We start from the raw sequence: 144179 nt of genomic DNA, 5'->3' as shown, positions 1-144179 counted from the left end.
CATGCTAAGCGCTAAGAGGCCTACATTGGGAAAAAGAATATCTTCAAATAAAAACTACCCAGATGCATTCTGTGAAACTTATTTCTGATCTGTAAATTCAGTTAACAGAGATAAAACATATTTTTGATTGAGCAGTTATGAAACACTCTTTTAGTAGAAAATGCACGTGGAGATTCGGAGCGCTAAGAGGGTAATAGTGGAAAAAGGAATGTCTTCAAATATAAACTACACAGAATCATTCGGTGAAACTTCTTTCTGATCTGTGCATTCAGCTAACAGAGTTAAACCATACTTTTGATTGAGCAGATCTGAACACTCTTTCTGTAGAAAATGCAACTGGACATTTGGAGCGCTAAGAGCGTAGTAGTGGAAAAAGGAATATATTCAAATATAAACTACACAGAAGCATTCTGTGAAACTTTTTTCTGATCTGAGCATTCAGCTAACAGAGTTAAACCATACTTTTGATTGAGCAGTTTTGAAACACTCTGTCTGTAGAAAATGCAACTGGACATTCGTAGCGCTAAGTGGGTAATAGTGGAAAAAAGAATATGTTCAAATATAAACTACACAGAAGCATTGTATGAAACTTCTTTCTGTTCTGTGCATTCAACTAACAGAGTTGAACCTTACTTTTGATTGAGCCGTTCTGAAACACTCTTTCTGTAGAAACTGCAGTTGGACATTCTGAGCGCTAAGAGGCCTATATTGGGAAAAAGAATGTCTACAAATAAAAACTACACAGAAGAATTGTGTGAAACTTCTTTCTGTTCTGTTTGTTCAACTAAAAGAGTTGAACCTTAGTTTTGATTGAGCCGTTCTGAAACACTCTTTCTGTAGAAAATGCAAGTGGAGATTCGGAGCGCTAAGAGGGTAATAGTGGAAAAAGGAATGTCTCCACATATAAACTACACAGAATCATTCTGTGAAACTTCTTTCTGATCTGTGCATTCAGCTAACAGAGTTAAACCATACTTTTGATTGAGCAGATCTGAACTCTATTTCTGTTGAAAATGCAACTGGACATTTGGAGCGCTAAGAGAGTAGTAGTGGAAAAAGGAATATATTCAAATATAAACTACACAGAAGGATTCTGTGAAACTTCTTTCTGATCTGAGCATTCAGCTAACGGAGTTAAACCATACATTTGATTGAGCAGTTTTGAAACACTCTGTCTGTAGAAAATGCAACTGGACATTCGTAGCGCTAAGTGGGTAATTGTGGAAAAAAGAATATGTTCAAATATAAACTACACAGAAGCAGTGTATAAAACTTCTTTCTGTTCTGTGCATTCAACGAACAGAGTTGAACCTTACTTTTGATTGAGCCTTTCTGAAACACTCTTTCTGTAGAAACTGCAATTGGACATTCTGAGCGCTAAGAGGCCTATATTGGGAAAAATAATATCTTCAAATAAAAACTACACGGAAGCATTGTGTGAAACTTATTTCTGATATGTTCATTAAGCTAACAGAGTTAAACCATACTTTTGATTGCGCAGTTCTGAACACTCTTTCTGTAGAAAATGCAAGTGGACATTCGGAGCGTTAAGAGGGTAATAGTGGAAAAAGGAATATATTCAAATATAAACTACACAGTAGCATTCTGTGAAAATTCTTTCTGTTCTGTGCATTCAACTAACAGGGTTGAACCTTACTTTTGATTGAGCCGTTCTGAAACACTCTTTCTGTAGAAACTGCAATTGGACATGCTAAGCGCTAAGAGGCCTACATTGGGAAAAAGAATATCTTCAAATAAAAACTACACAGATGCATTCTGTGAAACTTATTTCTGATCTGTAAATTCAGTTAACAGAGATAAAACATATTTTTGATTGAGCAGTTATGAAACACTCTTTTTGTAGAAAATGCAAGTGGAGATTCGGAGCGCTAAGAGGGTAATAGTGGAAAAAGGAATGTCTTCAAATATAAACTACACAGAATCATTCGGTGAAACTTCTTTCTGATCTGTGCATTCAGCTAACAGAGTTAAACCATACTTTTGATTGAGCAGATCTGAACAATCTTTCTGTAGAAAATGCAACTGGACATTTGGAGCGCTAAGAGCGTAGTAGTGGAAAAAGGAATATATTCAAATATAAACTACACAGAAGCATTCTGTGAAATTTCTTTCTGATCTGAGCATTCAGCTAACAGAGTTAAACCATACTTTTGATTGAGCAGTTTTGAAACACTCTGTCTGTAGAAAATGCAACTGGACATTCGTAGCGCTAAGTGGGTAATAGTGGAAAAAAGAATATGTTCAAATATAAACTACACAGAAGCATTGTATGAAACATCTTTCTGTTCTGTGCATTCAACTAACAGAGTTGAACCTTACTTTTGATTGAGCCGTTCTGAAACACTCTTTCTGTAGAAACTGCAATTGGACATTCTGAGCGCTAAGAGGCCTATATTGGGAAAAAGAATGTCTACAAATAAAAACTACACAGAAGAATTGTGTGAAACTTCTTTCTGTTCTGTTTGTTCAACTAAAAGGGTTGAACCTTAGTTTTGATTGAGCCGTTCTGAAACACACTTTCTGTAGAAAATGCAAGTGGAGATTCGGAGCGCTAAGAGGGTAATAGTGGAAAAAGGAATGTCTCCAAATATAAACTACACAGAATCATTCTGTGAAACTTCTTTCTGATCTGTGCATTCAGCTAACAGAGTTAAACCATACTTTTGATTGAGCAGATCTGAACACTCTTTCTGTAGAAAATGCAACTGGACATTTGGAGCGCTAAGAGAGTAGTAGTGGAAAAAGGAATATATTCAAATATAAACTACACAGAAGCATTCTGTGAAACTTCTTTCTGATCTGAGCATTCAGCTAACAGAGTTAAACCATACTTTTGATTGAACAGTTTTGAAACACTCTGTCTGTAGAAAATGCAACTGGACATTCGTAGCGCTAAGTGGGTAATAGTGGAAAAAAGAATATGTTCAAATATAAACTACACAGAAGCATTGTATGAAACTTCTTTCTGTTCTGTGCATTCAACTAACAGAGTTGAACCTTACTTTTGATTGAGCCTTTCTGAAACACTCTTTCTGTAGAAACTGCAATTGGACATTCTGAGCGCTAAGAGGCCTCTATTGGGAAAAATAATATCTTCAAATAAAAACTACACAGAAGCATTGTGTGAAACTTATTTCTGATATGTTCATTAAGCTAACAGAGTTAAACCATACTTTTGATTGCGCAGTTCTGAACACTCTTTCTGTAGAAAATGCAAGTGGACATTCGGAGCGCTAAGAGGGTAATAGTGGAAAAAGGAATATATTCAAATATAAACTACACAGTAGCATTCAGTGAAAATTCTTTTTGTTCTGTGCATTCAACTAACAGAGTTGAACCTTACTTTTGATTGAGCCGTTCTGAAACACTCTTTCTGTAGAAACTGCAATTGGACATGCTAAGCGCTAAGAGGCCTACATTGGGAAAAAGAATATCTTCAAATAAAAACTACACAGATGCATTCTGTGAAACTTATTTCTGATCTGTAAATTCAGTTAACAGAGATAAAACATATTTTTGATTGAGCAGTTATGAAACACTCTTTTTGTAGAAAATGGAAGTGGAGATTCGGAGCGCTTAGAGGGTAATAGTGGAAAAAGGAATGTCTTCAAATATAAACTACACAGAATCATTTGGTGAAACTTCTTTCTGATCTGTGCATTCAGCTAACAGAGTTAAACCATACTTTTGATTGAGCAGATCTGAACACTCTTTCTGTAGAAAATGCAACTGGACATTTGGAGCGCTAAGAGCGTAGTAGTGGAAAAAGGAATATAATCAAATATAAACTACACAGAAGCATTCTGTGAAACTTTTTTCTGATCTGAGCATTCAGCTAACAGAGTTAAACCATACTTTTGATTGAGCAGTTTTGAAACACTCTGTCTGTAGAAAATGCAACTGGAGATTCGTAGCGCTAAGTGGGTAATAGTGGAAAAAAGAATATGTTCAAATATAAACTACACAGAAGCATTGTATGAAACTTCTTTCTGTTCTGTGCATTCAACTAACAGAGTTGAACCTTACTTTTGATTGAGCCGTTCTGAAACACTCTTTCTCTAGAAACTGCAATAGGACATTCTGAGCGCTAAGAGGCCTATATTGGGAAAAATAATATCTTCAAATAAAAACTACACAGAAGCATTGTGTGAAACTTATTTCTGATATGTTCATTAAGCTAACAGAGTTAAACCATACTTTTGATTGCGCAGTTCTGAACACTCTTTCTGTAGAAAATGCAAGTGGACATTCGGAGCGCTAAGAGGGTAATAGTGGAAAAAGGAATATATTCAAATATAAACTACACAGTAGCATTCAGTGAAAATTCTTTTTGTTCTGTGCATTCAACTAACAGAGTTGAACCTTACTTTTGATTGAGCCGTTCTGAAACACTCTTTCTGTAGAAACTGCAATTGGACATGCTAAGCGCTAAGAGGCCTACATTGGGAAAAAGAATATCTTCAAATAAAAACTACACAGATGCATTCTGTGAAACTTATTTCTGATCTGTAAATTCAGTTAACAGAGATAAAACATATTTTTGATAGAGCAGTTATGAAACACACTTTTTGTAGAAAATGCAAGTGGAGATTCGGAGCGCTAAGAGGGTAATAGTGGAAAAAGGAATGTCTTCAAATATAAACTACACAGAATCATTCGGTGAAACTTCTTTCTGATCTGTGCATTCAGCTAACAGAGTTAAACCATACTTTTGATTGAGCAGATCTGAACACTCTTTCTGTAGAAAATGCAACTGGACATTTGGAGCGCTAAGAGCGTAGTAGTGGAAAAAGGAATATATTCAAATATAAACTACACAGAAGCATTCTGTGAAACTTTTTTCTGATCTGAGCATTCAGCTAACAGAGTTAAACCATACTTTTGATTGAGCAGTTTTGAAACACTCTGTCTGTAGAAAATGCAACTGGACATTCGTAGCGCTAAGTGGGTAATAGTGGAAAAAAGAATATGTTCAAATATAAACTACACAGAAGCATTGTATGAAACTTCTTTCTGTTCTGTGCATTCAACAAACAGAGTTGAACCTTACTTTTGATTGAGCCTTTCTGAAACACTCTTTCTGTAGAAACTGCAATTGGACATTCTGAGCGCTAAGAGGCCTATATTGGGAAAAATAATATCTTCAAATAAAAACTACACAGAAGCATTGTGTGAAACTTATTTCTGATATGTTAATTAAGCTAACAGAGTTAAACCATACTTTTGATTGCGCAGTTCTGAACACTCTTTCTGTAGAAAATGCAAGTGGACATTCGGAGCGCTAAGAGGGTAATAGTGGAAAAAGGAATATATTCAAATATAAACTACACAGTAGCATTCTGTGAAAATTTTTCTGTTCTGTGCATTCAACTAACAGAGTTGAACCTTACTTTTGATTGAGCCGTTCTGAAACACTCTTTCTGTAGAAACTGCAATTGGACATGCTAAGCGCTAAGAGGCCTACATTGAGAAAAAGAATATCTTCAAATAAAAACTACACAGATGCATTCTGTGAAACTTATTTCTGATCTGTAAATTCAGTTAGCAGAGATAAAACATATTTTTGATTGATCAGTTATGATACACTCCTTTGTAGAAAATGCAAGTGGAGATTCGGAGCGCTAAGGGGGTAATAGTGGAAAAAGGAATGTCTTCAAATATAAACTACACAGAATCATTCGGTGAAACTTCTTTCTGATCTGTGCATTCAGCTAACAGAGTTAAACCATACTTTTGATTGAGCAGATCTGAACACTATTTCTGTAGAAAATGCAACTGGATATTTGGAGCGCTAAGAGCGTAGTAGTGGAAAAAGGAATATATTCAAATATAAACTACACAGAAGCATTCTGTGAAACTTCTTTCTGATCTGAGCATTCAGCTAACAGAGTTAAACCATACTTTTGATTGAGCAGTTTTGAAACACTCTGTCTGTAGAAAATGCAACTGGACATTCGTAGCGCTAAGTGGGTAATAGTGGAAAAAAGAATATGTTCAAATATAAACTACACAGAAGCATTGTATGAAACTTCTTTCTGTTCTGTGCATTCAACTAACAGAGTTGAACCTTACTTTTGATTGAGCCGTTCTGAAACACTCTTTCTGTAGAAACTGCAATTGGACATTCTGAGCGCTAAGAGGCCTATATTGGGAAAAAGAATGTCTACAAATAAAAACTACACAGAAGAATTGTGTGAAACTTCTTTCTGTTCTGTTTGTTCAACTTAAAGATTTGAACCTTAGTTTTGATTGAGCCGTTCTGAAACACTCTTTCTGTAGAAAATGCAAGTGGAGATTCGGAGCGCTAAGAGGGTAATAGTGGAAAAAGGAATGTCTCCAAATATAAACTACACAGAATCATTCTGTGAAACTTCTTTCTGATCTGTGCATTCAGCTAACAGAGTTAAACCATACTTTTGATTGAGCAGATCTGAACTCTCTTTCTGTAGAAAATGCAACTGGACATTTGGAGCGCTAAGAGAGTAGTAGTGGAAAAAGGAATATATTCAAATATAAACTACACAGAAGCATTCTGTGAAACTTCTTTCTGATCTGAGCATTCAGCTAACAGAGTTAAACCATACTTTTGATTGAGCAGTTTTGAAACACTCTGTCTGTAGAAAATGCAACTGGACATTCGTAGCGCTAAGTGGGTAATAGTGGAAAAAAGAATATGTTCAAATATAAACTACACAGAAGCTTTGTATGAAACTTCTTTCTGTTCTGTGCATTCAACTAACAGAGTTGAACGTTACTTTTGATTGAGCCTTTCGGAAACACTCTTTCTGTAGAAACTGCAATTGGACATTCTGAGCGTTAAGAGGCCTATATTGGGAAAAATAATATCTTCAAATAAAAACTACACAGAAGCATTGTGTGAAACTTATTTCTGATATGTTCATTAAGCTAACAGAGTTAAACCATACTTTTGATTGCGCAGTTCTGAACACTCTTTCTGTAGAAAATGCAAGTGGACATTCGGAGCGCTAAGAGGGTAATAGTGGAAAAAGGAATATATTCAAATATAAACTACACAGTAGCATTCTGTGAAAATTCTTTCTGTTCTGTGCATTCAACTAACAGAGTTGAATCTTACTTTTGATTGAGCCGTTCTGAAACACTCTTTCTGTAGAAACTGCAATTGGACATGCTAAGCGCTAAGAGGCCTACATTGGGAAAAAGAATATCTTCAAATAAAAACTACACAGATGCATTCTGTGAAACTTATTTCTGATCTGTAAATTCAGTTAACAGAGATAAAACATATTTTTGATTGAGCAGTTATGAAACACTCTTTTTGTAGAAAATGCAAGTGGAGATTCGGAGCGCTAAGAGGGTAATAGTGGAAAAAGGAATGTCTTCAAATATAAACTACACAGAATCATTCGGTGAAACTTCTTTCTGATCTGTGCATTCAGCTAACAGAGTTAAACCATACTTTTGATTGAGCAGATCTGAACACTCTTTCTCTAGAAAATGCAACTGGACATTTGGAGCGCTAAGAGCGTAGTAGTGGAAAAAGGAATATATTCAAATATAAACTACACAGAAGCATTCTGTGAAACTTCTTTCTGATCTGAGCATTCAGCTAACAGAGTTAAACCATACTTTTGATTGAGCAGTTTTGAAACACTCTGTCTGTAGAAAATGCAACTGGACATTCGTAGCGCTAAGTGGGTAATAGTGGAAAAAAGAATATGTTCAAATATAAACTACACAGAAGCATTGTATGAAACTTCTTTCTCTTCTGTGCATTCAACTAATAGAGTTGAACCTTACTTTTGATTGAGCCGTTCTGAAACACTCTTTCTGTAGAAATTGCAATTGGACATTCTGAGCGCTAAGAGGCCTATATTGGGAAAAAGAATGTCTACAATAAAAACTACACAGAAGAATTGTGTGAAACTTCTTTCTGTTCTGTTTGTTCAACTAAAAGAGTTGAACCTTAGTTTTGATTGAGCCGTTCTGAAACACACTTTCTGTAGAAAATGCAAGTGGAGATTCGGAGCGCTAAGAGGGTAATAGTGGAAAAAGGAATGTCTCCAAATATAAACTACACAGAATCATTCTGTGAAACTTCTTTCTGATCTGTGCATTCAGCTAACAGAGTTAAACCATACTTTTGATTGAGCAGATCTGAACACTCTTTCTGTAGAAAATGCAACTGGACATTTGGAGCGCTAAGAGAGTAGTAGTGGAAAAAGGAATATATTCAAATATAAACTACACAGAAGCATTCTGTGAAACTTCTTTCTGATCTGAGCATTCAGCTAACAGAGTTAAACCATACTTTTGATTGAGCAGTTTTGAAACACTCTGTCTGTAGAAAATGCAACTGGACATTCGTAGCGCTAAGTGGGTAATAGTGGAAAAAAGAATATGTTCAAATATAAACTACACAGAAGCATTGTATGAAACTTCTTTCTGTTCTGTGCATTCAACTAACAGAGTTGAACCTTACTTTTGATTGAGCCTTTCTGAAACACTCTTTCTGTAGAAACAGCAATTGGACATTCTGAGCGCTAAGAGGCCTATATTGGGAAAAATAATATCTTCAAATAAAAACTACACAGAAGCATTGTGTGAAACTTATTTCTGATATGTTCATTAAGCTAACAGAGTTAAACCATACTTTTGATTGCGCAGTTCTGAACACTCTTTCTGTAGAAAATGCAAGTGGACATTCGGAGCGCTAAGAGGGTATAGTGGAAAAAGGAATATATTCAAATATAAACTACACAGTAGCATTCTGTGAAAATTCTTTCTGTTCTGTGCATTCAACTAACAGAGTTGAACCTTACTTTGGATTGAGCCGTTCTGAAACACTCTTTCTGTAGAAACTGCAATTGGACATGCTAAGCGCTAAGAGGCCTACATTGGGAAAAAGAATATCTTCAAATAAAAACTACCCAGATGCATTCTGTGAAACTTATTTCTGATCTGTAAATTCAGTTAACAGAGATAAAACATATTTTTGATTGAGCAGTTATGAAACACACTTTTAGTAGAAAATGCACGTGGAGATTCGGAGCGCTAAGAGGGTAATAGTGGAAAAAGGAATGTCTTCAAATATAAACTACACAGAATCATTCGGTGAAACTTCTTTCTGATCTGTGCATTCAGCTAACAGATTTAAACCATACTTTTGATTGAGCAGATCTGAACACTCTTTCTGTAGAAAATGCAACTGGACATTTGGAGCGCTAAGAGCGTAGTAGTGGAAAAAGGAATATATTCAAATATAAACTACACAGAAGCATTCTGTGAAACTTTTTTCTGATCTGAGCATTCAGCTAACAGAGTTAAACCATACTTTTGATTGAGCAGTTTTGAAACACTCTGTCTGTAGAAAATGCAACTGGACATTCGTAGCGCTAAGTGGGTAATAGTGGAAAAAAGAATATGTTCAAATATAAACTACACAGAAGCATTGTATGAAACTTCTTTCTGTTCTGTGCATTCAACTAACAGAGTTGAACCTTACTTTTGATTGAGCCGTTCTGAAACACTCTTTCTCTAGAAACTGCAATAGGACATTCTGAGCGCTAAGAGGCCTATATTGGGAAAAATAATATCTTCAAATAAAAACTACACAGAAGCATTGTGTGAAACTTATTTCTGATATGTTCATTAAGCTAACAGAGTTAAACCATACTTTTGATTGCGCAGTTCTGAACACTCTTTCTGTAGAAAATGCAAGTGGACATTCGGAGCGCTAAGAGGGTAATAGTGGAAAAAGGAATATATTCAAATATAAACTACACAGTAGCATTCAGTGAAAATTCTTTTTGTTCTGTGCATTCAACTAACAGAGTTGAACCTTACTTTTGATTGAGCCGTTCTGAAACACTCTTTCTGTAGAAACTGCAATTGGACATGCTAAGCGCTAAGAGGCCTACATTGGGAAAAAGAATATCTTCAAATAAAAACTACACAGATGCATTCTGTGAAACTTATTTCTGATCTGTAAATTCAGTTAACAGAGATAAAACATATTTTTGATAGAGCAGTTATGAAACACTCTTTTTGAAGAAAATGCAAGTGGAGATTCGGAGCGCTAAGAAGGTAATAGTGGAAAAAGGAATGTCTTCAAATATAAACTACACAGAATCATTCGGTGAAACTTCTTTCTGATCTGTGCATTCAGCTAACAGAGTTAAACCATACTTTTGATTGAGCAGATCTGAACACTCTTTCTGTAGAAAATGCAACTGGACATTTGGAGCGCTAAGAGCGTAGTAGTGGAAAAAGGAATATATTCAAATATAAACTACACAGAAGCATTCTGTGAAACTTTTTTCTGATCTGAGCATTCAGCTAACAGAGTTAAACCATACTTTTGATTGAGCAGTTTTGAAACACTCTGTCTGTAGAAAATGCAACTGGACATTCGTAGCGCTAAGTGGGTAATAGTGGAAAAAAGAATATGTTCAAATATAAACTACACAGAAGCATTGTATGAAACTTCTTTCTGTTCTGTGCATTCAACAAACAGAGTTGAACCTTACTTTTGATTGAGCCTTTCTGAAACACTCTTTCTGTAGAAACTGCAATTGGACATTCTGAGCGCTAAGAGGCCTATATTGGGAAAAATAATATCTTCAAATAAAAACTACACAGAAGCATTGTGTGAAACTTATTTCTGATATGTTCATTAAGCTAACAGAGTTAAACCATACTTTTGATTGCGCAGTTCTGAACACTCTTTCTGTAGAAAATGCAAGTGGACATTCGGAGCGCTAAGAGGGTAATAGTGGAAAAAGGAATATATTCAAATATAAACTACACAGTAGCATTCTGTGAAAATTTTTCTGTTCTGTGCATTCAACTAACAGAGTTGAACCTTACTTTTGATTGAGCCGTTCTGAAACACTCTTTCTGTAGAAACTGCAATTGGACATGCTAAGCGCTAAGAGGCCTACATTGAGAAAAAGAATATCTTCAAATAAAAACTACACAGATGCATTCTGTGAAACTTATTTCTGATCTGTAAATTCAGTTAGCAGAGATAAAACATATTTTTGATTGATCAGTTATGATACACTCCTTTGTAGAAAATGCAAGTGGAGATTCGGAGCGCTAAGGAGGTAATAGTGGAAAAAGGAATGCCTTCAAATATAAACTACACAGAATCATTCGGTGAAACTTCTTTCTGATCTGTGCATTCAGCTAACAGAGTTAAACCATACTTTTGATTGAGCAGATCTGAACACTATTTCTGTAGAAAATGCAACTGGATATTTGGAGCGCTAAGAGCGTAGTAGTGGAAAAAGGAATATATTCAAATATAAACTACACAGAAGCATTCTGTGAAACTTCTTTCTGATCTGAGCATTCAGCTAACAGAGTTAAACCATACTTTTGATTGAGCAGTTTTGAAACACTCTGTCTGTAGAAAATGCAACTGGACATTCGTAGCGCTAAGTGGGTAATAGTGGAAAAAAGAATATGTTCAAATATAAACTACACAGAAGCATTGTATGAAACTTCTTTCTGTTCTGTGCATTCAACTAACAGAGTTGAACCTTACTTTTGATTGAGCCGTTCTGAAACACTCTTTCTGTAGAAACTGCAATTGGACATTCTGAGCGCTAAGAGGCCTATATTGGGAAAAAGAATGTCTACAAATAAAAACTACACAGAAGAATTGTGTGAAACTTCTTTCTGTTCTGTTTGTTCAACTTAAAGATTTGAACCTTAGTTTTGATTGAGCCGTTCTGAAACACTCTTTCTGTAGAAAATGCAAGTGGAGATTCGGAGCGCTAAGAGGGTAATAGTGGAAAAAGGAATGTCTCCAAATATAAACTACACAGAATCATTCTGTGAAACTTCTTTCTGATCTGTGCATTCAGCTAACAGAGTTAAACCATACTTTTGATTGAGCAGACCTGAACTCTCTTTCTGTAGAAAATGCAACTGGATATTTGGAGCGCTAAGAGAGTAGTAGTGGAAAAAGGAATATATTCAAATATAAACTACACAGAAGCATTCTGTGAAACTTCTTTCTGATCTGAGCATTCAGCTAACAGAGTTAAACCATACTTTTGATTGAGCAGTTTTGAAACACTCTGTCTGTAGAAAATGCAACTGGACATTCGTAGCGCTAAGTGGGTAATAGTGGAAAAAAGAATATGTTCAAATATAAACTACACAGAAGCATTGTATGAAACTTCTTTCTGTTCTGTGCATTCAACTAACAGAGTTGAAACTTACTTTTGATTGAGCCTTTCTGAAACACTCTTTCTGTAGAAACTGCAATTGGACATTCTGAGCGCTAAGAGACCTATATTGGGAAAAATAATATCTTCAAATAAAAGCTACACAGAAGCATTGTGTGAAACTTATTTCTGATATGTTCATTAAGCTAACATAGTTAAAACATACTTTTGATTGCGCAGTTCTGAACACTCTTTCTGTAGAAAATGCAAGTGGACATTCGGAGCGCTAAGAGGGTAATAGTGGAAAAAGGAATATATTCAAATATAAACTACACAGTAGCATTCTGTGAAAATTCTTTCTGTTCTGTGCATTCAACTAACAGAGTTGAACCTTACTTTTGATTGAGCCGTTCTGAAACACTCTTTCTGTAGAAACTGCAATTGGACATGCTAAGCGCTAAGAGGCCTACATTTTGAAAAAGAATATCTTCAAATAAATACTACACAGATGCATTCTGTGAAACTTATTTCTGATCTGTAAATTCAGTTAACAGAGATAAAACATATTTTTGATTGAGCAGTTATGAAACACTCTTTTTGTAGAAAATGCAAGTGGAGATTCGGAGCGCTAAGAGGGTAATAGTGGAAAAAGGAATGTCTTCAAATATAAACTACACAGAATCATTCGGTGAAACTTCTTTCTGATCTGTGCATTCAGCTAACAGAGTTAAACCATACTTTTGATTGAGCAGATCTGAACACTCTTTCTGTAGAAAATGCAACTGGACATTTGGAGCGCTAAGAGCGTAGTAGTGGAAAAAGGAATATATTCAAATATAAACTACACAGAAGCATTCTGTGAAACTTCTTTCTGATCTGAGCATTCAGCTAACAGAGTTAAACCATACTTTTGATTGAGCAGTTTTGAAACACTCTGTCTGTAGAAAATGCAACTGGACATTCGTAGCGCTAAGTGGGTAATAGTGGAAAAAAGAATATGTTCAAATATAAACTACACAGAAGCATTGTATGAAACTTCTTTCTGTTCTGTGCATTCAACTAACAGAGTTGAACCTTACTTTTGATTGAGCCGTTCTGAAACACTCTTTCTGTAGAAACTGCAATTGGACATTCTGAGCGCTAAGAGGCCTATATTGGGAAAAAGAATGTCTACAAATAAAAACTACACAGAAGAATTGTGTGAAACTTCTTTCTGTTCTGTTTGTTCAACTTAAAGATTTGAACCTTAGTTTTGATTGAGCCGTTCTGAAACACTCTTTCTGTAGAAAATGCAAGTGGAGATTCGGAGCGCTAAGAGGGTAATAGTGGAAAAAGGAATGTCTCCAAATATAAACTACACAGAATCATTCTGTGAAACTTCTTTCTGATCTGTGCATTCAGCTAACAGAGTTAAACCATACTTTTGATTGAGCAGACCTGAACTCTCTTTCTGTAGAAAATGCAACTGGATATTTGGAGCGCTAAGAGAGTAGTAGTGGAAAAAGGAATATATTCAAATATAAACTACACAGAAGCATTCTGTGAAACTTCTTTCTGATCTGAGCATTCAGCTAACAGAGTTAAACCATACTTTTGATTGAGCAGTTTTGAAACACTCTGTCTGTAGAAAATGCAACTGGACATTCGTAGCGCTAAGTGGGTAATAGTGGAAAAAAGAATATGTTCAAATATAAACTACACAGAAGCATTGTATGAAACTTCTTTCTGTTCTGTGCATTCAACTAACAGAGTTGAAACTTACTTTTGATTGAGCCTTTCTGAAACACTCTTTCTGTAGAAACTGCAATTGGACATTCTGAGCGCTAAGAGACCTATATTGGGAAAAATAATATCTTCAAATAAAAGCTACACAGAAGCATTGTGTGAAACTTATTTCTGATATGTTCATTAAGCTAACATAGTTAAAACATACTTTTGATTGCGCAGTTCTGAACACTCTTTCTGTAGAAAATGCAAGTGGACATTCGGAGCGCTAAGAGGGTAATAGTGGAAAAAGGAATATATTCAAATATAAACTACACAGTAGCATTCTGTGAAAATTCTTTCTGTTCTGTGCATTCAACTAACAGAGTTGAACCTTACTTTTGATTGAGCCGTTCTGAAACACTCTTTCTGTAGAAACTGCAATTGGACATGCTAAGCGCTAAGAGGCCTACATTTTGAAAAAGAATATCTTCAAATAAATACTACACAGATGCATTCTGTGAAACTTATTTCTGATCTGTAAATTCAGTTAACAGAGATAAAACATATTTTTGATTGAGCAGTTATGAAACACTCTTTTTGTAGAAAATGCAAGTGGAGATTCGGAGCGCTAAGAGGGTAATAGTGGAAAAAGGAATGTCTTCAAATATAAACTACACAGAATCATTCGGTGAAACTTCTTTCTGATCTGTGCATTCAGCTAACAGAGTTAAAACATACTTTTGATTGAGCAGATCTGAACACTCTTTCTGTAGAAAATGCAACTGGACATTTGGAGCGCTAAGAGCGTAGTAGTGGAAAAAGGAATATATTCAAATATAAACTACACAGAAGCATTCTGTGAAACTTCTTTCTGATCTGAGCATTCAGCTAACAGAGTTAAACCATACTTTTGATTGAGCAGTTTTGAAACACTCTGTCTGTAGAAAATGCAACTGGACATTCGTAGCGCTAACAGGGTAATAGTGGAAAAAAGAATATGTTCAAATATAAACTACACAGAAGCATTGTATGAAACTTCTTTCTGTTCTGTGCATTCAACTAACAGAGTTGAACCTTACTTTTGATTGAGCCGTTCTGAAACACTCTTTCTGTAGAAACTGCAATTGGACATTCTGAGCGCTAAGAGGCCTATATTGGGAAAAAGAATGTCTACAAATAAAAACTACACAGAAGAATTGTGTGAAACTTCTTTCTGTTCTGTGTGTTCAACTAAAAGAGTTGAACCTTAGTTTTGATTGAGCCGTTCTGAAACACTCTTTCTGTAGAAAATGCAAGTGGAGATTCGGAGCGCTAAGAGGGTAATAGTGGAAAAAGGAATGTCTCCAAATATAAACTACACAGAATCATTCGGTGAAACTTCTTTCTGATCTGTGCATTCAGCTAACAGAGTTAAACCATACTTTTGATTGAGCAGATCTGAACTCTCTTTCTGTAGAAAATGCAACTGGACATTTGGAGCGCTAAGAGAGTAGTAGTGGAAAAAGGAATATATTCAAATATAAACTACACAGAAGCATTCTGTGAAACTTCTTTCTGATCTGAGCATTCAGCTAACAGAGTTAAACCATACTTTTGATTGAGCAGTTTTGAAACACTCTGTCTGTAGAAAATGCAACTGGACATTCGTAGCGCTAAGTGGGTAATAGTGGAAAAAAGAATATGTTCAAATATAAACTACACAGAAGCATTGTATGAAACTTCTTTCTGTTCTGTGCATTCAACTAACAGAGTTGAACCTTACTTTTGATTGAGCCTTTCTGAAACACTCTTTCTGTAGAAACTGCAATTGGACATTCTGAGCGCTAAGAGGCCTATATTGGGAAAAATAATATCTTCAAATAAAAACTACACAGAAGCATTGTGTGAAACTTATTTCTGATATGTTCATTAAGCTAACAGAGTTAAACCATACTTTTGATTGCGCAGTTCTGAACACTCTTTCTGTAGAAAATGCAAGTGGACATTCGGAGCGCTAAGAGGGTAATAGTGGAAAAAGGAATATATTCAAATATAAACTACACAGTAGCATTCTGTGAAAATTCTTTCTGTTCTGTGCATTCAACTAACAGAGTTGAACCTTACTTTTGATTGAGCCGTTCTGAAACACTCTTTCTGTAGAAACTGCAATTGCACATGCTAAGCGCTAAGAGGCCTATATTGGGAAAAAGAATATCTTCAAATAAAAACTACACAGATGCATTCTGTGAAACTTATTTCTGATCTGTAAATTCAGTTAACAGAGATAAAACATATTTTTGATTGAGCAGTTATGATACACTCCTTTGTAGAAAATGCAAGTGGAGATTCGGAGCGCTAAGGGGGTAATAGTGGAAAAAGGAATATCTTCAAATATAAACTACACAGAATCATTCGGTGAAACTTCTTTCTGATCTGTGCATTCAGCTAACAGAGTTAAACCATACTTTTGATTGAGCAGATCTGAACACTATTTCTGTAGAAAATGCAACTGGATATTTGGAGCGCTAAGAGCGTAGTAGTGGAAAAAGGAATATATTCAAATATAAACTACACAGAAGCATTCTGTGAAACTTCTTTCTGATCTGAGCATTCAGCTAACAGAGTTAAACCATACTTTTGATTGAGCAGTTTTGAAACACTCTGTCTGTAGAAAATGCAACTGGACATTCGTAGCGCTAAGTGGGTAATAGTGGAAAAAAGAATATGTTCAAATATAAACTACACAGAAGCATTGTATGAAACTTCTTTCTGTTCTGTGCATTCAACTAACAGAGTTGAACCTTACTTTTGATTGAGCCGTTCTGAAACACTCTTTCTGTAGAAACTGCAATTGGACATTCTGAGCGCTAAGAGGCCTATATTGGGAAAAAGAATGTCTACAAATAAAAACTACACAGAAGAATTGTGTGAAACTTCTTTCTGTTCTGTGTGTTCAACTAAAAGAGTTGAACCTTAGTTTTGATTGAGCCGTTCTGAAACACTCTTTCTGTAGAAAATGCAAGTGGAGATTCGGAGCGCTAAGAGGGTAATAGTGGAAAAAGGAATGTCTCCAAATATAAACTACACAGAATCATTCGGTGAAACTTCTTTCTGATCTGTGCATTCAGCTAACAGAGTTAAACCATACTTTTGATTGAGCAGATCTGAACTCTCTTTCTGTAGAAAATGCAACTGGACATTTGGAGCGCTAAGAGAGTAGTAGTGGAAAAAGGAATATATTCAAATATAAACTACACAGAAGCATTCTGTGAAACTTCTTTCTGATCTGAGCATTCAGCTAACAGAGTTAAACCATACTTTTGATTGAGCAGTTTTGAAACACTCTGTCTGTAGAAAATGCAACTGGACATTCGTAGCGCTAAGTGGGTAATAGTGGAAAAAAGAATATGTTCAAATATAAACTACACAGAAGCATTGTATGAAACTTCTTTCTGTTCTGTGCATTCAACTAACAGAGTTGAACCTTACGTTTGATTGAGCCTTTCTGAAACACTCTTTCTGTAGAAACTGCAATTGGACATTCTGAGCGCTAAGAGGCCTATATTGGGAAAAATAATATCTTCAAATAAAAACTACACAGAAGCATTGTGTGAAACTTATTTCTGATATGTTCATTAAGCTAACAGAGTTAAACCATACTTTTGATTGCGCAGTTCTGAACACTCTTTCTGTAGAAAATGCAAGTGGACATTCGGAGCGCTAAGAGGGTAATAGTGGAAAAAGGAATATATTCAAATATAAACTACACAGTAGCATTCTGTGAAAATTCTTTCTGTTCTGTGCATTCAACTAACAGAGTTGAACCTTACTTTTGATTGAGCCGTTCTGAAACACTCTTTCTGTAGAAACTGCAATTGCACATGCTAAGCGCTAAGAGGCCTATATTGGGAAAAAGAATATCTTCAAATAAAAACTACACAGATGCATTCTGTGAAACTTATTTCTGATCTGTAAATTCAGTTAACAGAGATAAAACATATTTTTGATTGAGCAGTTATGAAACCCTCCTTTGTAGAAAATGCAAGTGGAGATTCGGAGCGCTAAGAGGGTAATAGTGGAAAAAGGAATGTCTTCAAATATAAACTACACAGAATCATTCGGTGAAACTTCTTTCTGATCTGTGCATTCAGCTAACAGAGTTAAACCATACTTTTGATTGAGCAGATCTGAACACTCTTTCTGTAGAAAATGCAACTGGACATTTGGAGCGCTAAGAGCGTAGTAGTGGAAAAAGGAATATATTCAAATATAAACTACACAGAAGCATTCTGTGAAACTTCTTTCTGTTCTGAGCATTCAGCTAACAGAGTTAAACCATACTTTTGATTGAGCAGTTTTGAAACACTCTGTCTGTAGAAAATGCAACTGGACATTCGTAGCGCTAAGTGGGTAATAGTGGAAAAAAGAATATGTTCAAATATAAACTACACAGAAGCATTGTATGAAACTTCTTTCTGTTCTGTGCATTCAACTAACAGAGTTGAACCTTACTTTTGATTGAGCCGTTCTGAAACACTCTTTCTGTAGAAACTGCAATTGGACATTCTGAGCGCTAAGAGGCCTATATTGGGAAAAAGAATGTCTACAAATAAAAACTACACAGAAGAATTGTGTGAAACTTCTTTCTGTTCTGTTTGTTCAACTAAAAGAGTTGAACCTTAGTTTTGATTGAGCCGTTCTGAAACACTCTTTCTGTAGAAAATGCAAGTGGAGATTCGGATCGCTAAGTGGGTAATAGTGGAAAAAGGAATGTCTCCAAATATAAACTTCACAGAATCATTCTGTGAAACTTCTTTCTGATCTGTGCATTCAGCTAACAGAGTTAAACCGTACTTTTGATTGAGCAGATCTGAACTCTCTTTCTGTAGAAAATGCAACTGGACATTTGGAGCGCTAAGAGAGTAGTAGTGGAAAAAGGAATAAATTCAAATATAAACTACACAGAAGCATTCTGTGAAACTTCTTTCTGATCTGAGCATTCAGCTAACAGAGTTAAACCATACTTTTGATTGAGCAGTTTTGAAACACTCTGTCTGTAGAAAATGCAACTGGACATTCGTAGCGCTAAGTGGGTAATTTTGGAAAAAAGAATATGTTCAAATATAAACTACACAGAAGCATTGTATGAAACTTCTTTCTGTTCTGTGCATTCAACTAACAGAGTTGAACCTTACTTTTGATTGAGCCTTTCTGAAACACTCTTTCTGTAGAAACTGCAATTGGACATTCTGAGCGCTAAGAGGCCTATATTGGGAAAAATAATATCTTCAAATAAAAACTACACAGAAGCATTGTGTGAAACTTATTTCTGATATGTTCTTTAAGCTAACAGAGTTAAACCATACTTTTGATTGCGCAGTTCTGAACACTCCTTCTGTAGAAAATGCAAGTGGACATTCGGAGCGCTAAGAGGGTAATAGTGGAAAAAGGAATATATTCAAATATAAACTACACAGTAGCATTCTGTGAAAATTCTTTCTGTTCTGTGCATTCAACTAACAGAGTTGAACCTTACTTTTGATTGAGCCGTTCTGAAACACTCTTTCTGTAGAAACTGCAATTGGACATGCTAAGCGCTAAGAGGCCTACATTGGGAAAAATAATGTCTTCAAATAAAAACTACACAGATGCATTCTGTGAAACTTATTTCTGATCTGTAAATTCAGTTAACAGAGATAAAACATATTTTTGATTGAGCAGTTATGAAACACTCTTTTTGTAGAAAATGCAAGTGGAGATTCGGAGCGCTAAGAGGGTAATAGTGGAAAAAGGAATGTCTTCAAATATAAACTACACAGAATCATTCGGTGAAACTTCTTTCTGATCTGTGCATTCAGCTAACAGGGTTAAACCATACTTTTGATTGAGCAGATCTGAACTCTCTTTCTGTAGAAAATGCAACTGGACATTTGGAGCGCTAAGAGAGTAGTAGTGGAAAAAGGAATATATTCAAATATAAACTACACAGAAGCATTCTGTGAAACTTCTTTCTGATCTGAGCATTCAGCTAACAGAGTTAAACCATACTTTTGATTGAGCAGTTTTGAAACACTCTGTCTGTAGAAAATGCAACTGGACATTCGTAGCGCTAAGTGGGTAATAGTGGAAAAAAAATATGTTCAAATATAAACTACACAGAAGCATTGTATGAAACTTCTTTCTGTTCTGTGCATTCAACTAACAGAGTTGAACCTTACTTTTGATTGAGCCTTTCTGAAACACTCTTTCTGTAGAAACTGCAATTGGACATTCTGAGCGCTAAGAGGCCTCTATTGGGAAAAATTATAACTTCAAATAAAAACTACACAGAAGCATTGTGTGAAACTTATTTCTGATATGTTCATTAAGCTAACAGAGTTAAACCATACTTTTGATTGCGCAGTTCTGAACACTCTTTCTGTAGAAAATGCAAGTGGACATTCGGAGCGCTAAGAGGGTAATAGTGGAAAAAGGAATATATTCAAATATAAACTACACAGTAGCATTCTGTGAAAATTCTTTCTGTTCTGTGCATTCAACTAACAGAGTTGAACCTTACTTTTGATTGAGCCGTTCTGAAACACTCTTTCTGTAGAAACTGCAATTGGACATGCTAAGCGCTAAGAGGCCTACATTGAGAAAAAGAATATCTTCAAATAAAAACTACACAGATGCATTCTGTGAAACTTATTTCTGATCTGTAAATTCAGTTAACAGAGATAAAACATATTTTTGATTGATCAGTTATGATACACTCCTTTGTAGAAAATGCAAGTGGAGATTCGGAGCGCTAAGGGGGTAATAGTGGAAAAAGGAATATCTTCAAATATAAACTACACAGAATCATTCGGTGAAACTTCTTTCTGATCTGTGCATTCAGCTAACAGAGTTAAACCATACTTTTGATTGAGCAGATCTGAACACTATTTCTGTAGAAAATGCAACTGGATATTTGGAGCGCTAAGAGCGTAGTAGTGGAAAAAGGAATATATTCAAATATAAACTACACAGAAGCATTCTGTGAAACTTCTTTCTGATCTGAGCATTCAGCTAACAGAGTTAAACCATACTTTTGATTGAGCAGTTTTGAAACACTCTGTCTGTAGAAAATGCAACTGGACATTCGTAGCGCTAAGTGGGTAATAGTGGAAAAAAGAATATGTTCAAATATAAACTACACAGAAGCATTGTATGAAACTTCTTTCTGTTCTGTGCATTCAACTAACAGAGTTGAACCTTACTTTTGATTGAGCCGTTCTGAAACACTCTTTCTGTAGAAACTGCAATTGGACATTCTGAGCGCTAAGAGGCCTATATTGGGAAAAAGAATGTCTACAAATAAAAACTACACAGAAGAATTGTGTGAAACTTCTTTCTGTTCTGTTTGTTCAACTAAAAGAGTTGAACCTTAGTTTTGATGGAGCCGTTCTGAAACACTCTTTCTGTAGAAAATGCAAGTGGAGATTCGGAGCGCTAAGTGGGTAATAGTGGAAAAAGGAATGTCTCCAAATATAAACTTCACAGAATCATTCTGTTAAACTTCTTTCTGATCTGTGCATTCAGCTAACAGAGTTAAACCGTACTTTTGTTTGAGCAGATCTGAACTCTCTTTCTGTAGAAAATGCAACTGGACATTTGGAGCGCTAAGAGAGTAGTAGTGGAAAAAGGAATATATTCAAATATAAACTACACAGAAACATTCTGTGAAACTTCTTTCTGATCTGAGCATTCAGCTAACAGAGTTAAACCATACTTTTGATTGAGCAGTTTTGAAACACTCTGTCTGTAGAAAATGCAACTGGACATTCGTAGCGCTAAGTGGGTAATAGTGGAAAAAAGAATATGTTCAAATATAAACTACACAGAAGCATTGTATGAAACTTCTTTCTGTTCTGTGCATTCAACTAACAGAGTTGAACCTTACTTTTGATTGAGCCTTTCTGAAACACTCTTTCTGTAGAAACTGCAATTGGACATTCTGAGCGCTAAGAGGCCTATATTGGGAAAAATAATATCTTCAAATAAAAACTACACAGAAGCATTGTGTGAAACTTATTTCTGATATGTTCATTAAGCTAACAGAGTTAAACCATACTTTTGATTGCGCAGTTCTGAACACTCTTTCTGTAGAAAATGCAAGTGGACATTCGGAGCGCTAAGAGGGTAATAGTGGAAAAAGGAATATATTCAAATATAAACTACACAGTAGCATTCTGTGAAAATTCTTTCTGTTCTGTGCATTCAACTAACAGAGTTGAACCTTACTTTTGATTGAGCCGTTCTGAAACACTCTTTCTGTAGAAACTGCAATTGGACATGCTAAGCGCTAAGAGGCCTGTATTGGGAAAAAGAATATCTTCAAATAAAAACTACACAGATGCATTCTGTGAAACTTATTTCTGATCTGTAAATTCAGTTAACAGAGATAAAACATATTTTTGATTGAGCAGTTATGAAACCCTCCTTTTTAGAAAATGCAATTGGAGATTCGGAGCGCTAAGAGGGTAATAGTGGAAAAAGGAATGTCTTCAAATATAAACTACACAGAATCATTCGGTGAAACTTCTTTCTGATCTGTGCATTCAGCTAACAGAGTTAAACCATACTTTTGATTGAGCAGATCTGAACACTCTTTCTGTAGAAAATGCAACTGGACATTTGGAGCGCTAAGAGCGTAGTAGTGGAAAAAGGAATATATTCAAATATAAACTACACAGAAGCATTCTGTGAAACTTCTTTCTGATCTGAGCATTCAGCTAACAGAGTTAAACCATACTTTTGATTGAGCAGTTTTGAAACACTCTGTCTGTAGAAAATGCAACTGGACATTCGTAGCGCTAAGTGGGTAATAGTGGAAAAAAGAATATGTTCAAATATAAACTACACAGAAGCATTGTATGAAACTTCTTTCTGTTCTGTGCATTCAACTAACAGAGTTGAACCTTACTTTTGATTGAGCCGTTCTGAAACACTCTTTCTGTAGAAACTGCAATTGGACATTCTGAGCGCTAAGAGGCCTATATTGGGAAAAAGAATGTCTACAAATAAAATCTACACAGAAGAATTGTGTGAAACTTCTTTCTGTTCTGTTTGTTCAACTAAAAGAGTTGAACCTTAGTTTTGATTGAGCCGTTCTGAAACACTCTTTCTGTAGAAAATGCAAGTGGAGATTCGGAGCGCTAAGTGGGTAATAGTGGAAAAAGGAATGTCTCCAAATATAAACTTCACAGAATCATTCTGTGAAACTTCTTTCTGATCTGTGCATTCAGCTAACAGAGTTAAACCGTACTTTTGATTGAGCAGATCTGAACTCTCTTTCTGTAGAAAATGCAACTGGACATTTGGAGCGCTAAGAGAGTAGTAGTGGAAAAAGGAATATATTCAAATATAAACTACACAGAAGCATTCTGTGAAACTTCTTTCTGATCTGAGCATTCAGCTAACAGAGTTAAACCATACTTTTGATTGAGCAGTTTTGAAACACTCTGTCTGTAGAAAATGCAACTGGACATTCGTAGCGCTAAGTGGGTAATAGTGGAAAAAAGAATATGTTCAAATATAAACTACACAGAAGCATTGTATGAAACTTCTTTCTGTTCTGTGCATTCAACTAACAGAGTTGAACCTTACTTTTGATTGAGCCTTTCTGAAACACTCTTTCTGTAGAAACTGCAATTGGACATTCTGAGCGCTAAGAGGCCTATATTGGGAAAAATAATATCTTCAAATAAAAACTACACAGAAGCATTGTGTGAAACTTATTTCTGATATGTTCTTTAAGCTAACAGAGTTAAACCATACTTTTGATTGCGCAGTTCTGAACACTCTTTCTGTAGAAAATGCAAGTGGACATTCGGAGCGCTAAGAGGGTAATAGTGGAAAAAGGAATATATTCAAATATAAACTACACAGTAGCATTCTGTGAAAATTCTTTCTGTTCTGTGCATTCAACTAACAGAGTTGAACCTTACTTTTGATTGAGCCGTTCTGAAACACTCTTTCTGTAGAAACTGCAATTGGACATGCTAAGCGCTAATAGGCCTACATTGGGAAAAATAATGTCTTCAAATAAAAACTACACAGATGCATTCTGTGAAACTTATTTCTGATCTGTAAATTCAGTTAACAGAGATAAAACATATTTTTGATTGAGCAGTTATGAAACACTCTTTTTGTAGAAAATGCAAGTGGAGATTCGGAGCGCTAAGAGGGTAATAGTGGAAAAAGGAATGTCTTCAAATATAAACTACACAGAATCATTCGGTGAAACTTCTTTCTGATCTGTGCATTCAGCTAACAGGGTTAAACCATACTTTTGATTGAGCAGATCTGAACTCTCTTTCTGTAGAAAATGCAACTGGACATTTGGAGCGCTAAGAGAGTAGTAGTGGAAAAAGGAATATATTCAAATATAAACTACACAGAAGCATTCTGTGAAACTTCTTTCTGATCTGAGCATTCAGCTAACAGAGTTAAACCATACTTTTGATTGAGCAGTTTTGAAACACTCTGTCTGTAGAAAATGCAACTGGACATTCGTAGCGCTAAGTGGGTAATAGTGGAAAAAAGAATATGTTCAAATATAAACTACACAGAAGCATTGTATGAAACTTCTTTCTGTTCTGTGCATTCAACTAACAGAGTTGAACCTTACTTTTGATTGAGCCTTTCTGAAACACTCTTTCTGTAGAAACTGCAATTTGACATTCTGAGCGCTAAGAGGCCTCTATTGGGAAAAATTATAACTTCAAATAAAAACTACACAGAAGCATTGTGTGAAACTTATTTCTGATATGTTCATTAAGCTAACAGAGTTAAACCATACTTTTGATTGCGCAGTTCTGAACACTCTTTCTGTAGAAAATGCAAGTGGACATTCGGAGCGCTAAGAGGGTAATAGTGGAAAAAGGAATATATTCAAATATAAACTACACAGTAGCATTCTGTGAAAATTCTTTCTGTTCTGTGCATTCAACTAACAGAGTTGAACCTTACTTTTGATTGAGCCATTCTGAAACACTCTTTCTGTAGAAACTGCAATTGGACATGCTAAGCGCTAAGAGGCCTACATTGAGAAAAAGAATATCTTCAAATAAAAACTACACAGATGCATTCTGTGAAACTTATTTCTGATCTGTAAATTCAGTTAACAGAGATAAAACATATTTTTGATTGATCAGTTATGATACACTCCTTTGTAGAAAATGCAAGTGGAGATTCGGAGCGCTAAGGTGGTAATAGTGGAAAAAGGAATATCTTCAAATATAAACTACACAGAATCATTCGGTGAAACTTCTTTCTGATCTGTGCATTCAGCTAACAGAGTTAAACCATACTTTTGATTGAGCAGATCTGAACACTATTTCTGTAGAAAATGCAACTGGATATTTGGAGCGCTAAGAGCGTAGTAGTGGAAAAAGGAATATATTCAAATATAAACTACACAGAAGCATTCTGTGAAACTTCTTTCTGATCTGAGCATTCAGCTAACAGAGTTAAACCATACTTTTGATTGAGCAGATTTGAAACACTCTGTCTGTAGAAAATGCAACTGGACATTCGTAGCGCTAAGTGGGTAATAGTGGAAAAAAAATATGTTCAAATATAAACTACACAGAAGCATTGTATGAAACTTCTTTCTGTTCTGTGCATTCAACTAACAGAGTTGAACCTTACTTTTGATTGAGCCGTTCTGAAACACTCTTTCTGTAGAAACTGCAATTGGACATTCTGAGCGCTAAGAGGCCTATATTGGGAAAAAGAATGTCTACAAATAAAAACTACACAGAAGAATTGTGTGAAACTTCTTTCTGTTCTGTTTGTTCAACTAAAAGAGTTGAACCTTAGTTTTGATTGAGCCGTTCTGAAACACTCTTTCTGTAGAAAATGCAAGTGGAGATTCGGAGCGCTAAGTGGGTAATAGTGGAAAAAGGAATGTCTCCAAATATAAACTTCACAGAATCATTCTGTTAAACTTCTTTCTGATCTGTGCATTCAGCTAACAGTGTTAAACCATACTTTTGTTTGAGCAGATCTGAACTCTCTTTCTGTAGAAAATGCAACTGGACATTTGGAGCGCTAAGAGAGTAGTAGTGGAAAAAGGAATATATTCAAATATAAACTACACAGAAGCATTCTGTGAAACTTCTTTCTGATCTGAGCATTCAGCTAACAGAGTTAAACCATACTTTTGATTGAGCAGTTTTGAAACACTCTGTCTGTAGAAAATGCAACTGGACATTCGTAGCGCTAAGTGGGTAATAGTGGAAAAAAGAATATGTTCAAATATAAACTACACAGAAGCATTGTATGAAACTTCTTTCTGTTCTGTGCATTCAACTAACAGAGTTGAACCTTACTTTTGATTGAGCCCTTCTGAAACACTCTTTCTGTAGAAACTGCAATTGGACATTCTGAGCGCTAAGAGGCCTATATTGGGAAAAATAATATCTTCAAATAAAAACTACACAGAAGCATTGTGTGAAACTTATTTCTGATATGTTCTTTAAGCTAACAGAGTTAAACCATACTTTTGATTGCGCAGTTCTGAACACTCTTTCTGTAGAAAATGCAAGTGGACATTCGGAGCGCTAAGAGGGTAATAGTGGAAAAAGGAATATATTCAAATATAAACTACACAGTAGCATTCTGTGAAAATTCTTTCTGTTCTGTGCATTCAACTAACAGAGTTGAACCTTACTTTTGATTGAGCCGTTCTGAAACACTCTTTCTGTAGAAACTGCAATTGGACATGCTAAGCGCTAAGAGGCCTACATTGGGAAAAATAATATCTTCAAATAAAAACTACACAGATGCATTCTGTGAAACTTATTTCTGATCTGTAAATTCAGTTAACAGAGATAAAACATATTTTTGATTGAGCAGTTATGAAACACTCTTTTTGTAGAAAATGCAAGTGGAGATTCGGAGCGCTAAGAGGGTAATAGTGGAAAAAGGAATGTCTTCAAATATAAACTACACAGAATCATTCGGTGAAACTTCTTTCTGATCTGTGCATTCAGCTAACAGGGTTAAACCATACTTTTGATTGAGCAGATCTGAACTCTCTTTCTGTAGAAAATGCAACTGGACATTTGGAGCGCTAAGAGAGTAGTAGTGGAAAAAGGAATATATTCAAATATAAACTACACAGAAGCATTCTGTGAAACTTCTTTCTGATCTGAGCATTCAGCTAACAGAGTTAAACCATACTTTTGATTGAGCAGTTTTGAAACACTCTGTCTGTAGAAAATGCAACTGGACATTCGTAGCGCTAAGTGGGTAATAGTGGAAAAAAGAATATGTTCAAATATAAACTACACAGAAGCATTGTATGAAACTTCTTTCTGTTCTGTGCATTCAACTAACAGAGTTGAACCTTACTTTTGATTGAGCCTTTCTGAAACACTCTTTCTGTAGAAACTGCAATTGGGCATTCTGAGCGCTAAGAGGCCTATATTGGGAAAAATAATATCTTCAAATAAAAACTACACAGAAGCATTGTGTGAAACTTATTTCTGATATGTTCATTAAGTTAACAGAGTTAAACCATACTTTTGATTACGCAGTTCTGAACACTCTTTCTGTAGAAAATGCAAGTGGACATTCGGAGCGCTAAGAGGGTAATAGTGGAAAAAGGAATATATTCAAATATAAACTACACAGTAGCATTCAGTGAAAATTCTTTCTGTTCTGTGCATTCAACTAACAGAGTTGAACCTTACTTTTGATTGAGCCGTTCTGAAACACTCTTTCTGTAGAAACTGCAATTGGACATTCTGAGCGCTAAGAGGCCTATATTGGGAAAAAGAATGTCTTCAAATAAAAACTACACAGAAGAATTGTGTGAAACTTCTTTCTGTTCTGTTTGTTCAACTAAAAGAGTTGAACCTTAGTTTTGATTGAGCCGTTCTGAAACACACTTTCTGTAGAAAATGCAAGAGGAGATTCGGAGCGCTAAGAGGGTAATAGTGGAAAAAGGAATGTCTCCAAATATAAACTACACAGAATCATTCTGTGAAACTTCTTTCTGATCTGTGCATTCAGCTAACAGAGTTAAACCATACTTTTGATTGAGCAGATCTGAACACTCTTTCTGTAGAAAATGCAACTGGACATTTGGAGCGCTAAGAGAGTAGTAGTGGAAAAAGGAATATATTCAAATATAAACTACACAGAAGCATTCTGTGAAACTTCTTTCTGATCTGAGCATTCAGCTAACAGAGTTAAACCATACTTTTGATTGAGCAGTTTTGAAACACTCTGTCTGTAGAAAATGCAACTGGACATTCGTAGCGCTAAGTGGGTAATAGTGGAAAAAAGAATATGTTCAAATATAAACTACACAGAAGCATTGTATGAAACTTCTTTCTGTTCTGTGCATTCAACTAACAGAGTTGAACCTTACTTTTGATTGAGCCGTTCTGAAACACTCTTTCTGTAGAAACTGCAATTGGACATTCTGAGCGCTAAGAGGCCTATATTGGGAAAAAGAATGTTTACAAATAAAAACTACACAGAAGAATTGTGTGAAACTTCTTTCTGTTCTGTTTGTTCAACTAAAAGAGTTGAACCTTAGTTTTGATTGAGCCGTTCTGAAACACTCTTTCTGTAGAAAATGCAAGTGGAGATTCAGAGCGCTAAGAGGGTAATAGTGGAAAAAGGAATGTCTCCAAATATAAACTACACAGAATCATTCGGTGAAACTTCTTTCTGATCTGTGCATTCAGCTAACAGTGTTAAACCATACTTTTGATTGAGCAGATCTGAACTCTCTTTCTGTAGAAAATGCAACTGGACATTTGGAGCGCTAAGAGAGTAGTAGTGGAAAAAGGAATATATTCAAATATAAACTACACAGAAGCATTCTGTGAAACTTCTTTCTGATCTGAGCATTCAGCTAACAGAGTTAAACCATACTTTTGATTGAGCAGTTTTGAAACACTCTGTCTGTAGAAAATGCAACTGGACATTCGTAGCGCTAAGTGGGTAATAGTGGAAAAAAGAATATGTTCAAATATAAACTACACAGAAGCATTGTATGAAACTACTTTCTCTTCTGTGCATTCAACTAACAGATTTGAACCTTACTTTTGATTGAGCCTTTCTGAAACACTCTTTCTGTAGAAACTGCAATTGGACATTCTGAGCGCTAAGAGGCCTATATTGGGAAAAATAATATCTTCAAATAAAAACTACAAAGAATCATTGTGTGAAACTTATTTCTGATATGTTCATTAAGCTAACAGAGTTAAACCATACTTTTGATTGCGCAGTTCTGAACACTGTTTCTGTAGAAAATGCAAGTGAACATTCGGAGCGCTAAGAGGGTAATAGTGGAAAAAGGAATATATTCAAATATAAACTACACAGTAGCATTCTGTGAAAATTCTTTCTGTTCTGTGCATTCAACTAACAGAGTTGAACCTTACTTTTGATTGAGCCGTTCTGAAACACTCTTTCTGTAGAAACTGCAATTGTACATGCTAAGCGCTAAGAGGCCTACATTGAGAAAAAGAATATCTTCAAATAAAAACTACACAGATGCATTCTGTGAAACTTATTTCTGATCTGTAAATTCAGTTAACAGAGATAAAACATATTTTTGATTGATCAGTTATGAAACACTCCTTTGTAGAAAATGCAAGTGGAGATTCGGAGCGCTAAGAGGGTAATAGTGGAAAATGGAATGTCTTCAAATATAAACTACACAGAATCATTCGGTGAAACTTCTTTCTGGTCTGTGCATTCAGCTAACAGAGTTAAACCATACTTTTGATTGAGCAGATCTGAACACTCTTTCTGTAGAAAATGCAACTGGACATTTGGAGCGCTAAGAGAGTAGTAGTGGAAAAAGGAATATATTCAAATATAAACTACACAGAAGCATTCTGTGAAACTTCTTTCTGATCTGAGCATTCAGCTAACAGAGTTAAACCATACTTTTGATTGAGCAGTTTTGAAACACTCTGTCTGTAGGAAATGCAACTGGACATTCGTAGCGCTAATTGGGTAATAGTGGAAAAAAGAATATGTTCAAATATAAACTACACAGAAGCATTGTATGAAACTTCTTTCTGTTCTGTGCATTCAACTAACAGAGTTGAACCTTAATTTTGATTGAGCCGTTCTGAAACACTCTTTCTGTAGAAACTGCAATTGGACATTCTGAGCACTAAGATTCCTATATTGGGAAAAAGAATGTCTACAAATAAAAACTACACAGAAGAATTGTGTGAAACTTCTTTCTGTTCTGTTTGTTCAACTAAAAGAGTTGAACCTTAGTTTTGATTGAGCCGTTCTGAAACACTCTTTCTGTAAAAAATGCAAGTGGAGATTCGGAGCGCTAAGAGGGTAATAGTGGAAAAAGGAATGTCTCCAAATATAAACTACACAGAATCATTCTGTGAAACTTCTTTCTGATCTGTGCATTCAGCTAACAGAGTTAAACCATACTTTTGATTGAGCAGATCTGAACTCTCTTTCTGTAGAAAATGCAACTGGACATTTGGAGCGCTAAGAGAGTAGTAGTGGAAAAAGGAATATATTCAAATATAAACTACACAGAAGGATTCTGTGAAACTTCTTTCTGATCTGAGCATTCAGCTAACAGAGTTAAACCATACTTTTGATTGAGCAGTTTTGAAACACTCTGTCTGTAGAAAATGCAACTGGACATTCGTAGCGCTAAGTGGGTAATTGCGGAAAAAAGAATATGTTCAAATATAAACTACAGAGAAGCAGTGTATAAAACTTCTTTCTGTTCTGTGCATTCAACTAACAGAGTTGAACCTTACTTTTGATTGAGCCTTTCAGAAACACTCTTTCTGTAGAAACTGCAATTGGGCATTCTGAGCGCTAAGAGGCCTATATTGGGAAAAATAATATCTTCAAATAAAAACTACACAGAAGCATTGTGTGAAACTTATTTCTGATATGTTCATTAAGTTAACAGAGTTAAACCATACTTTTGATTACGCAGTTCTGAACACTCTTTCTGTAGAAAATGCAAGTGGACATTCGGAGCGCTAAGAGGGTAATAGTAGAAAAAGGAATATATTCAAATATAAACTACACAGTAGCATTCAGTGAAAATTCTTTCTGTTCTGTGCATTCAACTAACAGAGTTGAACCTTACTTTTGATTGAGCCGTTCTGAAACACTCTTTCTGTAGAAACTGCAATTGGACATTCTGAGCGCTAAGAGGCCTATATTGGGAAAAAGAATGTCTTCAAATAAAAACTACACAGAAGAATTGTGTGAAACTTCTTTCTGTTCTGTTTGTTCAACTAAAAGAGTTGAACCTTAGTTTTGATTGAGCCGTTCTGAAACACACTTTCTGTAGAAAATGCAAGTGGAGATTCGGAGCGCTAAGAGGGTAATAGTGGAAAAAGGAATGTCTCCAAATATAAACTACACAGAATCATTCTGTGAAACTTCTTTCTGATCTGTGCATTCAGCTAACAGAGTTAAACCATACTTTTGATTGAGCAGATCTGAACACTCTTTCTGTAGAAAATGCAACTGGACATTTGGAGCGCTAAGAGAGTAGTAGTGGAAAAAGGAATATATTCAAATATAAACTACACAGAAGCATTCTGTGAAACTTCTTTCTGATCTGAGCATTCAGCTAACAGAGTTAAACCATACTTTTGATTGAGCAGTTTTGAAACACTCTGTCTGTAGAAAATGCAACTGGACATTCGTAGCGCTAAGTGGGTAATAGTGGAAAAAATAATATGTTCAAATATAAACTACACAGAAGCATTGTATGAAACTTCTTTCTGTTCTGTGCATTCAACTAACAGAGTTGAACCTTACTTTTGATTGAGCCGTTCTGAAACACTCTTTCTGTAGAAACTGCAATTGGACATTCTGAGCGCTAAGAGGCCTATATTGGGAAAAAGAATGTCTACAAATAAAAACTACACAGAAGAATTGTGTGAAACTTCTTTCTGTTCTGTTTGTTCAACTAAAAGAGTTGAACCTTAGTTTTGATTGAGCCGTTCTGAAACACTCTTTCTGTAGAAAATGCAAGTGGAGATTCAGAGCGCTAAGAGGGTAATAGTGGAAAAAGGAATGTCTCCAAATATAAACTACACAGAATCATTCGGTGAAACTTCTTTCTGATCTGTGCATTCAGCTAACAGTGTTAAACCATACTTTTGATTGAGCAGATCTGAACTCTCTTTCTGTAGAAAATGCAACTGGACATTTGGAGCGCTATGAAAGTAGTAGTGGAAAAAGGAATATATTCAAATATAAACTACACAGAAGCATTCTGTGAAACTTCTTTCTGATCTGAGCATTCAGCTAACAGAGTTAAACCATACTTTTGATTGAGCAGTTTTGAAACACTCTGTCTGTAGAAAATGCAACTGGACATTCGTAGCGCTAAGTGGGTAATAGTGGAAAAAAGAATATGTTCAAATATAAACTACACAGAAGCATTGTATGAAACTACTTTCTGTTCTGTGCATTCAACTAACAGATTTGAACCTTACTTTTGATTGAGCCTTTCTGAAACACTCTTTCTGTAGAAACTGCAATTGGACATTCTGAGCGCTAAGAGGCCTATATTGGGAAAAATAATATCTTCAAATAAAAACTACAAAGAATCATTGTGTGAAACTTATTTCTGATATGTTCATTAAGCTAACAGAGTTAAACCATACTTTTGATTGCGCAGTTCTGAACACTCTTTCTGTAGAAAATGCAAGTGAACATTCGGAGCGCTAAGAGGGTAATAGTGGAAAAAGGAATATATTCAAATATAAACTACACAGTAGCATACTGTGAAAATTCTTTCTGTTCTGTGCATTCAACTAACAGAGTTGAACCTTACTTTTGATTGAGCCGTTCTGAAACACTCTTTCTGTAGAAACTGCAATTGTACATGCTAAGCGCTAAGAGGCCTACATTGAGAAAAAGAATATCTTCAAATAAAAACTACACAGATGCATTCTGTGAAACTTATTTCTGATCTGTAAACTCAGTTAACAGAGATAAAACATATTTTTGATTGATCAGTTATGAAACACTCCTTTGTAGAAAATGCAAGTGGAGATTCGGAGCGCTAAGAGGGTAATAGTGGAAAATGGAATGTCTTCAAATATAAACTACACAGAATCATTCGGTGAAACTTCTTTCTGGTCTGTGCATTCAGCTAACAGAGTTAAACCATACTTTTGATTGAGCAGATCTGAACACTCTTTCTGTAGAAAATGCAACTGGACATTTGGAGCGCTAAGAGAGTAGTAGTGGAAAAAGGAATATATTCAAATATAAACTACACAGAAGCATTCTGTGAAACTTCTTTCTGATCTGAGCATTCAGCTAACAGAGTTAAACCATACTTTTGATTGAGCAGTTTTGAAACACTCTGTCTGTAGGAAATGCAACTGGACATTCGTAGCGCTAATTGGGTAATAGTGGAAAAAAGAATATGTTCAAATATAAACTACACAGAAGCATTGTATGAAACTTCTTTCTGTTGTGTGCATTCAACTAACAGAGTTGAACCTTACTTTTGATTGAGCCGTTCTGAAACACTCTTTCTGTAGAAACTGCAATTGGACATTCTGAGCGCTAAGAGGCCTCTATTGGGAAAAATAATATCTTCAAATAAAAACTACACAGAAGCATTGTGTGAAACTTATTTCTGATATGTTCATTAAGCTAACAGAGTTAAACCATACTTTTGATTGCGCAGTTCTGAACACTCTTTCTGTAGAAAATGCAAGTGGACATTCGGAGCGCTAAGAGGGTAATAGTGGAAAAAGGAATATATTCAAATATAAACTACACAGTAGCATTCTGTGAAAATTCTTTCTGTTCTGTGCATTCAACTAACAGAGTTGAACCTTACTTTTGATTGAGCCGTTCTGAAACACTCTTTCTGTAGAAACTGCAATTGGACATGCTAAGCGCTAAGAGGCCTACATTGAGAAAAAGAATATCTTCAAATAAAAACTACACAGATGCATTCTGTGAAACTTATTTCTGATCTGTAAATTCAGTTAACAGAGATAAAACATATTTTTGATTGATCAGTTATGAAACACTCCTTTGTAGAAAATGCAAGTGGAGATTCGGAGCGCTAAGTGGTTAATAGTGGAAAAAGGAATGTCTTCAAATATAAACTACACAGAATCATTCGGTGAAACTTCTTTCTGATCTGTGCATTCAGCTAACAGAGTTAAAACATACTTTTGATTGAGCAGATCTGAACACTATTTCTGTAGAAAATGCAACTGGACATTTGGAGCGCTAAGAGCGTAGTAGTGGAGAAAGGAATATATTCAAATATAAACTACACAGAAGCATTCTGTGAAACTTCTTTCTGATCTGAGCATTCAGCTAACAGAGTTAAACCATACTTTTGATTGAGCAGTTCTGAAACACTCTGTCTGTAGAAAATGCAACTGGACATTCGTAGCGCTAAGTGGGTAATAGTGGAAAAAAGAATATGTTCAAATATAAACTACACAGAAGCATTGTATGAAACTTCTTTCTGTTCTGTGCATTCAACTAACAGAGTTGAACCTTACTTTTGATTGAGCCGTTCTGAAACACTCTTTCTGTAGAAACTGCAATTGGACATTCTGAGCGCTAAGAGGCCTATATTGGGAAAAAGAAAGTCTACAAATAAAAACTACACAGAAGAATTGTGTGAAACTTCTTTCTGTTCTGTTTGTTCAACTAAAAGAGTTGAACCTTAGTTTTGATTGAGCCGTTCTGAAACACTCTTTCTGTAGAAAATGCAAGTGGAGATTCGGAGCGCTAAGAGGGTAATAGTGGAAAAAGGAATGTCTCCAAATATAAACTACACAGAATCATTCGGTGAAACTTCTTTCTGATCTGTGCATTCAGCTAACAGTGTTAAACCATACTTTTGATTGAGCAGATCTGAACTCTCTTTCTGTAGAAAATGCAACTGGACATTTGGAGCCCTAAGAGAGTAGTAGTGGAAAAAGGAATATATTCAAATATAAACTACACAGAAGCATTCTGTGAAACTTCTTTCTGATCTGAGCATTCAGCTAACAGAGTTAAACCATACTTTTGATTGAGCAGTTTTGAAACACTCTGTCTGTAGAAAATGCAACTGGACATTCGTAGCGCTAAGTGGGTAATAGTGGAAAAAAGAATATGTTCAAATATAAACTACACAGAAGCATTGTATGAAACTTCTTTCTGTTCTGTGCATTCAACTAACAGAGTTGAACCTTACTTTTGATTGAGCCTTTCTGAAACACTCTTTCTGTAGAAACTGCAATTGGACATTCTGAGCGCTAAGAGGCCTCTATTGGGAAAAATAATATCTTCAAATAAAAACTACACAGAAGCATTGTGTGAAACTTATTTCTGATATGTTCATTAAGCTAACAGAGTTAAACCATACTTTTGATTGCGCAGTTCTGAACACTCTTTCTGTAGAAAATGCAAGTGGACATTCGGAGCGCTAAGAGGGTAATAGTGGAAAAAGGAATATATTCAAATATAAACTACACAGTAGCATTCTGTGAAAATTCTTTCTGTTCTGTGCATTCAACTAACAGAGTTGAACCTTACTTTTGATTGAGCCGTTCTGAAACACTCTTTCTGTAGAAACTGCAATTGGACATGCTAAGCGCTAAGAGGCCTACATTGAGAAAAAGAATATCTTCAAATAAAAACTACACAGATGCATTCTGTGAAACTTATTTCTGATCTGTAAATTCAGTTAACAGAGATAAAACATATTTTTGATTGATCAGTTATGAAACACTCCTTTGTAGAAAATGCAAGTGGAAATTCGGAGCGCTAAGAGGGTAATAGTGGAAAAAGGAATGTCTTCAAATATAAACTACACAGAATCATTCGGTGAAACTTCTTTCTGATCTGTGCATTCAGCTAACAGAGTTAAAACATACTTTTGATTGAGCAGATCTGAACAGTATTTCTGTAGAAAATGCAACTGGACATTTGGAGCGCTAAGAGCGTAGTAGTGGAGAAAGGAATATATTCAAATATAAACTACACAGAAGCATTCTGTGAAACTTCTTTCTGATCTGAGCATTCAGCTAACAGAGTTAAACCATACTTTTGATTGAGCAGTTCTGAAACACTCTGTCTGTAGAAAATGCAACTGGACATTCGTAGCGCTAAGTGGGTAATAGTGGAAAAAAGAATATGTTCAAATATAAACTACACAGAAGCATTGTATGAAACTTCTTTCTGTTCTGTGCATTCAACTAACAGAGTTGAACCTTACTTTTGATTGAGCCGTTCTGAAACACTCTTTCTGTAGAAACTGCAATTGGACATTCTGAGCGCTAAGAGGCCTATATTGGGAAAAAGAATGTCTACAAATAAAAACTACACAGAAGAATTGTGTGAAACTTCTTTCTGTTCTGTTTGTTCAACTAAAAGAGTTGAACCTTAGTTTTGATTGAGCCGTTCTGAAACACTCTTTCTGTAGAAAATGCAAGTGGAGATTCGGAGCGCTAAGAGGGTAATAGTGGAAAAAGGAATGTCTCCAAATATAAACTACACAGAATCATTCGGTGAAACTTCTTTCTGATCTGTGCATTCAGCTAACAGTGTTAAACCATACTTTTGATTGAGCAGATCTGAACTCTCTTTCTGTAGAAAATGCAACTGGACATTTGGAGCCCTAAGAGAGTAGTAGTGGAAAAAGGAATATATTCAAATATAAACTACACAGAAGCATTCTGTGAAACTTCTTTCTGATCTGAGCATTCAGCTAACAGAGTTAAACCATACTTTTGATTGAGCAGTTTTGAAACACTCTGTCTGTAGAAAATGCAACTGGACATTCGTAGCGCTAAGTGGGTAATAGTGGAAAAAAGAATATGTTCAAATATAAACTACACAGAAGCATTGTATGAAACTTCTTTCTGTTCTGTGCATTCAACTAACAGAGTTGAACCTTACTTTTGATTGAGCCTTTCTGAAACACTCTTTCTGTAGAAACTGCAATTGGACATTCTGAGCGCTAAGAGGCCTCTATTGGGAAAAATAATATCTTCAAATAAAAACTACACAGAAGCATTGTGTGAAACTTATTTCTGATATGTTCATTAAGCTAACAGAGTTAAACCATACTTTTGATTGCGCAGTTCTGAACACTCTTTCTGTAGAAAATGCAAGTGGACATTCGGAGCGCTAAGAGGGTAATAGTGGAAAAAGGAATATATTCAAATATAAACTACACAGTAGCATTCTGTGAAAATTCTTTCTGTTCTGTGCATTCAACTAACAGAGTTGAACCTTACTTTTGATTGAGCCGTTCTGAAACACTCTTTCTGTAGAAACTGCAATTGGACATGCTAAGCGCTAAGAGGCCTACATTGAGAAAAAGAATATCTTCAAATAAAAACTACACAGATGCATTCTGTGAAACTTATTTCTGATCTGTAAATTCAGTTAACAGAGATAAAACATATTTTTGATTGATCAGTTATGAAACACTCCTTTGTAGAAAATGCAAGTGGAGATTCGGAGCGCTAAGAGGGTAATAGTGGAAAAAGGAATGTCTTCAAATATAAACTACACAGAATCATTCGGTGAAACTTCTTTCTGATCTGTGCATTCAGCTAACAGAGTTAAAACATACTTTTGATTGAGCAGATCTGAACACTATTTCTGTAGAAAATGCAACTGGACATTTGGAGCGCTAAGAGCGTAGTAGTGGAGAAAGGAATATATTCAAATATAAACTACACAGAAGCATTCTGTGAAACTTCTTTCTGATCTGAGCATTCAGCTAACAGAGTTAAACCATACTTTTGATTGAGCAGTTCTGAAACACTCTGTCTGTAGAAAATGCAACTGGACATTCGTAGCGCTAAGTGGGTAATAGTGGAAAAAAGAATATGTTCAAATATAAACTACACAGAAGCATTGTATGAAACTTCTTTCTGTTCTGTGCATTCAACTAACAGAGTTGAACCTTACTTTTGATTGAGCCGTTCTGAAACACCCTTTCTGTAGAAACTGCAATTGGACATTCTGAGCGCTAAGAGGCCTATATTGGGAAAAAGAATGTCTACAAATAAAAACTACACAGAAGAATTGTGTGAAACTTCTTTCTGTTCTGTTTGTTCAACTAAAAGAGTTGAACCTTAGTTTTGATTGAGCCGTTCTGAAACACTCTTTCTGTAGAAAATGCAAGTGGAGATTCGGAGCGCTAAGAGGGTAATAGTGGAAAAAGGAATGTCTCCAAATATAAACTACACAGAATCATTCGGTGAAACTTCTTTCTGATCTGTGCATTCAGCTAACAGTGTTAAACCATACTTTTGATTGAGCAGATCTGAACTCTCTTTCTGTAGAAAATGCAACTGGACATTTGGAGCCCTAAGAGAGTAGTAGTGGAAAAAGGAATATATTCAAATATAAACTACACAGAAGCATTCTGTGAAACTTCTTTCTGATCTGAGCATTCAGCTAACAGAGTTAAACCATACTTTTGATTGAGCAGTTTTGAAACACTCTGTCTGTAGAAAATGCAACTGGACATTCGTAGCGCTAAGTGGGTAATAGTGGAAAAAAGAATATGTTCAAATATAAACTACACAGAAGCATTGTATGAAACTTCTTTCTGTTCTGTGCATTCAACTAACAGAGTTGAACCTTACTTTTGATTGAGCCTTTCTGAAACACTCTTTCTGTAGAAACTGCAATTGGACATTCTGAGCGCTAAGAGGCCTCTATTGGGAAAAATAATATCTTCAAATAAAAACTACACAGAAGCATTGTGTGAAACTTATTTCTGATATGTTCATTAAGCTAACAGAGTTAAACCATACTTTTGATTGCGCAGTTCTGAACACTCTTTCTGTAGAAAATGCAAGTGGACATTCGGAGCGCTAAGAGGGTAATAGTGGAAAAAGGAATATATTCAAATATAAACTACACAGTAGCATTCTGTGAAAATTCTTTCTGTTCTGTGCATTCAACTAACAGAGTTGAACCTTACTTTTGATTGAGCCGTTCTGAAACACTCTTTCTGTAGAAACTGCAATTGGACATGCTAAGCGCTAAGAGGCCTACATTGAGAAAAAGAATATCTTCAAATAAAAACTACACAGATGCATTCTGTGAAACTTATTTCTGATCTGTAAATTCAGTTAACAGAGATAAAACATATTTTTGATTGATCAGTTATGAAACACTCCTTTGTAGAAAATGCAAGTGGAGATTCGGAGCGCTAAGAGGGTAATAGTGGAAAAAGGAATGTCTTCAAATATAAACTACACAGAATCATTCGGTGAAACTTCTTTCTGATCTGTGCATTCAGCTAACAGAGTTAAAACATACTTTTGATTGAGCAGATCTGAACACTATTTCTGTAGAAAATGCAACTGGACATTTGGAGCGCTAAGAGCGTAGTAGTGGAGAAAGGAATATATTCAAATATAAACTACACAGAAGCATTCTGTGACACTTCTTTCTGATCTGAGCATTCAGCTAACAGAGTTAAACCATACTTTTGATTGAGCAGTTCTGAAACACTCTGTCTGTAGAAAATGCAACTGGACATTCGTAGCGCTAAGTGGGTAAGAGTGGAAAAAAGAATATGTTCAAATATAAACTACACAGAAGCATTGTATGAAACTTCTTTCTGTTCTGTGCATTCAACTAACAGAGTTGAACCTTACTTTTGATTGAGCCGTTCTGAAACACTCTTTCTGTAGAAACTGCAATTGGACATTCTGAGCGCTAAGAGGCCTATATTGGGAAAAAGAATGTCTACAAATAAAAACTACACAGAAGAATTGTGTGAAACTTCTTTCTGTTCTGTTTGTTCAACTAAAAGAGTTGAACCTTAGTTTTGATTGAGCCGTTCTGAAACACTCTTTCTGTAGAAAATGCAAGTGGAGATTCGGAGCGCTAAGAGGGTAATAGTGGAAAAAGGAATGTCTCCAAATATAAACTACACAGAATCATTCGGTGAAACTTCTTTCTGATCTGTGCATTCAGCTAACAGTGTTAAACCATACTTTTGATTGAGCAGATCTGAACTCTCTTTCTGTAGAAAATGCAACTGGACATTTGGAGCCCTAAGAGAGTAGTAGTGGAAAAAGGAATATATTCAAATATAAACTACACAGAAGCATTCTGTGAAACTTCTTTCTGATCTGAGCATTCAGCTAACAGAGTTAAACCATACTTTTGATTGAGCAGTTTTGAAACACTCTGTCTGTAGCAAATGCAACTGGACATTCGTAGCGCTAAGTGGGTAATAGTGGAAAAAAGAATATGTTCAAATATAAACTACACAGAAGCATTGTATGAAACTTCTTTCTGTTCTGTGCATTCAACTAACAGAGTTGAACCTTACTTTTGATTGAGCCTTTCTGAAACACTCTTTCTGTAGAAACTGCAATTGGACATTCTGAGCGCTAAGAGGCCTCTATTGGGAAAAATAATATCTTCAAATGAAAACTACACAGAAGCATTGTGTGAAACTTATTTCTGATATGTTCATTAAGCTAACAGAGTTAAACCATACTTTTGATTGCGCAGTTCTGAACACTCTTTCTGTAGAAAATGCAAGTGGACATTCGGAGCGCTAAGAGGGTAATAGTGGAAAAAGGAATATATTCAAATATAAACTACACAGTAGCATTCAGTGAAAATTCTTTTTGTTCTGTGCATTCAACTAACAGAGTTGAACCTTACTTTTGATTGAGCCGTTCTGAAACACTCTTTCTGTAGAAACTGCAATTGGACATTCTGAGCGCTAAGAGGCCTATATTGGGAAAAAGAATGTCTACAAATAAAAACTACACAGAAGAATTGTGTGAAACTTCTTTCTGTTCTGTTTGTTCAACTAAAAGAGTTGAACCTTAGTTTTGATTGAGCCGTTCAGAAACAATCTTTCTGTAGAAAATGCAAGTGGAGATTCGGAGCGCTAAGAGGGTAATAGTGGAAAAAGGAATGTCTCCAAATATAAACTACACAGAATCATTCGGTGAAACTTCTTTCTGATCTGTGCATTCAGCTAACAGTGTTAAACCATACTTTTGATTGAGCAGATCTGAACTCTCTTTCTGTAGAAAATGCAACTGGACATTTGGAGCGCTAAGAGAGTAGTAGTGGAAAAAGGAATATATTCAAATATAAACTACACAGAAGCATTCTGTGAAACTTCTTTCTGATCGGAGCATTCAGCTAACAGAGTTAAACCATACTTTTGATTGAGCAGTTTTGAAACACTCTGTCTGTAGAAAATGCAACTGGACATTCGTAGCGCTAAGTGGGTAATAGTGGAAAAAAGAATATGTTCAAATATAAACTACACAGAAGCATTGTATGAAACTACTTTCTGTTCTGTGCATTCAACTAACAGAGTTGAACCTTACTTTTGATTGAGCCTTTCTGAAACACTCTTTCTGTAGAAACTGCAATTGGACATTCTGAGCGCTAAGAGGCCTATATTGGGAAAAATAATATCTTCAAATAAAAACTACACAGAAGCATTGTGTGAAACTTATTTCTGATATGTTCATTAAGCAAACAGAGTTAAACCATACTTTTGATTGCGCAGTTCTGAACACTCTTTCTGTAGAAAATGCAAGTGGACATTCGGAGCGCTAAGAGGGTAATAGTGGAAAAAGGAATATATACAAATATAAACTACACAGTAGCATTCTGTGAAAATTCTTTCTGTTCTGTGCATTCAACTAACAGAGTTGAACCTTACTTTTGATTGAGCCGTTCTGAAACACTCTTTCTGTAGAAACTGCAATTGGACATGCTAAGCGCTAAGAGGCCTACATTGAGAAAAAGAATATCTTCAAATAAAAACTACACAGATGCATTCTGTGAAACTTATTTCTGATCTGTAAATTCAGTTAACAGAGATAAAACATATTTTTCATTGAGCAGTTATGAAACACTCCTTTGTAGAAAATGCAAGTGGAGATTCGGAGCGCTAAGAGGGTAATAGTGGAAAAAGGAATGTCTTCAAATATAAACTACACAGAATCATTCGGTGAAACTTCTTTCTGATCTGTGCATTCAGCTAACAGAGTTAAACCATACTTTTGATTGAGCAGATCTGAACACTCTTTCTGTAGAAAATGCAACTGGACATTTGGAGCGCTAAGAGAGTAGTAGTGGAAAAAGGAATATATTCAAATATAAACTACACAGAAGCATTCTGTGAAACTTCTTTCTGATCTGAGCATTCAGCTAACAGACTTAAACCATACTTTTGATTGAGCAGTTTTGAAACACTCTGTCTGTAGGAAATGCAACTGGACATTCGTAGCGCTAATTGGGTAATAGTGGAAAAAAGAATATGTTCAAATATAAACTACACAGAAGCATTGTATGAAACTTCTTTCTGTTCTGTGCATTCAACTAACAGAGTTGAACCTTACTTTTGATTGAGCCTTTCTGAAACACTCTTTCTGTAGAAACTGCAATTGGACATTCTGAGCGCTAAGAGGCCTATATTGGGAAAAATAATATCTTCAAATAAAAACTACACAGAAGCATTGTGTGAAACTTATTTCTGATATGTTCATTAAGCTAACAGAGTTAAACCATACTTTTGATTGCGCAGTTCTGAACACTCTTTCTGTAGAAAATGCAAGTGGACATTCGGAGCGCTAAGAGGGTAATAGTGGAAAAAGGAATATATTCAAATATAAACTACACAGTAGCATTCTGTGAAAATTCTTTCTGTTCTGTGCATTCAACTAACAGAGTTGAACCTTACTTTTGATTGAGCCGTTCTGAAACACTCTTTCTGTAGAAACTGCAATTGGATATGCTAAGCGCTAAGAGGCCTACATTGGGAAAAAGAATATCTTCAAATAAAAACTACACAGATGCATTCTGTGAAACTTATATCTGATCTGTAAATTCAGTTAACAGAGATAAAACATATTTTTGATTGAGCAGTTATGAAACACTCTTTTTGTAGAAAATGCAAGTGGAGATTCTGAGCGCTAAGAGGGTAATATTGGAAAAAGGAATGTCTTCAAATATAAACTACACAGAATCATTCGGTGAAACTTCTTTCTGATCTGTGCATTCAGCTAACAGAGTTAAAACATATTTTGATTGAGCAGATCTGAACACTATTTCTGTAGAAAATGCAACTCGACATTTGGAGCGCTAAGAGCGTAGTAGTGGAAAAAGGAATATATTCAAATATAAACTACACAGAAGCATTCTGTGAAACTTCTTTCTGATCTGAGCATTCAGCTAACAGAGTTAAACCATACTTTTGATTGAGCAGTTCTGAAACACTCTGTCTGTAGAAAATGCAACTGGACATTCGTAGCGCTAAGTGGGTAATAGTGGAAAAAAGAATATGTTCAAATATAAACTACACAGAAGCATTGTATGAAACTTCTTTCTGTTCTGTGCATTCAACTAACAGAGTTGAACCTTACTTTTGATTGAGCCGTTCTGAAACACTCTTTCTGTAGAAACTGCAATTGGACATTCTGAGCGCTAAGAGGCCTATATTGGGAAAAAGAATGTCTACAAATAAAAACTACACAGAAGAATTGTGTGAAACTTCTTTCTGTTCTGTTTGTTCAACTAAAAGAGTTGAACCTTAGTTTTGATTGAGCCGTTCTGAAACACTCTTTCTGTAGAAAATGCAAGTGGAGATTCGGAGCGCTAAGAGGGTAATAGTGGAAAAAGGAATGTCTCCAAATATAAACTACACAGAAGCATTCGGTGAAACTTCTTTCTGATCTGTGCATTCAGCTAACAGTGTTAAACGATACTTTTGATTGAGCAGATCTGAACTCTCTTTCTGTAGAAAATGCAACTGGACATTTGGAGCGCTAAGAGAGTAGTAGTGGAAAAAGGAATATATTCAAATATAAACTACACAGAAGCATTCTGTGAAACTTCTTTCTGATCTGAGCATTCAGCTAACAGAGTTAAACCATACTTTTGATTGAGCAGTTTTGAAACACTCTGTCTGTAGAAAATGCAACTGGACATTCGTAGCGCTAAGTGGGTAATAGTGGAAAAAAGAATATGTTCAAATATAAACTACACAGAAGCATTGTATGAAACTTCTTTCTGTTCTGTGCATTCAACTAACAGAGTTGAACCTTACTTTTGATTGAGCCTTTCTGAAACACTCTTTCTGTAGAAACTGCAATTGGACATTCTGAGCGCTAAGAGGCCTCTATTGGGAAAAATAATATCTTCAAATAAAAACTACACAGAAGCATTGTGTGAAACTTATTTCTGATATGTTCATTAAGCTAACAGAGTTAAACCATACTTTTGATTGCGCAGTTCTGAACACTCTTTCTGTAGAAAATGCAAGTGGACATTCGGAGCGCTAAGAGGGTAATAGTGGAAAAAGGAATATATTCAAATATAAACTACACAGTAGCATTCTGTGAAAATTCTTTCTGTTCTGTGCATTCAACTAACAGAGTTGAACCTTACTTTTGATTGAGCCGTTCTGAAACACTCTTTCTGTAGAAACTGCAATTGGACATGCTAAGCGCTAAGAGGCCTACATTGAGAAAAAGAATATCTTCAAATAAAAACTACACAGATGCATTCTGTGAAACTTATTTCTGATCTGTAAATTCAGTTAACAGAGATAAAACATATTTTTGATTGATCAGTTATGAAACACTCCTTTGTAGAAAATGCAAGTGGAGATTCGGAGCGCTAAGAGGGTAATAGTGGAAAAAGGAATGTCTTCAAATATAAACTACACAGAATCATTCGGTGAAACTTCTTTCTGATCTGTGCATTCAGCTAACAGAGTTAAAACATACTTATGATTGAGCAGATCTGAACACTATTTCTGTAGAAAATGCAACTGGACATTTGGAGCGCTAAGAGCGTAGTAGTGGAAAAAGGAATATATTCAAATATAAACTACACAGAAGCATTCTGTGAAACTTCTTTCTGATCTGAGCATTCAGCTAACAGAGTTAAACCATACTTTTGATTGTTCAGTTTTGAAACACTCTGTCTGTAGAAAATGCAACTGGACATTCGTAGCGCTAAGTGGGTAATAGTGGAAAAAAGAATATGTTCAAATATAAACTACACAGAAGCATTGTATGAAACTTCTTTCTGTTCTGTGCATTCAACTAACAGAGTTGAACCTTACTTTTGATTGAGCCTTTCTGAAACACTCTTTCTGTAGAAACTGCAATTGGACATTCTGAGCGCTAAGAGGCCTCTATTGGGAAAAATAATATCTTCAAATAAAAACTACACAGAAGCATTGTGTGAAACTTATTTCTGATATGTTCATTAAGCTAACAGAGTTAAACCATACTTTTGATTGCGCAGTTCTGAACACTCTTTCTGTAGAAAATGCAAGTGGACATTCGGAGCGCTAAGAGGGTAATAGTGGAAAAAGGAATATATTCAAATATAAACTACACAGTAGCATTCTGTGAAAATTCTTTCTGTTCTGTGCATTCAACTAACAGAGTTGAACCTTACTTTTGATTGAGCCGTTCTGAAACACTCTTTCTGTAGAAACTGCAATTGGACATGCTAAGCGCTAAGAGGCCTACATTGAGAAAAAGAATATCTTCAAATAAAAACTACACAGATGCATTCTGTGAAACTTATTTCTGATCTGTAAATTCAGTTAACAGAGATAAAACATATTTTTGATTGATCAGTTATGAAACACTCCTTTGTAGAAAATGCAAGTGGAGATTCGGAGCGCTAAGAGGGTAATAGTGGAAAAAGGAATGTCTTCAAATATAAACTACACAGAATCATTCGGTGAAACTTCTTTCTGATCTGTGCATTCAGCTAACAGAGTTAAAACATACTTTTGATTGAGCAGATCTGAACACTATTTCTGTAGAAAATGCAACTGGACATTTGGAGCGCTAAGAGCGTAGTAGTGGAGAAAGGAATATATTCAAATATAAACTACACAGAAGCATTCTGTGAAACTTCTTTCTGATCTGAGCATTCAGCTAACAGAGTTAAACCATACTTTTGATTGAGCAGTTCTGAAACACTCTGTCTGTAGAAAATGCAACTGGACATTCGTAGCGCTAAGTGGGTAATAGTGGAAAAAAGAATATGTTCAAATATAAACTACACAGAAGCATTGTATGAAACTTCTTTCTGTTCTGTGCATTCAACTAACAGAGTTGAACCTTACTTTTGATTGAGCCGTTCTGAAACACCCTTTCTGTAGAAACTGCAATTGGACATTCTGAGCGCTAAGAGGCCTATATTGGGAAAAAGAATGTCTACAAATAAAAACTACACAGAAGAATTGTGTGAAACTTCTTTCTGTTCTGTTTGTTCAACTAAAAGAGTTGAACCTTAGTTTTGATTGAGCCGTTCTGAAACACTCTTTCTGTAGAAAATGCAAGTGGAGATTCGGAGCGCTAAGAGGGTAATAGTGGAAAAAGGAATGTCTCCAAATATAAACTACACAGAATCATTCGGTGAAACTTCTTTCTGATCTGTGCATTCAGCTAACAGTGTTAAACCATACTTTTGATTGAGCAGATCTGAACTCTCTTTCTGTAGAAAATGCAACTGGACATTTGGAGCCCTAAGAGAGTAGTAGTGGAAAAAGGAATATATTCAAATATAAACTACACAGAAGCATTCTGTGAAACTTCTTTCTGATCTGAGCATTCAGCTAACAGAGTTAAACCATACTTTTGATTGAGCAGTTTTGAAACACTCTGTCTGTAGAAAATGCAACTGGACATTCGTAGCGCTAAGTGGGTAATAGTGGAAAAAAGAATATGTTCAAATATAAACTACACAGAAGCATTGTATGAAACTTCTTTCTGTTCTGTGCATTCAACTAACAGAGTTGAACCTTACTTTTGATTGAGCCTTTCTGAAACACTCTTTCTGTAGAAACTGCAATTGGACATTCTTAGCGCTAAGAGGCCTCTATTGGGAAAAATAATATCTTCAAATAAAAACTACACAGAAGCATTGTGTGAAACTTATTTCTGATATGTTCATTAAGCTAACAGAGTTAAACCATACTTTTGATTGCGCAGTTCTGAACACTCTTTCTGTAGAAAATGCAAGTGGACATTCGGAGCGCTAAGAGGGTAATAGTGGAAAAGGGAATATATTCAAATATAAACTACACAGTAGCATTCTGTGAAAATTCTTTCTGTTCTGTGCATTCAACTAACAGAGTTGAACCTTACTTTTGATTGAGCCGTTCTGAAACACTCTTTCTGTAGAAACTGCAATTGGACATGCTAAGCGCTAAGAGGCCTACATTGAGAAAAAGAATATCTTCAAATAAAAACTACACAGATGCATTCTGTGAAACTTATTTCTGATCTGTAAATTCAGTTAACAGAGATAAAACATATTTTTGATTGATCAGTTATGAAACACTCCTTTGTAGAAAATGCAAGTGGAGATTCGGAGCGCTAAGAGGGTAATAGTGGAAAAAGGAATGTCTTCAAATATAAACTACACAGAATCATTCGGTGAAACTTGTTTCTGATCTGTGCATTCAGCTAACAGAGTTAAAACATACTTTTGATTGAGCAGATCTGAACACTCTTTCTGTAGAAAATGCAACTGGACATTTGGAGCGCTAAGAGCGTAGTAGTGGAGAAAGGAATATATTCAAATATAAACTACACAGAAGCATTCTGTGACACTTCTTTCTGATCTGAGCATTCAGCTAACAGAGTTAAACCATACTTTTGATTGAGCAGTTCTGAAACACTCTGTCTGTAGAAAATGCAACTGGACATTCGTAGCGCTAAGTGGGTAAGAGTGGAAAAAAGAATATGTTCAAATATAAACTACACAGAAGCATTGTATGAAACTTCTTTCTGTTCTGTGCATTCAACTAACAGAGTTGAACCTTACTTTTGATTGAGCCGTTCTGAAACACTCTTTCTGTAGAAACTGCAATTGGACATTCTGAGCGCTAAGAGGCCTATATTGGGAAAAAGAATGTCTACAAATAAAAACTACACAGAAGAATTGTGTGAAACTTCTTTCTGTTCTGTTTGTTCAACTAAAAGAGTTGAACCTTAGTTTTGATTGAGCCGTTCTGAAACACTCTTTCTGTAGAAAATGCAAGTGGAGATTCGGAGCGCTAAGAGGGTAATAGTGGAAAAAGGAATGTCTCCAAATATAAACTACACAGAATCATTCGGTGAAACTTCTTTCTGATCTGTGCATTCAGCTAACAGTGTTAAACCATACTTTTGATTGAGCAGATCTGAACTCTCTTTCTGTAGAAAATGCAACTGGACATTTGGAGCCCTAAGAGAGTAGTAGTGGAAAAAGGAATATATTCAAATATAAACTACACAGAAGCATTCTGTGAAACTTCTTTCTGATCTGAGCATTCAGCTAACAGAGTTAAACCATACTTTTCATTGAGCAGTTTTGAAACACTCTGTCTGTAGCAAATGCAACTGGACATTCGTAGCGCTAAGTGGGTAATAGTGGAAAAAAGAATATGTTCAAATATAAACTACACAGAAGCATTGTATGAAACTTCTTTCTGTTCTGTGCATTCAACTAACAGAGTTGAACCTTACTTTTGATTGAGCCTTTCTGAAACACTCTTTCTGTAGAAACTGCAATTGGACATTCTGAGCGCTAAGAGGCCTCTATTGGGAAAAATAATATCTTCAAATGAAAACTACACAGAAGCATTGTGTGAAACTTATTTCTGATATGTTCATTAAGCTAACAGAGTTAAACCATACTTTTGATTGCGCAGTTCTGAACACTCTTTCTGTAGAAAATGCAAGTGGACATTCGGAGCGCTAAGAGGGTAATAGTGGAAAAAGGAATATATTCAAATATAAACTACACAGTAGCATTCAGTGAAAATTCTTTTTGTTCTGTGCATTCAACTAACAGAGTTGAACCTTACTTTTGATTGAGCCGTTCTGAAACACTCTTTCTGTAGAAACTGCAATTAGACATTCTGAGCGCTAAGAGGCCTATATTGGGAAAAAGAATGTCTACAAATAAAAACTACACAGAAGAATTGTGTGAAACTTCTTTCTGTTCTGTTTGTTCAACTAAAAGAGTTGAACCTTAGTTTTGATTGAGCCGTTCAGAAACAATCTTTCTGTAGAAAATGCAAGTGGAGATTCGGAGCGCTAAGAGGGTAATAGTGGAAAAAGGAATGTCTCCAAATATAAACTACACAGAATCATTCGGTGAAACTTCTTTCTGATCTGTGCATTCAGCTAACAGTGTTAAACCATACTTTTGATTGAGCAGATCTGAACTCTCTTTCTGTAGAAAATGCAACTGGACATTTGGAGCGCTAAGAGAGTAGTAGTGGAAAAAGGAATATATTCAAATATAAACTACACAGAAGCATTCTGTGAAACTTCTTTCTGATCGGAGCATTCAGCTAACAGAGTTAAACCATACTTTTGATTGAGCAGTTTTGAAACACTCTGTCTGTAGAAAATGCAACTGGACATTCGTAGCGCTAAGTGGGTAATAGTGGAAAAAAGAATATGTTCAAATATAAACTACACAGAAGCATTGTATGAAACTACTTTCTGTTCTGTGCATTCAACTAACAGAGTTGAACCTTACTTTTGATTGAGCCTTTCTGAAACACTCTTTCTGTAGAAACTGCAATTGGACATTCTGAGCGCTAAGAGGCCTATATTGGGAAAAATAATATCTTCAAATAAAAACTACACAGAAGCATTGTGTGAAACTTATTTCTGATATGTTCATTAAGCAAACAGAGTTAAACCATACTTTTGATTGCGCAGTTCTGAACACTCTTTCTGTAGAAAATGCAAGTGGACATTCGGAGCGCTAAGAGGGTAATAGTGGAAAAAGGAATATATACAAATATAAACTACACAGTAGCATTCTGTGAAAATTCTTTCTGTTCTGTGCATTCAACTAACAGAGTTGAACCTTACTTTTGATTGAGCCGTTCTGAAACACTCTTTCTGTAGAAACTGCAATTGGACATGCTAAGCGCTAAGAGGCCTACATTGAGAAAAAGAATATCTTCAAATAAAAACTACACAGATGCATTCTGTGAAACTTATTTCTGATCTGTAAATTCAGTTAACAGAGATAAAACATATTTTTCATTGAGCAGTTATGAAACACTCCTTTGTAGAAAATGCAAGTGGAGATTCGGAGCGCTAAGAGGGTAATAGTGGAAAAAGGAATGTCTTCAAATATAAACTACACAGAATCATTCGGTGAAACTTCTTTCTGATCTGTGCATTCAGCTAACAGAGTTAAACCATACTTTTGATTGAGCAGATCTGAACACTCTTTCTGTAGAAAATGCAACTGGACATTTGGAGCGCTAAGAGAGTAGTAGTGGAAAAAGGAATATATTCAAATATAAACTACACAGAAGCATTCTGTGAAACTTCTTTCTGATCTGAGCATTCAGCTAACAGACTTAAACCATACTTTTGATTGAGCAGTTTTGAAACACTCTGTCTGTAGGAAATGCAACTGGACATTCGTAGCGCTAATTGGGTAATAGTGGAAAAAAGAATATGTTCAAATATAAACTACACAGAAGCATTGTATGAAACTTCTTTCTGTTCTGTGCATTCAACTAACAGAGTTGAACCTTACTTTTGATTGAGCCTTTCTGAAACACTCTTTCTGTAGAAAATGCAATTGGACATTCTGAGCGCTAAGAGGCCTATATTGGGAAAAATAATATCTTCAAATAAAAACTACACAGAAGCATTGTGTGAAACTTATTTCTGATATGTTCATTAAGCTAACAGAGTTAAACCATACTTTTGATTGCGCAGTTCTGAACACTCTTTCTGTAGAAAATGCAAGTGGACATTCGGAGCGCTAAGAGGGTAATAGTGGAAAAAGGAATATATTCAAATATAAACTACACAGTAGCATTCTGTGAAAATTCTTTCTGTTCTGTGCATTCAACTAACAGAGTTGAACCTTACTTTTGATTGAGCCGTTCTGAAACACTCTTTCTGTAGAAACTGCAATTGGATATGCTAAGCGCTAAGAGGCCTACATTGGGAAAAAGAATATCTTCAAATAAAAACTACACAGATGCATTCTGTGAAACTTATATCTGATCTGTAAATTCAGTTAACAGAGATAAAACATATTTTTGATTGAGCAGTTATGAAACACTCTTTTTGTAGAAAATGCAAGTGGAGATTCTGAGCGCTAAGAGGGTAATATTGGAAAAAGGAATGTCTTCAAATATAAACTACACAGAATCATTCGGTGAAACTTCTTTCTGATCTGTGCATTCAGCTAACAGAGTTAAAACATATTTTGATTGAGCAGATCTGAACACTATTTCTGTAGAAAATGCAACTCGACATTTGGAGCGCTAAGAGCGTAGTAGTGGAAAAAGGAATATATTCAAATATAAACTACACAGAAGCATTCTGTGAAACTTCTTTCTGATCTGAGCATTCAGCTAACAGAGTTAAACCATACTTTTGATTGAGCAGTTCTGAAACACTCTGTCTGTAGAAAATGCAACTGGACATTCGTAGCGCTAAGTGGGTAATAGTGGAAAAAAGAATATGTTCAAATATAAACTACACAGAAGCATTGTATGAAACTTCTTTCTGTTCTGTGCATTCAACTAACAGAGTTGAACCTTACTTTTGATTGAGCCGTTCTGAAACACTCTTTCTGTAGAAACTGCAATTGGACATTCTGAGCGCTAAGAGGCCTATATTGGGAAAAAGAATGTCTACAAATAAAAACTACACAGAAGAATTGTGTGAAACTTCTTTCTGTTCTGTTTGTTCAACTAAAAGAGTTGAACCTTAGTTTTGATTGAGCCGTTCTGAAACACTCTTTCTGTAGAAAATGCAAGTGGAGATTCGGAGCGCTAAGAGGGTAATAGTGGAAAAAGGAATGTCTCCAAATATAAACTACACAGAAGCATTCGGTGAAACTTCTTTCTGATCTGTGCATTCAGCTAACAGTGTTAAACGATACTTTTGATTGAGCAGATCTGAACTCTCTTTCTGTAGAAAATGCAACTGGACATTTGGAGCGCTAAGAGAGTAGTAGTGGAAAAAGGAATATATTCAAATATAAACTACACAGAAGCATTCTGTGAAACTTCTTTCTGATCTGAGCATTCAGCTAACAGAGTTAAACCATACTTTTGATTGAGCAGTTTTGAAACACTCTGTCTGTAGAAAATGCAACTGGACATTCGTAGCGCTAAGTGGGTAATAGTGGAAAAAAGAATATGTTCAAATATAAACTACACAGAAGCATTGTATGAAACTTCTTTCTGTTCTGTGCATTCAACTAACAGAGTTGAACCTTACTTTTGATTGAGCCTTTCTGAAACACTCTTTCTGTAGAAACTGCAATTGGACATTCTGAGCGCTAAGAGGCCTCTATTGGGAAAAATAATATCTTCAAATAAAAACTACACAGAAGCATTGTGTGAAACTTATTTCTGATATGTTCATTAAGCTAACAGAGTTAAACCATACTTTTGATTGCGCAGTTCTGAACACTCTTTCTGTAGAAAATGCAAGTGGACATTCGGAGCGCTAAGAGGGTAATAGTGGAAAAAGGAATATATTCAAATATAAACTACACAGTAGCATTCTGTGAAAATTCTTTCTGTTCTGTGCATTCAACTAACAGAGTTGAACCTTACTTTTGATTGAGCCGTTCTGAAACACTCTTTCTGTAGAAACTGCAATTGGACATGCTAAGCGCTAAGAGGCCTACATTGAGAAAAAGAATATCTTCAAATAAAAACTACACAGATGCATTCTGTGAAACTTATTTCTGATCTGTAAATTCAGTTAACAGAGATAAAACATATTTTTGATTGATCAGTTATGAAACACTCCTTTGTAGAAAATGCAAGTGGAGATTCGGAGCGCTAAGAGGGTAATAGTGGAAAAAGGAATGTCTTCAAATATAAACTACACAGAATCATTCGGTGAAACTTCTTTCTGATCTGTGCATTCAGCTAACAGAGTTAAAACATACTTTTGATTGAGCAGATCTGAACACTCTTTCTGTAGAAAATGCAACTGGACATTTGGAGCGCTAAGAGCGTAGTAGTGGAAAAAGGAATATATTCAAATATAAACTACACAGAAGCATTCTGTGAAACTTCTTTCTGATCTGAGCATTCAGCTAACAGAGTTAAACCATACTTTTGATTGAGCAGTTCTGAAACACTCTGTCTGTAGAAAATGCAACTGGACATTCGTAGCGCTAAGTGGGTAATAGTGGAAAAAAGAATATGTTCAAATATAAACTACACAGAAGCATTGTATGAAACTTCTTTCTGTTCTGTGCATTCAACTAACAGAGTTGAACCTTACTTTTGATTGAGCCGTTCTGAAACACTCTTTCTGTAGAAACTGCAATTGGACATTCTGAGCGCTAAGAGGCCTATATTGGGAAAAAGAATGTCTACAAATAAAAACTACACAGAAGAATTGTGTGAAACTTCTTTCTGTTCTGTTTGTTCAACTAAAAGAGTTGAACCTTAGTTTTGATTGAGCCGTTCTGAAACACTCTTTCTGTAGAAAATGCAAGTGGAGATTCGGAGCGCTAAGAGGGTAATAGTGGAAAAAGGAATGTCTCCAAATATAAACTACACAGAATCATTCGGTGAAACTTCTTTCTGATCTGTGCATTCAGCTAACAGTGTTAAACCATACTTTTGATTGAGCAGATCTGAACTCTCTTTCTGTAGAAAATGCAACTGGACATTTGGAGCGCTAAGAGAGTAGTAGTGGAAAAAGGAATATATTCAAATATAAACTACACAGAAGCATTCTGTGAAACTTCTTTCTGATCTGAGCATTCAGCTAACAGAGTTAAACCATACTTTTGATTGAGCAGTTTTGAAACACTCTGTCTGTAGAAAATGCAACTGGACATTCGTAGCGCTAAGTGGGTAATAGTGGAAAAAAGAATATGTTCAAATATAAACTACACAGAAGCATTGTATGAAACTTCTTTCTGTTCTGTGCATTCAACTAACAGAGTTGAACCTTACTTTTGATTGAGCCTTTCTGAAACACTCTTTCTGTAGAAACTGCAATTGGACATTCTGAGCGCTAAGAGGCCTCTATTGGGAAAAATAATATCTTCAAATAAAAACTACACAGAAGCATTGTGTGAAACTTATTTCTGATATGTTCATTAAGCTAACAGAGTTAAACCATACTTTTGATTGCGCAGTTCTGAACACTCTTTCTGTAGAAAATGCAAGTGGACATTCGGAGCGCTAAGAGGGTAATAGTGGAAAAAGGAATATATTCAAATATAAACTACACAGTAGCATTCTGTGAAAATTCTTTCTGTTCTGTGCATTCAACTAACAGAGTTGAACCTTACTTTTGATTGAGCCGTTCTGAAACACTCTTTCTGTAGAAACTGCAATTGGACATGCTAAGCGCTAAGAGGCCTACATTGAGAAAAAGAATATCTTCAAATAAAAACTACACAGATGCATTCTGTGAAACTTATTTCTGATCTGTAAATTCAGTTAACAGAGATAAAACATATTTTTGATTGATCAGTTATGAAACACTCCTTTGTAGAAAATGCAAGTGGAGATTCGGAGCGCTAAGAGGGTAATAGTGGAAAAAGGAATGTCTTCAAATATAAACTACACAGAATCATTCGGTGAAACTTCTTTCTGATCTGTGCATTCAGCTAACAGAGTTAAAACATACTTTTGATTGAGCAGATCTGAACACTATTTCTGTAGAAAATGCAACTGGACATTTGGAGCGCTAAGAGCGTAGTAGTGGAAAAAGGAATATATTCAAATATAAACTACACAGAAGCATTCTGTGAAACTTCTTTCTGATCTGAGCATTCAGCTAACAGAGTTAAACCATACTTTTGATTGTTCAGTTCTGAAACACTCTGTCTGTAGAAAATGCAACTGGACATTCGTAGCGCTAAGTGGGTAATAGTGGAAAAAAGAATATGTTCAAATATAAACTACACAGAAGCATTGTATGAAACTTCTTTCTGTTCTGTGCATTCAACTAACAGAGTTGAACCTTACTTTTGATTGAGCCGTTCTGAAACACTCTTTCTGTAGAAACTGCAATTGGACATTCTGAGCGCTAAGAGGCCTATATTGGGAAAAAGAATGTCTACAAATAAAAACTAGACAGAAGAATTGTGTGAAACTTCTTTCTGTTCTGTTTGTTCAACTAAAAGAGTTGAACCTTAGTTTTGATTGAGCCGTTCTGAAACACTCTTTCTGTAGAAAATGCAAGTGGAGATTCGGAGCGCTAAGAGGGTAATAGTGGAAAAAGGAATGTCTCCAAATATAAACTACACAGAATCATTCGGTGAAACTTCTTTCTGATCTGTGCATTCAGCTAACAGTGTTAAACCATACTTTTGATTGAGCAGATCTGAACTCTCTTTCTGTAGAAAATGCAACTGGACATTTGGAGCGCTAAGAGAGTAGTAGTGGAAAAAGGAATATATTCAAATATAAACTACACAGAAGCATTCTGTGAAACTTCTTTCTGATCTGAGCATTCAGCTAACAGAGTTAAACCATACTTTTGATTGAGCAGTTTTGAAACACTCTGTCTGTAGAAAATGCAACTGGACATTCGTAGCGCTAAGTGGGTAATAGTGGAAAAAAGAATATGTTCAAATATAAACTACACAGAAGCATTGTATGAAACTTCTTTCTGTTCTGTGCATTCAACTAACAGAGTTGAACCTTACATTTGATTGAGCCTTTCTGAAACACTCTTTCTGTAGAAACTGCAATTGGACATTCTGAGCGCTAAGAGGCCTCTATTGGGAAAAATAATATCTTCAAATAAAAACTACACAGAAGCATTGTGTGAAACTTATTTCTGATATGTTCATTAAGCTAACAGAGTTAAACCATACTTTTGATTGCGCAGTTCTGAACACTCTTTCTGTAGAAAATGCAAGTGGTCATTCGGAGCGCTAAGAGGGTAATAGTGGAAAAAGGAATATATTCAAATATAAACTACACAGTAGCATTCTGTGAAAATTCTTTCTGTTCTGTGCATTCAACTAACAGAGTTGAACCTTACTTTTGATTGAGCCGTTCTGAAACACTCTTTCTGTAGAAACTGCAATTGGACATGCTAAGCGCTAAGAGGCCTACATTGAGAAAAAGAATATCTTCAAATAAAAACTACACAGATGCATTCTGTGAAACTTATTTCTGATCTGTAAATTCAGTTAACAGAGATAAAACATATTTTTGATTGATCAGTTATGAAACACTCCTTTGTAGAAAATGCAAGTGGAGATTCCGAGCGCTAAGAGGGTAATAGTGGAAAAAGGAATGTCTTCAAATATAAACTACACAGAATCATTCAGTGAAACTTCTTTCTGATCTGTGCATTCAGCTAACAGAGTTAAAACATACTTTTGATTGAGCAGATCTGAAACACTCTGTCTGTAGAAAATGCAACTGGACATTCGTAGCGCTAAGTGGGTAATAGTGGAAAAAAGAATATGTTCAAACATAAACTACACAGAAGCATTGTATGAAACTTCTTTCTGTTCTGTGCATTCAACTAACAGAGTTGAACCTTACTTTTGATTGAGCCGTTCTGAAACACTCTTTCTGTAGAAACTGCAATTGGACATTCTGAGCGCTAAGAGGCCTATATTGGGAAAAAGAATGTCTACAAATAAAAACTACACAGAAGAATTGTGTGAAACTTCTTTCTGTTCTGTTTGTTTAACTAAAAGAGTTGAACCTTAGTTTTGATTGAGCCGTTCTGAAACACTCTTTCTGTAGAAAATGCAAGTGGAGATTCGGAGCGCTAAGAGGGTAATAGTGGAAAAAGGAATGTCTCCAAATATAAACTACACAGAATCATTCGGTGAAACTTCTTTCTGATCTGTGCATTCAGCTAACAGTGTTAAACCATACTTTTGATTGAGCAGATCTGAACTCTCTTTCTGTAGAAAATTCAACTGGACATTTGGAGCGCTAAGAGAGTAGTAGTGGAAAAAGGAATATATTCAAATATAAACTACACAGAAGCATTCTGTGAAACTTCTTTCTGATCTGAGCATTCAGCTAACAGAGTTAAACCATACTTTTGATTGAGCAGTTTTGAAACACTCTGTCTGTAGAAAATGCAACTGGACATTCGTAGCGCTAAGTGGGTAATAGTGGAAAAAAGAATATGTTCAAATATAAACTACACAGAAGCATTGTATGAAACTTCTTTCTGTTCTGTGCATTCAACTAACAGAGTTGAACCTTACTTTTGATTGAGCCTTTCTGAAACACTCTTTCTGTAGAAACTGCAATTGGACATTCTGAGCGCTAAGAGGCCTCTATTGGGAAAAATAATATCTTTAAATAAAAACTACACAGAAGCATTGTGTGAAACTTATTTCTGATATGTTCATTAAGCTAACAGAGTTAAACCATACTTTTGATTGCGCAGTTCTGAACACTCTTTCTGTAGAAAATGCAAGTGGACATTCGGAGCGCTAAGAGGGTAATAGTGGAAAAAGGTATATATTCAAATATAAACTACACAGTAGCATTCTGTGAAAATTCTTTCTGCTCTGTGCATTCAACTAACAGAGTTGAACCTTACTTTTGATTGAGCCGTTCTGAAACACTCTTTCTGTAGAAACTGCAATTGGATATGCTAAGCGCTAAGAGGCCTACATTGGGAAAAAGAATATCTTCAAATAAAAACTACACAGATGCATTCTGTGAAACTTATTTCTGATCTGTAAATTCAGTTAACAGAGATAAAACATATTTTTGATTGAGCAGTTATGAAACACTCTTTTTGTAGAAAATGCAAGTGGAGATTCGGAGCGCTAAGAGGGTAATATTGGAAAAAGGAATGTCTTCAAATATAAACTACACAGAATCATTCGGTGAAACTTCTTTCTGATCTGTGCATTCAGCTAACAGAGTTAAAACATACTTTTGATTGAGCAGATCTGAACACTATTTCTGTAGAAAATGCAACTGGACATTTGGAGCGCTAAGAGCGTAGTAGTGGAAAAAGGAATATATTCAAATATAAACTACACAGAAGCATTCTGTGAAACTTCTTTCTGATCTGAGCATTCAGCTAACAGAGTTAAACCATACTTTTGATTGAGCAGTTCTGAAACACTCTGTCTGTAGAAAATGCAACTGGACATTCGTAGCGCTAAGTGGGTAATAGTGGAAAAAAGAATATGTTCAAATATAAACTACACAGAAGCATTGTATGAAACTTCTTTCTGTTCTGTGCATTCAACTAACAGAGTTGAACCTTACTTTTGATTGAGCCGTTCTGAAACACTCTTTCTGTAGAAACTGCAATTGGACATTCTGAGCGCTAAGAGGCATCTATTGGGAAAAATAATATCTTCAAATAAAAACTACACAGAAGTATTGTGTGAAACTTATTTCTGATATGTTCATTAAGCTAACAGAGTTAAACCATACTTTTGATTGCGCAGTTCTGAACACTCTTTCTGTAGAAAATGCAAGTGGACATTCGGAGCGCTAAGAGGGTAATAGTGGAAAAAGGAATATATTCAAATATAAACTACACAGTAGCATTCTGTGAAAATTCTTTCTGTTCTGTGCATTCAACTAACAGAGTTGAACCTTACTTTTGATTGAGCCGTTCTGAAACACTCTTTCTGTAGAAACTGCAATTGGACATGCTAAGCGCTAAGAGGCCTACATTGAGAAAAAGAATATCTTCAAATAAAAACTACACAGATGCATTCTGTGAAACTTATTTCTGATCTGTAAATTCAGTTAACAGAGATAAAACATATTTTTGATTGATCAGTTATGAAACACTCCTTTGTAGAAAATGCAAGTGGAGATTCGGAGCGCTAAGAGGGTAATAGTGGAAAAAGGAATGTCTTCAAATATAAACTACACAGAATCATTCGGTGAAACTTCTTTCTGATCTGTGCATTCAGCTAACAGAGTTAAAACATACTTTTGATTGAGCAGATCTGAACACTATTTCTGTAGAAAATGCAACTGGACATTTGGAGCGCTAAGAGCGTAGTAGTGGAAAAAGGAATATATTCAAATATAAACTACACAGAAGCATTCTGTGAAACTTCTTTCTGATCTGAGCATTCAGCTAACAGAGTTAAACCATACTTTTGATTGTTCAGTTCTGAAACACTCTGTCTGTAGAAAATGCAACTGGACATTCGTAGCGCTAAGTGGGTAATAGTGGAAAAAAGAATATGTTCAAATATAAACTACACAGAAGCATTGTATGAAACTTCTTCCTGTTCTGTGCATTCAACTAACAGAGTTGAACCTTACTTTTGATTGAGCCGTTCTGAAACACTCTTTCTGTAGAAACTGCAATTGGACATTCTGAGCGCTAAGAGGCCTATATTGGGAAAAAGAATGTCTACAAATAAAAACTACACAGAAGAATTGTGTGAAACTTCTTTCTGTTCTGTTTGTTCAACTAAAAGAGTTGAACCTTAGTTTTGATTGAGCCGTTCTGAAACACTCTTTCTGTAGAAAATGCAAGTGGAGATTCGGAGCGCTAAGAGGGTAATAGTGGAAAAAGGAATGTCTCCAAATATAAACTACACAGAATCATTCGGTGAAACTTCTTTCTGATCTGTGCATTCAGCTAACAGTGTTAAACCATACTTTTGATTGAGCAGATCTGAACTCTCTTTCTGTAGAAAATGCAACTGGACATTTGGAGCGCTAAGAGAGTAGTAGTGGAAAAAGGAATATATTCAAATATAAACTACACAGAAGCATTCTGTGAAACTTCTTTCTGATCTGAGCATTCAGCTAACAGAGTTAAACCATACTTTTGATTGAGCAGTTTTGAAACACTCTGTCTGTAGAAAATGCAACTGGACATTCGTAGCGCTAAGTGGGTAATAGTGGAAAAAAGAATATGTTCAAGTATAAACTACACAGAAGCATTGTATGAAACTTCTTTCTGTTCTGTGCATTCAACTAACAGAGTTGAACCTTACTTTTGATTGAGCTTTTCTGAAACACTCTTTCTGTAGAAACTGCAATTGGACATTCTGAGCGCTAAGAGGCCTCTATTGGGAAAAATAATATCTTTAAATAAAAACTACACAGAAGCATTGTGTGAAACTTATTTCTGATATGTTCATTAAGCTAACAGAGTTAAACCATACTTTTGATTGCGCAGTTCTGAACACTCTTTCTGTAGAAAATGCAATTGAACATTCGGAGCGCTAAGAGGGTAATAGTGGAAAAAGGAATATATTCAAATATAAACTACACAGTAGCATTCTGTGAAAATTCTTTCTGTTCTGTGCATTCAACTAACAGAGTTGAACCTTACTTTTGATTGAGCCGTTCTGAAACACTCTTTCTGTAGAAACTGCAATTGGATATGCTAAGCGCTAAGAGGCCTACATTGGGAAAAAGAATATCTTCAAATAAAAACTACACAGATGCATTCTGTGAAACTTATTTCTGATCTGTAAATTCAGTTAACAGAGATAAAACATATTTTTGATTGAGCAGTTATGAAACACTCTTTTTGTAGAAAATGCAAGTGGAGATTCGGAGCGCTAAGAGGGTAATATTGGAAAAAGGAATGTCTTCAAATATAAACTACACAGAATCATTCGGTGAAACTTCTTTCTGATCTGTGCATTCAGCTAACAGAGTTAAAACATACTTTTGATTGAGCAGATCTGAACACTATTTCTGTAGAAAATGCAACTGGACATTTGGAGCGCTAAGAGCGTAGTAGTGGAAAAAGGAATATATTCAAATATAAACTACACAGAAGCATTCTGTGAAACTTCTTTCTGATCTGAGCATTCAGCTAACAGAGTTAAACCATACTTTTGATTGAGCAGTTCTGAAACACTCTGTCTGTAGAAAATGCAACTGGACATTCGTAGCGCTAAGTGGGTAATAGTGGAAAAAAGAATATGTTCAAATATAAACTACACAGAAGCATTGTATGAAACTTCTTTCTGTTCTGTGCATTCAACTAACAGAGTTGAACCTTACTTTTGATTGAGCCGTTCTGAAACACTCTTTCTGTAGAAACTGCAATTGGACATTCTGAGCGCTAAGAGGCCTATATTGGGAAAAAGAATGTCTACAAATAAAAACTACACAGAAGAATTGTGTGAAACTTCTTTCTGTTCTGTTTGTTCAACTAAAACAGTTGAACCTTAGTTTTGATTGAGCCGTTCTGAAACACTCTTTCTGTAGAAAATGCAAGTGGAGATTCGGAGCGCTAAGAGGGTAATAGTGGAAAAAGGAATGTCTCCAAATATAAACTACACAGAATCATTCGGTGAAACTTCTTTCTGATCTGTGCATTCAGCTAACAGTGTTAAACCATACTTTTGATTGAGCAGATCTGAACTCTCTTTCTGTAGAAAATGCAACTGGACATTTGGAGCGCTAAGAGAGTAGTAGTGGAAAAAGGAATATATTCAAATATAAACTACACAGAAGCATTCTGTGAAACTTCTTTCTGATCTGAGCATTCAGCTAACAGAGTTAAACCATACTTTTGATTGAGCAGTTTTGAAACACTCTGTCTGTAGAAAATGCAACTGGACATTCGTAGCGCTAAGTGGGTAATAGTGGAAAAAAGAATATGTTCAAATATAAACTACACAGAAGCATTGTATGAAACTTCTTTCTGTTCTGTGCATTCAACTAACAGAGTTGAACCTTACTTTTGATTGAGCCTTTCTGAAACACTCTTTCTGTAGAAACTGCAATTGGACATTCTGAGCGCTAAGAGGCCTCTATTGGGAAAAATAATATCTTCAAATAAAAACTACACAAAAGCATTGTGTGAAACTTATTTCTGATATGTTCATTAAGCTAACAGAGTTAAACCATACTTTTGATTGCGCAGTTCTGAACACTCTTTCTGTAGAAAATGCAAGTGGACATTCGGAGCGCTAAGAGGGTAATAGTGGAAAAAGGAATATATTCAAATATAAACTACACAGTAGCATTCTGTGAAAATTCTTTCTGTTCTGTGCATTCAACTAACAGAGTTGAAACTTACTTTTGATTGAGCCGTTCTGAAACACTCTTTCTGTAGAAACTGCAATTGGACATGCTAAGCGCTAAGAGGCCTACATTGAGAAAAAGAATATCTTCAAATAAAAACTACACAGATGCATTCTGTGAAACTTATTTCTGATATGTAAATTCAGTTAACAGAGATAAAACATATTTTTGATTGATCAGTTATGAAACACTCCTTTGTAGAAAATGCAAGTGGAGGTTCGGAGCGCTAAGAGGGTAATAGTGGAAAAAGGAATGTCTTCAAATATAAACTACACAGAATCATTCGGTGAAACTTCTTTCTGATCTGTGCATTCAGCTAACAGAGTTAAAACATATTTTTGATTGAGCAGATCTAAACACTATTTCTGTAGAAAATGCAACTGGACATTTGGAGCGCTAAGAGCGTAGTAGTGGAAAAAGCAATATATTCAAATATAAACTACACAGAAGCATTCTGTGAAACTTCTTTCTGATCTGAGCATTCAGCTAACAGAGTTAAACCATACTTTTGATTGAGCAGTTCTGAAACACTCTGTCTGTAGAAAATGCAACTGGACATTCGTAGCGCTAAGTGGGTAATAGTGGAAAAAAGAATATGTTCAAATATAAACTACACAGAAGCATTGTATGAAACTTCTTTCTGTTCTGTGCATTCAACTAACAGAGTTGAACCTTACTTTTGATTGAGCCGTTCTGAAACACTCTTTCTGTAGAAACTGCAATTGGACATTCTGAGCGCTAAGAGGCCTATATTGGGAAAAAGAATGTCTACAAATAAAAACTACACAGAAGAATTGTGTGAAACTTCTTTCTGTTCTGTTTGTTCAACTAAAAGAGTTGAACCTTAGTTTTGATTGAGCCGTTCTGAAACACTCTTTCTGTAGAAAATGCAAGTGGAGATTCGGAGCGCTAAGAGGGTAATAGTGGAAAAAGGAATGTCTCCAAATATAAACTACACAGAATCATTCGGTGAAACTTCTTTCTGATCTGTGCATTCAGCTAACAGTGTTAAACCATACTTTTGATTGAGCAGATCTGAACTCTCTTTCTGTAGAAAATGCAACTGGACATTTGGAGCGCTAAGAGAGTAGTAGTGGAAAAAGGAATATATTCAAATATAAACTACACAGAAGCATTCTGTGAAACTTCTTTCTGATCTGAGCATTCAGCTAACAGAGTTAAACCATACTTTTGATTGAGCAGTTTTGAAACACTCTGTCTGTAGAAAATGCAACTGGACATTCGTAGCGCTAAGTGGGTAATAGTGGAAAAAAGAATATGTTCAAATATAAACTACACAGAAGCATTGTATGAAACTTCTTTCTGTTCTGTGCATTCAACTAACAGAGTTGAACCTTACTTTTGATTGAGCCTTTCTGAAACACTCTTCCTGTAGAAACTGCAATTGGACATTCTGAGTGCTAAGAGGCCTCTATTGGGAAAAATAATATCTTCAAATAAAAACTACACAGAAGCATTGTGTGAAACTTATTTCTGATATGTTCATTAAGCTAACAGAGTTAAACCATACTTTTGATTGCGCAGTTCTGAACACTCTTTCTGTAGAAAATGCAAGTGGACATTCGGAGCGCTAAGAGGGTAATAGTGGAAAAAGGAATATATTCAAATATAAACTACACAGTAGCATTCTGTGAAAATTCTTTCTGTTCTGTGCATTCAACTAACAGAGTTGAACCTTACTTTTGATTGAGCCGTTCTGAAACACTCTTTCTGTAGAAACTGCAATTGGACATGCTAAGCGCTAAGAGGCCTACATTGAGAAAAAGAATATCTTCAAATAAAAACTACACAGATGCATTCTGTGAAACTTATTTCTGATCTGTAAATTCAGTTAACAGAGATAAAACATATTTTTGATTGATCAGTTATGAAACACTCCTTTGTAGAAAATGCAAGTGGAGATTCGGAGCGCTAAGAGGGTAATAGTGGAAAAAGGAATGTCTTCAAATATAAACTACACAGAATCATTCGGTGAAACTTCTTTCTGATCTGTGCATTCAGCTAACAGAGTTAAAACATACTTTTGATTGAGCAGATCTGAACACTATTTCTGTAGGAAATGCAACTGGACATTTGGAGCGCTAAGAGCGTAGTAGTGGAAAAAGGAATATATTCAAATATAAACTACACAGAAGCATTCTGTGAAACTTCTTTCTGATCTCAGCATTCAGCTAACAGAGTTAAACCATACTTTTGATTGAGCAGTTCTGAAACACTCTGTCTGTAGAAAATGCAACTGGACATTCGTAGCGCTAAGTGGGTAATAGTGGAAAAAAGAATATGTTCAAATATAAACTACACAGAAGCATTGTATGAAACTTCTTTCTGTTCTGTGCATTCAACTAACAGAGTTGAACCTTACTTTTGATTGAGCCGTTCTGAAACACTCTTTCTGTAGAAACTGCAATTGGACATTCTGAGCGCTAAGAGGCCTATATTGGGAAAAAGAATGTCTACAAATAAAAACTACACAGAAGAATTGTGTGAAACTTCTTTCTGTTCTGTTTGTTCAACTAAAAGAGTTGAACCTTAGTTTTGATTGAGCCGTTCTGAAACACTCTTTCTGTAGAAAATGCAAGTGGAGATTCGGAGCGCTAAGAGGGTAATAGTGGAAAAAGGAATGTCTCCAAATATAAACTACACAGAATCATTCGGTGAAACTTCTTTCTGCTCTGTGCATTCAGCTAACAGTGTTAAACGATACTTTTGATTGAGCAGATCTGAACTCTCTTTCTGTAGAAAATGCAACTGGACATTTGGAGCGCTAAGAGTGTAGTAGTGGAAAAAGGAATATATTCAAATATAAACTACACAGAAGCATTCTGTGAAATTTCTTTCTGATCTGAGCATTCAGCTAACAGAGTTAAACCATACTTTTGATTGAGCAGTTTTGAAACACTCTGTCTGTAGAAAATGCAACTGGACATTCATAGCGCTAAGTGGGTAATAGTGGAAAAAAGAATATGTTCAAATATAAACTACACAGAAGCATTGTATGAAACTTCTTTCTGTTCTGTGCATTCAACTAACAGAGTTGAACCTTACTTTGGATTGAGCCTTTCTGAAACACTCTTTCTGTAGAAACTGCAATTGGACATTCTGAGCGCTAAGAGGCCTATATTGGGAAAAAAAATATCTTCAAATAAAAACTACACAGAAGCATTGTGTGAAACTTATTTCTGATATGTTCATTAAGCTAACAGAGTTAAACCATACTTTTGATTGCGCAGTTCTGAACACTCTTTCTGTAGAAAATGCAAGTGGACATTCGGAGCGCTAAGAGGGTAATAGTGGAAAAAGGAATATATTCAAATATAAACTACACAGTAGCATTCTGTGAAAATTCTTTCTGTTCTGTGCATTCAACTAACAGAGTTGAACCTTACTTTTGATTGAGCCGTTCTGAAACACTCTTTCTGTAGAAACTGCAATTGGATATGCTAAGCGCTAAGAGGCCTACATTGGGAAAAAGAATATCTTCAAATAAAAACTACACAGATGCATTCTGTGAAACTTATTTCTGATCTGTAAATTCAGTTAACAGAGATAAAACATATTTTTGATTGAGCAGTTATGAAACACTCTTTTTGTAGAAAATGCAAGTGGAGATTCGGAGCGCTAAGAGGGTAATATTGGAAAAAGGAATGTCTTCAAATATAAACTACACAGAATCATTCGGTGAAACTTCTTTCTGATCTGTGCATTCAGCTAACAGAGTTAAAACATACTTTTGATTGAGCAGATCTGAACACTATTTCTGTAGAAAATGCAACTGGACATTTGGAGCGCTAAGAGCGTAGTAGTGGAAAAAGGAATATATTCAAATATAAACTACACAGAAGCATTCTGTGAAACTTCTTTCTGATCTGAGCATTCAGCTAACAGAGTTAAACCATACTTTTGATTGAGCAGTTCTGAAACACTCTGTCTGTAGAAAATGCAACTGGACATTCGTAGCGCTAAGTGGGTAATAGTGGAAAAAAGAATATGTTCAAATATAAACTACACAGAAGCATTGTATGAAACTTCTTTCTGTTCTGTGCATTCAACTAACAGAGTTGAACCTTACTTTTGATTGAGCCGTTCTGAAACACTCTTTCTGTAGAAACTGCAATTGGACATTCTGAGCGCTAAGAGGCCTATATTGGGAAAAAGAATGTCTACAAATAAAAACTACACAGAAGAATTGTGTGAAACTTCTTTCTGTTCTGTTTGTTCAACTAAAACAGTTGAACCTTAGTTTTGATTGAGCCGTTCTGAAACACTCTTTCTGTAGAAAATGCAAGTGGAGATTCGGAGCGCTAAGAGGGTAATAGTGGAAAAAGGAATGTCTCCAAATATAAACTACACAGAATCATTCGGTGAAACTTCTTTCTGATCTGTGCATTCAGCTAACAGTGTTAAACCATACTTTTGATTGAGCAGATCTGAACTCTCTTTCTGTAGAAAATGCAACTGGACATTTGGAGCGCTAAGAGAGTAGTAGTGGAAAAAGGAATATATTCAAATATAAACTACACAGAAGCATTCTGTGAAACTTCTTTCTGATCTGAGCATTCAGCTAACAGAGTTAAACCATACTTTTGATTGAGCAGTTTTGAAACACTCTGTCTGTAGAAAATGCAACTGGACATTCGTAGCGCTAAGTGGGTAATAGTGGAAAAAAGAATATGTTCAAATATAAACTACACAGAAGCATTGTATGAAACTTCTTTCTGTTCTGTGCATTCAACTAACAGAGTTGAACCTTACTTTTGATTGAGCCTTTCTGAAACACTCTTTCTGTAGAAACTGCAATTGGACATTCTGAGCGCTAAGAGGCCTCTATTGGGAAAAATAATATCTTCAAATAAAAACTACACAAAAGCATTGTGTGAAACTTATTTCTGATATGTTCATTAAGCTAACAGAGTTAAACCATACTTTTGATTGCGCAGTTCTGAACACTCTTTCTGTAGAAAATGCAAGTGGACATTCGGAGCGCTAAGAGGGTAATAGTGGAAAAAGGAATATATTCAAATATAAACTACACAGTAGCATTCTGTGAAAATTCTTTCTGTTCTGTGCATTCAACTAACAGAGTTGAAACTTACTTTTGATTGAGCCGTTCTGAAACACTCTTTCTGTAGAAACTGCAATTGGACATGCTAAGCGCTAAGAGGCCTACATTGAGAAAAAGAATATCTTCAAATAAAAACTACACAGATGCATTCTGTGAAACTTATTTCTGATATGTAAATTCAGTTAACAGAGATAAAACATATTTTTGATTGATCAGTTATGAAACACTCCTTTGTAGAAAATGCAAGTGGAGGTTCGGAGCGCTAAGAGGGTAATAGTGGAAAAAGGAATGTCTTCAAATATAAACTACACAGAATCATTCGGTGAAACTTCTTTCTGATCTGTGCATTCAGCTAACAGAGTTAAAACATATTTTTGATTGAGCAGATCTAAACACTATTTCTGTAGAAAATGCAACTGGACATTTGGAGCGCTAAGAGCGTAGTAGTGGAAAAAGCAATATATTCAAATATAAACTACACAGAAGCATTCTGTGAAACTTCTTTCTGATCTGAGCATTCAGCTAACAGAGTTAAACCATACTTTTGATTGAGCAGTTCTGAAACACTCTGTCTGTAGAAAATGCAACTGGACATTCGTAGCGCTAAGTGGGTAATAGTGGAAAAAAGAATATGTTCAAATATAAACTACACAGAAGCATTGTATGAAACTTCTTTCTGTTCTGTGCATTCAACTAACAGAGTTGAACCTTACTTTTGATTGAGCCGTTCTGAAACACTCTTTCTGTAGAAACTGCAATTGGACATTCTGAGCGCTAAGAGGCCTATATTGGGAAAAAGAATGTCTACAAATAAAAACTACACAGAAGAATTGTGTGAAACTTCTTTCTGTTCTGTTTGTTCAACTAAAAGAGTTGAACCTTAGTTTTGATTGAGCCGTTCTGAAACACTCTTTCTGTAGAAAATGCAAGTGGAGATTCGGAGCGCTAAGAGGGTAATAGTGGAAAAAGGAATGTCTCCAAATATAAACTACACAGAATCATTCGGTGAAACTTCTTTCTGATCTGTGCATTCAGCTAACAGTGTTAAACCATACTTTTGATTGAGCAGATCTGAACTCTCTTTCTGTAGAAAATGCAACTGGACATTTGGAGCGCTAAGAGAGTAGTAGTGGAAAAAGGAATATATTCAAATATAAACTACACAGAAGCATTCTGTGAAACTTCTTTCTGATCTGAGCATTCAGCTAACAGAGTTAAACCATACTTTTGATTGAGCAGTTTTGAAACACTCTGTCTGTAGAAAATGCAACTGGACATTCGTAGCGCTAAGTGGGTAATAGTGGAAAAAAGAATATGTTCAAATATAAACTACACAGAAGCATTGTATGAAACTTCTTTCTGTTCTGTGCATTCAACTAACAGAGTTGAACCTTACTTTTGATTGAGCCTTTCTGAAACACTCTTCCTGTAGAAACTGCAATTGGACATTCTGAGTGCTAAGAGGCCTCTATTGGGAAAAATAATATCTTCAAATAAAAACTACACAGAAGCATTGTGTGAAACTTATTTCTGATATGTTCATTAAGCTAACAGAGTTAAACCATACTTTTGATTGCGCAGTTCTGAACACTCTTTCTGTAGAAAATGCAAGTGGACATTCGGAGCGCTAAGAGGGTAATAGTGGAAAAAGGAATATATTCAAATATAAACTACACAGTAGCATTCTGTGAAAATTCTTTCTGTTCTGTGCATTCAACTAACAGAGTTGAACCTTACTTTTGATTGAGCCGTTCTGAAACACTCTTTCTGTAGAAACTGCAATTGGACATGCTAAGCGCTAAGAGGCCTACATTGAGAAAAAGAATATCTTCAAATAAAAACTACACAGATGCATTCTGTGAAACTTATTTCTGATCTGTAAATTCAGTTAACAGAGATAAAACATATTTTTGATTGATCAGTTATGAAACACTCCTTTGTAGAAAATGCAAGTGGAGATTCGGAGCGCTAAGAGGGTAATAGTGGAAAAAGGAATGTCTTCAAATATAAACTACACAGAATCATTCGGTGAAACTTCTTTCTGATCTGTGCATTCAGCTAACAGAGTTAAAACATACTTTTGATTGAGCAGATCTGAACACTATTTCTGTAGGAAATGCAACTGGACATTTGGAGCGCTAAGAGCGTAGTAGTGGAAAAAGGAATATATTCAAATATAAACTACACAGAAGCATTCTGTGAAACTTCTTTCTGATCTCAGCATTCAGCTAACAGAGTTAAACCATACTTTTGATTGAGCAGTTCTGAAACACTCTGTCTGTAGAAAATGCAACTGGACATTCGTAGCGCTAAGTGGGTAATAGTGGAAAAAAGAATATGTTCAAATATAAACTACACAGAAGCATTGTATGAAACTTCTTTCTGTTCTGTGCATTCAACTAACAGAGTTGAACCTTACTTTTGATTGAGCCGTTCTGAAACACTCTTTCTGTAGAAACTGCAATTGGACATTCTGAGCGCTAAGAGGCCTATATTGGGAAAAAGAATGTCTACAAATAAAAACTACACAGAAGAATTGTGTGAAACTTCTTTCTGTTCTGTTTGTTCAACTAAAAGAGTTGAACCTTAGTTTTGATTGAGCCGTTCTGAAACACTCTTTCTGTAGAAAATGCAAGTGGAGATTCGGAGCGCTAAGAGGGTAATAGTGGAAAAAGGAATGTCTCCAAATATAAACTACACAGAATCATTCGGTGAAACTTCTTTCTGCTCTGTGCATTCAGCTAACAGTGTTAAACGATACTTTTGATTGAGCAGATCTGAACTCTCTTTCTGTAGAAAATGCAACTGGACATTTGGAGCGCTAAGAGTGTAGTAGTGGAAAAAGGAATATATTCAAATATAAACTACACAGAAGCATTCTGTGAAACTTCTTTCTGATCTGAGCATTCAGCTAACAGAGTTAAACCATACTTTTGATTGAGCAGTTTTGAAACACTCTGTCTGTAGAAAATGCAACTGGACATTCATAGCGCTAAGTGGGTAATAGTGGAAAAAAGAATATGTTCAAATATAAACTACACAGAAGCATTGTATGAAACTTCTTTCTGTTCTGTGCATTCAACTAACAGAGTTGAACCTTACTTTGGATTGAGCCTTTCTGAAACACTCTTTCTGTAGAAACTGCAATTGGACATTCTGAGCGCTAAGAGGCCTATATTGGGAAAAAAAATATCTTCAAATAAAAACTACACAGAAGCATTGTGTGAAACTTATTTCTGATATGTTCATTAAGCTAACAGAGTTAAACCATACTTTTGATTGCGCAGTTCTGAACACTCTTTCTGTAGAAAATGCAAGTGGACATTCGGAGCGCTAAGAGGGTAATAGTGGAAAAAGGAATATATTCAAATATAAACTACACAGTAGCATTCTGTGAAAATTCTTTCTGTTCTGTGCATTCAACTAACAGAGTTGAACCTTACTTTTGATTGAGCCGTTCTGAAACACTCTTTCTGTAGAAACTGCAATTGGACATGCTAAGCGCTAAGAGGCCTACATTGAGAAAAAGAATATCTTCAAATAAAAACTACACAGATGCATTCTGTGAAACTTATTTCTGATCTGTAAATTCAGTTAACAGAGATAAAACATATTTTTGATTGATCAGTTATGAAACACTCCTTTGTAGAAAATGCAAGTGGAGATTCGGAGCGCTAAGAGGGTAATAGTGGAAAAAGGAATGTCTTCAAATATAAACTACACAGAATCATTCGGTGAAACTTCTTTCTGATCTGTGCATTCAGATAACAGAGTTAAAACATACTTTTGATTGAGCAGATCTGAACAGTCTTTCTGTAGAAAATGCAACTGGACATTTGGAGCGCTAAGAGCGTAGTAGTGGAAAAAGGAATATATTCAAATATAAACTACACAGAAGCATTCTGTGAAACTTCTTTCTGATCTGAGCATTCAGCTAACAGAGTTAAACCATACTTTTGATTGAGCAGTTTTGAAACACTCTGTCTGTAGAAAATGCAACTGGACATTCGTAGCGCTAAGTGGGTAATAGTGGAAAAAAGAATATGTTCAAATATAAACTACACAGAAGCATTGTATGAAACTTCTTTCTGTTCTGTGCATTCAACTAACAGAGTTGAACCTTACTTTTGATTGAGCCTTTCTGAAACACTCTTTCTGTAGAAACTGCAATTGGACATTCTGAGCGCTAAGAGGCCTCTATTGGGAAAAATAATATCTTCAAATAAAAACTACACAGAAGCATTGTGTGAAACTTATTTCTGATATGTTCATTAAGCTAACAGAGTTAAACCATACTTTTGATTGCGCAGTTCTGAACACTCTTTCTGTAGAAAATGCAAGTGGACATTCGGAGCGCTAAGAGGGTAATAGTGGAAAAAGGAATATATTCAAATATAAACTACACAGTAGCATTCTGTGAAAATTCTTTCTGTTCTGTGCATTCAACTAACAGAGTTGAACCTTACTTTTGATTGAGCCGTTCTGAAACACTCTTTCTGTAGAAACTGCAATTGGACATGCTAAGCGCTAAGAGGCCTACATTGAGAAAAAGAATATCTCCAAATAAAAACTACACAGATGCATTCTGTGAAACTTATTTCTGATCTGTAAATTCAGTTAACAGAGATAAAACATATTTTTGATTGATCAGTTATGAAACACTCCTTTGTAGAAAATGCAAGTGGAGATTCGGAGCGCTAAGAGGGTAATAGTGGAAAAAGGAATGTCTTCAAATATAAACTACAAAGAATCATTCGGTGAAACTTCTTTCTGATCTGTGCATTCAGCTAACAGAGTTAAAACATACTTTTGATTGAGCAGATCTGAACACTATTTCTGTAGAAAATGCAACTGGACATTTGGAGCGCTAAGAGCGTAGTAGTGGAAAAAGGAATATATTCAAATATAAACTACACAGAAGCATTCTGTGAAACTTCTTTCTGATCTGAGCATTCAGCTAACAGAGTTAAACCATACTTTTGATTGAGCAGTTTTGAAACACTCTGTCTGTAGAAAATGCAACTGGACATTCGTAGCGCTAAGTGGGTAATAGTGGAAAAAAGAATATGTTCAAATATAAACTACACAGAAGCATTGTATGAAACTTCTTTCTGTTCTGTGCATTCAACTAACAGAGTTGAACCTTACTTTTGATTGAGCCGTTCTGAAACACTCTTTCTGTAGAAATTGCAATTGGACATTCTGAGCGCTAAGAGGCCTCTATTGGGAAAAAGAATGTCTACAAATAAAAACTACACAGAAGAATTGTGTGAAACTTCTTTCTGTTCTGTTTGTTCAACTAAAAGAGTTGAACCTTAGTTTTGATTGAGCCGTTCTGAAACAATCTTTCTGTAGAAAATGCAAGTGGAGATTCGGAGCGCTAAGAGGGTAATAGTGGAAAAAGGAATGTCTCCAAATATAAACTACACAGAATCATTCGGTGAAACTTCTTTCTGATCTGTGCATTCAGCTAACAGTGTTAAACCATACTTTTGATTGAGCAGATCTGAACTCTCTTTCTGTAGAAAATGCAACTGGACATTTGGAGCGCTAAGAGAGTAGTAGTGGAAAAAGGAATATATTCAAATATAAACTACACAGAAGCATTCTGTGAAACTTCTTTCTGATCTGAGCATTCAGCTAACAGAGTTAAACCATACTTTTGATTGAGCAGTTTTGAAACACTCTGTCTGTAGAAAATGCAACTGGACATTCGTAGCGCTAAGTGGGTAATAGTGGAAAAAAGAATATGTTCAAATATAAACTACACAGAAGCATTGTATGAAACTTCTTTCTGTTCTGTGCATTCAACTAACAGAGTTGAACCTTACTTTTGATTGAGCCTTTCTGAAACACTCTTTCTGTAGAAACTGCAATTGGACATTCTGAGCGCTAAGAGGCCTATATTGGGAAAAATAATATCTTCAAATAAAAACTACACAGAAACATTGTGTGAAACTTATTTCTGATATGTTCATTAAGCTAACAGAGTTAAACCATACTTTTGATTGCGCAGTTCTGAGCACTCTTTCTGTAGAAAATGCAAGTGGACATTCGGAGCGCTAAGAGGGTAATAGTGGAAAAAGGAATATATTCAAATATAAACTACACAGTAGCATTCTGTGAAAATTCTTTCTGTTCTGTGCATTCAACTAACAGAGTTGAACCTTACTTTTGATTGAGCCGTTCTGAAACACTCTTTCTGTAGAAAATGCAATTGGACATGCTAAGCGCTAAGAGGCCTACATTGAGAAAAAGAATATCTTCAAATAAAAACTACACAGATGCATTCTGTGAAACTTATTTCTGATCTGTAAATTCAGTTAACAGAGATAAAACATATTTTTGATTGATCAGTTATGAAACACTCCTTTGTAGAAAATGCAAGTGGAGATTCGGAGCGCTAAGAGGGTAATAGTGGAAAAAGGAATGTCTTCAAATATAAACTACACAGAATCATTCGGTGAAACTTCTTTCTGATCTGTGCATTCAGCTAACAGAGTTAAAACATACTTTTGATTGAGCAGATCTGAACACTATTTCTGTAGGAAATGCAACTGGACATTTGGAGCGCTAAGAGCGTAGTAGTGGAAAAAGGAATATATTCAAATATAAACTACACAGAAGCATTCTGTGAAACTTCTTTCTGATCTCAGCATTCAGCTAACAGAGTTAAACCATACTTTTGATTGAGCAGTTCTGAAACACTCTGTCTGTAGAAAATGCAACTGGACATTCGTAGCGCTAAGTGGGTAATAGTGGAAAAAAGAATATGTTCAAATATAAACTACACAGAAGCATTGTATGAAACTTCTTTCTGTTCTGTGCATTCAACTAACAGAGTTGAACCTTACTTTTGATTGAGCCGTTCTGAAACACTCTTTCTGTAGAAACTGCAATTGGACATTCTGAGCGCTAAGAGGCCTATATTGGGAAAAAGAATGTCTACAAATAAAAACTACACAGAAGAATTGTGTGAAACTTCTTTCTGTTCTGTTTGTTCAACTAAAAGAGTTGAACCTTAGTTTTGATTGAGCCGTTCTGAAACACTCTTTCTGTAGAAAATGCAAGTGGAGATTCGGAGCGCTAAGAGGGTAATAGTGGAAAAAGGAATGTCTCCAAATATAAACTACACAGAATCATTCGGTGAAACTTCTTTCTGCTCTGTGCATTCAGCTAACAGTGTTAAACGATACTTTTGATTGAGCAGATCTGAACTCTCTTTCTGTAGAAAATGCAACTGGACATTTGGAGCGCTAAGAGTGTAGTAGTGGAAAAAGGAATATATTCAAATATAAACTACACAGAAGCATTCTGTGAAACTTCTTTCTGATCTGAGCATTCAGCTAACAGAGTTAAACCATACTTTTGATTGAGCAGTTTTGAAACACTCTGTCTGTAGAAAATGCAACTGGACATTCGTAGCGCTAAGTGGGTAATAGTGGAAAAAAGAATATGTTCAAATATAAACTACACAGAAGCATTGTATGAAACTTCTTTCTGTTCTGTGCATTCAACTAACAGAGTTGAACCTTACTTTGGATTGAGCCTTTCTGAAACACTCTTTCTGTAGAAACTGCAATTGGACATTCTGAGCGCTAAGAGGCCTATATTGGGAAAAAAAATATCTTCAAATAAAAACTACACAGAAGCATTGTGTGAAACTTATTTCTGATATGTTCATTAAGCTAACAGAGTTAAACCATACTTTTGATTGCGCAGTTCTGAACACTCTTTCTGTAGAAAATGCAAGTGGACATTCGGAGCGCTAAGAGGGTAATAGTGGAAAAAGGAATATATTCAAATATAAACTACACAGTAGCATTCTGTGAAAATTCTTTCTGTTCTGTGCATTCAACTAACAGAGTTGAACCTTACTTTTGATTGAGCCGTTCTGAAACACTCTTTCTGTAGAAACTGCAATTGGACATGCTAAGCGCTAAGAGGCCTACATTGAGAAAAAGAATATCTTCAAATAAAAACTACACAGATGCATTCTGTGAAACTTATTTCTGATCTGTAAATTCAGTTAACAGAGATAAAACATATTTTTGATTGATCAGTTATGAAACACTCCTTTGTAGAAAATGCAAGTGGAGATTCGGAGCGCTAAGAGGGTAATAGTGGAAAAAGGAATGTCTTCAAATATAAACTACACAGAATCATTCGGTGAAACTTCTTTCTGATCTGTGCATTCAGATAACAGAGTTAAAACATACTTTTGATTGAGCAGATCTGAACACTCTTTCTGTAGAAAATGCAACTGGACATTTGGAGCGCTAAGAGCGTAGTAGTGGAAAAAGGAATATATTCAAATATAAACTACACAGAAGCATTCTGTGAAACTTCTTTCTGATCTGAGCATTCAGCTAACAGAGTTAAACCATACTTTTGATTGAGCAGTTTTGAAACACTCTGTCTGTAGAAAATGCAACTGGACATTCGTAGCGCTAAGTGGGTAATAGTGGAAAAAAGAATATGTTCAAATATAAACTACACAGAAGCATTGTATGAAACTTCTTTCTGTTCTGTGCATTCAACTAACAGAGTTGAACCTTACTTTTGATTGAGCCTTTCTGAAACACTCTTTCTGTAGAAACTGCAATTGGACATTCTGAGCGCTAAGAGGCCTATATTGGGAAAAATAATATCTTCAAATAAAAACTACACAGAAACATTGTGTGAAACTTATTTCTGATATGTTCATTAAGCTAACAGAGTTAAACCATACTTTTGATTGCGCAGTTCTGAGCACTCTTTCTGTAGAAAATGCAAGTGGACATTCGGAGCGCTAAGAGGGTAATAGTGGAAAAAGGAATATATTCAAATATAAACTACACAGTAGCATTCTGTGAAAATTCTTTCTGTTCTGTGCATTCAACTAACAGAGTTGAACCTTACTTTTGATTGAGCCGTTCTGAAACACTCTTTCTGTAGAAAATGCAATTGGACATGCTAAGCGCTAAGAGGCCTACATTGAGAAAAAGAATATCTTCAAATAAAAACTACACAGATGCATTCTGTGAAACTTATTTCTGATCTGTAAATTCAGTTAACAGAGATAAAACATATTTTTGATTGATCAGTTATGAAACACTCCTTTGTAGAAAATGCAAGTGGAGATTCGGAGCGCTAAGAGGGTAATAGTGGAAAAAGGAATGTCTTCAAATATAAACTACACAGAATCATTCGGTGAAACTTCTTTCTGATCTGTGCATTCAGCTAACAGAGTTAAAACATACTTTTGATTGAGCAGATCTGAACACTATTTCTGTAGGAAATGCAACTGGACATTTGGAGCGCTAAGAGCGTAGTAGTGGAAAAAGGAATATATTCAAATATAAACTACACAGAAGCATTCTGTGAAACTTCTTTCTGATCTCAGCATTCAGCTAACAGAGTTAAACCATACTTTTGATTGAGCAGTTCTGAAACACTCTGTCTGTAGAAAATGCAACTGGACATTCGTAGCGCTAAGTGGGTAATAGTGGAAAAAAGAATATGTTCAAATATAAACTACACAGAAGCATTGTATGAAACTTCTTTCTGTTCTGTGCATTCAACTAACAGAGTTGAACCTTACTTTTGATTGAGCCGTTCTGAAACACTCTTTCTGTAGAAACTGCAATTGGACATTCTGAGCGCTAAGAGGCCTATATTGGGAAAAAGAATGTCTACAAATAAAAACTACACAGAAGAATTGTGTGAAACTTCTTTCTGTTCTGTTTGTTCAACTAAAAGAGTTGAACCTTAGTTTTGATTGAGCCGTTCTGAAACACTCTTTCTGTAGAAAATGCAAGTGGAGATTCGGAGCGCTAAGAGGGTAATAGTGGAAAAAGGAATGTCTCCAAATATAAACTACACAGAATCATTCGGTGAAACTTCTTTCTGCTCTGTGCATTCAGCTAACAGTGTTAAACGATACTTTTGATTGAGCAGATCTGAACTCTCTTTCTGTAGAAAATGCAACTGGACATTTGGAGCGCTAAGAGTGTAGTAGTGGAAAAAGGAATATATTCAAATATAAACTACACAGAAGCATTCTGTGAAACTTCTTTCTGATCTGAGCATTCAGCTAACAGAGTTAAACCATACTTTTGATTGAGCAGTTTTGAAACACTCTGTCTGTAGAAAATGCAACTGGACATTCGTAGCGCTAAGTGGGTAATAGTGGAAAAAAGAATATGTTCAAATATAAACTACACAGAAGCATTGTATGAAACTTCTTTCTGTTCTGTGCATTCAACTAACAGAGTTGAACCTTACTTTGGATTGAGCCTTTCTGAAACACTCTTTCTGTAGAAACTGCAATTGGACATTCTGAGCGCTAAGAGGCCTATATTGGGAAAAAAAATATCTTCAAATAAAAACTACACAGAAGCATTGTGTGAAACTTATTTCTGATATGTTCATTAAGCTAACAGAGTTAAACCATACTTTTGATTGCGCAGTTCTGAACACTCTTTCTGTAGAAAATGCAAGTGGACATTCGGAGCGCTAAGAGGGTAATAGTGGAAAAAGGAATATATTCAAATATAAACTACACAGTAGCATTCTGTGAAAATTCTTTCTGTTCTGTGCATTCAACTAACAGAGTTGAACCTTACTTTTGATTGAGCCGTTCTGAAACACTCTTTCTGTAGAAACTGCAATTGGACATGCTAAGCGCTAAGAGGCCTACATTGAGAAAAAGAATATCTTCAAATAAAAACTACACAGATGCATTCTGTGAAACTTATTTCTGATCTGTAAATTCAGTTAACAGAGATAAAACATATTTTTGATTGATCAGTTATGAAACACTCCTTTGTAGAAAATGCAAGTGGAGATTCGGAGCGCTAAGAGGGTAATAGTGGAAAAAGGAATGTCTTCAAATATAAACTACACAGAATCATTCGGTGAAACTTCTTTCTGATCTGTGCATTCAGATAACAGAGTTAAAACATACTTTTGATTGAGCAGATCTGAACACTCTTTCTGTAGAAAATGCAACTGGACATTTGGAGCGCTAAGAGCGTAGTAGTGGAAAAAGGAATATATTCAAATATAAACTACACAGAAGCATTCTGTGAAACTTCTTTCTGATCTGAGCATTCAGCTAACAGAGTTAAACCATACTTTTGATTGAGCAGTTTTGAAACACTCTGTCTGTAGAAAATGCAACTGGACATTCGTAGCGCTAAGTGGGTAATAGTGGAAAAAAGAATATGTTCAAATATAAACTACACAGAAGCATTGTATGAAACTTCTTTCTGTTCTGTGCATTCAACTAACAGAGTTGAACCTTACTTTTGATTGAGCCTTTCTGAAACACTCTTTCTGTAGAAACTGCAATTGGACATTCTGAGCGCTAAGAGGCCTCTATTGGGAAAAATAATATCTTCAAATAAAAACTACACAGAAGCATTGTGTGAAACTTATTTCTGATATGTTCATTAAGCTAACAGAGTTAAACCATACTTTTGATTGCGCAGTTCTGAACACTCTTTCTGTAGAAAATGCAAGTGGACATTCGGAGCGCTAAGAGGGTAATAGTGGAAAAAGGAATATATTCAAATATAAACTACACAGTAGCATTCTGTGAAAATTCTTTCTGTTCTGTGCATTCAACTAACAGAGTTGAACCTTACTTTTGATTGAGCCGTTCTGAAACACTCTTTCTGTAGAAACTGCAATTGGACATGCTAAGCGCTAAGAGGCCTACATTGAGAAAAAGAATATCTCCAAATAAAAACTACACAGATGCATTCTGTGAAACTTATTTCTGATCTGTAAATTCAGTTAACAGAGATAAAACATATTTTTGATTGATCAGTTATGAAACACTCCTTTGTAGAAAATGCAAGTGGAGATTCGGAGCGCTAAGAGGGTAATAGTGGAAAAAGGAATGTCTTCAAATATAAACTACAAAGAATCATTCGGTGAAACTTCTTTCTGATCTGTGCATTCAGCTAACAGAGTTAAAACATACTTTTGATTGAGCAGATCTGAACACTATTTCTGTAGAAAATGCAACTGGACATTTGGAGCGCTAAGAGCGTAGTAGTGGAAAAAGGAATATATTCAAATATAAACTACACAGAAGCATTCTGTGAAACTTCTTTCTGATCTGAGCATTCAGCTAACAGAGTTAAACCATACTTTTGATTGAGCAGTTTTGAAACACTCTGTCTGTAGAAAATGCAACTGGACATTCGTAGCGCTAAGTGGGTAATAGTGGAAAAAAGAATATGTTCAAATATAAACTACACAGAAGCATTGTATGAAACTTCTTTCTGTTCTGTGCATTCAACTAACAGAGTTGAACCTTACTTTTGATTGAGCCGTTCTGAAACACTCTTTCTGTAGAAATTGTAATTGGACATTCTGAGCGCTAAGAGGCCTCTATTGGGAAAAAGAATGTCTACAAAAAAAACTACACAGAAGAATTGTGTGAAACTTCTTTCTGTTCTGTTTGTTCAACTAAAAGAGTTGAACCTTAGTTTTGATTGAGCCGTTCTGAAACAATCTTTCTGTAGAAAATGCAAGTGGAGATTCGGAGCGCTAAGAGGGTAATAGTGGAAAAAGGAATGTCTCCAAATATAAACTACACAGAATCATTCGGTGAAACTTCTTTCTGATCTGTGCATTCAGCTAACAGTGTTAAACCATACTTTTGATTGAGCAGATCTGAACTCTCTTTCTGTAGAAAATGCAACTGGACATTTGGAGCGCTAAGAGAGTAGTAGTGGAAAAAGGAATATATTCAAATATAAACTACACAGAAGCATTCTGTGAAACTTCTTTCTGATCTGAGCATTCAGCTAACAGAGTTAAACCATACTTTTGATTGAGCAGTTTTGAAACACTCTGTCTGTAGAAAATGCAACTGGACATTCGTAGCGCTAAGTGGGTAATAGTGGAAAAAAGAATATGTTCAAATATAAACTACACAGAAGCATTGTATGAAACTACTTTCTGTTCTGTGCATTCAACTAACAGAGTTGAACCTTACTTTTGATTGAGCCTTTCTGAAACACTCTTTCTGTAGAAACTGCAATTGGACATTCTGAGCGCTAAGAGGCCTATATTGGGAAAAATAATATCTTCAAATAAAAACTACACAGAAACATTGTGTGAAACTTATTTCTGATATGTTCATTAAGCTAACAGAGTTAAACCATACTTTTGATTGCGCAGTTCTGAGCACTCTTTCTGTAGAAAATGCAAGTGGACATTCGGAGCGCTAAGAGGGTAATAGTGGAAAAAGGAATATATTCAAATATAAACTACACAGTAGCATTCTGTGAAAATTCTTTCTGTTCTGTGCATTCAACTAACAGAGTTGAACCTTACTTTTGATTGAGCCGTTCTGAAACACTCTTTCTGTAGAAAATGCAATTGGACATGCTAAGCGCTAAGAGGCCTACATTGAGAAAAAGAATATCTTCAAATAAAAAGTACACAGATGCATTCTGTGAAACTTATTTCTGATCTGTAAATTCAGTTAACAGAGATAAAACATATTTTTGATTGATCAGTTATGAAACACTCCTTTGTAGAAAATGCAAGTGGAGATTCGGAGCGCTAAGAGGGTAATAGTGGAAAAAGGAATGTCTTCAAATATAAACTACACAGAATCATTCGGTGAAACTTCTTTCTGATCTGTGCATTCAGCTAACAGAGTTAAACCATACTTTTGATTGAGCAGATCTGAACACACTTTCTGTAGAAAATGCAACTGGACATTTGGAGCGCTAAGAGAGTAGTAGTGGAAAAAGGAATATATTCAAATATAAACTACACAGAAGCATTCTGTGAAACTTCTTTCTGATCTGAGCATTCAGCTAAGAGAGTTAAACCATACTTTTGATTGAGCAGTTTTGAAACACTCTGTCTGTAGGAAATGCAACTGGACATTCGTAGCGCTAAGTGGGTAATAGTGGAAAAAAGAATATGTTCAAATATAAACTACACAGAAGCATTGTATGAAATTTCTTTCTGTTCTGTGCATTCAACTAACAGAGTTGAACCTTACTTTTGATTGAGCCTTTCTGAAACACTCTTTCTGTAGAAAATGCAATTGGACATTCTGAGCGCTAAGAGGCCTATATTGGGAAAAATAATATCTTCAAATAAAAACTACACAGAAGCATTGTGTGAAACTTATTTCTGATATGTTCATTAAGCTAACAGAGTTAAACCATACTTTTGATTGCGCAGTTCTGAACACTCTTTCTGTAGAAAATGCAAGTGGACATTCGGAGCGCTAAGAGGGTAATAGTGGAAAAAGGAATATATTCAAATATAAACTACACAGTAGCATTCAGTGAAAATTCTTTTTGTTCTGTGCATTCAACTAACAGAGTTGAACCTTACTTTTGATTGAGCCGTTCTGAAACACTCTTTCTGTAGAAACTGCAATTGGATATGCTAAGCGCTAAGAGGCCTACATTGGGAAAAAGAGTATCTTCAAATAAAAACTACACAGATGCATTCTGTGAAACTTATTTCTGATCTGTAAATTCAGTTAACAGAGATAAAACATATTTTTGATTGAGCAGTTATGAAACACTCTTTTTGTAGAAAATGCAAGTGGAGATTCGGAGCGCTAAGAGGGTAATATTGGAAAAAGGAATGTCTTCAAATATAAACTACACAGAATCATTCGGTGAAACTTCTTTCTGATCTGTGCATTCAGCTAACAGAGTTAAACCATACTTTTGATTGAGCAGATCTGAACACTCTTTCTGTAGAAAATGCAACTGGACATTTGGAGCGCTAAGAGCGTAGTAGTGGAAAAAGGAATATATTCAAATATAAACTACACAGAAGCATTCTGTGAAACTTTTTTATGATCTGAGCATTCAGCTAACAGAGTTAAACCATACTTTTGATTGAGCAGTTTTGAAACACTCTGTCTGTAGAAAATGCAACTGGACATTCGTAGCGCTAAGTGGGTAATAGTGGAAAAAAGAATATGTTCAAATATAAACTACACAGAAGCATTGTATGAAACTTCTTTCTGTTCTGTGCATTCAACTAACAGAGTTGAACCTTACTTTTGATTGAGCCGTTCTGAAACACTCTTTCTGTAGAAACTGCAATTGGACATTCTGAGCGCTAAGAGGCCTATATTGGGAAAAAGAATATCTACAAATAAAAACTACACAGAAGAATTGTGTGAAACTTCTTTCTGTTCTGTTTGTTCAACTAAAAGAGTTGAACCTTAGTTTTGATTGAGCCGTTCTGAAACACTCTTTCTGTAGAAAATGCAAGTGGAGATTCGGAGCGCTAAGAGGGTAATAGTGGAAAAAGGAATGTCTCCAAATATAAACTACACAGAATCATTCGGTGAAACTTCTTTCTGATCTGTGCATTCAGCTAACAGTGTTAAACCATACTTTTGATTGAGCAGATCTGAACTCTCTTTCTGTAGAAAATGCAACTGGACATTTGGAGCACTAAGAGCGTAGTAGTGGAAAAAGGAATATATTCAAATATAAACTACACAGAAGCATTCTGTGAAACTTCTTTCTGATCTGTGCATTCAGCTAACAGAGTTAAACCATACTTTTGATTGAGCAGTTTTGAAACACTCTGTCTGTAGAAAATGCAACTGGACATTCGTAGCGCTAAGTGGGTAATAGTGGAAAAAAGAATATGTTCAAATATAAACTACACAGTAGCATTCTGTGAAAATTCTCTCTGTTCTGTGCATTCAACTAACAGAGTTGAACCTTACTTTTGATTGAGCCGTTCTGAAACACTCTTTCTGTAGAAACTGCAATTGGACATGCTAAGCGCTAAGAGGCCTACATTTTGAAAAAGAATATCTTCAAATAAAAACTACACAGATGCATTCTGTGAAACTTATTTCTGATCTGTAAATTCAGTTAACAGAGATAAAACATATTTTTGATTGAGCAGTTATGAAACACTCTTTTTGTAGAAAATGCAAGTGGAGATTCGGAGCGCTAAGAGGGTAATAGTGGAAAAAGGAAGGTCTTCAAATATAAACTACACAGAATCATTCGGTGAAACTTCTTTCTGATCTGTGCATTCAGCTAACAGTGTTAAACCATAGTTTTGATTGAGCAGATCTGAACACTCTTTCTGTAGAAAATGCAACTGGACATTTGGAGCGCTAAGAGCGTTGTAGTGGAAAAAGGAATATATTCAAATATAAACTACACAGAAGCATTCTGTGAAACTTCTTTCTGATCTGAGCATTCAGCTAACAGAGTTAAACCATACTTTTGATTGAGCAGTTTTGAAACACTCTGTCTGTAGAAAATGCAACTGGACATTCGTAGCGCTAAGTGGGTAATAGTGGAAAAAAGAATATGTTCAAATATAAACTACACAGAAGCATTGTATGAAACTTCTTTCTGTTCTGTGCATTCAACTAACAGAGTTGAACCTTACTTTTGATTGAGCCGTTCTGAAACACTCTTTCTGTAGAAACTGCAATTGGACATTCTGAGCGCTAAGAGGCCTATATTGGGAAAAAGAATGTCTACAAATAAAAACTACACAGAAGAATTGTGTGAAACTTCTTTCTGTTCTGTTTGTTCAACTAAAAGAGTTGAACCTTAGTTTTGATTGAGCCGTTCTGAAACACTCTTTCTGTAGAAAATGCAAGTGGAGATTCGGAGCGCTAAGAGGGTAATAGTGGAAAAAGGAATGTCTCCAAATATAAACTACACAGAATCATTCGGTGAAACTTCTTTCTGATCTGTGCATTCAGCTAACAGTGTTAAACCATACTTTTGATTGAGCAGATCTGAACTCTCTTTCTGTAGAAAATGCAACTGGACATTTGGAGCGCTAAGAGAGTAGTAGTGGAAAAAGGAATATATTCAAATATAAACTACACAGAAGCATTCTGTGAAACTTCTTTCTGATCTGAGCATTCAGCTAACAGAGTTAAACCATACATTTGATTGAGCAGTTTTGAAACACTCTGTAGAAAATGCAACTGGACATTCGTAGCGCTAAGTGGGTAATAGTGGAAAAAAGAATATGTTCAAATATAAACTACACAGAAGCATTGTATGAAACTTCTTTCTGTTCTGTGCATTCAACTAACAGAGTTGAACCTTACTTTTGATTGAGCCTTTCTGAAACACTCTTTCTGTAGAAACTGCAATTGGACATTCTGAGCGCTAAGAGGCCTATATTGGGAAAAATAATATCTTCAAATAAAAACTACACAGAAGCATTGTGTGAAACTTATTTCTGATATGTTCATTAAGCTAACACAGTTAAACAATACTTTTGATTGCGCAGTTCTGAACACTCTTTCTGTAGAAAATGCAAGTGGACATTCGGAGCGCTAAGAGGGTAATAGTGGAAAAAGGAATATATTCAAATATAAACTACACAGTAGCATTCTGTGAAAATTCTTTCTGTTCTGTGCATTCAACTAACAGAGTTGAACCTTACTTTTGATTGAGCCGTTCTGAAACACTCTTTCTGTAGAAACTGCAATTGGACATGCTAAGCGCTAAGAGGCCTACATTTTGAAAAAGAATATCTTCAAATAAAAACTACAGAGATGCATTCTGTGAAACTTATTTCTGATCTGTAAATTCAGTTAACAGAGATAAAACATATTTTTGATTGAGCAGTTATGAAACACTCTTTTTGTAGAAAATGCAAGTGGAGATTCGGAGCGCTAAGAGGGTAATAGTGGAAAAAGGAATGTCTTCAAATATAAACTACACAGAATCATTCGGTGAAACTTCTTTCTGATCTGTGCATTCAGCTAACAGAGTTAAACCATACTTTTGATTGAGCAGATCTGAACACTCTTTCTGTAGAAAATGCAACTGGACATTTGGAGCGCTAAGAGCGTAGTAGTGGAAAAAGGAATATATTCAAACATAAACTACACAGAAGCATTCTGTGAAACTTCTTTCTGATCTGAGCATTCAGCTAACAGAGTTAAACCATGCTTTTGATTGAGCAGTTTTGAAACACTCTGTCTGTAGAAAATGCAACTGGACATTCGTAGCGCTAAGTGGGTAATAGTGGAAAAAAGAATATGTTCAAATATAAACTACACAGAAGCATTGTATGAAACTTCTTTCTGTTCTGTGCATTCAACTAACAGAGTTGAACCTTACTTTTGATTGAGCCGTTCTGAAACACTCTTTCTGTAGAAACTGCAATTGGACATTCTGAGCGCTAGGAGGCCTATATTGGGAAAAAGAATGTCTACAAATAAAAACTACACAGAAGAATTGTGTGAAACTTCTTTCTGTTCTGTTTGTTCAACTAAAAGATTTGAACCTTAGTTTTGATTGAGCCGTTCTGAAACACTCTTTCTGTAGAAAATGCAAGTGGAGATTCGGAGCGCTAAGAGGGTAATAGTGGAAAAAGGAATGTCTCCAAATATAAACTACACAGAATCATTCTGTGAAACTTCTTTCTGATCTGTGCATTCAGCTAACAGAGTTAAACCATACTTTTGATTGAGCAGATCTGAACACTCTTTCTGTAGAAAATGCAACTGGACATTTGGAGCGCTAAGAGAGTAGTAGTGGAAAAAGGAATATATTCAAATATAAACTACACAGAAGCATTCTGTGAAACTTCTTTCTGATCTGAGCATTCAGCTAACAGAGTTAAACCATACTTTTGATTGAGCAGTTTTGAAACACTCTGTCTGTAGAATATGCAACTGGACATTCGTAGCGCTAAGTGGGTAATAGTGGAAAAAAGAATATGTTCAAATATAAACTACACAGAAGCATTGTATGAAACTTCTTTCTGTTCTGTGCATTCAACTAACAGAGTTGAACCTTACTTTTGATTGAGCCTTTCTGAAACACTCTTTCTGTAGAAACTGCAATTGGACATTCTGAGCGCTAAGAGGCCTCTATTGGGAAAAATAATATCTTCAAATAAAAACTACACAGAAGCATTTTGTGAAACTTATTTCTGATATGTTCATTAAGCTAACAGAGTTAAACCATACTTTTGATTGCGCAGTTCTGAACACTCTTTCTGTAGAAAATGCAAGTGGACATTTGGAGCGCTAATAGGGTAATAGTGGAAAAAGGAATATATTCAAATATAAACTACACAGTAGCATTCTGTGAAAATTCTTTCTGTTCTGTGCATTCAACTAACAGAGTTGAACCTTACTTTTGATTGAGCCGTTCTGAAACACTCTTTCTGTAGAAACTGCAATTGGACATGCTAAGCGCTAAGAGGCCTACATTGGGAAAAAGAATATCTTCAAATAAAAACTACACAGATGCACTCTGTGAAACTTATTTCTGATCTGTAAATTCAGTTAACAGAGATAAAACGTAATTTTGATTGAGCAGTTATGAAACACTCTTTTTGTAGAAAATGCAAGTGGAGATTCGGAGCGCTAAGAGGTTAATAGTGGAAAAAGGAATGTCTTCAAATATAAACTAAACAGAATCATTCGGTGAAACTTCTTTCTGATCTGTGCATTCAGCTAACAGAGTTAAACCATACTTTTGATTGAGCAGATCTGAACACTCTTTCTGTAGAAAATGCAACTGGACATTTGGAGCGCTAAGAGCGTAGTAGTGGAAAAAGGAATATATTCAAATATAAACTACAGAGAAGCATTCTGTGAAACTTCTTTCTGATCTGAGCATTCAGCTAACAGAGTTAAACCATAATTTTGATTGAGCAGTTTTGAAACACTCTGTCTGTAGAAAATGCAACTGGACATTCGTAGCGCTAAGTGGGTAAGAGTGGAAAAAAGAATATGTTCAAATAAAACTACACAGAAGCATTGTATGAAACTTCTTTCTGTTCTGTGCATTCAACTAACAGAGTTGAACCTTTCTTTTGATTGAGCCGTTCTGAAACACTCTTTCTGTAGAAACTGCAATTGGACATTCTGAGCGCTAAGAGGCCTATATTGGGAAAAAGAATGTCTACAAATAAAAACTACACAGAAGAATTGTGTGAAACTTCTTTCTGTTCTGTTTGTTCAACTAAAAGATTTGAACCTTAGTTTTGATTGAGCCGTTCTGAAACACTCTTTCTGTAGAAAATGCAAGTGGAGATTAGGAGCGCTAAGAGGGTAATAGTGGAAAAAGGAATGTCTCCAAATATAAACTACACAGAATCATTCTGTGAAACTTCTTTCTGATCTGTGCATTCAGCTAACAGAGTTAAACCATACTTTTGATTGAGCAGATCTGAACACTCTTTCTGTAGAAAATGCAACTGGACATTTGGAGCGCCAAGAGAGTAGTAGTGGAAAAAGGAATATATTCAAATATAAACTACACAGAAGCATTCTGTGAAACTTCTTTCTGATCTGAGCATTCAGCTAACAGAGTTAAACCATACTTTTGATTGAGCAGTTTTGAAACACTCTGTCTGTAGAAAATGCAACTGGACATTCGTAGCGCTAAGTGGGTAATAGTGGAAAAAAGAATATGTTCAAATATAAACTACACAGAAGCATTGTATGAAACTTCTTTCTGTTCTGTGCATTCAACTAACAGAGTTGAACCTTACTTTTGATTGAGCCTTTCTGAAACACTCTTTCTGTAGAAACTGCAATTGGACATTCTGAGCGCTAAGAGGCCTCTATTGGGAAAAATAATATCTTCAAATAAAAACTACACAGAAGCATTGTGTGAAACTTATTTCTGATATGTTCATTAAGCTAACAGAGTTAAACCATACTTTTGATTGCGCAGTTCTGAACACTCTTTCTGTAGAAAATGCAAGTGGACATTCGGAGCGCTAAGAGGGTAATAGTGGAAAAAGGAATATATTCAAATATAAACTACACAGTAGCATTCTGTGAAAATTCTTTCTGTTCTGTGCATTCAACTAACAGAGTTGAACCTTACTTTTGATTGAGCCGTTCTGAAACACTCTTTCTGTAGAAACTGCAATTGGACATGCTAAGCGCTAAGAGGCCTACATTGGGAAAAAGTATATCTTCAAATAAAAACTACACAGATGCATTCTGTGAAACTTATTTCTGATCTGTAAATTCAGTTAACAGAGATAAAACATATTTTTGATTGAGCAGTTATGAAACACTCTTTTTGTAGAAAATGCAAGTGGAGATTCGGAGCGCTAAGAGGGTAATAGTGGAAAAAGGAATGTCTTCAAATATAAACTACACAGAATCATTCGGTGAAACTTCTTTCTGTTCTGTGCATTCAACTAACAGAGTTAAACCATACTTTTGATTTAGCAGATCTGAACACTCTTTCTGTAGAAAATGCAACTGGACATTTCGAGCGCTAAGAGCGTAGTAGTGGAAAAAGGAATATATTCAAATATAAACTACACAGAAGCATTCTGTGAAACTTCTTTCTGATCTGAGCATTCAGCTAACAGAGTTAAACCATACTTTTGATTGAGCAGTTTTGAAACACTCTGTCTGTAGAAAATGCAACTGGACATTCGTAGCGCTAAGTGGGTAATAGTGGAAAAAAGAATATGTTCAAATATGAACTACACAGAAGCATTGTATGAAACTTCTTTGTGTTCTGTGCATTCAACTAACAGAGTTGAACCTTACTTTTGATTGAGCCGTTCTGAAACACTCTTTCTGTAGAAACTGCAATTGGACATTCTGAGCGCTAAGAGGCCTATATTGGGAAAAAGAATGTCTACAAATAAAAACTACACAGAAGAATTGTGTGAAACTCCTTTCTGTTCTCTTTGTTCAACTAAAAGAGTTGAACCTTAGTTTTGATTGATCCGTTTTGAAACACTCTTTCTGTAGAAAATGCAAGTGGAGATTCGGAGCGCTAAGAGGGTAATAGTGGAAAAAGGAATGTCTCCAAATATAAACTACACAGAATCATTCTGTGAAACTTCTTTCTGATCTGTGAATTCAGCTAACAGAGTTAAACCATACTTTTGATTGAGCAGATCTGAACTCTCTTTCTGTAGAAAATGCAACTGGACATTTGGAGCGCTAAGAGAGTAGTAGTGGAAAAAGGAATATATTCAAATATAAACTACACAGAAGCATTCTGTGAAACTTCTTTCTGATCTGAGCATTCAGCTAACAGAGTTAAACCATACTTTTGATTGAGCAGTTTTGAAACACTCTGTCTGTAGAAAATGCAACTGGACATTCGTAGCGCTAAGTGGGTAATAGTGGAAAAAAGAATATGTTCAAATATAAACTACACAGAAGCTTTGTATGAAACTTCTTTCTGTTCTGTGCATTCAACTAACAGAGTTGAACCTTACTTTTGATTGAGCCTTTCTGAAACACTCTTTCTGTAGAAACTGCAATTGGACATTCTGAGCGCTAAGAGGCCTCTATTGGGAAAAATAATATCTTCAAATAAAAACTACACAGAAGCATTGTGTGAAACTTATTTCTGATATGTTCATTAAGCTAACAGAGTTAAACCATACTTTTGATTGCGCAGTTCTGAACACTCTTTCTGTAGAAAATGCAAGTGGACATTCGGAGCGCTAAGAGGGTAATAGTGGAAAAAGGAATATATTCAAATATAAACTACACAGTAGCATTCTGTGAAAATTCTTTCTGTTCTGTGCATTCAACTAACAGAGTTGAACCTTACTTTTGATTGAGCCGTTCTGAAAGACTCTTTCTGTAGAAACTGCAATTGGACATGCTAAGCGCTAAGAGGCCTACATTGGGAAAAAGAATATCTTCAAATAAAAACTACACAGATGCATTCTGTGAAACTTATTTCTGATCTGTAAATTCAGTTAACAGAGATAAAACATATTTTTGATTGAGCAGTTATGAAACACTCTTTTTGTAGAAAATGCAAGTGGAGATTCGGAGCGCTAAGAGGCTAATAGTGGAAAAAGGAATGTCTTCAAATATAAACTACACAGAATCATTCGGTGAAACTTCTTTCTGATCTGTGCATTCAGCTAACAGAGTTAAAACATTCTTTTGATTGAGCAGATCTGAACACTCTTTCTGTAGAAAATGCAACTGGACATTTGGAGCGCTAAGAGCGTAGTAGTGGAAAAAGGAATATATTCAAATATAAACTACACAGAAGCATTCTGTGAAACGTCTTTCTGATCTGAGCATTCACCTAACAGAGTTAAACCATACTTTTGATTGAGCAGTTTTGAAACACTCTGTCTGTAGAAAATGCAACTGGACATTCGTAGGGCTAAGTGGGTAATAGTGGAAAAAAGAATATGTTCAAATATAAACTACACAGAAGCATTTTATGAAACTTCTTTCTGTTCTGTGCATTCAACTAACAGAGTTGAACCTTACTTTTGATTGAGCCGATCTGAAACACTCTTTCTGTAGAAACTGCAATTGGACATTCTGAGCGCTAAGAGGCCTATATTGGGAAAAAGAATGTCTACAAATAAAAACTACACAGAAGAATTGTGTGAAACTTCTTTCTGTTCTGTTTGTTCAACTAAAAGATTTGAACCTTAGTTTTGATTGAGCCGTTCTGAAACACTCTTTCTGTAGAAAATGCAAGTGGAGATTCGGAGCGCTAAGAGGGTAATAGTGGAAAAAGGAATGTCTCCAAATATAAACTACACAGAATCATTCGGTGAAACTTCTTTCTGATCTGTGCATTCAGCTAACAGAGTTAAACCATTCTTTTGATTGAGCAGATCTGAACACTCTTTCTGTAGAAAATGCAACTGGACATTTGGAGCGCTAAGAGCGTAGTAGTGGAAAAAGGAATATATTCAAATATAAACTACACAGAATCATTCTGTGAAACTTCTTTCTGATCTGAGCATTCACCTAACAGAGTTAAACCATACTTTTGATTGAGCAGTTTTGAAACACTCTGACTCTAGAAAATGCAACTGGACATTCGTAGGGCTAAGTGGGTAATAGTGGAAAAAAGAATATGTTCAAATATAAACTACACAGAAGCATTGTATGAAACTTCTTTCTGTTCTTTGCATTCAACTAACAGAGTTGAACCTTACTTTTGATTGAGCCGATCTGAAACACTCTTTCTGTAGAAACTGCAATTGGACATTCTGAGCGCTAAGAGGCCTATATTGGGAAAAAGAATGTCTACAAATAAAAACTACACAGAAGAATTGTGTGAAACTACTTTCTGTTCTGTTTGTTCAACTAAAAGATTTGAACCTTAGTTTTGATTGAGCCGTTCTGAAACACTCTTTCTGTAGAAAATGCAAGTGGAGATTCGGAGCGCTAAGAGGGTAATAGTGGAAAAAGGAATGTCTTCAAATATAAACTACACAGAATCATTCGGTGAAACTTCTTTCTGATCTGTGCATTCAGCTAACAGAGTTAAACCATACTTTTGATTGAGCAGATCTGAACACTCTTTCTGTAGAAAATGCAACTGGACATTTGGAGCGCTAAGAGCGTAGTAGTGGAAAAAGGAATATATTCAAATATAAACTACACAGAAGCATTCTGTGAAACTTCTTTCTAATCTGAGCATTCAGCTAACAGAGTTAAACCATGCTTTTGATTGAGCAGTTTTGAAACACTCTGTCTGTAGAAAATGCAACTGGACATTCGTAGCGCTAAGTGGGTAATAGTGGAAAAAAGAATATGTTCAAATATAAACTACACAGAAGCATTGTATGAAACTTCTTTCTGTTCTGTGCATTCAACTAACAGAGTTGAACCTTACTTTTGATTGAGCCGTTCTGAAACACTCTTTCTGTAGAAACTGCAATTGGACATTCTGAGCGCTAGGAGGCCTATATGGGGAAAAAGAATGTCTACAAATAAAAACTACACAGAAGAATTGTGTGAAACTTCTTTCTGTTCTGTTTGTTCAACTAAAAGATTTGAACCTTAGTTTTGATTGAGCCGTTCTGAAACACTCTTTCTGTAGAAAATGCAAGTGGAGATTCGGAGCGCTAAGAGGGTAATAGTGGAAAAAGGAATGTCTCCAAATATAAACTACACAGAATCATTCTGTGAAACTTCTTTCTGATCTGTGCATTCAGCTAACAGAGTTAAACCATACTTTTGATTGAGCAGATCTGAACACTCTTTCTGTAGAAAATGCAACTGGACATTTGGAGCGCTAAGAGAGTAGTAGTGGAAAAAGGAATATATTCAAATATAAACTACACAGAAGCATTCTGTGAAACTTCTTTCTGATCTGAGCATTCAGCTAACAGAGTTAAACCATACTTTTGATTGAGCAGTTTTGAAACACTCTGTCTGTAGAATATGCAACTGGACATTCGTAGCGCTAAGTGGGTAATAGTGGAAAAAAGAATATGTTCAAATATAAACTACACAGAAGCATTGTATGAAACTTCTTTCTGTTCTGTGCATTCAACTAACAGAGTTGAACCTTACTTTTGATTGAGCCTTTCTGAAACACTCTTTCTGTAGAAACTGCAATTGGACATTCTGAGCGCTAAGAGGCCTCTATTGGGAAAAATAATATCTTCAAATAAAAACTACACAGAAGCATTTTGTGAAACTTATTTCTGATATGTTCATTAAGCTAACAGAGTTAAACCATACTTTTGATTGCGCAGTTCTGAACACTCTTTCTGTAGAAAATGCAAGTGGACATTTGGAGCGCTAATAGGGTAATAGTGGAAAAAGGAATATATTCAAATATAAACTACACAGTAGCATTCTGTGAAAATTCTTTCTGTTCTGTGCATTCAACTAACAGAGTTGAACCTTACTTTTGATTGAGCCGTTCTGAAACACTCTTTCTGTAGAAACTGCAATTGGACATGCTAAGCGCTAAGAGGCCTACATTGGGAAAAAGAATATCTTCAAATAAAAACTACACAGATGCACTCTGTGAAACTTATTTCTGATCTGTAAATTCAGTTAACAGAGATAAAACGTAATTTTGATTGAGCAGTTATGAAACACTCTTTTTGTAGAAAATGCAAGTGGAGATTCGGAGCGCTAAGAGGTTAATAGTGGAAAAAGGAATGTCTTCAAATATAAACTAAACAGAATCATTCGGTGAAACTTCTTTCTGATCTGTGCATTCAGCTAACAGAGTTAAACCATACTTTTGATTGAGCAGATCTGAACACTCTTTCTGTAGAAAATGCAACTGGACATTTGGAGCGCTAAGAGCGTAGTAGTGGAAAAAGGAATATATTCAAATATAAACTACAGAGAAGCATTCTGTGAAACTTCTTTCTGATCTGAGCATTCAGCTAACAGAGTTAAACCATAATTTTGATTGAGCAGTTTTGAAACACTCTGTCTGTAGAAAATGCAACTGGACATTCGTAGCGCTAAGTGGGTAAGAGTGGAAAAAAGAATATGTTCAAATAAAACTACACAGAAGCATTGTATGAAACTTCTTTCTGTTCTGTGCATTCAACTAACAGAGTTGAACCTTTCTTTTGATTGAGCCGTTCTGAAACACTCTTTCTGTAGAAACTGCAATTGGACATTCTGAGCGCTAAGAGGCCTATATTGGGAAAAAGAATGTCTACAAATAAAAACTACACAGAAGAATTGTGTGAAACTTCTTTCTGTTCTGTTTGTTCAACTAAAAGATTTGAACCTTAGTTTTGATTGAGCCGTTCTGAAACACTCTTTCTGTAGAAAATGCAAGTGGAGATTAGGAGCGCTAAGAGGGTAATAGTGGAAAAAGGAATGTCTCCAAATATAAACTACACAGAATCATTCTGTGAAACTTCTTTCTGATCTGTGCATTCAGCTAACAGAGTTAAACCATACTTTTGATTGAGCAGATCTGAACACTCTTTCTGTAGAAAATGCAACTGGACATTTGGAGCGCCAAGAGAGTAGTAGTGGAAAAAGGAATATATTCAAATATAAACTACACAGAAGCATTCTGTGAAACTTCTTTCTGATCTGAGCATTCAGCTAACAGAGTTAAACCATACTTTTGATTGAGCAGTTTTGAAACACTCTGTCTGTAGAAAATGCAACTGGACATTCGTAGCGCTAAGTGGGTAATAGTGGAAAAAAGAATATGTTCAAATATAAACTACACAGAAGCATTGTATGAAACTTCTTTCTGTTCTGTGCATTCAACTAACAGAGTTGAACCTTACTTTTGATTGAGCCTTTCTGAAACACTCTTTCTGTAGAAACTGCAATTGGACATTCTGAGCGCTAAGAGGCCTCTATTGGGAAAAATAATATCTTCAAATAAAAACTACACAGAAGCATTGTGTGAAACTTATTTCTGATATGTTCATTAAGCTAACAGAGTTAAACCATACTTTTGATTGCGCAGTTCTGAACACTCTTTCTGTAGAAAATGCAAGTGGACATTCGGAGCGCTAAGAGGGTAATAGTGGAAAAAGGAATATATTCAAATATAAACTACACAGTAGCATTCTGTGAAAATTCTTTCTGTTCTGTGCATTCAACTAACAGAGTTGAACCTTACTTTTGATTGAGCCGTTCTGAAACACTCTTTCTGTAGAAACTGCAATTGGACATGCTAAGCGCTAAGAGGCCTACATTGGGAAAAAGTATATCTTCAAATAAAAACTACACAGATGCATTCTGTGAAACTTATTTCTGATCTGTAAATTCAGTTAACAGAGATAAAACATATTTTTGATTGAGCAGTTATGAAACACTCTTTTTGTAGAAAATGCAAGTGGAGATTCGGAGCGCTAAGAGGGTAATAGTGGAAAAAGGAATGTCTTCAAATATAAACTACACAGAATCATTCGGTGAAACTTCTTTCTGTTCTGTGCATTCAACTAACAGAGTTAAACCATACTTTTGATTTAGCAGATCTGAACACTCTTTCTGTAGAAAATGCAACTGGACATTTCGAGCGCTAAGAGCGTAGTAGTGGAAAAAGGAATATATTCAAATATAAACTACACAGAAGCATTCTGTGAAACTTCTTTCTGATCTGAGCATTCAGCTAACAGAGTTAAACCATACTTTTGATTGAGCAGTTTTGAAACACTCTGTCTGTAGAAAATGCAACTGGACATTCGTAGCGCTAAGTGGGTAATAGTGGAAAAAAGAATATGTTCAAATATGAACTACACAGAAGCATTGTATGAAACTTCTTTGTGTTCTGTGCATTCAACTAACAGAGTTGAACCTTACTTTTGATTGAGCCGTTCTGAAACACTCTTTCTGTAGAAACTGCAATTGGACATTCTGAGCGCTAAGAGGCCTATATTGGGAAAAAGAATGTCTACAAATAAAAACTACACAGAAGAATTGTGTGAAACTCCTTTCTGTTCTCTTTGTTCAACTAAAAGAGTTGAACCTTAGTTTTGATTGATCCGTTTTGAAACACTCTTTCTGTAGAAAATGCAAGTGGAGATTCGGAGCGCTAAGAGGGTAATAGTGGAAAAAGGAATGTCTCCAAATATAAACTACACAGAATCATTCTGTGAAACTTCTTTCTGATCTGTGAATTCAGCTAACAGAGTTAAACCATACTTTTGATTGAGCAGATCTGAACTCTCTTTCTGTAGAAAATGCAACTGGACATTTGGAGCGCTAAGAGAGTAGTAGTGGAAAAAGGAATATATTCAAATATAAACTACACAGAAGCATTCTGTGAAACTTCTTTCTGATCTGAGCATTCAGCTAACAGAGTTAAACCATACTTTTGATTGAGCAGTTTTGAAACACTCTGTCTGTAGAAAATGCAACTGGACATTCGTAGCGCTAAGTGGGTAATAGTGGAAAAAAGAATATGTTCAAATATAAACTACACAGAAGCTTTGTATGAAACTTCTTTCTGTTCTGTGCATTCAACTAACAGAGTTGAACCTTACTTTTGATTGAGCCTTTCTGAAACACTCTTTCTGTAGAAACTGCAATTGGACATTCTGAGCGCTAAGAGGCCTCTATTGGGAAAAATAATATCTTCAAATAAAAACTACACAGAAGCATTGTGTGAAACTTATTTCTGATATGTTCATTAAGCTAACAGAGTTAAACCATACTTTTGATTGCGCAGTTCTGAACACTCTTTCTGTAGAAAATGCAAGTGGACATTCGGAGCGCTAAGAGGGTAATAGTGGAAAAAGGAATATATTCAAATATAAACTACACAGTAGCATTCTGTGAAAATTCTTTCTGTTCTGTGCATTCAACTAACAGAGTTGAACCTTACTTTTGATTGAGCCGTTCTGAAAGACTCTTTCTGTAGAAACTGCAATTGGACATGCTAAGCGCTAAGAGGCCTACATTGGGAAAAAGAATATCTTCAAATAAAAACTACACAGATGCATTCTGTGAAACTTATTTCTGATCTGTAAATTCAGTTAACAGAGATAAAACATATTTTTGATTGAGCAGTTATGAAACACTCTTTTTGTAGAAAATGCAAGTGGAGATTCGGAGCGCTAAGAGGCTAATAGTGGAAAAAGGAATGTCTTCAAATATAAACTACACAGAATCATTCGGTGAAACTTCTTTCTGATCTGTGCATTCAGCTAACAGAGTTAAAACATTCTTTTGATTGAGCAGATCTGAACACTCTTTCTGTAGAAAATGCAACTGGACATTTGGAGCGCTAAGAGCGTAGTAGTGGAAAAAGGAATATATTCAAATATAAACTACACAGAAGCATTCTGTGAAACGTCTTTCTGATCTGAGCATTCACCTAACAGAGTTAAACCATACTTTTGATTGAGCAGTTTTGAAACACTCTGTCTGTAGAAAATGCAACTGGACATTCGTAGGGCTAAGTGGGTAATAGTGGAAAAAAGAATATGTTCAAATATAAACTACACAGAAGCATTTTATGAAACTTCTTTCTGTTCTGTGCATTCAACTAACAGAGTTGAACCTTACTTTTGATTGAGCCGATCTGAAACACTCTTTCTGTAGAAACTGCAATTGGACATTCTGAGCGCTAAGAGGCCTATATTGGGAAAAAGAATGTCTACAAATAAAAACTACACAGAAGAATTGTGTGAAACTTCTTTCTGTTCTGTTTGTTCAACTAAAAGATTTGAACCTTAGTTTTGATTGAGCCGTTCTGAAACACTCTTTCTGTAGAAAATGCAAGTGGAGATTCGGAGCGCTAAGAGGGTAATAGTGGAAAAAGGAATGTCTCCAAATATAAACTACACAGAATCATTCGGTGAAACTTCTTTCTGATCTGTGCATTCAGCTAACAGAGTTAAACCATTCTTTTGATTGAGCAGATCTGAACACTCTTTCTGTAGAAAATGCAACTGGACATTTGGAGCGCTAAGAGCGTAGTAGTGGAAAAAGGAATATATTCAAATATAAACTACACAGAAGCATTCTGTGAAACTTCTTTCTGATCTGAGCATTCACCTAACAGAGTTAAACCATACTTTTGATTGAGCAGTTTTGAAACACTCTGACTCTAGAAAATGCAACTGGACATTCGTAGGGCTAAGTGGGTAATAGTGGAAAAAAGAATATGTTCAAATATAAACTACACAGAAGCATTGTATGAAACTTCTTTCTGTTCTTTGCATTCAACTAACAGAGTTGAACCTTACTTTTGATTGAGCCGATCTGAAACACTCTTTCTGTAGAAACTGCAATTGGACATTCTGAGCGCTAAGAGGCCTATATTGGGAAAAAGAATGTCTACAAATAAAAACTACACAGAAGAATTGTGTGAAACTACTTTCTGTTCTGTTTGTTCAACTAAAAGATTTGAACCTTAGTTTTGATTGAGCCGTTCTGAAACACTCTTTCTGTAGAAAATGCAAGTGGAGATTCGGAGCGCTAAGAGGGTAATAGTGGAAAAAGGAATGTCTCCAAATATAAACTACACAGAATCATTCTGTGAAACTTCTTTCTGATCTGTGCATTCAGCTAACAGAATTAAACCATACTTTTGATTGAGCAGATCTGAACTCTCTTTCTGTAGAAAATGCAACTGGACATTTGGAGCGCTAAGAGAGTAGTAGTGGAAAAAGGAATATATTCAAATATAAACTACACAGAAGCATTCTGTGAAACTTCTTTCTGATCTGAGCATTCAGCTAACAGAGTTAAACCATACTTTTGTTTGAGCAGTTTTGAAACACACTGTCTGTAGAAAATGCAACTGGACATTCGTAGCGCTAAGTGGGTAATAGTGGAAAAAAGAATATGTTCAAATATAAACTACACAGAAGTATTGTATGAAACTTCTTTCTGTTCTGTGCATTCAACTAACAGAGTTGAACCTTACTTTTGATTGAGCCTTTCTGAAACACTCTTTCTGTAGGAACTGCAATTGGACATTCTGAGCGCTAAGAGGCCTATATTGGGAAAAATAATATCTTCAAATAAAAACTACACAGAAGCATTGTGTGAAACTTATTTCTGATATGTTCATTAAGCTAACAGAGTTAAACCATACTTTTGATTGCGCAGTTCTGAAAACTCTGTAGAAAATGCAAGTGGACATTCGGAGCGCTAAGGGGGTAATAGTGGAAAAAGGAATATATTCAAATATAAACTACACAGTAGCATTCTGTGAAAATTCTTTCTGTTCTGTGCATTCAACTAACAGAGTTGAACCTTACTTTTGATTGAGCCGTTCTGAAACACTCTTTCTGTAGAAACTGCAATTGGACATGCTAAGCGCTAAGAGGCCTACATTGGGAAAAAGAATATCTTCAAATAAAAACTACACAGATGCATTCTGTGAAACTTATTTCTGATCTGTAAATTCAGTTAACAGAGATAAAACATATTTTTGATTGAGCAGTTATGAAACACTCTTTTTGTAGAAAATGCAAGTGGATATTCGGAGCGCTAAGAGGGTAATAGTGGAAAAAGGAATGTCTCCAAATATAAACTACACAGAATCATTCTGTGAAACTTCTTTCTGATGTGTGAATTCAGCTAACAGAGTTAAACCATACTTTTGATTGAGCAGATCTGAACTCTCTTTCTGTAGAAAATGCAACTGGACATTTGGAGCGCTAAGAGAGTAGTAGTGGAAAAAGGAATATATTCAAATATAAACTACACAGAAGCATTCTGTGAAACTTCTTTCTGATCTGAGCATTCAGCTAACAGAGTTAAACCATACATTTGATTGAGCAGTTTTGAAACACTCTGTCTGTAGAAAATGCAACTGGACATTCGTAGCGCTAAGTTGGTAATAGTGGAAAAAAGAATATGTTCAAATATAAACTACACAGAAGCATTGTATGCAACTACTTTCTGTTCTGTGCATTCAACTAACAGAGTTGAACCTTACTTTTGATTGAGCCTTTCTGAAACACTCTTTCTGTAGAAACTGCAATTGGACATTCTGAGCGCTAAGAGGCCTCTATTGGGAAAAATAATATCTTCAAATAAAAACTACACAGAAGCATTGTGTGAAACTTATTTCTGATATGTTCATTAAGCTAACAGAGTTAAACCATACTTTTGATTGCGCAGTTCTGAACACTCTTTCTGTAGAAAATGCAAGTGGACATTCAGAGCGCTAAGAGGGTAATAGTGGAAAAAGGAATATATTCAAATATAAACTACACAGTAGCATTCTGTGAAAATTCTTTCTGTTCTGTGCATTCAACTAACAGAGTTGAACCTTACTTTTGATTGAGCCGTTCTGAAACACTCTTTCTGTAGAAACTGCAATTGGACATGCTAAGCGCTAAGAGGCCTACATTGGGAAAAAGAATATCTTCAAATAAAAACTACACAGATGCATTCTGTGAAACTTATTTCTGATCTGTAAATTCAGTTAACAGAGATAAAACATATTTTTGATTGAGCAGTTATGAAACACTCTTTTTGTAGAAAATGCAAGTGGAGATTCGGAGCGCTAAGAGGTTAATAGTGGAAAAAGGAATGTCTTCAAATATAAACTACACAGAATCATTCGGTGAAACTTCTTTCTGATCTGTGCATTCAGCTAACAGAGTTAAACCATTCTTTTGATTGAGCAGATCTGAACACTCTTTCTGTAGAAAATGCAACTGGACATTTGGAGCGCTAAGAGCGTAGTAGTGGAAAAAGGAATATATTCAAATATAAACTACACAGAAGCATTCTGTGAAACTTCTTTCTGATCTGAGCATTCACCTAACAGAGTTAAACCATACTTTTGATTGAGCAGTTTTGAAACACTCTGTCTGAAGAAAATGCAACTGGACATTCGTAGGGCTAAGTGGGTAATAGTGGAAAAAAGAATATGTTCAAATATAAACTACACAGAAACATTGTATGAAACTTCTTTCTGTTCTGTGCATTCAACTAACAGAGTTGAACCTTACTTTTGATTGAGCCGATCTGAAACACTCTTTCTGTAGAAACTGCAATTGGACATTCTGAGCGCTAAGAGGCCTATATTGGGAAAAAGAATGTCTACAAATAAAAACTACACAGAAGAATTGTGTGAAACTTCTTTCTGTTCTGTTTGTTCAACTAAAAGAGTTGAACCTTGGTTTTGATTGAGCCGTTCTGAAACATTCTTTCTGTAGAAAATGCAAGTGGAGATTCGGAGCGCTAAGAGGGTAATAGTGGAAAAAGGAATGTCTCAAAATATAAACTACACAGAATCATTCTGTGAAACTTCTTTCTGATCTGTGCATTCAGCTAACAGAGTTAAACCATACTTTTGATTGAGCAGATCTGAACTCTCTTTCTGTAGAAAATGCAACTGGACATTTGGAGCGCTAAGAGCGTAGTAGTGGAAAAAGGAATATATTCAAATATAAACTACACAGAAGCATTCTGTGAAACTTCTTTCTGATCTGAGCATTCAGCTAACAGAGTTAAACCATAATTTTGATTGCGCAGTTCTGAACACTCTTTCTGTAGAAAATGCAAGTGGACATTCGGAGCGCTAAGAGGGTAATAGTGGAAAAAGGAATATATTCAAATATAAACTACACAGTAGCATTCTGTGAAAACTCTTTCTGTTCTGTGCATTCAGCTAACAGAGTTGAACCTTACTTTTGATTGAGCCGTTCTGAAACACTCTTTCTGTAGAAACTGCAATTGGACATGCTAAGCGCTAAGAGGCCTACATTGGGAAAAAGAATATCTTCAAATAAAAACTACACAGATGCATTCTGTGAAACTTATTTCTGATCTGTAAATTCAGTTAACAGAGATAAAACATATTTTTGATTGAGCAGTTATGAAACACTCTTTTTGTAGAAAATGCAAGTGGAGATTCTTAGCGCTAAGCGGGTAATAGTGGAAAAAGGAATGTCTTCAAATATAAACTACACAGAATCATTCGGTGAAACTTCTTTCTGATCTGTGCATTCAGCTAACAGAGTTAAACCATACTTTTGATTGAGCAGATCTGAACACTCTTTCTGTAGAAAATGCAACTGGACATTTGGAGCGCTAAGAGCGTAGTAGTGGAAAAAGTAATATATTCAAATATAAACTACACAGAAGCATTCTGTGAAACTTCTTTCTGATCTGAGCATTCAGCTAACAGAGTTAAACCATACTTTTGATTGAGCAGTTTTGAAACACTCTGTCTGTAGAAAATGCAACTGGACATTCGTAGCGCTAAGTGGGTAATAGTGGAAAAAAGAATATGTTCAAATATAAACTACACAGAAGCATTGTATGAAACTTCTTTCTGTTCTGTGCATTCAACTAACAGAGTTGAACCTTACTTTTGATTGAGCCGATCTGAAACACTCTTTTGTAGAAACTGCAATTGGACATTCTGAGCGCTAAGAGGCCTATATTGGGAAAAAGAATGTCTACAAATAAAAACTACACAGAAGAATTGTGTGAAACTTCTTTCTGTTCTGTTTGTTCAACTAAAAGAGTTGAACCTTAGTTTTGATTGAGCCGTTCTGAAACACTCTTTCTGTAGAAAATGCAAGTGGAGATTCGGAGCGCTAAGAGGGTAATAGTGGAAAAAGGAATTTCTCCAAATATAAACTACACAGAATCATTCTGTGAAACTTCTTTCTGATCTGTGCATTCAACTAACAGAATTAAACCATACCTTTGATTGAGCAGATCTGAACACTCTTTCTGTAGAAAATGCAACTGGACATTTGGAGCGCTAAGAGAGTTGTAGTGGAAAAAGGAATATATTCAAATATAAACTACACAGAAGCATTCTGTGAAACTTCTTTCTGATCTGAGCATTCAGCTAACAGAGTTAAACCATACTTTTGATTGAGCAGTTTTGAAACACTCTGTCTGTAGAAAATGCAACTGGACATTCGTAGCGCTAAGTGGGTAATAGTGGAAAAAAGAATATGTTCAAATATAAACTACACAGAAGCATTGTATGAAACTTCTTTCTGTTCTGTGCATTCAACTAACAGAGTTGAACCTTACTTTTGATTGAGCCTTTCTGAAACACTCTTTCTGTAGAAACTGCAATTGGACATTCTGAGCGCTAAGAGGCCTCTATTGGGAAAAATAATATCTTCAAATAAAAACTACACAGAAGCATTGTGTGAAACTTATTTCTGATATGTTCATTAAGCTAACAGAGTTAAACCATACTTTTGATTGCGCAGTTCTGAAAACTCTTTCTGTAGAAAATGCAAGTGGACATTCGGAGCGCTAAGAGGGTAATAGTGGAAAAAGGAATATATTCAAATATAAACTACACAGTAGCATTCTGTGAAAATTCTTTCTGTTCTGTGCATTCAACTAACAGAGTTGAACCTTACTTTTGATTGAGCCGTTCTGAAACACTCTTTCTGTAGAAACTGCAATTGGACATGCTAAGCGCTAAGAGGCCTACATTGGGAAAAAGAATATCTTCAAATAAAAACTACACAGATGCATTCTGTGAAACTTATTTCTGATCTGTAAATTCAGTTAACAGAGATAAAACTTATTTTTGATTGAGCAGTTATGAAACACTCTTTTTGTAGAAAATGCAAGTGGAGATTCGGAGCGCTAAGAGGGTAATAGTGGAAAAAGGAATGTCTTCAAATATAAACTACACAGAATCATTCGGTGAAACTTCTTTCTGATCTGTGCATTCAGCTAACAGAGTTAAACCATACTTTTGATTGAGCAGATCTGAACACATTTTCTGTAGAAAATGCAACTGGACATTTGGAGCGCTAAGAGCGTAGTAGTGGAAAAAGGAATATATTCAAATATAAACTACACAGAAGCATTCTGTGAAACTTCTTTCTGATCTGAGCATTCAGCTAACAGAGTTAAACCATACTTTTGATTGAGCAGTTTTGAAACACTCTGTCTGTAGAAAATGCAACTGGACATTCGTAGCGCTAAGTGGGTAATAGTGGAAAAAAGAATATGTTCAAATATAAACTACACAGAAGCATTGTATGAAACTTCTTTCTGTTCTGTGCATTCAACTAACAGAGTTGAACCTTACTTTTGATTGAGCCGTTCTGAAACACTCTTTCTGTAGAAACTGCAATTGGACATTCTGAGCGCTAAGAGGCCTATATTGGGAAAAAGAATGTCTACAAATAAAAACTACACAGAAGAATTGTGTGAAACTTCTTTCTGTTCTGTTTGTTCAACTAAAAGAGTTGAACCTTAGTTTTGATTGAGCCGTTCTGAAACACACTTTCTGTAGAAAATGCAAGTGGAGATTCGGAGTGCTAAGAGGGTAATAGTGGAAAAAGGAATGTCTCCAAATATAAACTACACAAAAGTGTCAATCTACTAATTTATCTTCTAATAACTTTCCACCCAGGAGCATTCGTCCCTCTCATTAGACAGTTGTTCTATGCTTCTTTTTTTCACAATCTAATTGCCTCACCTGAACCAAAAAAAGAATGTGGATCTAGGATCAATACCTTTTGAAAAGTCATTTATTTCATTATATTATTTTTTCATATATCTGCATTATTGCATAGAATACCTGATTGGTCTTATGCTAAGTTTTTCATGTAACATTACCTCTGCAAGATGTTAATAAGTATCCTTCCAAAAATGTTTGAAAAATCTTGGGTAAAACATATTACGTAAGTTCCTGTTTTATAGTTTTTGAAGAGTTTTACTATCCTTGACCAATGACAAAATTCAAAGCAGAGATACAGTACACAACTTTTGTAAAACTTACCTATTTTTCTTATAAGACTGTGGCTTTGTTTTGTTTTGTTTTGAACTTCTTTTCTGTGATGTGACATGAGACTGTGTGTTGAGTTAGGGGTGGGGACATACATTAACAGAGGTTTAGGAACTGCTTTGCTAAAGCAAGTTTGAGGAGAAAATGGGGAGACTAATACAAGATTTCTCTTTAAGCAGTGGGAGTTGAAGGGGTAGGTGGTTTTTGGAGAAAGAAGAGACCCATTCATGGCACAGGCTTCTTTATGTTTCTGCTCTGTGTGATACTTAATGAGGATACAGACATTCACTTCCTCTATTTCCCACCCCTGGCCGGGGGTAACCCAAAGGTACCTGATAAAGACACAGCCTTATAGCTGTATCAAGTATCCCTGAGTGTGTTAGGACTGGAGAGGCCTAAGGAATAAAAAACATACATGCATTAAATGGAACAAATACAGAGAAGAAGAAAACTCAGACATGGTACATTAATTGTGTACCTTTCCTTACAACCCAGCACATCACAGGGTACATGACCTGCTTCCTTTTGACCTGCTTCCTTTATGTTCACTGCATGAACAGGGAAGGGGGTTGGGGTACACGTGGGAGATAATTGTGTTTACTATGTACCTGGTATTAATACATCTATAGAGACAATTGGAATGACTATACTGGAGAAACAGCAAGAGAAGAACTGAAAAGGCTAAAACAAATACTTGGTTCTCTAAAAAATACTCCAAAGGATTTCTCATGTCTGACAAATTACATTTTAGTCTAATAGTAATAAGTGACCAAAACTAAGGTGATTTGATAAATATCATAAGGTATTTTATTGTGAAATTGATATCTATACGTATTGCTTATAAAGCTCAGTAATCTGTTCTTGAATTGAGAAATTACTGAGACAACATCAAAAGCTGTCATTTTTGTTTCTATGTTGTCGTTGTTATTGTTTGTGAGGTCAGAGCTTCTAAACTTTATGACTGTTTGAAAGGGGCCTATATAGACCTTGCCTGAATATTAAGTCATGTGAAATGATAAAAAGCTTTCTGATTTATTGGGTTAGACAAAGAAAAAATTGAGAAATTGAGCATCATTAAAATTAAAGACTTTTGTTATTAAAACTGTGCTTAGAATGAAAACAAAAGCCACAGGTTGGGAGAAAATTTTTTCAAAACACATTCAAAACATTTTCAAAACATATCAGATAAATTACTGGTATTTAAAGTATACAGAGAACTCGAAAATAAGAAAGAAAACAACTCATTTAAAAAATAGTCCAAAGGTCTAAATACAGCTGTCAAATGGGGATTTTGAAGTTACTAGTCATGTATCATTAGGGAACTGCAAGTCACAGCAACCGTGAGATATTATTACATGACTATTAAAATGACCAATATCCAAAAGTCTGATGATACCAAAAGCTGGCAAATGTGAGGAGAAACAGGAACTTTTATTCATTGCTTGTGAGAATGCAGAATAGTACAGCTACTTTGGCAGTCAGTTTGGCAGTTTCTTATAAAACTAAACATACTCCTACCACACAACCCAGCAATTACATTCCCGGTATTTACTTAAAGGATTTGAAAACTTACATGCACACAAAAGCCTTCTTCCCATGAATGTTACAGGAGCCTTATTCATGATCACTAAAATCGAAATGTCCTTCAGGAAGTGAATGGAAAAATAAACTGTGGTATATCCAGGCAATGGAATAGTATTCTGTCAAGCTACAGAAGACACACAGGAACCTTTAAATGCATATTGCCAAGTGAAAGAAGCCAGTCTGAAAAGTCTACATACCGTATGATTCAACTACATGACCTTCTGGAGAAAGCAAAACTATGGAGACAGTAAAGAGATCAGTGACTATTAGGGATTTGGAGGAGATTTGTGCAGTCTAAACATGTCATGTGCCAACAATGACGTAAAGATATGTGAGATAAAGTATGACGAATTCTATTGACAAACACACGCAATGGCTTCCATTTAACTGAGAAGAAACCATATACCTAGCACAAGTCTTTTTCTGTGCATTAACTTTTTGTAATACAACTATATGAAGTTATAGCCTATTTTATATATGAATAAAAGCATTTCCAAAGGTTAAGAAAGGGCACAGTGAGAGTGAGAAGCACAGTCTGGGTAGGCAGGTCAATCTAGTTTTCTATCTGTGCTTTAAACTGCTATAACCATCAACTCAATCTACTAATTTATCTTCTACATAAATTAGTAGAGGAAACAATGAACGGATGGAGCAAGGAAGAATTTTAGGAGAGTGAATCCATTATTCTGTATGACACTGTAATGAGGATTATTTGTCATTACACATTTGACAAAACCTACAGAATTCATAAGACAAGGAGTAAACTCTAATACAAACTACATACTTTAGTCAATAGTAATGTACCAATATTGACTCATCAACTATAACAAATGTACCACACTATTGCAAGATGTTAAAAATCGGGGAAATTGGGGTAGAGGCTGAGGATGACGTGTGAATGCTTATTCACTTCTTTCTACAAACCTAAAATTGCTTTTAAAGAGTCAATAAAAATTAAAACAAGGCAGGGTTTTCATGCAATGGAAAAAAACACACAACTTTAGTAAGTGACTCATAATTATGCTTATGCCACTTTGCTAGATTACACTTCATTAATAAATATAGTTTCATTCTTTATGTTATAAAGCAGAATAAAGTCAGATATCTAGAGAAATTGATTTTAATGATTAGAGTAAAAGCATTTTCACCTCCAACGTCAGAATGAGTTCTTCAGAATCAGTCCATTTTATAGTTAAATCAATCATTGATTTTAAAAAAATATTGAGAAAAACTTTAACTTCACTTTTTCCATCAAACTCAATGTCATGACAGCATTGTCATTTCAATCTAGGATTAAAACCTATTTCTGGACCCAGTGGACTTACTGTGATAGATTCTGAAAATGTCAGACGTTAAAGTCCAGTCTTTGATCTGCTGTCCTCTGCAGTTATCAAAAGGTCAGTTTATCCTGCTTCTTTTCTCTCTTTTTCATATATCTTGCACTTCAGCTTAATATTAGTATTAAGCTAAATTTCTTATTTTATTTTGATTGATAAAGGAAAACAGATTGTTTCAATACAGTTACTGAGAATAAGCAGCAAAACGTACTTATAAAGTACACAAGAGAGCTATAAGATAAAAAATTTGTTCAAAAAAAGATTTGGAAATTTTTATTGCATGAATGTTCAAATGGAAAGGAAAACTTTCTGGATTCTTTTTCCACCACACAGGAGTAGCAGCACTAAAGTAGTGAATAATGTCCGTTCAATTGGTAGTTTTCATGTATTTCTGATATCAGAAATGGACTGTTAGTAACTAGTTTTAAAAGCAGAGCATTTTTGTGCATGGCATTCCCCTGAATTCCAAAGCCCAAACTTAACTTAGGCTAATTTCTCTCTGCTGGGAGCCCCATTAATTTCTCATAGATAACATTTCATATATATGCGGCATTCTGATGATGTAAAGGAATTCACACCTTATGGGCCTACAAGCCAAATTTAATCAATGGCTTGCTTCATATGGCTGAGAGCTAAAAATTGTTTTGGCATTTTGGAAGTGTTTAAAGAAGGAGAAGGAAGGGGAGAAGAAGAATGAGTAGATGAAGGAGAGACAGAGACTATATATGGCCAGCAAAGCCTATAATATTTACTGTCTAGTTCTTTACACAAAGAACTTTTCCAATCTTGAACAAAACACACACATTTTCGTTATGCCAAAAAAGGACTACAATAAGTCTTCACTTAACATCATTGACAGGTGCTTGAAAACTGGTCATAGGTATATATATTTATGGTCACGTGATGTTTTGATACACGCATACGGAGGGATAAATTGGGGATGGTTAATTGGTACAAAAATACAGTCAGCGAAACCCATTTTACCATAGGTTGACATCAAAAGAGTTAAGCTTCTATGGCTTTTGGTAACTAAAACGTCAACAAACTTGTAAATAAAGATCAAAACACTTCTAATATTAAATGCTGAAATAAATTTCAGCTATTCATACGTTTAAGATTAATAAAAGCTAGTAAAATCATTATTTACCTACTTATTTCAGTTTAGGGTTGCAGTTGACCGCAGCCTATCCTGTCAGCTCAGGACGCAATGTGGGAACCAGCCCTGGACAGGGTGCCGTCGCATTGCAGGTGCACTCACACATACCCACAGTTACTCAGACTGGGACCACATAGACACGTCAATCAACCTCACATGCACAGCCTTGGGAAGTGAGAGGAAACTGGAGCATCCAGAGAATATCAATGCAGACATGGGGAGAATACATAAGCTCTACACAGACAGTGAACCCCAATTGGAATCAATTTGTTTTTTCTCATCAACATCATAATGAAATGACATTGAATGAAACGTCGTTATTCAAAGACCTGTTGTACTCAGTTCTAAACATTTCAGAATTAAGAGATCTACACACATCCTCTTCTATATAATGGAGTGGGTCTCTTAAAATTTCCTGGCAACATACTCTTAGCCTGCCTAGGAAACACTTTAGAATACAACTGCATTATAATAAATTTTCATATTCTATTCATATCTTCATATTTCTCCCTCTACTTATTAAGGTATAGTCTTGTATATGTAATCCTTCAGTTCCTGAACAAGGTGAACATATGATCTCATGATGTGTGTTTTAATTTCTTAACTTTGTTGAGATTTGGGAATGTGAGGATGATGGAAAGGAAAGAAAGGAATTCAGCAGCTATAAAAGAAATCTGACCTTTAATTTTTTTATTGAATTTGTTTCTTGTTTTATTTTTCCTTCCTTTGCACAAATGAGAACTTCTAGTTTTACAAAGGGTACCATCAACTTTAGGACAAAAATTTGTATTTGTGGCATAACACAAGTTGGAGACACAATGATTTAGAGATTGCATATCAATTTTATCAAATAAATGTGATAAAGTAGGTGATATGCACACACACACACATTTGTAGTGACAAAACCATTGACACAGATACCCAGATGGCACTTAATGTACTTTCAGCCTTAAATTCTTTCTCAAGGACAAGCCATTTGTTTGCAAATGATTTAGCATTCAAAAATGATTAAACACGGGAAAAAATGCATTGCACATAAAGTTCAGATTACAAGTGAATTAAAGTCACACTAATATAACTATAATTTATAATGAATTCAAATGGCTTTCAGAAGGGTCATCTGTGGAAGGTGAAGAGCAATCTGAATTTATTTTTCTGGTAACTGGTCACAGCAATGTTTTCTAGACTAGTGAGTGAGTGCTCATACAGCACCATGTGTGTTCAACAACACATAAAGTTGGATGACAAAATCTACTTTAGTGAGAAGGTAGCTATTTCCAGGGGCACCAATAGTAATGTCAGTTTTGAGTCTTGGGTTTGCTTTTGTTTGTTTACAAGGCGATGAAATGTTTAAGGAAAAAATAAATTCTACCAATCCATGTTGAGTGAACATTTCAATCCTTGTAAAGACCAAAGTCAGCTGCCACCATGCCATGCAAACCTTATAGTACATGACATGTTAAATCGGTAACCTCGAAAGGGACTTCTGAGAAGCTATGAGTAAAAGGCACATACAAAATGCCTCTGAGATGAATTCACAAATGAAATGGAAAAGGATAACTGTGTACATCCAAGAAGAATAGTAATTAACAGAAAACAAGAACACTTCTAAATTGAAAGAATCCCTAAAGTAAAAGAAGACCAAAGAAAAAGAAATAAAGATGAGAAGTGAAATGAGGCAGAAATGGTGAGCGACAAGGAGATACACTGAGAAAAAAAGTAGCTAAAGTTAGTGTGTTATTATTTCAGCAAAATTAAGTATATCAATACTGAGAAATATGACTTGAAATAGATTCAGTACCTCAAGCAGAAACATAAACAAATAACATCTGGGTTTTTCTTTTGATAACCAGTATTTTAAATACAAAAATCTAAAAATTTTGTCTTTGTGTAAGAGTTACACATTTATCATACCAATCAATAACAAAAAGGCGCTATAAATACTGTATGGAAATAAATGTCCTAACAGATGTTAACCAGACATCAGTCTTCACCGGTAAGGATTAGATTTGAAGGTGTTTGCAGATAATTAAAACTTGTTTTTATAACATAACTTAGCAGCTAAGTAGTATAATGAAAATGGGATATTCAAATTATAAGATATAAAATATTAAAGATAGAAGAACATGTTTATTTTTTCAATATAAATATTGTTACAGCTCAGAGAAACAGTATGAAATCTCAGGGCTCATGAAAGGCCACATTCTAGAGATAGTGATTGACAGGTATGGTAATTCCCCTACAGCGTGGTGCCTGTTGTCATGGAGTAGCATGTCTCCTACAGGGTACTACCAGCAGGTTCATGTAGGAAGAGCCAATAGTCCATGTGAGAAACCCCGGAAGGCTAAAGATAGAAGGAAATATTTGTGCCACGTTGAAGAGCAAGTTCACCAGGTGAATTGGCATGTGGCTAGGGTACAACTTCCCATACATATATAAATAATGAAACACACAAAAAATTATCAGAAAAGTATTTTATTATTATTAGAGTCACGATTAGCACTCTCCTCATCAGGAGAGTTTTAGGTTTTTTTCTTGCCCTACTCTATACTTTTTAAACACAGTCTCCAAGTTTCAAAATAAAAGTTTCTTATTTTTAATTCAAATCTCAATTAAAATAAAACAAAAACCGAAAATGTAGAAGTTCCTTATTTTGACCATCTATATATCATACACAACAAAAAGACTGATAAAATTCCACTAAACACAACAGCTAGATCCGTATTCCCGTTACTGCTTAAGCCCATTCCAATAAGGATTTTATACCAAATCTGCCCTTGCCAAGGCTACCTGGGGCCTTCATTTTATTATTTGCAATGGACAATTTTAACTTCACATCCATGTTGGCTTCCTTACATCCTAGATGCACATACAGCCAGATTTTTTCCATCAGATGTGATTTGATCCTCCAAATTTGGAATGCCTTGATGACCTCCTCTTTATCTAAAGATCACTTTAAAAAGCCTGAAGTATTTGGCTCTTCCCTAAATCTTTGGCCAGATGTAATGTCATCCTCCCATTGGCTTTCTTTGTCCAAACTACATTAGCCTTATCTCAGATCTTCAAACAAGTTATATTTCCTGCCTAAGATCTTTCTATGAGTGAGTGAAAGGTGTGACGAAGATAGTTCCTCTTTGCCCCCAAAGGTTTCATTGATCACGCTGATAATGAATTTACTGTTATTTTAATCTCTTACTGTTATACTCAGGCTTAAATTCTCTACCCTACACACTTCAGTTGACATAATTTTAATTTCCACTGTGATGCTTCTCTCTCTTCTGTCAACACTCTCTCCTCACAGGGTTTCATCCAGATCAGGAGTCAGTAACATTTTTGACAAAGAGCCAGATAGTAAATATTGCAGGCTTTGTGTTGCCAAGAGGCAAATTTATGGAACTTTCCCTGCTGAAAAATTTCCCTGTATTTTACATTTTAGACTTATAAATGCCACACGTACTTATAACTCATGAGCCATACAAAAATAGGTGGCAGACCAGATCTGGCTCATGGGCTATAATAGTTTTCCAACCCCTCACCTAGATTCATGACTTTAGGCATGCTCTATAGGCTACGATGATCTAACTCACATCTCTAGCCAAGTCAACTTGTCAGTGCCTACTTGATGTCTCCACTTGGATTCTAACTAGCGTCTTAATTTAAGATTAAAAAATGTAAAATCAATCACACATACGCACCTACCCACACCTCTGTCACTTGCAAACTGCCTCATGTCATCAAGACTTTGCCATATCACTAAAAGTGACCATAATCCTCCATGTCCCTACATCCAAATACCTTGATATAATTCTTGCTCAGTAAATTCAATCATCTTCAAATCAACTTCCAATCTCAACTGATTTTCTCCAACTTTATTGCTACACTCATAATCCCAACTACCATCATCCTTCAACTGGACAGGTGCAATAGTCAGCTAAATGAACCCCCTTCCTTCACTAGTGTACCCTTCCACAATAGTACACCCTCCTAAGAGCTAACCTCATCGTATCACACATCCATCATACACTTTTCAATGTAGTTAATTTATATTCACATTTTGATATAAGATCTAGATTTGGTCCCTGAGAACACTCATGTAATCTCTCTCCATGCTCTTCCTTCATGGACATTCCAGCCAAACCGGCCTTCTTTTCTTTGTAAGAAACTATCAAGCTCTCTTTTTAAATTACAGAATCTTTATATCTGCCCTTCTTTCTGCTCAGAGCACCCCAGATCTTCAAAGTACCTTCCTCTTTGTCTTCACTCAACTCTCAAATGAAATATTACCTCCTCAGAGAGAAAAATGCTCTGAAATACCTACAGCCAGATCAGTGCCTTCCTCCTTGACAGTTTTACTCAGCCATGTTATCACATGTAATCTTCTTCGTAGTAGTGTACTTTATAGCCCTTCACACCATTGCTTTTTTTAGGTATTTGTATGTCTTCCTCCTCTTTCCCTCCTCACTACAGTATAGCCAATTGTGTCTTTGCCTTCTTCACTGCTATATCCCCTAGTGCCTGGTAGGCTTTCTATAAACAGCCATTTATTGACTTATTGACTACATGTATATGCTAATCCTTTTTACTAATTGTTGTTACACTATAAATTTCTCTTCTCCCTCTCTTCGCTTCCCTCTTCTCATGTCCCTTGATGCTTCCTACTCAATATTAACATGGACATCATTTTGTGTCTTCAGCATTTCCCTTTTCATTATATTATGATAGGTTAATTTTCCTAAGAAAACACTATTTTGACAAAAGCAAAGCATTAAAGTAAAGCAGCATAGGATCAATTTTTTCCTATTGAAAAGGAAACACCATCTTTCCGAGAAGACAATTCCACCAGGAAACAAAAAAAACACACACATTTCCGGTAAGTCCTAGTTCCCAAGACTTGAAGCCAGTATGTTTTTCCACTTTCAAGTATCCTTGACTGTAGAGATAAAAGGTATCCACTTAGAGATATTAACTCATTACCACTGCCTAAATTTGGTTTCCAGAAACACAACTTAATATGACATCAATGGATGTGATAATCATTTGAAAGTAGCTTTATCAAAATCATCCAACAGAACAAGTTACTTTCCTAATTAGCATCCTCGGTTAAATACCTAAATCTGATGAATAATAAGTTATGCATTATGCTAAATTGCATTGGCTCACTATCTTAGAATGCTTTCAAACTAATTAAAAATGAGATATTCAGTGATGAGAAACATAAAAAGATAAAAACCTATTTCAATCAGTTTAAATTAGAATTTAACATTTCTTCAATACGCTCTTTTGTAGTCAATTGCAAGAGTAATAAAGCAAAATTATTGAGTCTATAATAGTGACCGTTCAAAATTCATAGTGAATTATTAAAAAGAAAACTAAGGTCCCTGCCAACTTTCCACCTCACTTCAAAGCATAGCCAAGGTCATTACAACAGCAAGTAAAAGACTCCACACAATTCCCACTTCTTCGCCTCTATACTGTTACTTCTGGAATCTTCTACTGCTCCAAATTGTGTGTTTGCTCCAGACTCAGCAGTTCTCACCACCTTGTTCTTCCAATTGCCATCTTCTCTGTGCGGCCTTTCTTGACTACCCAGTTAAAAATTATCCTATCAAAATTATCTGATCCCCATCCAGGATTACTTTTCACCATCTAACTTACGATACTTTGCATATTTATGTGGCTCATTGTCTGTTATCTGTCTCCCTAAGTTAGAATGCGAGCTTCATGATGGCAGAGTTTTGGTCAATTTCCTTCACTCAATAATTCCTGACCCAAAGTAAACACTTCATAAGTATTTTTTGAATATACTAATATATAGTCCGAATTATCAAGGAACTTATAAATAAATAAAGACACAACCCAGCATATAGTGCAGCTTGAGAAATGTTGATAGTGTGGTACAGGAGGAGGTATGTAAACTATGAGAAGCAACAGTTAAATAAGAAGCAATCCAGAAAGACACACAGTGTGGGTGACATCTGAGTTAAAGGACAGAAGGTAAGAAGATAACCAGATGGAGAAAAGAGAGGAAGATCTTACAAACAAGCATCAGAAGTTACCATAAGAAAAGCAAGTACAAAATCATCAGAAGAAAAACAATTGCATCCCAGTTATTACCACAAACATAATTAACTATGAAAACCCAGAACAGTTCATGCTTTGATAATGCTAAAGTTGATACGTAGATTAAGATGTGATATAACAATCTGCAAATCTTAGTTTTCAGAAAACCTTTTTAGGCAAGATATGATGATTTAAGGAAGAAAAGTTGCTGATGGATGAGGCATGTTGTCCCTTAAAGACAAACACTATGAAGACTGCGTACAGCCTTTATAATGGAAAGGTGCCACGTTTTTTCTTTTCTAAGTCCTTGGAATCTCAGTTGGCAACTTTGAAATTCATGTGTAATTCATGAGCTTTTTAAAAGAAATGTAATAAGTAACACAAGTGATTCTAGAGCTTGTCTTTAGGCTGAGGTAGATATTGGCATTATAAATTGAAGTGCTAGAAAGGAACAATAAGAATTAAGAATAAGCAGTAATTTCTGCCAAGATCTGTGGCACCCAGTCTCACACATAAGGCTTTTTGGAATCTCTTGGTTTCCAAGGTTCAGGCTCTCATACTTTAGTTTGTACATAAAGGACTTAAGTTATTCTTAAAGCACAGTTTTAGCACTTCACACCAGGAGATGGTTATGAGACTGATCACAGGATAAAGTGAAATAGGATGTGTGCCTACTTGTAGAAGGAACCTCGTTCCTTTTGCCATTCTATTCCTACTTTTCTGGCAGGAAAGTCCTAGAAAAAATTTCATATACAGATTAATTTTAAACAATTTACATTATATTTTACTATTAATAGCTTCTAGAATATCTTAGCTTAGGCTGGCCCTGGTGGCTCACACTTGAAATCCCAGAATTTTGGGAGGCTGAAGTGGGCGGATCAACTGAAGTCAGGAGTTTGAGACTAGCCTAGCCAACATGGTCAAACCTAGTCTCTACTAAAAATCCAAAAATTAGCCGGGTGTGGTGATGCGTACCTGTAATCCCAGCTACACAGGAGGCTGAGGCAGGAGAACCATTGAGCCTGGGAGGTGGAGGCCGCAGTGAGCCAAGATTGTGTCACTGCACTCCAGCCTGGGCAACAGAGCAAGACTCTGTCTCACAAAAACAAAAAACAAACAAACAAAAAAAGAGTATCTTAGCTTATATATTTCTCACATCTGATCCTACCACTTTACTTCTTTTTTCCTGTTTATACCAATTATTTCTATTCCTCTTTACATATAGGCAGAAAGATAAGACTAAAATGTGTCATAGACAATGACATCTAGTAAATTGACGTATTCTTCATGTTTAATTCCACAACAGATTTCAAATACAACCAAAATCTCCAAATAAAATCTTAATTCTAAATTGAGTGCTTGTACAGTCTTCAAATATGTTCAAATAGAACATCAAAGCTCAATAAAAATAGTTATATCACTTGGGATGGTGTTTAAAATATTTTTTCCTAAATAAATTCAGCTTCAGAGGATGAGAAAACCTTCGTTAGGAGATGTTTTAAAGAACAAATTAAGTTAAATGTGAAGGAAATCATACTTTATTTTGTTGAATAGTAAGATTTTTTTGTTGCTATTGTGAATTAATGCCATCCAAATATTGAGTGATGTAATTCAATTTAGTAAAAGAAAAAAGTCTAAATTATCAACTTCTTTCCTTATAAAAATGAAATATGCTATAACTTGCATTTTTTCCATGGCAATGACCCTGATGATCAGAGAGGTTAAAACCTAAAAACATTTAAAATCATCTAATCTAAATTATAAAAAAGAAATCCCTTTCTTCAGAAAAAATAATTTTTTAAGGAAGCACTCATAAACAAATCTCTACTAGTAGATATACAGCATACACATCTCTTACTATCTCCCATGCAGACTGCATAAAAAGGCGTGCTGGCTACTTTTAAGAAAACAACATTCAGATGTCTGGAAAGTATCTGAAATGCATGATTAATCTACACAGATAATTTTCTCAAGAAACCAAATTTTGAAGACAAGTAATTCAAAAGTCTATTGTCTATAAAGTAAATCCGCTGGTATACTTAAACTGCTGTAATCCTTTCTCTGTTTACCTTATAGTGTGCACCTCTCAAGCTATGGGAATGCATGTCTTCTCTAAGAAGAGCTGACTTCTTTTGTAGGAAAAAGCTGTTGGAAATGACTGTTAGGATTTCAAATGTTTGGGAGTGTGTATTCATGTGGGTTTTACGTGTTGAATATTTGCATTTGTAATTTTAAGATGCTTAAATCAAAAACTAAAATGACCTATGCAACATAATTCTGCCATAGGATAAATTAAATTCAATTAAATGTTCCCATACAAATTATTATCTACCACAATGTAAAAATATTTATATATCACAAAGATGTAAGAAACACTGACTTCTATTATACAGCAGAGTTCAATTTCACTACTACTTAGCTTGATGATATTTTAAGGTCATGTCTCTTGGAATACACATTCAATATTCATTGCCAAACGTCTGAGCTCACCTCTCTTGAAGCAATATTCAATTATCAAAGGAAAATAATTTACCAAGCAACCTCACAAAACACAAACTCTAGGTAGCATCAAGGTTTTTCAAAGTGATTATTCCTTACTGGTCGAGATCCTAAGATATTAAAACTCATAGATCACATGATCTGAGATTTTCTAATTGAAAAGCTGTAGCTGTAAACCTTTCATTCAAAGTCGGATACTACTTTCAGCTGTCAAAAGAATTATGCAATCACTTAAACTTCTGGAATGAAAGAGAAAATGAAGGGAACAATAAAAGTAACTGAAATGCACTGAGAAATGAACATAAGGAACCAAATGGAGGCAAAGACAGAGAGAGAGGGCTGTTTATCTAACCTTCCCTTCTTGAGTGGGTTTTCTCTGATATCTCTAGAGAACAATTGGATGTGTAACAATGAAATACAAAACACAAGATACTGTCTTCGTATAATTACTTGTAATGATTCCAAGATGGCATAATTTGAGAACTTGCTAAATAGGACAACAAAGTGATCTGCTTTTCCAAAATTTTGCCCCTTAGCTTATATATTATTTCATGGTGAAGATCAATAAAACTGAAAATTGGAATTGCCAGATATTATCAGATTTTATTTTTTGAATGCTTAACAGCTGACCCAAAATCTGGTCATAAAAATGGAAGTTAAATTAAATTGTCCTCAAAATTTAAGTTTGCTACATTTGTAAGAACCACTTGCTTCTTCAAAATCTCAAACTTTCTCATATCTAGCAGCAAATTGAAATTAGGAATTTAAGCATGTAAATTCATCATGGAAACCAAATTGATTAAAATTTTCTGTGTATGCATGATAATGTTTAAAATTTTTGCTACATTTAAACCCTAAGTTAGTTACAAAAACCCTAAAATTATGCTTGTTTAAAAACTTGGGCTAACTTGCTTTTGAAAACATACTGACATATTCGTTCCATTCTTCTTATAATTATTTTTTTGTCACTCCCAAGCAGCACACCATTGTATATATCCCCAAAACGGCACTTCTTTGTTAAAGCCATTAGGACAGAAATATTTTTGAGCCAGATGCAATGGCTCATGCCTGTAATGTCAGTACTTTGGGAGGCCTAGGTTAGAGGACTGCTTGAGGATAGGAGTTTGTGACCTGCCTGGGCAACATAGCAAGACCCAGTCTTTACAAATGAAATGAAAATAAAATATAAAATAAACTGGCTGGACAAGGTAGTGCACACCTGTGGTCATAGCTACCAGGAGGCTGAGATGAGAGGACCATATGAACCCAGGAGTTTGGGGCTGAGAATGAGCTATGACTGCACCACTGCACTTCAGCCAGAACTATGGGTTGGTGAGTTAGAAATAAGTTCTCAGTTCTGAATATAATAACTGCTCCTGGCACTCCCCAGAATGAGCTGGGTTTTCTTTTGCCTCTCTATAGTCCCTCTTCCTCAGGAAATACCCCCATGGTTCTGCCCGCTGTGCTATTAATTACACCAATGCTTATTATATGTCAGTTCAGTTTTATCTAGATTCTCCCAAAGTCAGTGCTGAACTTAGTTGTTTGAAAATGTATATATTGTAATAGTTACCAAAAAGACCAAATACAGCTAGATATTTATGCTATTTGTTTTATTTCCATCGTAGGTATATTTCCTTTTAAAATTCATATATATCTTTCTCTAAGGATTGTCTCCGTTTTCAGATGTTAAGCACTTTCTCATGCACACACCACCTAAGCAGCAAAGACAGAGTCCACGTCAGGGAATGTCACATTCAGGATAAGTACCTATTATTCTGTAACTCAGAAGTAGGAAAATGGATGTCCTCAAGCAGATGCTTTTCTTGACAGATACAAAAATTTGACAAGGATCACTGACTGACTTCCAACCCACCATTCATCACTTTTATCTTATTTTGACCCTAAGGGTCCCAGAGGGATAATGGCACTACATTCCTATTTAGAATTCAGATTTCAGATTGCATTTCTTATATCATTGTTTATAAGTAGTGGTTGCACACAGTCGCGATAATACTATGACATTAATCTACATTCCTCGTTAAATCGATTTTTGTCTTCCGTTTTTGAGCTTAGCTACAATTTCTCACACGGTTTCTCTAGGAAGATTCCTCAATGACTGAAACATTTAGAACATGGTCGATTCATAAATACGACACTGGGATTCCCCAGTGACTGAAACATTTTGAACATGGTCCATTCATAAATACGACACTGGGATTCCCCAATGACTGAAACATTTAGAACATGGTCCACTCATAAATACGACACTGGGATTCCCCAATGACTGAAACATTTAGAACATGGTCCATTCATAAATACGACACTGGGATTCCCCAATGACTGAAACTTTTAGAACATGGTCCATTCATAAATATGACATTGGGATTCCCCAATGACTGAAACATTTAGAACATGGTCCATTCATAAATATGACATTGGGATTCCCCAATGATTGAAAAATTTAGAACATGGTCTATTCATAAATATGAAGAGCTTGTGTAGAAAGTATAATTTACTTATCCTATTATGCTTAAGAAATTATGTGAAATAATGTGAAAATAATCTTAAAACATTTGCATGCATATTTGCTGCAAGAGTCATCTTTCATTGATACTTAATCATAATCATGGACATGGTGGGTCCCAATAACCAATATTTAATGCAAGACTGTAAATTTAATAGAGAGAAAACCTTATTTATAAATTTTCATGTGTTCTTTTCTTGACAATAAGGAGCTGTGAGATTTGTATTTTAAAAGATACTTAGTAATAAAAACTTTAATTTTTAAAACTTTTATTTTTAAATTCTGCTTAATTGCATAAAAGTTAAAAGGTAATATTTAATATTTAATGAGGCTTATTGAGCTAAATGATGATATGCAGCTTGGGTTATACTTGCAATTATAAGATTTGCTCATTATACCTAAGCAATCTCCTTCACTCAATCTAGCTACCACTAAGGAAGCAAAATTCCCTGAATCATAGTATCAAAGCATTCCATTATGTTTTCTATTAAGTTGTTTTGTTCTTTGAATCATTGTCTATTTTAATTTATCCTTTTAGAAAGAAAACAAATTACTTAATTTGCATTTCCCACTAGAAGCTTCACTACAGCTAGACTTGGAATTGATTTCAGGCCATTTTTTAATAAATGATGGTCCCTAGTGAAAGATAGAATACTTGAGCCATCAATATTGAGTAAATAAAAGGGTTTGGGTAAATAAGAGAGAAGATACCTATTTTTCTCAAATATTTTAAATATCTAATAACCTATTCCTCATCTAAAACAAGCCACAATTACTGGAAATGATGGTCAGAGGAAGGTATTAGCAACCCTGTGTAATACTACATGTCATGTTGGATCACTATTACAGAGAAACAGTTGTCATGCTGCATTTTAGTAATTCTACACATCACCAGAGAAATAGACAACTCTTATAGCCAAAGAAATCCAACGTAGCTACTGTCTACATATTCTTGTTTTAGACCTTTGGTGAAAAAAACTACTATGTGTATTGAATATATTTTACATTAGTTTTATGACAAAAAAGAAAAATGAGAATTCTATTAGATGCAAATACAAATTCTGAATGACAGGAAAGAAAAATTAAAATCAAAGCTGATCTTAATTAACAAAATGTATTATCTGCTTACATGTATATACAACTGTTCATATAAAGGCACAGATGCATTTGTGGTTTTGAAAAATATCTATTTCATTTCAAAACTTCATTGAACAATATTACATATGGCAAGAAAACTGCTTTTTTTGAAGGATCTTTTAAAAAGTGTTAAACTTTATTAGATACTTCAAACTAGCAAAGCTCAACTTCATCACAATTATATAATAACACTGCACACTTTCAATTTTATCTGGAGAAATATACCTATCCCTTGAAATAACTCTGTAAACTTCCTGCTCACAGATTTCATTTCAAGCCTTGAAAATGCAGGAAATCAATGCCGAATATACTTGCCCGGAAAGGAAAAGAAAATTTCAGCGATGTCAGGATGTTTTATCACATAAAATACAGAATTGCAATTTGTATCTGAGCAGGCAACACACCTCCAAAAATAATACAATACTTATCACAAAATACATTCACAGATACTAGATTTGGCACAAACCACTCCATACAGCCATTGATGAAATCAGTATTGAAAGCCTTATTACAAAATCTATGGCCTTTTTCTACGCTCCAACAGACATTTCAGGATGCCACAACCTTGCAGCTCCACTCTCTCATTAATTTCCCCTAAATACACTTGGCAGAAGAATGAGAAACGTCACATTTTTCATTTAATTTCTAAAGAACATCGCATCCTTTAAGAATAGGTTCTTGAAATTTTAAAATGTAAAACATAAAAACCCTAAAGAGACAAACATCCAAAAACATAAAAACCCTAAACAGACAAACGTCCAAAAACTTTTCTTCAAAATCACGACAACTTTATATGCTACGTGTTCTTGTAAAATACCACACACACAAACTCACAGGCACACCCACCCACCCAAAACCCACACACACGCATATTTATGGCCTCGTAACACCTCACATATATATACATACCACCAACTACAACAGAGACACACGCATATATATGGCTTCATAAAACCTCACATATATATACATATCATCAATTACAACAGAGAAAAGCCAATTTCAGAAAGATGGCTTCAATTTTGATGCATTTACTCACACCTAATTCTATTTCAATTTAACTGGTGCAGAGATATTACAATACCCTGTAACAAAAACCTGACGGAAGATTGTAAAAAATTGCTTAAACATCAAACCAAAGACTCAACATAATTTCATCACAAAGTGAAATTCGCATCCAACTCGCAAAGAATTAGAAAATCCTTGCACTTACCTTGGCCTTGTCCATTCCCCAGATGACCCCAAAAGACCACCGTCATCATCAACAGCCCCGGAGCCCACGTCCACATCCTTCTAGTGACACGCTCATGTCTTCTGGCCATTGCATCTTAAACTCTGCATATTCAGTGGGGTGGATGTGAAAGTACAATAAATTACATTCTTAGAGAAATACACTATGACTCAAATCCCATATCTAATATGCACTGTGCATTTCTGAATTATCCTGCCTACAAGGAGGTATATTTGAAAATCATGCTTCCCTTTAGGGTTGTCATATTGATGATTAATACGAAAGCTCATTCATTTTTAATCTTTAAGCATTCATCTGAATTACATTTTTAATATCATTTTCCAAAACAGGCCACTTAACCTATGAATGTTAAAAAGTACTCCGGATATACATATTGGAGTTCAGTCAAGCAAAAGCATGGTGTATGGACACTACTTAAGTATAACTTGATATTTAGGCAAATTGATGAATTTAACATACCATGTAATCTCTACATATATACAAAAGGACTTTTCAACACATTTATGTAAGTTTTGCATAAATACCCTTGAAAATATTCTCAAGTTTTAAGTGGTATTCTAATTATGTCAGTAATTTTAACTGAATAAAGAGATGCATCATGTGCAAAAACTAATCTTGTTTACTTAAAATTGAGAGTAAAATTAATTATAGAAGGTACAAAACACTTGTAATTTTGATTTCAGATATATGACCCACAGGAACCTTCATATATACAAATATTATACACATATATGCAATGTATATTTGAATGTTCATTTTGAAACTGTTTTTCATACTGATACATGAAAATACTTAAATGTCCACCAAAGCAAGGTTATTTATTCATACATTTGAATGATATACAGTAGCTCAAAAGAATAAACTTGAGTTGCATGTACTAATATGGATAAGTGTCCAAAATGAATAGTGAAGCAAAATTAGCAAATTTAATAATGATAAGTTCAAAACTACACCTTTCATATGTAAACATGTGCAATAGTTAAAACTATACATTTTATGTTGCATAAATATATAATACAGTATGATAACGCATAAGAATGATAAACACCTTCAAGACCAAAGTTAGGAAATTACAAGACTACAATTTAGATGGTTACTAGGTGGAATTTTAAATCAGAGGTTACTCCTAAATCCCAATTTTTCCACAGTTGACAAAATACGGAGTTAAGAAAAATAAACTTAATGATTTCCAGAATGAACGCTTTATTCAAAATGCTACGTAATTACAATTCTAATAAACTTGCAAGGGAATCCAGTCACCCAGAAATTTTTTATGCCTTTCTCCTACATCACGAAAGGGGAAGATTTAATTACCAACTTTGCATTACTTAACGTCAGACACATAGTATCAGAGCTAAAGAGAAATTTAAGAAACACCTAACTCAACCTCTCTATTTTAAATGACCAAATGAGTTGAGAAGGTTACAATGGCATTTCTAAGTTCATATGTAAAAACAGAATTTTGATGACAATGGCAGTTTAAGTACTAATAAACACTCCTTGAAAAGTTACTGTAATCCAGGTTATTTTACTGTGCTAAATGCCTTACATTCTTTACCCAATTCAGTTTCCACAGAAATCCTATGAACAAAGCACTTCCAAAATTTACCACTTCACAGCTAAGAAAACAAGGCTTAGAGAAATGCTACACGATCCCCTAGTCATGAGGTTAGTAGGTACCACTGTGCAGACTGAGGCAAAACAGGACGATTTCAAAGCCTATGCTCTGAACAAGTAAACACTAAGCAGGAATTTAGTTCTAGATCTCCCAGTTGTAGTCCAATAATCAGCCAAAAAATGGTGCTGAGAAGAGGGGAAAGAAAGATGTCTTGTATATGGAGCCTCATATATTTGATCCCAAATAAATCTTCAAATTGAAAATCATTAGAGCACAAGGCAATAGAATTATTAGTTTCTAAAATCATCAACCTTTCCCAAGTTGAACATACAAGTATATTTTATCATACATATACTATATGTGTGTATAACGTGTGTTTATCTAAGTATTCCTGTGGTTTATATATCTGGATTTGGAATTACAAGTGTTTTGTGGTTTATTATTTATTTATTATTATACTTTGAGTTTTGGGGTACATGTGCACAACGTGCAGGATTCTTACATATGTATCCATGTGCCATGTTGGTGTGATGCACCCATTAACTCGTCATTTAGCATTAGGTGTATCTCCTAATGCTGTCCCTGCCCCCTCCCCCCACCCCACAACAGTCCCCAGAGTGTGATGTTCCCCTTCCTGTGTCCACGTGTTCTCATTGTCTCCCTCTGTTGCTCTGGCTGGAGTCAGTGGTGTGATCATAGCTCACTGCAGACTCCAAGTCCTAGGCTCAAGCGATACTTTTGCCTCAGCCTCTCAAGTAGCTCGGACTACAGGCACGCACCACCATCCCCGGCTAATTGTTTTACAGAGATGGGGTCCCACCGTGTTGCTTGACTGGTCTCAGCCTCCTTAAGTCAAGGGATCCTCCCACCTAGACTTCCGAAAGCACTGAGATTACAGGTGTCAGCCACCTTGCGTTTTTTGATTTCTTCAATTAATTTTACTTATACACTTGATTACACAAGATTAATTTTGTGTACATAATGAATCTCTTTTGAGGTTTAAGTTACTGATTAATTAGAGTACCACTTAACAAGCGTGTCATCCCAGCACTTTGGGAGGCTGAGGTGGGCGGCTCACCTGAGGTCAGGCATGAGCCACCGTGCCCGGCTTACACACATTCTTTTCACTCCTGCTTTCAGATCTCTATTCCCTTCTAATTCCAGTGGAACCACTTTCACTTAGTATCAAAATATCCAGATCCACTCATCAAAGTGTAAATAATCCTTCAGCAAATTACCTTTGCAAATCTACTTTTATGTAATATTTCCTTAACTTCTTCTTACCTACATCCAGTAGTCATTTTACAAGGCAGAATATTTTCTATTTTATATAGAACTGAGGCAGTATTTGAAAAAAATCTCAAAACACTCTTCAGGAAGGACTGGCATCTAAAACACCAGTTCCAATATATATTTTAGTAACATTTTAAAGGACAGATGGTTTTCAAAATGTTATTATAATTTAAAAAAATGTAACCTTCCTCTCTGAGTTCATGTTTATGGAAAACTAATATTTCATAAATGCCAAGTTACTATGATGTATTGTCTAAATGCTGCCCCTGACATTCTATAAATGTAAAAATCATAACCTTCTAACTAACTTTGGTATTAGTCAACAACTGTGCTGATGAAAAGCAAAATCAATTCATTTAAAAAACATTTTCCATGAAAAAAAAAACAAGTAACTTGTAAGTAGTAGCGTAGATGAACCAAAAAATAAAGTAACATTAACCAGAAAGACATGCCATGGATTTCTCTAATCTTTTTTTGGAACACACTTTTCATGCATATGAAAATAAAAATTAAATATAAAATGCCTACTTTATGTATGTACTTTTACTTGTGTCTATTGTTCTTTAAAGGTTAAAATAACTCCTAAAGCCTGCATAGCTGAGCCCATTGTGCTCTTCTGCCCATAAAATAGATTGGATGTGCAGTGAAAGAGGTATAACTTAGGCTTTCAGATTAGTTATGACGATGGAAACACAATTCTATTCAATAGTGTTCATGTTGGTCTTTGAAATGTTTAAGGTCACAAGGCAAAAGAGAACAGACTTTAAGAATGTTCGTGTATTACTTCTCGTCTTACCCAATAGCTAGATTAGTTCAATAAGGCCAGTGTTTTGGAGTAAACAGCATTGTGAAATGTGTCGCGGAGTCCGGAGGCTCCACCACCTACCTCCAGGTAGTTGTTCTGTCCGGTGGAGCCTAGACTAATACCTTAGGAGATGCATTACATCTACAGGTACCAACTAGGAAGGGTAGTCTTGAATTAAATGGCTTTAGACACGTTATAAGAGCAAATCGAAGCTTCCAGGTATTAGAACTACTTCAATCACAGAGCGTCTCTGGGTTCTATCTGTGGCCAGCATCATGTCTCTGTCTGCCCTCCCCGAATGCTTTCTCTCATCATGTGGATCTTCTAGATGGTTTTATTCTTCCCCAGCCAGCCAACTTGATCAACAAGCCTAGGTATATTAGGTATGTATAAAGTTGGTTCTTAAATAAAGTCCATTACTGTATCTAGGTAAGTAATGTCTTCAGACTTACAATTTCATTGATATCTATAAAGAGTGACTCTAGTTAGCTTCTAGTGTCAGTTTTCCTAGCAGCTTCTTTAAAAAAAAAAATCCTCTCTGTAACAAAGCTTCCTTGCAAGTATTGCTGTTGGCAATAGTCCTCTTTACTGAAATGCTTATCCGGTGAAACTTGCGCTGTGCCAGTGAGCCTGCAGGTTGATGGTCCTTTTGTTCAACTTCTCCATTATAAAGCAACCTCTCTGATCACCCTTTTAAAACTAAAGACCAAAGAGTCAAATGAGATCAGGAAGTGACCAGAGCTCACAGGTCATCAACTCCTCTTCTTAGCATATTATAGCACACAGTCTAAGCCCGAAAAACACAGCAGAACCCATTACAGCTCTCGAGTTCCAGTTATTAACATTGATTTTTTTCAATGGAAAATTTTCATTAGAAGCTATCACAGGACTCACATTCAGTAATAACTTAGATTAGGATACATACTGGAGCCTTTGTCCTTAGAGTAGGTACCACTGAGTCACTATTAAAAGGAGTCTTTTTGACCTTAGTAAATTCTCACAGGGCTTATCTCAGTCTAAACTGTAACTGGCCTTTACTAGTGATGTCATGTGTAATTCAAATTAATATTGTAATGTATATAAATTGTATATATAGTATAATACATGCATGTATTTACATTTATTTTATTTTATTTTTTAATAAGATGAAACTTAGAGGTTAAAATATGACTCTAGGCCATTGTGCTTTAGAATGAAGAGCACAGACATGGGTTGCAAATGTAAATTTTGGCCCAATTTAATTTCTGTGACAAATTCATTAATGTCTTCAAGGTTCAGGCTGTATGTGTGAGACAAATGAAAACAGCTCTAAGATTCCTGAAAACCCTAAAGTATTAAAATTCCACTCTGCCATTAGTTCAGATAAATCATTTGCCAATTTGCCCCACAAGAACCAGGCATCTTTAAATGGTAACATAACATGCACTTCTCTCTCCCAAAGTGTAGTGCATAAACGTTCTGCTTCTGAATAACACAGGATGCCTGCTAAAATGTGCTGTCAGGGGTATTAGTAAGGAAATGTTGTATCAAAACTTCTGCAGATGTGGCCCTGAAATACACATTGTAATAAATCCTCCAGGCCTCTCAAGTTAGGAATAACTGGTTTATAAAATTGTACTTACTTAAAAATTATAGATAAACAGATTTTACCAAAACCCAGTTTTTCTGATCTGAATGAAATAAGGCTCTATATTCAGACTGACTTTTCAGTGAAAAACAACTTAAAATAGTGACAAATCATGTATAAGTTTAAATGAATATAACTAGGAGACCTGAAAACTCAGGTTTAGCAATCATCTTCCAACAGTTTGAGAGCCCACAGGAGCCACAGAGCCCTCATGTCTCCCCAGAGAAGCGGGGTGATTCTTCCCCCTAAACACCATGCAATTCTTCTTCTTTTTTTTTTTTTGAGACGGAGTCTCGCTCTGTCACCCAGGCTGGAGTGCAGTGGTGCAATCTCGGCTCACTGCAAGCTCCGCCTCCTGTGTTCACGCCGTTCTCCTGCCTCAGCCTCTCGAAGTAGCTGGGACTACAGGCGCCCGACACCACGACTGGCTAAATTTTTTTGTATTTTTAGTGGAGACGGGGTTTCACCGTGGTCTCGATCTTCTGCCCTCGTGATCCGCCCGCCTCGGCCTCCCAAAGTGCTGGGATTACAAGCGAGAGCCACCGCGCCCGGCCAACACCATGCAATTCTTGAAGTGAGTGAAAGCATTCCTGCTCACACTGATACCCTCTCAAGTGAACTCAAAGTTAAGCCATCTCCAGCCAGACCAGATACCCTGGCCCATATCTCATTCATTAATATATGTTGAGAAGCATTTGTTTCTTGGAAACTACATGAAGTGAATAGGCTGTGGACTCCACTGGACCTAGTGGTCTATATTTAACCAATTCCCTTCACACATATGTATCAGATGCTCTCTTAGTTACGGAGCTGCAGTGGTGAATAAGAAAGCCACAGTCCTGTACTCCTAGGGTTTCAATTCTGAAGACGAAGACAGGCACAGAAATCCAACTGAGCAAAGTGAAGAGATTATTACAAAATGTGTTCACATGCAAAGTGAAGCAAGGGACTGAATATCCAACAAGGGTGTTGGGGCGAACATTAGATATAATCTTAATTCACATTATATAAGATTCATACATATAATTTTTATATATAGATATATTAATTTGGGCCGGGCGTGGTGGCTTATGCCTGTAATGCCAGCATTTGGGGAGGCCAAGGCGGATGGATCACTTGAGTCCAGGAGTTTGAGACCAGTCTGATCAACATGGCAAAACCCCATCTCTACTAAAAATAAAAAAGTTAGCCGGGTGTAGTGGTGTGCGCTTGTAGTCCCAGCTACTCAGGAGGCTGAGAAAGGAAAACTGCTTGAACCCAGGAGGCAGAGGTTTCCGTGAGCCAAGATTGTGGCACTGCACTCCAGCCTGGGTGACACAGCAAGACCCTGTCTCAAAAGAAAAAGAAAAAAAGAAATATTAATTTGGATTATACAGACTCTAACCACTTCTTTCAAGTGAGAATATTTAAGCTAAGACCTGAGAATAAAAAGAGTTAGCTTTTCATACAATACAGAAAGATTCGTCTTATAGGAAAAACCCCCAGTGTTCAAGGACCCTAATATATGAGCAAGATCTTGGCATGTAGAAGAAACCTGTGAATTGGATGAAATGAAAAACTGAAAAGTAGGAATCTGGATGAAGTACAGAAGGGAGAAAGAGTAATGTGAGACGTGGCTGAAAGAGAAGGATATGTGAAACAGTACAGGTCTTCATTAGTAATGATGAGGAACATAAATCTTAGTCCAAGTACACCAGAAAAGTGGGAGAGTTGGAAACTGAAAGACATGTTAAGAGATCACTTTGGTTTCTCGTAGCTAACAGGGTGTCGGAGATAAGAATTAAAGTAAGTTGACTAAGGATGACCTAAGAAAATAAGCGTAGGTAAGAAAATATGTGGCTCTGGCTAGGCTGGGGACATTGGAAATCAAAATAGGTGGAGGAAATTACAGATGTATTTGGAACCAAAATATTCTTTAAATGAATGTTGAATTGGATATTGTCAGAATATTGAGGAAGGGCCAAAAATGACTTATAAGCATCTAGCATGGCTGGCAGTGCCACTTACTATCATGTGGGAAACCAGGACATGTTACCTCTGAATTATTCGAGTGCTATTGTCACGTAAATCATCAACTCCCAGAATAAAGGTCTGGACCAAACTCTAAGACTGGAAATTATGAGCTGTTTAGTAGTGTTTAGAGCTTAGAGAGAGTATGTGTGTGGAGAGAAAAGAAGAGCAATTAGGACAGAACCCTTAGAAACATCAACATTTAAAATTTGGGAAGAGAAAGAGAAACAAATAAATTGTGGGAAAATGAAGCTCAGGGTAGTTGCAAGGGAATGCTAAAAATGAACTATGGCATTTGAGGAGGAAAACGTGGAAACTGAAAGCAAGAGAGTACGGATGGATCGTGAGGGAGCAGCAGCATCTGTGTCCTAAGGAGAGTCTCAGTGAAAATGAAGGGTTGTAGGAATGAGGACATCTGGGCCAACGAGCTGGCAAGGAGTGATGTCCAGGAGGCAGAATATTTGCATCTAGATCCTGGTGGTACATACCCTTATAGAAAATGTTTCAGATTTGATGACAATAAAGTGGAGGAAAGAAAAAAAGTAATGGAAATAAAGATGTCAAAAAACGGGGAACCGAGGTTTGTACTGGTCCTTTCACGTGAAAGCTGAGCCACTAAAATGATGGCTGAACTTGCCTGAAGATGATATTGAGCAAAAGATCTAAAGCCTTAAATAAATGGCAAGAGGCCAGGTGCAGTGGATCATGCCTGTAATCCCAGCACTTTGTGGGGCTGAGGCAGGCATATCACCTGAGGTCAGGAGTTCGAGACCAGCCTGGCCAACATGGCGAAACCCCGTCTCTACCAAAAATACAAAAATTAGCTGGGTGTGGTGGTATGCACCTGTAATCCCAGTTACTCAGGAACCTGAGGCAGGAGAATCACTTGAAACCGGGAGGAGGAGTTTGCAGTGAGCCGAGATCACACCATTACACTCCAGCATGGGTGACAGAGCAAGACTCCATCTCAAAAAAAAAAAAAATAAGACCAGAGTGCCCAGGAGGGAGGTCTGTTGATGATGGTAATACCAAAGGGGCATGGCTGATATTTCCAAGGGGTTTGAGTTTCAAAGGAACAGTCTAATTTGCAAGGAGCGGAGAAATTAACAGTCTAGAAGTTGTAACGGGAACCAAGAACAACCACCTCGGCTTCCAGCCATAGGTATGTGGAGGGTGAGAAAAAGACCTGTCTCAATTTATGAAAGCTAGAGGAAAAACTGCACTTTAGTATCAACCAACTTTTGTTTTAAGATAATTACAAACCAATATGGAACTTAGCAAGAGTCAATTTTGACAGTTTCCTGCAGCTTAGTAAATTCTGCACAAAATTAAGATTTAACACAAAAGTAGAGAAAAATTTTAATGGCATAGCACATTTCTTCACAATTCCTTAAACCAAATAATTCCCTGTTCTTCTAACTCTCTCCTTACACTATCAACTAGGCTTCTTATTCAATGAAAGGTTTAAGTCTACTAAGACACACACACACACACACACACACACGTCTTATCCAGCTGCAGATCTCATTTTTGAAGGTACATTGAAAGTACATAGATCATTCTATAATCATCAACTATGAAGATTGTGAGCAACTGGAACAAGTATTCTTGGAAAAGAAGTTTCCTGTGTATAAGAAAAAAAAGAGTCCAACTCTGGGAACTGACTTGGCTGAGTCATCATTATATGCCACTGGCAAGAAATCAAGAAGTAACTCAGGACTGATAAACTTTGTTAAAGGAAATGGAAACAGCCTATCTGTGAGGCTTAATTCTTGATAATCTGGCCAAGATATAGCATCTGGATAAGAGTTCACTGACTCAACTAAATTTTGTGAAGGTGAAGTACTTGTTAAAATGAAAGATCTATTTAGAGAGAAATAAGTAGACATAATGTCTGCACTATGGATAGGTGTATACCTGTTTTTTGCAAAAACAGTTTGTATCTTTGAAATGCTGGTTTGCCCTGGACAGAGCTAACTTAAATAGAGACCAGGCGCGGTGGTTCATGCCTGTAATCCCAGCACTTTGGGAGGCCGAGGAGGGTGGATCATGAGGTCAGGAGATCGAGACCATCCTGGCTAACACGGTGAAACCCCGTCTGTAGTAAAAATGCAAAAAATTAGCCGGGCATGGTGGCGGGCACCTGTAGTCCCACCTACTCTGGAGGCTGAGGCAGGAGAATGGTGTGAACCCGGGAGGCGGAGCTTGCAGTGAGCCGAGATCGTGCCACTGCACTCCAGCTGGGTGACAGAGCGAAACTCCGTCCCCAAAATATATATATATAATTTTTATATATATATATGTATATATACCCAAAGGATTATAAGTCATGCTGCTATAAAGACACATGCACACGTATGTTTATTGTGGCACTATTCACAATAGCAAAGACTTGGAACCAACCCAAACGTCCAACGATGATAGACTGGATTAAGAAAATGTGGCTGGATACATATGTAACAAACCTGCACATTGTGCATATGTACCCTAAAACCTAAAGTATAATAAAAAAAAGAAAAAAAAAAGAAAATGTGGCACATATACACCATGGAATACTATGCAGCCATAAAAAAGGATGAGTTCATGTCCTTTGTAGACACATGGATGAAGCTGGAAACCATAATTCTCAGCAAACTATCACAAGGACAAAAAAAACCAAACGCTGCATGTTCTCACTCATAGGTGTGAATTGAACAATGAGAACACATGGACCCAGGAAGGGGAACATCACACTCCGGGGCCTGTCATGGGGTGGGGTGAGGGGGAGGGACAGCATTTGGAGATATACCTAATGTAAATGATGAGTTACTGGGTGCAGCACACCAACATGGCACATGTATACATATGTAACAAACCTGCACGTTGTGCACATGTGTCCTAGAACTTAAAGTATATATATATATAAAGAGAAAACCATTAAAGAAAGGCTATAATACACAGGAACACACAGACATACATACACCTGTGTGTCTATATCTTCAGTTATCACACTTTTTCTATACAGACTCCACACAAGACAAACATGTTACATTTTATGAGAAACTATAAGTGGAAAGAGGAGAATTTGTGAAATCAATATAGAATGTTCCTTGTTTAGCATAATTCTAACTGTTTCTCATTAGAGGTCTGAGTATCAATCTGTATTATATGTGGCCATGCTGGCATTTGGGAAATTCCACAAGAAACTTTTTAAATATGAATTTGGAAAAGGGAAAAGGATTTTTAAAGTGTCTTTTTTTGTTCTGCATTCTATGTGGAACATCTATTTTGTGCTAACTGCTCGTGTTAGCTTGTGATTGCCTGTGACTATGTGGAAGATATACTTTACGTGACTATGTGAGCAATAGTCTTAAAGTTAAGAAATCTAAAATTTGGTTGGTTTAGTTGCTAATTAGGTAAATTACCTTGTAATGGTTACTTAACCTCTCAAAGATTAATTATCTTCAGTGGTACATTGAAGGTTCCATTCATATTGATTTTAGTAGACTTATCCTACTAAAAAGTAAATTTAACAGAAATTATTCTAGACCTCATTATTTCAGGAGACCCCACCCCAGCTTTTATTCCTAACTTCAAGAAATGCAGAGAAATTTAAAAATTCGATGTTCTCCCAATTCAACAGAATATAACTGAACTAAATCGATTTATGTATAATTCATTATTTCAACCTTTAACGCTATATCCGAGCGGTTTGTTTTCACCATAAAGTTATAGCTGTTTAGGCCAATAATTAAAGAGGACCTTGATAGAGAATGACAAGAGAGGATGATCACCCTATTGTCTATCTTCCAGCTGTTTTCAATGCCCTGAAGTTTTATTCACACCCAAATATTAGAATCTTATCTGAGAGAGCGTACTCAAATGATGAATCATGCTAATTTCTCAAGAAAAGTGTTACAGAATAATAAATGCCTTTCTGGTCAAAGCACTGATGCTCTGGAAATAATCTTTATCCAAATGAGGTACAGGAATTGTTAGGACTATTAAAAGTTTGTATATGATATCTGCCAGGTTCGACTGAGCTTCACTTAAAATCTACCATATTAGGGCCAAGTGTAATGACTCAAATTAGTGAACTTAAAAATTGTTTTAAAATGTTTCCTGGAGACATTTCAAATATTGCTCTCTGATTTATCACTGTTACTTTTGCTGAATTCAATTTGATGCCAAGATTTATTCAGATTAATCAAATGCCATAAACTCTGATACCTAATGTTCCTTAACACCTTAAGAACTTTTAAACAGATCAAATGTTGAAGATACGCTTTTAGTGAAACTGTACCTAAGCACATGAATTCTATTGAATATAGCTTTTTAGAAGACTAACAAAGAAAGAAGACTTAGGAAATTCGGAAACATTTTTTAAACCTTCTAGAGGGAATTAAACTACTGAAAAATAATTTCAATTGGTGAATCTAATGGCATTAATCAGAAGATAAGAAAAAAGTAACCATAAAACTTTATGGGGGTAATATTTGCTATGAGGATCAGGAAAAACAACTAATGGATATTAGGCTTAATATCTGGGTGATGAAATAAACTGTACAACCAATCCCATGGCATAAGCTTACCTCTGTAACAAACCTACACTTGTACCCCTGAACTTAAAAGTTAAAATTTAAATAAATAACGTTGTGCTATTAATTTCAACCAGAGCCTTTCCAAGGTGCAGGGAACTTTTGAGAATTTTATTTCTTGCAAAAGGAAACTTGATTCCTTGCTTAGGGCCTTCCTAGGAAAACCTCTATTCTTTGGAGAAGCATCATACTCCTACAAGATTTAAGGACCATCATATTTGTCAGACTTTTTTTCTGTTTTACTGTGAGCAGTTTACAGAACATAAAGAAAAATCAAATCCGAAGGTGCACTACACGTGTTTTGTCAAAAGGAACATTTTTGTGTACTTTTAAGAAAATACGACAAATTGAGTTTTCTGACCTATTACCAAGTTAGACATCTTGAGTGAATTGAATCTGTTGTAATCCGGTTTGGTTTTCATCCCATGGCTCCGGAAAACTGACATTTATCTCCAATTTTTCAAATCTGCTTCTTTCCAGTACCTCATCTATACGACTATTATAGTACTTTTCATCTGCTTTTACCACTACACTATGGCTGCATTACTTTTAACACAGTGTCCCACATGTTACCCATTTCTACCTTATATAAAGAGTAGAAATTGAATTGTAATTGAGTATCCAGTTGCCTCATATTCAGGTCTTCAACTGAAATAACTCCAGCTATCTCAAAACTTCAACCCTCTCTGGAAGTATTGGACCAAATTATCCCAGATTATAGCACTCTCAGGCTAAAATTACTAATGCTTCTATAGTTTCAGAGACTGTATCAGGTTATTCAACACAACATTCCATGCACCATTCCAGCCTCATATAATCAGAGGACACTTAGACGACTTTAATAGCCTTCAAAAGACACCCTCCTCTTTTACTTATATATATATTTATTTATCTATTTATTTAATGGAGACAGGGTCTTACTCTGTCACCCAGACTGGAGCGCAGTGGCATAATCACGGTCCACCGCAGCCTGCACCTGCCGGGCTCCGATCCTTCCACCGCAGCCTCCTGAGTGGCTGGGACCACAGGCGCCGCCACCACGTCTGCCTGGTTTTTGTATTTTTGTGGAGATGGGGTTTCACATTTTGCCCAGGTTGATCTGAGACTCCTGGGCTCAAGAGATCCACCTGCCCCGGCCTCCCAAAGTGCTGGGATTACATGAACGAGCCATTGTGCCCAGCCGGTCCCGCCCGGTTTTTAACCTTCGTACTGTTTATATAATCATCCTTCACAAAATAGAACACTTCATTACTCGATGGTTCTCATTATTCTAATATGAAGAACTATATTAAGAAAATAAATTCCTGGCCGGGCGCGGTGGCTCACACTTGTAATCCCAGCACTTTGGGAGGCCGAGGCGGGCGGATCACAAGGTCAGGAGATCGAGACCACGGTGAAACCCCGTCTCTACTAAAAATACAGAAAATTAGCCGGCGTGGTGGCGGCGCCTGTAGTCCCAGCTACTCGGGAGGCTGAGGCAGGAGAATGACGGGAACCCGGGAGGCAGAGCATGCAGTGAGCCGAGATCGCGCCACTGCACTCCAGCCTGGGCGACAGAGCCAGACTCCAGCTCAGACAAAAAAATAAATCAATAAATTTCCAATATTTCCTAGCATATCCAATTTAATTCTATACATCACATAAAAATAAAAGCCGTCTTACTGTGTTAGTTTCTTACTGCTGTTACAGTAAATTAACATAAACTCAGAGGCTTAAAGCAACACATTTTTTTTCTTTATACTTCTGGGGGTCAGAAGTCCAAAATGGGTCTTAGTGTGCTAAAATCAAGGTATCATCAAGTGTATATTTTGTCTAGAGATTCCAGGAGAGAATTCACCAGGTTTGAGGGGTCACATGTATCCCTGAGCTCTTGGCCTCTGCACATCTTGGACACAGCACATCACTTCAGCCTCGGCTCCAGTTTCCCCAAGCTCTTCTGCTCACTCTGGTCTCTCCGCCTTCCTGTCTGAAGGTTCTTTGTGACTACAGTGGGCCCACCTAGATAATTCAGGATAATCGCTCCAGTTTAAGGTGAGGTGATTAGCAATCTTAATTCCACCTCTAACCATAATGCTTCCATGCTGCCTAACAACACATTCAAAAGGTCATCCTGCTAAGGGTCATTATTCTACCTACACACTAAGTGACTGAGAAAAAGTAAAGTTATCTATCATGCCTTACCTATGGCGAGGAAATAATAACTTATAATGATTTATCTACGAAAACCTGTTTTTAAAAGCTTTGGTCCTAGTCTATTGATTAAAGTTTTGGTATATTCCAGATAAATTTCATGTCCTTGATGCTAACACATTGTGCACAGTAGATGGCCTTTTTAAAATAGTACTGCATAAAGGAATATTTAAGGTTGTCTGGACAATAGAAAAGGAACTTTAGTTGCTATGCCACAAAAGGCCGGATTTCTGCACATTACACCTCCTACCAGTGCACACATGTGCCAAACTCCTTCCTGAAAGCCTGGTTTATGTTTCCTATGTGCTTAGCAATAGTTTTACTCTCACGACTGTTTATATTAAGTCCTATTTTTTAAAGCATATCCTCATTTGTTTGTTTTCCTGAGCCTCTGAACTGGATTTCATCTGGTATGTATTGCACAGGTTTGCACACTTGATTGTACGCTACCTTAAAGCATCCTCTTGTGTTCTGGACACGGTTATTTTTCTCCATGGTAAGGTGATAAGTTACTTCTCTGAGGACTTGCCACCTTAGAATGCAGTGGTGACATCACCTGCTCAGGCTCTGTCTGCAATGTGGAATTTAGTATTTTCCAACTTCTGGTCTAACTTGAACTTCATAATTAAGCAGAGCCGCCTTTTGAGGGAACAGTAGGGTGTCTGCCCCTAAACGTCTGTGTAAATGCAGAGACACATTTGGGAACATAACTGACTTTTTTGTACAGAAGCCAGATGCATTTCATGCCCATGCATGCTTAGGGAAGCAAGTTCATCTCATCTATCACAATAAGCATCTGTGCCACTGAATTCCACTGCAGGATACTTTTCACACTTAGACAACAAAACATTTAAGGAAATAAAAGCTCTTTCCAATAAAAATGTGCATCAAATACTGTGTGTATGTTTAAAAAAAAACCTTCCTCTATAAGATAAGGCCACAGGAACTACTAAAAAAGCATTCTTGAAATACATTTTCTGATAGGAATCTAGGCCCTTGCCTTATATAAGATTTAAGGAAAGTGATGTGTGTGTCTTTATACTTGAAAGGCTGTTTTCAACAGCAAAGGGTATGCTTTGAGGTATCAATATAGTTTTGAGAATGCAAAAGTTTAAAAGAAATGGAATGCATATTCTCCAGGTATGAACATGCAATTGTCATTATTTTCCTACCATCTACTAGATTAGAAACAGAAGAAAAATTATGGAAATGTCTGTTTTCCCTCAATAGGAGTACCTATTTATTAAAGTTAATTAATTACTATTCTTTAAACATTTTCAAAATAGACTCATAAGTGACAACTTTCAGAGAAAACAAGGGTTTTTGGATGTAAATATTTACTTATAACATGGATAAAATAATTTTGTTAAATATTAACTCCATATTCATAATGCTCTCTATTGTTTTTGCATTTTGTTTAACAATAGAGAATCTAAGACATTTAGTGTTCATGAGTTTCATACAGTTTCCTGTCAATGTACTTTGTCTTTTTTTTATTGGACTACTAATCATTTATTTATGATTTGTTGGAACTACTCATATTTTAAATATGTCAAGTGAATTGCAAGCACTTGTTGCTGATTTGATATTTGCTTTTTACACATATTCATTGTATCCTCTGAAAAAGAAAAGTTTTATATTTTAACAAATTCCAATCCATAATTTTTTTTTTAAATTTTCTGTTATTGGTTAGGGCTATGTTTGGATATTTAATTTTAACCGTAATGTTGCAAGTGATATTTGTCTATGGTATTTTTTCTTTATATTTTGAAAAAGTGTATTTGACATCCACTATGGAATTAATATTTATTAATGACATATTATACCTTTGTGCAACTATAAAATACATATAGCCAATTATCTGAACACCATTTTATGAACTGTTTATCACTTATCCACTGATTTGAAACACTATCTTTATCATATATTGGATTTTAGGTTTATCGAGATTATGTAACATGAAATTATTTAATTATGAAATTATGTGAATTCAAGCATGACAGTCAGCTCTTCTTCCCCACCACTACCCTGTAAAAGGATGGATGGAATAATTGCTTCCCTATGGCTTAAGTGTATGAGAGGTATACAACATGGTCTTGATGAAGTGGGAACTACACAGAAACTGTTTTTGGTCCTGAAATGTACTCCAGCTTTACCAATTTGTTCTACACATATACCATTGAGGGTAGAAGCTGAATTTTGCTAATGATTATATTTACACTACTTAACATTGTGCCAGATACTGAGTAGATGCTTAGAAACATGTTTAATGACTTGTTTTATTGCTAGAGACCTAATTATCTGCTGTAGTGGTGCTATCTCATTCAGAATCATTTTGACCAGCCTTTCTCCATCATGAATAAAACACTTATTTACACACTTGTGTACATGCACATGTGCATAGAAACACACACACCCTTTGCAGAGACAAACTGCATCGAAAGCATGTACAAACATTATAGTATTTTTGTTGATTCTGACCTGATTCTGATTCTATTGTATACATTTTCATTCTGATCACAATAACAATAAAAATAGAAAACTATAAGTTGTGAAGCTGGAAGATGCAGAACATGAAAGATCGAATTACCAATTTTTTTTTCTATTTTCTTTAGTTGGCTGCTGATAAAATCAGAAAAGTAATGGACACAAAAATGAAAGTATGCAATGTGTGTGCGTGTGTGTGTGTGTGTATCACATGCACTCGTTTCCATGATGTACATATGGAATTTCATAACCAGCCAAACTAAGCTTCATAAGTGAATGAGAAATAAAATCCTTTACAGACAAGCAGATGCTGACAGATTTAGTCACCATCAGACCTGCCTTCCAAGAGCTCCTAAAGGAAGCACTAAACATGGAAAGGAAAAACCAGTACCAGCCACTGCAAAAACACACCAAAATATATAAACCAATGAAACTAGGAAGAAACTGCTTCAACTAATGTGCAGAATAACCAGCTAACATCATGATGACAGGACCAAATTCACACATAACAATATTAACGGTAAATATAAAGAGCTAAATGCCCCAATTAAAAGACATACACTGGCAAATTGGATAAAGAGTCAATACCCACAGGTGTGCTGTATTCAGGAGACACATCTCACTTGCAAGGACACACATAGGCTCAAAATAAAGGGATGGAGGAATATTTACCAAGCAAATGGAAAGAAAGAAAAAAAAAGCAGGAGTTGCAATCCTAGTCTCTAATAAAACAGACTTTAAACCAACAAGGATAAAAAAGGACAAAGAAGGGCATTACATAGTAGTAAAGGGATCAATGCAACAAGAAGAGCTGAGTATCCTAAATATATATATATGCCAAATACAGGAGCACCAGGATTCATAAAACGAGTTCCTAGAGACCTACAAGGAGACTTAGACTCCCACACAATAATAGTGGGAAACTTTAACAACCCACTATCAATATTAGACAGATCAACAAGAAAGGAAATTAACAAGGATATTCAGACTTGAACTCAGCTCTGGTCCAAGTGGACCTAATAGATACCTACAGAACCCTCCACCCCAAATCAACAGAATATACATTCTTCTCAGCACCACATAGCACTTATTCTGAAATCAACCACATAATTGGAAGTAAAACACTCCTCAGCAAATGCAAAAGAATGAAAATCATAACAAACAATCTCTCACACCACAGTGTAATCAAATTAGAACTCAGAATTAAGAAGCTCACTCAAAACTGCACAACTACATGGAAACTGAACAACCTGCTTATGAATGACTACTGGGTAAATAGCAAAATTAAGGCAGAAATAAATAAGTTCTTTGAAACCAATGAGAACAAAGACACAACATATCAGAATTTCTGGGATACAGTTAAAACAGTGTTTAGAGGGAAATTTACAGCATTAAATGTCCACATTAGAAAGTGGGAAAGATCTAAAATAGACACCCTAACATCACAATCAAAAGAAGCAATGGAAAACACATTAAAAACCTAGTATAAAACAAGAAATAACTAAGATCACAGCAGAACCGAATGGGAGAGAAACACAAAAAAACCTTCAAAAAAAAATCAATGAATCTAGGAGTGGGTTTTTTGAAAAGATTAACAAAATAGATAGACCGGTAGCCAGACTAACAAGGAAGAAAAGAGAGAAAGATCAAATAGACACATTAAAAAACGATAAAGGGTATATCACCACTGATCCCACAGAAATACAAACTATTATTAGAGAATACTGTAAACACCTCTACACAAATAAACTAGAAAATCTAGAAGAAATGGATAAAGTCCTGGACACATACACCCTCCCAAGACTAAAGCAGGAAGAAGTCAAATCCCTGAATAGACCAATAACAAGTTCTGAAATTGACTCAGTAATTACTAGCCTACCAACCAAAAAAAGCCCAGGACCAGATGTCTTCACAGCCGAGTTCTACCAGAGGTACAAAGAGGAGCTGGTACCATTCCTTCTGAAACTATTCTGAACAATAGAAAAAGAAAGACTCCTCCCTAAATCATTTTATGAGGCCAGCATCACTCTGATTCCAAAACCTGGCAGAGACCCAATAGAAAAAGAAAATTTCAGGCCAATATCACTGATGAACATCGATGCGAAAATCCTGAATAAAATACCGGCAAGAGAATCCAGCAGCACATCAAAAACTTATCCACCACGATCAAGTTGGCTTCATGCCTGGCATGCAAGGCTGGTTCAACATATGCAAATCAATAAACATAATCCATCACATAAACAGAACCAATGACAAAAACCACATGATTATCTCAATAGATGCAGAAAAGGCCTTCAATAAAATTCAACACCCCTCATACTAAAAACTCTCAATAAACTAGGTATTGATGGAACATATCTCACAAAAATAAGAGCTATTTATGACAAATGCATAGCTAATATCATGCTAAATGGCCAAAAGCTGGAAGCATTACCTTTGAAAACTGGCCCAAGAGTAGGATGCCCTCTCTCCCCACTCTTATCAAGATAGTATTGGAAGTTCTGGCCAGGGCAATCGAGTAAGAGAAAGAAATAAAAGCATGCAAATAGGAAGAGAGGAAATCAAATTGTCTCTGTCTGCAGATGACATGATTGTATATTTACAAAACGCCACCACCTCAGCCCAAAAATTCCTTAACCTGATAAGCAACTTTGGCAAAGTCTCAGGATATAAAATTAATGTGCAAAAATCACAATCATTCTTATATACCAATAACAGACAAGCAGAGAGCCAAATCATTAGTAAACTCCCATTCACAATTGCTAAAAAGAAAACAAAATACCTAGGAATACAACCTACAAGGGATGTGAAGGACCTCTTCAAAGAAAACTACAAACCAGAGCTCAAGGAAATGACAGGACACAAACATATAGAGAAACACTCCATCCTTATGGATAGGAAGACTCAATATCATGAAAATGGCCATATTGCCCAAAGTAATTTATAGATTCAATGCTATTCCCATCAAGCTACCATTGACTTTCTTCACAGAACTAGAAAAAAACTATGTTAAATTTCATATGGAAGCAAAAAAGAGCCTGTGGAGCCAAGGCTAACCTAAGCAAAAAGAACAAAGCTGGAGGCATGACGCTGCCTGACTTCAAACTATATTACAAAGCTAAAGTAACCAAAACAGCATGGTGCTAATACCAAAACAGATATATAGACCAATGAAACAGAATAGAGGCCTCAGAAATAACACCACACATCTACAACAATCTGATCTTCAACAAACCTGACAAAAGCAAGCAATGGGGAAAGGATTCCCTATGTAATAAATGGCGCTGGGAAAACTGGGTAGCCATATGCAGAAAAGAGAAACTAGACCCCTTCATTATACCTTATAAAAGAATTAACTCAAGGTGGATTAAAAACATAAATGTAAAACCTAAAACTATAAAAACCCTAGAAGAAAACCTAGGCAATATGATTCAGGACATAGGTGTGGGCAAAGACTTCATGACTAAATCACCAACAGCACTTGAAACAACAGCCAAAATTGACAGATGGAATCTAATCAAACTAAAGAGCTTCTGCTCAGTAAAATAAACTATCACAAGAGTGAACAGGCAACCTACAAAATATGAGAAAATTTTTGCAATCTATCCATCTGACAAAGGTCTAATATCCAGAATCTAGAAGGAACTTAAACAAATTTACAAGAAAAAAAAAACAAACAACCCCATCAAAAAGTGGGCAAAGGATATGAACAGACACTCCTCAAAAGAAGATATGTATGTGGCCAATAAACATATGAAAAAAGCTCATTATCACTGTTCATTAGAGAAATGCAAATCAAAACCACAATGACATACCATCTCACACCAGTTAGAATGGTGATCATTAAAAATTCTGGAAACAGATGCTGGAGAAGATGCAGAGAAATAGGAACACTTTTACACTGTTGGTGGGCTTGTAAAATAGTTCAACCATTGTGGAATACAATGTGGTGATTCCTCAAGGATATAAAACCAGAAATACCATTTGACCCAGCAATCCCATTACTGGGTATATACCAAAGGATTATACATCATTCTACTCTAAAGACACATGTACATATATGTTTATCATGGGACTATTTACAATAGCAAAGACTTGGAACCAACATAATGCCCATCAATGATAGACTGGATGAAGAAAATGTGGCACATATTCACCATGGAATACTACACAGCCATAAAAAAGGATGAGTTCACGTCCTTTGCGGGGATATGGATGAAGCTGGAAACCATCATCCTCAGCAAACTAACAAAGGAACAGAAAACCAAACACTGCATGTTCTCACTCATAAGTGGGTGCTGAACAATGAGAACATGTTGACACAGGGAGAGGAACATCACACACTGGGGTCTGTAGGTGGGTGTGGGGAAAGGGGAGGGAGAGCATTAGGACAAATAGCTAATGCATGTGGAGCTTAAAACCTAGATGACGGGTTGATGGGTGCAGCAAATTACCATGGCACAAGTATACCTATGTAACAAACCTGCATGTTCAGCACATGTATCCCAGAACTTAAAGTAAAATTTTAAAAAATGAAAGTATGCAATATGTGTATGTGTGTGTATACATACATATAAAACAAGCACTCATTTTCATTATGTACATATATGCACATTATGAGTGTGAATATATGTTAAATAATATCCTATCAGTTTTGTATTTGTAACACATATATGTACATGCATATACAACAAATAGAGGTGTTTTGCATAATAATTTCATTTATATTCATTTCATCAGCTAAGAACTAAAAAGAATTTAAATCAAAATCAATTATTCATTTACAGGTGTTTTTAACCATCATCTCCCCCTTTATCTTCACTTTTATGCCTCCTTGTATTGCCATTTTGTGACTTTTTTGCCATAAATTATACATATTTGGAACAGTCACTTTAAGAAATTCAATCTTTGGATAAGATCTCTAAGATTGATTTAGTATGAATACGTGTGTGGGCACACACTTGACAAAGAAAGGTCAGTTATAAATATATGTGTACACTTATCAAAATAATTCACATAAAATCTCTGAATAAAATTATCTGTATGCTTTTTCTGTCAATAAAAGCAATATAGTATAATTCTTGGTAGTAAACCTGTTTGTTTTCATTCTGTTGCCTACCATGTGAGCTGCCATGTTGGTATAAAACATCGATCATTTGATATTTTACTACAGCAAATAATAGTGATCCCCACGAAATAATAAATAAATCAGTGAGTTTCACGGAAATAAGTTTTTGGATGGATCAGATAATTTGAAGTTGTTAGTTTATTCTCCAGCAAGGTGAAAGAAAAAAGCTGTTAGTTTGTTCTCTATCAGGTGATCGAAGATGAAAACTAAAGTTCTCAAGGCCAGTGCATAATAACGGTGCCGTATTCTGTGCATCAATCACCATTACCAAATACCTATATTGCCAAATATTTCATGTACCGCTTTAGTGGTGATTAATCAATGTGCCATGGCACTGAAACTGAAACGAGACTTTGTAGTACAAGTGATATTCAAAGGGTTTTGAAAATTTATCAGCTCTATAGATATAGATGAAAATTTATCATCATCTATCTAGAAATCCTGTTTTTATAAATGTTACCTAGCCAAATATTGGTTTTATTTACTTAATATTTAGAAAACATGAGTTTAGTAAAAATTGTTCAGATTTTCTTAATGTAGTGTGTGAAATTACTATGTAATTATACAAGAAATATGCTACACAGCTGAATACACAAATAGGTCAGCAGAGGGAGCAAAAGGTGCCTTTCCACTATAATCCACAGCAACATCACCCGCTCTTCTCTCTACATCATCGATGTATGTTATCTAAAGTCCTGTGCAAATGCCACCTCAACACGAGTCCTCTAGCCTTGCCTTCTTATCAGAAGCAGCTCGAAAGCCCCGATAATTCTAGAACCACTGAAAAATACACACTTGTTGCAAGGATTGAAAAGCCTCATATTGCAAATTCAGAATTCACAGTACTGAAAAAATTCATAATTTTTTTAAAGCTACAATACTGTGAACTATACAAAATGAATTATGTTGGGATCCGATGACTCTCTTCATTCCAGCCTATCTTATATTTTCTCATTCATTTCTCCACATAGTCACAACAACAGACTCACTATTACATTTCATTAATGGCTATTTTATAATAAA

This window comes from Symphalangus syndactylus, chromosome 23 (genome assembly GCF_028878055.3).
Source record: "Symphalangus syndactylus isolate Jambi chromosome 23, NHGRI_mSymSyn1-v2.1_pri, whole genome shotgun sequence".
In the NCBI taxonomy this organism is placed as follows: domain Eukaryota; kingdom Metazoa; phylum Chordata; class Mammalia; order Primates; family Hylobatidae; genus Symphalangus; species Symphalangus syndactylus.
Note: the sequence above shows the minus strand (reverse complement) of the source record.